This window comes from Mytilus galloprovincialis, chromosome 4 (genome assembly GCF_965363235.1).
Source record: "Mytilus galloprovincialis chromosome 4, xbMytGall1.hap1.1, whole genome shotgun sequence".
In the NCBI taxonomy this organism is placed as follows: Eukaryota; Metazoa; Mollusca; class Bivalvia; order Mytilida; family Mytilidae; genus Mytilus; species Mytilus galloprovincialis.
In genome coordinates, this window is record NC_134841.1 from 39825859 (window position 1) to 39966428 (window position 140570).

Consider the following 140570-nt stretch of genomic DNA (forward strand, 5'->3'; position numbering starts at 1 on the left):
TTTAGGGTCGCTATGTCTCACTTTTGCAACATAAATAGTGCAGTATCAATATAAATTATCAGCATGACAAGATGTAAAAACAATTCAATGGGTAAACTTACAAATTTACTTCCTATTGGTGTTATTGTCCTTCAATGGCGATTTTAAACATTTATTTGCGTGTTTGCGTATTATTTTGAAATGGGATAAACTGTAATAGTTTGATATATAGGTGTATAGAAACTAAAGGGGCAAAAATCAAAGGACTACAACAAAGTCTGCATGGCTAAATCTTCAGACGACTTATAGCCTTATAATAGAGATTTTTTACTTTTTTATTTTTTATTTTTGCCTAGTATCTTGAAAACTTCAATCTAAAGATGTCAACTTTAAAAAACAAATTTATTTTTTTCATAAAAAGAAATATTTAAATACATGAGATGGTTTAATAATAATGAGTTGACTCTAGTAAAAATATGACAGCCCATATTAGTTTAGAAGTCTGTTTTTTAAAATTTTGGATTTCTTTGTATTATCCAATTGATCATATAATAACATTAACGGTACCAATTTTTTTGCACCAGATGCGCATTTCAACAAATAATGTCTCTTCAGTGATGCTCGTGGCCAAAATATGTAAAATCCAAAGCTTATATAAAAGATGTAGAGCTATAATCCAAAAGTTCCAAAAAAGTATAGCCAACTCCGTGAAAGGAATCAGAGCTTTGCATGAGGGAGATACATTCCTTAATTTATAATATGTTTTAACATTTTGTAACAGCAAATTTAATAACACAAAAAAATCCGTATTTTCATGCCAGTACCGGAGTACTGGCTAATGGGATGGTGATACCCTCGGGGACTAACATTCCACCAGCAGAGGCATCGACCCAGTGGTAGTAATAACATTAACGGTATCAATTTTTCTGCACCAGATGCGCATTTCGACAAATAATGTCTCTTCAGTGATGCTCGTGGCCAAAATATGTAAAATCCAAAGCTTATATAAAAGATGTAGAGCTATAATCCAAAAGTTCCAAAAAAAAAGTATAGCCAAATCCGTGAAAGGAATCAGAGCTTTGCATGAGGGAGATACATTCCTTAATTTATAATATTTTTTAACATTTTGTAACAGCAAATTTAATAACACAAAAAAATCCGTATTTTCATGCCAGTACCGGAGTACTGGCTACTGGGATGGTGATACCCTCGGGGTCCACCAGCAGAGGCATCGACCCAGTGGTAGTAATATCAATGTTAATTTGACTGTATTTTTTTTAGGTAGTTACACCTTATAAAATTATTTCTCTTTTCTTTTTAAAATATTCTTTGAAACTATATGGATATACAGATTGTTATTCTATGAATTTTTGTTATCAATTAACAACTGCAAGTTTTTATATTTTTCAACAGAATCGTACAAGAAATCCTGATTGTTTAATGTCTAAACATTCTCTTATTTCATCCGTGTAGGCTTTGTTTTATATTTATCTTTATGAAAAGAAAGGAAGTATTGAAACGCTTTATATTTATCAAGAGCAGAACACTAAATTTGAAGAAAAATATATTTGATTTCTTCAGATTTTTGAAAATGCATTTTTCTCAGAATTACCTTCCTTTGTACCATAGGTAATCAATATTTATGGCATTATTTATTTTGATTGTATTGTCTACATTGTTAGTTTAACTTACATTGTTAGGTATAATAATGGTTTAGAAAAAAGAAAAAAAATACATTCACAAAATTGTCTACGGTTTGATGTCTTAATTTCATTGATTTCAGAGAAAGGCAAATTTGAATATTATTCAAGGAGAATTTTAGAAAGTACTAAAACAAAAGCCCACCCATCGTGTATGCTTAAATGCGCTATTAACTATGTCTCTTAATATAACCAAATATATATATACTTTTATGTTTAATGTACCGAAAATTGGTAAGATTGAAAAAAGTTATTTTAAGTTTTTTTTAAATCATTTTTACTGAATTATCTCCATCAGTACCATATAAATTCAATATACATGGCACCATACATAGTAATCGAACTATGGTCATTGTTACTTTGAATTACTTTGTCAATTATTATGCTGCTTTTGAAAAAGAAACACTTACATTCCCAAATATATCCACAAAATACTAGTTTAAATTCATTGATTTATAGAGAGAAAATGTAAATTTAGGCATTTTTTGAGAAGAATTCTTCAAAATACTTGAAAGAGACCCCAGCAAGTTTATTATCTAAAATGCATAATTAAGTATTCCAACTGATAAAATAAATTGAGTTATCTTAATATTTTTATTGGACCAAAGGCTGGATAGCTTTTAAAATATGTACTTTTTATGATTTCTGAAAATATTTTTTACTGGATTATCTCCCTTATAATAATCCACAAACTGTTCCTTGATAAATGTATGTACTGATGAGTTTCTAAAGCTTTATCACTTGATAGTTCAATAAATCATCATTCTCTATCTCGTTATTTTTCGCATTTATAAGTTTCAGGGTGTTGAAATTGGTCAATTTCATAGAAAAATACTGCCTTAAACATGGGAAAACTAGTTCCCGGTACATAACAGCATCTCCAAGCCGAAAGACATGGGAACCAGACGAAATATTTTTTATATGAACTTCTTTCATAATGTTGTTTAAGCAAACAAAGTTTCAATCAAATCTGACGACACCCCTTGTGGACTGTTTTGCATGGTTTTATGGGAGACTGGGTGTTAACATCTCAAAGCGGAATACTACGATTGCCTTTATTTATTCACCCCTAATTTTATTAATTTTGTATTTACATTGTATCAGAGGTCAAATGTTCTCGTTCAGTGTTTGTTCACTAGTGTTAAAATGTCTTTTGATTGAATTGAGTCGTTTCAATTGATATTTAATAGTGTGTCTTTCTATGTTGTGATGTTACACTTTTGTTTCAGATAAGGGTGAAGGATTGTACCTACAAACACGTTTAAATCCTCTGTATTTGTTTGCACCAGTCCCAAGTCAGGAATCTGATGTTCAGTGGTTGTCGTTTGTTGATGTGGTTATAAGTGTGTCTCGATTTTTGTTTTTTATATAGATTAGACCGTTCCTTTTCTCGTTTGAATGGTTTTACACTAGTCATTTTGGGGACCAATATAGCTTGCTGTTCGGAGTGAGCCAAGTCTTCGCGTTGAATACCGTACTTTGACCTGTAATGGTTTACTATTACACATTGTTACTTGAATGGAGAGTTGTCTCATTGGCACTCATACCACATCTTCTTATCTCTATATCAGAAGAAAAACAAGTTGGCAAATTGAAATACGCATTTTATAACTGTTGAAATATTCAACATCGATGTAGTCAATGTTACCTTCCATATATTTGTTGAAGGAAGCAGTGAAAGATCACAAAGTATGATTTTTATAAAACTAAAACAAGGATTAAAGATTCGTATTTTGTAGAAGAAAGCACAACATTGTAAGGGTTAGTCGGACACACTAAACAATAAACATGTTAAATGTGACACAGAAACATTTAAGTTAAAACCACACTATGAAGATATCAGCTGATTTGATCAACTTAATGACTGTCAACTCCCGAATCCAAATACCCATCCTTGAAATTATTTATTTGTCGTCAATTGTTTTGCAAATGTCATATTCATGAATGTTACATGAGATTGAAAAACTCTTTGAAACTACATGTCTGGCATAATTTACAAATAAAGAAAAGAGACAATATATCTAGGCCATTTTAACAAACTATTATGTTCGTATAGAAATAATATCCAATGGTATAACATTTACATTAATTTTTAATTGTAATATGTTGTTTTGTTTGATTTCTATTTCAATTAAAGGTATATCGAGGAATATTTGCAATTATTATATCAAATTAAATGTTTTTTTAAACGGTACTGTATGGAAGGGTTTATATATATGCGATTAATTATAAATTTGACTTACTAATAAGTGAAAGGCGAACATTTAAGGAGATACCCAGCATGGTTACTAAAATAGATTTGGAGCCGCTCATTAAATTTTCATAAAATTTTGACAGAACATTTATTTCCCTGTTGACAAAAATATGAAAATTTTAATAAAATTTAAACCACACAATTTACCGTATCAATTTGGTTGGATATATAGATGTTTGATTTTTTTCTTTTGTAATAGTGGTTAATAAACATATGTAAGCTTAAGTCTAATATGTCTCATAAGCAACGTTATGTTACTAGCATTTTAGCGCATTATGCACATTAAGTCTCCTCATTAAATCTAATTGCAGCATTTGCAACATTTTAATAAGTACTTGTATCTTTAAATATCTATGCCTTTAGAACCATTGAAGACAATTTGATTTCAAATTAAACATCTAGTGCAGAAAATTGGTACTGTTAATGTTATTACCTTTTCTTTATTTCGGTCAGCCATTCCACATTATAAACATAACTAACAAAATAAAAGCGGAATTTTTGCTGATAAACTAAGATAAATATAAAAACAAATAAACCACTCTGATTTATCAAAATATGACTGAAAGTTTTGCTGGGTGTGTTTTTCAAAAGTCACATGAAATTCTTGTTCGGATAAACTGAACTGAACTGAACTGAACGCATTTTTTTTCATCATCTCACTCAAGTTTTGCAAAAAAAGAAATTTCTGTCACTGAATTAATAGTTTGTTTTGTGTGAAAATGTTGACAGAAATTTTAACTGGCCATCTTCTTTTTTGATTTATTCAAAAGCAGCTGTGTAAGCCTGTTATCTTGATTTTGTGAAATATTGAGTGACTGTTCCTTTTATAGAGTTTTTGCTTTGAATGAACTAATGACAAAGTTTTAGACATTCCTTGGAAACTTTAGCATTCGATATAATGACAGTATTGACCTCATGGAGTTTATGTCTCATTTGCAATATTCCTACATCTCCTTATAATTATATTAATATTACAAATACTATTTTGAGGTTTTGGGAAAGATAAGTTTGTACTCTTAATGATGGTAGTCTGAACTGATATAATAAATATCTGATATCAAACGTTTTGCAAATAAATGCCTAAATAGATATTTTGTATAGTGATGCCAACAAATTTAGAGCTGGTGTCATTAAAAAACAAAGTAAAATCATAAATATATTATATCCGAGGAATATTCAAAACGAAAAGTCTCTAATCAAATGGCAAAATCAAAAGTTAAAACACATCGACTGTCATATTCCTGAATTTGTACAGGCATTTTTATGTAAGAAATGGTGGATTAAACCTGGTTTTAAAGTTAGCTTAACCTCTCACTTGTATGACACTCGCATCAAATTCCATTATACTGACAACGATGTGTAAACAAAACAAACAGACATAATAGATAAAAGTGAAGTGTCTTTCCAGAACGACATCTAAAATGTGGAGTGTGTATAATAACATACCCTTTTCAATATATCTGGTAACATAACAAAAAATTAAATTTATCGTATATCGAGAATAGGAAAAGAAATTATAGAAAGGAACATAACAATGAGTTTTAATCGTTTGAAGCTTAAATCGATTACCGACATGCAAAATAAATCATATCAACAGTTCATGCGATAATCAGAAGTCCTCATTTAAATCGTTTATCAAACGAGATGAGTTTAATTCCTATTTTAGGAGACAGCTCCTAGGAAACATATATTTGGGTAAAAATTAAGAGAACGGAATAAAATGAAGACAAAATTATGAATATTTATTTGTTTTCAATCAAAATGACATCATTGTTGAATATAACATTATATGGTAGGTTCTCAGATAATGCTGCACAGTGGTATCTTTGATTACTCCAAAAGGGACTGGTTCTTACACAAATATACCAAGAGTAAACAAAATAACTGATATACTGTCACTATAACGGTTTATTTTGTTTACACATGTTTTATGCAACTAGTGTTTGTTTATTTGTCGCGTTTTGAACATTTAAATGTTTGTTACGTTTATTGCACTTAAGAGTCTAAATATGCAATCACACTATGACTATGAGTAAACGAAATAAATGTCAAAGCGCTTCATTTTAATGATATATAGCTACTGTAATTGATTAATAGTTAGCGTCTGCAGTTGAGATAATATGAATTCATTATGTCATCAGGCTTGAAAGTAAATAAATGAAGTATTTTATGGAACTTGACAGCAATCACTTATAAAATATCCACTGTAATAATACACTGAGTTTTGTTGATGAAATATGCTTAACAAAATCTGGAAAACATAGAAATGTCAACAACACAATATAAAAATATAAGTGCTGTTTCTTTGATAGCACAATCTTACGATTTTTTTTTTTGGTTTCGAGAAGATTCGTCTCAATTGTTTCATTATACTGTTTAGATGTTTTATAATGTGTTCACGTGCTCTCAAAATATATACATATGATTGTTTTCCGATTATTGAGTTTTTTGTGATAGTTTTTCAAATTATATGACTGGTTTTGTTTTCAATTACTTTTCTATGTCAAGTTTTGCTTAGAATAGTCATTGATAAGTAATTATCTGCGATCGCTATAATTGCGTTTCGGGCACTGTTGATTGCTTTATTAAAGTACGTTAACTGTGCATATACTATAATTCAAATAGATGTAGCGAATATTGTAAAACCTGTAAAAATATAAATTGTTATCGTTAACACTTCCGAACATCTTACTGTAAGGCATAAGAACGACTGATGATTGGCTGTGCAGGATATAATCTTTCTAGAACCCTTTCTCTCTCAGGGGTTCGTACATGGCATGTGACAAGGCAAAATCTCTTTCCCAATCCAAAATTATCTCATCTGCCAGTAGCATATTGCATTTTGTTAATTTTTTTCTCGTCATGAATAAGCACGATATATATGTGATTGTCATTAAAAGTTAAGAAAGCAATAGTCATGCATTTAAACAATGTTTAGCCACAAAACCAGGTTCAACCCATCATTTTTTTCTTAAAATATCCTGTATCAAGTCAGAAAAATGGCCATTGTTATATTATTGTTCGTTGTGTGCTGCAAATTAGTGTTTCTGTTGTGTCGTTGTTTTCCTCTTTTATTTGATGTGTTACCCTCAGTTTTAGTTTGTAATCCGGATGTTTTTTCTCAATCGATATACGAATAACGAACAGCAGTATACTACTGTTGCCTTTAGTAAGAAGCTATAGAAAATAAAGAAACAGGCTGGTCAATAGGTTCTTCAGTCTAAACCCTTTTACTTCCCATTCCATGATTTAGGTATCATTACTCTCTCAATCATGAAGGTTTATTTATCCGAACTTGATGAACCACATAGTAAACGCATATATTTTGTTAATACCTTGATGTATGTCTGTGTTTCAAGTACACCTTTTAATTGATCTATTTGTTTGTAAATGGAATCAAATCATGGTGCATGTACATATCAACCCATAGAGAGTTAAAAGTGATGTGATATTGACAGTTTTTGAATGAAGATTTAGATATTTTTTTATTTTTGTTTTTTCAATGTGTGTTTTTTTTAAAAATCAAATCAATAACAAATCTTAATTAAAAGTGCATGTACTAGTGTTATTTAAAAGAAGAAGTGGTATGATTGTCAATGAGAAAACTCTTCACAAGATACCAAATACATTGTAGCCATAAATTAACAACTATAGGCCACCGTAAGGCCTTCACAAATGAGTAAAGCTCCAACCGCATAGTCAGCAATAAAAGGCCCCGATATGAAAAATGTAAAGCAATTCAAATGAGAAAACAAACGGCGTACTGTTGTTGGACTCTACGTACCGCAGGGTACCTCCAACCCAATATCCAATATTCGGTTCCAGAATGAGATTAGTAATACATTGACATTAATTTATATCACTGAAACTAACAAACTAAGATAGTAGTTCCTACCGGTTTTTTTTTGTCCTCATTTGGTCGGGTTGGACATGATTCGTTGTTTTTCTGTCGATCACTAATCCAAACGACCTGAAATCGGTTGCTTTCGTGATCATTTGATTTTGTGTGAATGATTCAAGTAAATAATTTATATTGACTAAAACGGGAATTAAGTACCCATAGTTTTATCTTATGTGCGGATACAGCTTCTTAAAATTAGGTCGACCATCATAATTGCGAATGCTTTTTGATAAAAAAAATTCTATATTTTTTTATAAATATGTTGCAATTAAACAAAGTTCCTGTAAACTATTGCCTGTTAAAAGCTTATTTAAGGATAAAAGGATACATATCGAGCAAATAGTTTTAAATCGAAAGTAATCAATGAAAGCAGACACAATCTTAAAATATAATGACAAAACTATCAACAAAAAATGTGTCAAGAGTTAATCTATTGTCAACAAAGCTTGCGTTTATGAAGCATTATTGTTTTAGATATTTTTCTCAATGTATTACACTAAACGAGATGATTCATTGAATTGTTAGTATGGACGAATGCATATAAATAATCATTCAGGTGCTTCAAATTGCGTTTCTCAAATAACTGATTTATTACTTACATCCACGCCATTTGAACTCTAGTGAATTGTTATCTCATTGGCAATCAAACAATATCTCCGTAGTTTGATATTAATCGTTGGAAAAACAGAGTTTCATAAGATGTTGTGAATGGTAATTAATTTAATATATAAAAAAAATGTTATTAATGTGATCGTCAACTTCAAAACAAAATATATTTTTCGTTGTAAGCTATTAGAAGAAAAATCATATGACTAATTCCCTTGATGATGTTTTGCTCGCTTAATGTGTTCCAGCTCAATGCGATTGTCATTTTTATGTTTAAGGTTCAATCGAACAAAAAACATCTCTCATCTATATGACACATCCGTAATATTCTATTGAATATAGGATAGCAATATTCATGATTTATAGAAAACAATAGCAACAAAACTCCAACGTGTGAAAAAAATGGTAGGTGTTGCGCACAGAACAATTCTTGTCACATTATCTTAAATAGATGTATTATCAAAGGACTGCACAATCTTCAAAAAATAATTAGCTACACTTTTTATAAAGTATTCTAACATCGGCTAAGGGTATGATGCCTCTTCATGCACATAGAGGGTCCAGGGCGGTGCATCAGTATTCCAACCCTACTCACTAAGCACAAGCGTTATCTAGTAATAGATACTATTTCTGTCATGCAAAGCTCACCAAAAACAACATACGTTGAAAATTAATTTGTTTATTGTTTGTTGTTTATGTTTGATTTGTTCATTGCTTTGGTTTATATTGTTATGGTGATTGATATTAGAGAAAAATATCAAAACCTGTTATACTATAAAACAAAATGTTAAAAAAAACAAATCTATCGACCACAAACCCAAAAATTAAGTAATGGTACAAGCAAAAGTCTTCATTTCAATATTGTTGGTTAATTAATTATTTTGCTTGCATCTCATTTTCTCACCTTTTTATGTCCATATTTTGTTAATACACACATGAAATATTAGATTTTCATTGATGGTGTAATTTAAAAATGCAAAGCACATCTTATTTGAAATTCCATATATGATATAGAAAATTGCAGTCAAAAGAACTACAATTATCATTCAATCAAACCTGAAGATTTTTACATTATTGTGGATATCAGTTAAGTGAATTGTATAGAGAACTGAATATGTAATGTTATGTTAGAACAAGAAAGAATGACACCGACAGTCAATATTTACAATATTTAGACATGAATTATACTTAAGTAAAAAGTCAGTATTAGTACAGATGAGACATTTCCTGGTTTTCCGTGAAGAAATGTTTCTATGATTTCCTTTACATTAATTGATATTTCTTGGTAAGTAAATCCTAACGTGATAGCATCTCCTGCATGGTAAAAAGTTGTGCGTTAGAAAGTGTTTACCCTACGAAACCCACTAATCGATTTTGTTCTGTAGTAGCTGTTGCAAGGGGCTATCCAAGAAGTACGATGAGTATGTTCCAAACTCTGGTATACAAGCCTTTTCTTGTTATATCAAAAGTGTCATACAGAATGGAATTTTTCCTTGCTAATAAACTTCAAAGTCCGATACTCGTCAGATAAATTAATATACTGAAACCTAGCAAAGCAACTTCAGTTTTATATGAAACCCAAACGTCAGTTATTACATTTGGCGTCCACGAAGGGAATAACGAAACAAGTCTACATTTGTGATCTAGGTACCAATTTATAAAAAGAAATCATACATCTGTCTAATGCTCCATATTTCTTTACTACATTTGCATACATCCTTCTTATATTTAATTATTTTACCAGTACCCGGTCATTTATTTTCGCTTCACTGCCCAAATGATATTCAAAGCTTTAAAAGATAACACCCAGTGTATAAACTAATAAATACTTAGATGAATTATTAGGACCACTTGCCAACAAGCCGCTCTATGGATCTAGACAATGGAAATACGCTTATCAAAATAATTTTTAACCAGGTAAGACATTGAAGCACACTTCAATATTAGCTTAGAATATCCTGATAATGTTCTATTTCTGAACGATTTAGATATGCTCAATCTAAATCATCATCTTTGTAAATATTATTTTTAAAATGATTTTGATTGTTATCACCTCCCCTCATCAATTTTTCCCGACTATAGAATGACATTAAGGTAATGCATACCAATAGAGGCTAAAAGTCTATTTAAGATTATAGCTGTTAATTATGTTGATTGCTACTGATAAAGTAACCTTTCTAAATACAAATGTTGAATCATATTAATTGTTCAGTCATTTTTTTTGCATAAAATGCAGTACCTTCGTTTGTCATTCACTATGAATAGAATGCTTTGCCCAAAAGGTGTTCTATTAATGTTACTGACATATACCATATTCAATTCAATCATAGGCTGATGAAACAAAAATGAATAAGATGTACTTTAAAGTTTGATATACAAATATTAAAAGAATGATACACCTTTTCTACAAAAACAACACTAAAATGTTTTAGTAAAACAAGGTCAGGGTAGTTTTATCCGTTTTTGTTGTTGTAACAAGATATTTTTCATGTTTACCTAACAAATACAACATGTCCTTTATGAAAATGAATTTGGATATAACATTTATTTTTTGGTGTTTTCCATCTGCTAGTCTTTCATTTTTGTTAGATGGAAGAACCCAGTCTACAAAGTACAAAGAGTGTAGTCGCCGTTGACCAGTTTAACTTTTTGAAGGATTTAATAATTTCGGAACGTCATGCAAGAGCTCAATTGGGGAACCAGATGAGGAATCTACAAGCTTATACCAAATCTTTGGAACAGTAGTTACAAAGTATGAATAACACACAAAGCAGTTACCACCAATTCATTGTTTCTGAAAATAAGAAGTTAAAACAAGATATTGTAATACTTTTCCAAATGGAGCTGAACTCATCGAAAGAAATAACAAAGACACACACAAAGATTACAAACATGACGACAGTACTTGATAAAAAGATTCAGATCCCTCGATTAGAACTAAAACAGAATTGGAATAGTACAAAGAAATTTCTGAATACCGTGTTTAGTAATGAATTCAAAACTAATGACAGGGTACTAGCACTAGAATCAAATATAAGTAAGACATATGCAAATGTAGTTCAGAAACTTAGAGCATGGTCGGATAGAGGTAAGATTTTTTTAATATATTTGTAACGAGGCCACGATTCTTGACATTTTTTGTAAGGACTATTGATATAGTTAAACAATTACAAAAAATTAATAGAATGCTCTGTTCGTAGAGAAACCGTTCGTGAAATCGTCATATTAATGATTCCATATAAAAGTAAGGAGACGTGGTAAGAAGTAAATGAGACAACTATCCAACAGTGACGAAACGACAAAGATGAAAACAATTCCTCTTTATATGTAACTGTCAACTAAGTCAACACCATATATTAAGCTATAAAATGTATCATTTTGAAAAACAAATTATTGGAACACTTTTAACATTTCATTAAATACTAAACAACTGCTAGATCGTTTAATGAATGCAATCATATAAGCTACAAAATTTAAGGTATGTCAGAAATTCCATATCATTCCCTAAAATCAGTCATAAAGGAAATGGGGAATTTCGCTTTGACACATTCCCCATTTCCATTCTCAATTTTATATCACGAGTTGGTTGACCGTTATGATCGGGTTGTTTTTATTTTACACATTCCCTGTATCATTTCACCATCATTTTTGTCGATGAACGTTATGTAACCATATATGCATTGATTTTTGCCCGATATGCTTTAAGTATGAGATTCATGACAGCATCCATTAAACTTCTAATTTATTCACTGTTTATTATTATCAAATAATCAAGGGTTGAATATCATTGTTTGCTAGTTAAAATTAAGGAAATAAAACTATTCAAACCAACCAAACATATCATAATTATTTGCTAAAAATGAAATACAATTTTTAACATCTCTGAAATTTATTGCAATGCAAATTCTAGGCTCTTAAAACTCACATATGTTTGCAATAAAATGCATTGTATTTTGCTGTGGAAATACATTTTATTTGAAATTGATTTAGTGTTTAATTATTTTCATTGAAATTCATATCACCAAGCATATTTAATTAAGAATGATCAATGACAATCACACAATAGCCCAACATTAAGTGCTGAATGGAGCTCGTACAATTTCTGTACCTGATATGCAAACTCCTATATTTTACAGTAATGGCAGACATGTTTTTATTTTGAAAAAAATGTCTGACGTACGTCTATCGAAATGGTGTAATGTTGTAATCTTTTTTACAGTAAAACATGGATGAATTTTGGTATTATTTTGTTAGTTTTTCGTTCATAAAACTCTTCAACTGTTTCGGTTTTTATATATCAATGGCTTCAAAATATTCGGCTTTAAGCGTTTATGATGTCTGGTCTATGGTCGGGTTTTTGTCGCTGTGACACATTCCCCATTTCCTTTCTCAATTTTATATCACGAGTTGGTTGACTGTTATGGAATAACCGTTTCACAAATGATATCGGATATGTTCCTTACGTTGTAACTACAATCCCCTTCCCTTTCATGAATGTGACCTACCGAATTGGACTATTTACCGGATTTGTTATCACATAAGCAACACGATGGGTGCCACATGTGGAGCAGACAAACAGACAAACAACAACACAAAAGACACAGCACAGAAAACTATAGTCTAAGCAACAAAAACCCCGCAAAAAAGTGGGGGTTATCTCAGATGATCCGGAAAGGGCAAGCAGATACTGCTCCACATGTGGCACACGACGTGTTGCTCATGTTATTACAAACCCGGTAAATAATCTTATTTCGGTAGGTCACATTCAAGAAAAATGAAGGGGATTATAGTTACGACGTAAGGAGCATATCATATATCATCTGTGAAACGGTTATTCCATAACGGTCAACCAACTTAAAATATACGAAGGGATGATTTCAACTTCACTATTTGGAACTCTTGGTTTAATAGCTTCCTTGTTAGCAGCAACTCTCTATCAAAGAAATCATGATAGGAAATACCAGCCCGGGAATATAGTATCAATTAGGAGATAATTACTTTGTATGCAGGCGCCGCTGATATGTTGCTATAAAGAAATGGGAAGTCCACAATTGGGAAGCTGAAAACATCTCTTATGTTGTAATTTTTTGTTTTCAACCGACCCTAATTGTCAATTTTATAAATGTAAGTCAAGATATGAGGCAGGCTTAGCTGTATCTCTTGTATCTTTTATCTCCAGTGTCTTGTATGTCAATAAGTGCTTGCATATATTTTATCTGCATGAAGTATATTTTTATCTTTTCCTTCAACTATATGCCATTTTGTGGATTTTTGGTACATATTGATTTGTTTTTATAGTGATCAAGACAATGTTGACTGCTGTACACATTTTTTAAAACATTTTTATCTATTATGTCTGTTTTATTCACACATCGTTGTCAATACTATGGAATTCCTCTCAAACTAGTACACTGATGCACCTAGTTTGATGGGATGGATGCGTTCACCAATTTCGAATTATGTAGTGAGAGAACATCATCTATATAGCGGAAAGTAAAGTTAAAGGATATTACTAACTTCTTTTCTTTCTTCCTAAGAGTTCCTGTATGAAATAAAGTGGAGTTGATGCAGGTTTGAAAAGATACTTTGCATGTTTCTATTTAACATGGAATTAGAAATTTGTTGACCAGTAACGAATATGACGGGTGTTTGTTACTCGTAACTTTGGTTAATAAAATTATTTACGGACATCCCCATTTTTAATTCTCCTTGGAGTCTGATACTGTTTATACTTTTTTTTGTGTAACACTAGACTACAACAAACATTCAAAATTGTTCTTAAATCATGATCCATACAGTAGATAACATAATTGTGAGTCTGTTAAGCAATTTCTCAGATAGAACAAATGAATGTTTACGACACGTACAGTAAAAAAGAAGTCTGGAGCTAATACAATATATAAGTTTCTTCTTATATATAAGAAATACAGTAATCATTTGCTAGACATGTAAGGATCAGCTTCTTCGATCAACGATATAATTTTGTGCTTCCAAGTCACACTATCCTTTACTGAATACACAGCTTTGTATGGAAAACCAGTTTTTGTACCTGCATTCAGGCATAATTCACCAATGAAATAAAGATTAATTTATATGAATACAGCAAATTTCGGTAAATCAGTATGTTGTTCGTTTAGAAATAACTATCTATGGTTAAATATTTATATTAATTGTTCTATAGTAATATGATGCTCTGTTAGACTTTTATTTATCTTAAGAAATAGATGTAATATTTAAGTCTTTTTAAACATTACTGCATAAGATATCTGATCATTTAACTAAAGTTTAGTTAAGTTGATGCAAATATTTAAATCTTTGTATGATTTGAATAAAATTGATTTCGGAAATGAAAAGCTTTTTTGGGGGGAAAGTTTGATATGACGACAAATACATGAAAGAGTCTCAATTGTTCTGAAATCATGGTCTAAAAGGAGTCTATGTTGCACGATAACGACAACAACAATTATTAAAAGAGGGACGAAAGATACCAAAGGGACAGTCAAACTCATAAATCTAAAACAAACTGACAACGCCATGGCTAAAAATGAAAAAGACAAACAAATAACAGCACACACAACACAACATAGAAAACTAAAGAATAAACAACACGAACCCCACCAAAAAACTAGGGGTGATATCAGGTGCTCCGGAAGGGTAAGATTCTTCTTTTTAATGTTATTTAACATATACATATACAACCTTTGACTTAGTTCGCTAGTCAGGGACCGTATACTGCTTGATGATTAATATATAAATAAAGTTAACGTGATTTAACCTGACATGATGTATATCGTTCGTTTATATGCATATTTTGATAAGGTTTCATAGACTGAGTAAAATAAGTGAACATATAAGTTATAACCATTCGACATTAAAGATTCAAAGGTTTTGTGGTTGAATAACCTAGTGACTTCATTGTTTGAATTGTAATTTCACTGGAGTCGATTAGATCTAGTGTAATTTTCTGGAAATTGAAATCATTAAATTATTAATATTATATCAAAATTATTAATTTCTAAATTACATCCTCTCAAACTAGTAAAAGAAGAACACTATGCAAGTATGAATCTTTCCACTAAGTTTACTATTTGTACCACTTTATCATTGTTTATGCAAATTGAACAGAACGATTCAAATTGATAACTCAAAGGCACAAATTTTTTGCAAACAATTTATATCAACTTGATATGATTAGAACATTTTGTACTACAGAAAATGACCAAAACAAGTTTGAAGACCTATAGACCTTGTCTATTAAAGGTATATATTTTATAACATGGAAATACCAAAATATAAGAACTACCGTACGCACTAAACGTGTAGAGGTGTGCATCACGTGGTCTTAACACATGACAACTGTTATAAAAATTCAAAGAAAGACATACAACACAACAGTATAAATTAGTAGATTAATTTTGCAGAAACAGTATTTTACCAATGTCCAAATATTTGAAATTCATTTAGAAATTTCGAACCAAGGTAATGAAGCAACATTTATGGAATCGCATTAACTTCAAAAACAACGAATCAAGATGCGCCAACAGAGTTAGCAATGTCAATTTTAGTCGTGCCTCGTCATTAATTTTTGGTAAAAGTTTATGCTTTAGGTTCAAATCCTTGAAATTAAAGGTCATAGAGTACGGACAAGCGTTAAGCATTAATTTAGATAAACGCCATACGATTAAAGGAGAAATTGAAATTTTACAATTGAAAAATAGAAATCATCATGTCCAACATACATTTTAGTTTGGCGTCATCTGTATGTGTCAATATGAAGAAAAAAGAAAAATCACAAAAATACTGAACTCCGAGAAAAGTCCCTATTCAAATGGCAAACTCAAAAGCTTAAACACATCAACTGAATGGATAAAACTGTCATAATACTGACTTGGTACAGGTATTTTCGTACGTAGAAAATGGCATATTACCTAAGTTTAAAGATAGACACACCTCTCACTTGTATGTCAAATTCCATAGTATTGACAACGATGTGTGAATAAAACAAACATAATAGATACAAATTTCAAAAAAATGTGTACGGCAGTCGACATTGTCTTAATCACTATAAAAACAAACAAATATGTAACTAAAATGCACAAAATGGCATATAGTTGAAGGAAAAGATAAAACTATACTTCATGCAGATAAGATATATGCAAGCACTTATTGATATAATGAGGGCAGGACATCATCAATATACTTCGCATGATGTTTGTATATGTTACAGTAAATAGGTGAAATTAGGAATTACATGTAATTACTAAAATTTAGGAATTACATGTAATCCCCGATGTACTTAGTAAATACAAGTAATTCCTGAAATGGCCCAGTTATTACCAGTAATTACTAATTTTAAAATGAATTTTTACACCTATTTACGAACTGTTAAAACAATGTTGTAATATGGTAAGCTGATCAAAAGTTATGGTAATTCTAGCTATAGAAGATCAGTGAGTACTCTTAAAAAGTGATCAGCCTAAAATGTACCTTTTTTGTTATAAGAGCATTAGCTACGAGATATAAAATAAATTAAATATGATTTTTTTGTTTGTTAAATCATGAATGAAAATTATATAGTGAAATTATAATTCACTTTTAGCAGTCAATCTGGTTCTATTTTACTAAAATAAGCAGAGATTCATGGTTGATGATTTTTGCACTTGCAAGTGAATAATTGGATCTCATTGAATACGTATTCATGTGAATTTCAATTCCACCCCTAGCTGGAGATAGGTTACAGATGTATTCAGATTTAAAATTGTAAGGGTTTCGCAGAACCCAGTATCTCGCCTACTTTAGCTGTTAGTCACAGGCTCAACAAAAATGGGGGGAAATATCAAATCTTTTGACTAGTGCTGTAAGAAGCTTCTGTCCAAATTTGGTTAAAATCCACGATGGTTTATGAAATCTAATAAATGTTTAAAAAAAAACTTTAACCGCAGAGTGTATGTAATGTTAACTGGGGAAAAAAAACAAGTCCATTTATAAGGAATATACGAAAAGGGATTTTTTTTTACAAACTTTACTTCTGGATATTATCTTATTATCATAAACAAGCTTCTGTCCAAGTTTGGTAGAAATCCAGGATATTCTGAGAAAGTTATCAAAATTTTAAAAACTTTAACCACAATGTGAATGTAATGTTAACTGGCATATAATAGAATTGAGAATGGAAATGGGGAATGTGATAAGTTCATTTATAAGTAAAGTACGTAAAAACTTGATTTTATTTTCACAAAATTTACTTCTTGAAAATTATCTCATAATTATAGTCAAGCTTCTGTTCACGTTTGGTAGACATCCAGGATAATTTAAGAGAGTTATCAAAATTTAAAGACCTTTAACCACATAGTGAATACTTGTGGATGATGCTGACGACAGAATGGTTTGCTGTGTCTCGCTTTTGCGACAAAGGTCAGAGGCTCGACAAAAAGAAACATAATCATAATGACAACATTGAAAGAAAATAAAAAAGAATAGCTTATTCAATCCACAAAAGATCATTCTTAAACAGATAAAAACGATAATAAAATTTTGTCGCAGGTATATAAGCTGGAGTTTGGAGGTCTTGAAAAACTCATAAAAAAGAGAAACACAAAAATATGAAATGTGACTCTTAACACCATCAAAATGTATAAATTTGTTTGTGAGCTTTATCACAACAGTCTGACAAAAGAAGTTGTAAATAAAACTATTTGTAAAAGGAATTTGACTTATGTCATTGGGCAAGTTTATATACAACAACAACAACAAACAACAAATATTTTATTTGCCAATCACGGCGCCCAAAATGAGCAGAACAATTACAATGTTATTTTCAAACATAATGTAAAGTAAATTAAAAATAGGTTAAAAAGTACATAATATGATTGATTTTGATTTAATTGATTAATATAAAATATTAAAGCAAATGAAGTAAGTAGAGTATGCCTTTATCAATATATCTGCTACCATAACAAAAATATAAATTTGTCGTATATCGAGAATAGGAGAAGAAATCATAGACAGGAACAAAACAATAACTTTTAATCAGTGGAAGCTTAAATCGATTACTGACATACAAAACAAATCATATCTACAGTTCATGCGATAACCAGTAGTCATCATTTCAATCGTTTTCAATTGATGAGTTTGTTTCATATTTTTAGGACACAGTTCTTAGAAAAAAAATATTTTGGAAATACTGTTTATGAAGAGAACGAAATAAAATGAAGACAAAATTTAAAAAAATGTATTTGTTTTCATACAAAATTACATTATTATTGAATATAACACTATATGTCATGTTCTCATATAATGCTGTAAAGTGGTATCTTTAATTACACCGCAGAGACTGGTTCTTACACAAATACTCCAAGAGTAATATATAATGTCACTATGAAGGTGTATTTTGTTTACACATGTGTATCATCATATTCCTTATTCTTATAAACCGCAGTATATATAAAGGTACACATAAGAACATAGATATTATACAATATTACAAAGGTACATATGTTGAGGAAATATTAGAGTGTTTGTAAGTGCGTTTAATACACTAAAGAGTCGCTAAAAATATATTGTATTGTCCAAAAACATTGACAATAGGATAAGACACAAGTTTTGCAACTTGGAACGAAAAAAGTCTAAATACGTAATCAAAGAGGGACGAAAGATACCAAAGGGACAGTCAAACTCATAAATCTAAAACAAACTGACAACGCCATGGCTAAAAATAAAAAAGACAAACAGAAAAACAATAGTACACACGACACAACATAGAAAACTAAAGAATAAACAACACGAACCCCACCAAAAACTAGGGGTGATCTCAGGTGCTCCGGAAGGGTAAGCAGATCCTGCTCCACATGTGGCACCCGTCGTGTTGCTTAAGTGATTACAAATCCGGTAAATAGTCTAATTAGGTAGGTCATATTCATGAAAGGGAAGGGGATTGTAGTTACGACGTAAGGAACATATCCGATATCATTTGTGAAACGGTTATTCCATAACGGTCAACCAACTCGTGATGGCGTCCGTAAAATTTACGAAGGGATGATTTCAACTTCACCATTTGGAACTCTTGGTTTAATAGCTTCCTTGTGAGCAGCAAACCTCTATCAAGAACATCATGATAGGAAATGCAAGCACGGGAATAACGTATCAATTGGGAGATATATACCCCGTATGCAGGTGCTGCTGGAATGTTGCTACTTAGAAATGGAAAGTTCACAATTGGAAAGCTGAAATCATCTCTTTTGTCGTAAAGTTTTGTTTTCAACCGACCCTCATTGTCAATTTCTAGATGTAAGTCAAGATATGAAGCCGACTTAACTGTATCTGTAGTATCCTTTATCTCTAGTTCGATTGGATAGATGCGTTCCACATAGTCACCAAATTTGAATTGTTTAGTGAAAGAACATCATCTATATAGCGGAAAGTAGAGTTAAAGGATATTGCTAACTTCTTATCTTTCTTCCTAAGAAGTTCCTGCATGAAGTCAGCCTCATAATAATAAAGAAACAAGTCGGCGAGTAGAGGGGCACAGTTTGTTCCCATTGGAATGCCGACAGTCTGTTGAAAAACACGTCCTCCGAACGTAACAAATATGTTGTCAATCAAGAAATCAAGCATCTTGATAATATCAGTTTCAGAGAATTTTTTGTTTGAATCAGAGTGATTCTTTACAAAGTAGGATTTATCCCTCCCTAAGACAAGATACTTGTATCTACGTTGGCCATTCTTTTTTATGAAGCAAAGTAATATCAACTCTTTCAATTTGTCTTTTAGTTTGGAATGTGGAATACTTGTGTACAGGGTAGAAAAGTCAAATGTTTTAATACTGTTACAAGATGAAAGAGAGTTAGATTGTATGTACTCTAAAAGATCTTTTGAATTTTTAAGTATCCACATCTGATTCACGCCACCTCTAGAATAGGCAGTTTCACAATAACTTTGAAGCCCGTCTTTGATTGCTGATAAAATAGATGTTAATAATTTAGAAAGAGGTTTCGTGGAGCACTTGGAAGACCCAGCAATATACCGTTGTTTGTAAGGACACTTATGTAGTTTAGGTATCCAATACAAACTATGACTATGAGTAAACGAAATAAATGCCAAGCTTCATATTAATGATAAATTTGAGAAAGGAAATGGGAAATGTGTCAAAGCGACAACAACCCGACCATAGAGCAGACAACAGCCGAAGGCCATCAATGGGTCTTCAATGTAGCGTGAAACTCCCGTACCCGCAGGTGTCCTTCAGCTGCCCCTTAAAAATATGTATACTAGTACAGTGATAATGGACATCATACTGAACTCCGAATTATACACAAGAAACTAAAATTAAAAATCATACAAGACTAACAAAGGCCAGAGGCTCCTGACTTGGGACGGGCGCAAAATTGATGTATGGTTGTAATTGATTAAAAGTTAGTCCCTACAGTTGGGTTAATATGAATTAATTTTTTTCAGCAGTCTTAAGAGTAAATGAAAGAAATATTTCAGGGAACTTGACAGAGATTAGTTATGAAATATCTACTGTAATAACACACTGAGTTTGGTTGGTGAAATATGTAAAACAAAATCAAGAAAACAAACATTGCACAGAAATGTCAACAACAAAAAGCAGAAATATCAGTGATGTTTCTTTGATAACACAATGGTATTGGTAATTCCGGATATCTAACGAATTTATAGTTTCGTGAAAACTCTTTTCATTTGTTTTCTTAATGTTTATAGATGTTTTAAAATGTGTTCCAATATATGCATTCTTTCAGATGTATACAGATGATGTTTTTTTTCGTGAACGTTTCTCAAATTATATTACTAGTTTTGTTTCCAATTCCTTCTCTTTATCAAGTTTTTCCTGGAATGGTCATTGAGAAGTTATTAATTGCGATCGCTATAATTTCTTTTCGGGCACCGTTGATTTGCTTTATCGTAGTACGTTAACCATGTATATAATATAATTCAAATATATGTAGTGGATATCGTAAAACCTGTAATTATTTTTATTATAATCGTTAACAATTTCGGATGTCTTACCGTAAGGCATGAAACCGCCTAACGATTGGCTGTGCTGGATAAATAAATACACATCCACGTCCGACAGAATGGGAACGTTAAATCCGATGCCTAGTGTAAGGTGAGTGCTACGCTTTCTTTAGGTTCATTTAAGAACCTTTACTCTCTCATGGGTCCGTAGATGGCATGTGGCAAGGCAAAATCTCTGTCCCAATCCAACATAGTCTCATCTGCCAGTGGCATGCTCGAACCTCATACCGTTTGACTTACCTTGCAAAACCTACATATTATATTGATTTTTAATATGTGCTCTTCCTAATTATGCAAGTTATACATGTAATTGCCATTAAAAGTTACAAAAGCCACAATCATTCATTTCAACCATGTTTAATTGCCATAGAAAATAAAGATTTGATTTTTGGTGTTTAACGCCAAATTTTAGCACCGCATTAAGCCTATTTCGTGTCGGCCAGTTTTTTATTGGTGGAGAAAGCCGGAGTGCCCGGAGAAAACGACGGTCATTCGATAGGAAAACTGACTATCCTAGTCAATTAAGGCAAATAAAGAAAAAGACTGGTCAATGGATGCTTAATCTACACGCTTTTACTACCAATTCCATAATTTAAGTACAGTTACTCTCTCAAGAAGGTAAGACATAAAGTAAAATAACAAAAATACCAAACACCAAGGAAAATTCAAATCGGAAAAATCCCATATCAAAATCAAAAGCTCAAACTCATCTTACAAATTAATAAACTGTCATATATGACTTTGTACATACATTTCTTTCTGTAGAAAGAGGCAAATTAAACCTGGTTGGCGTTTGGTTTTGTTGCACGTCAGTATTCCTGTATTTCCTTTGTGTTCCTCTTATAGTTGATGTGTTTCCCTGGATTTAAGTTGATAACCTTGATTTGTTTTCTCTCAATCAATTTATGAATTTTTAACAGCAATATACTCCTTCAGACTTTATTTGTATGAAAGTCGCATACCATTCTATTGACAACAATGTGTGAACAAAATGAACAGATATGAAGAAAAAATGTCAAATATAGTGGTCAAATAAAGCAGTACCAATTTTGCTATAATCATAAAGGGTTATTTATCTTTAATCGACGAAATACAAAGCAAATAAATATCTTTAATTGACATCTTGTTGTATGCTTGCGTGTCAAGTACACCAATCAATTAATCTTTATTTTCTAAAGGGAATTAAGACGCATGTATATATTGACACACAGACAGTTAAAAGGGATATGGTATTGCAATTTTAAATGAGAATTTAGATTTAAAAAAAAACTTTAAATCAATAAAAAAAACCCGTATCTAAAGTTAATATTACTAATGTTAATCAACTGTTATAGGGCTTTAAGTACTGTAGGGTAGCATTCCCCACTATCTTATACTCGGTTTTAATAAGCTAATTATACATTGACACTATTTTATGTCACTGAAAATTAAAAAAAAAACTAAGACAGAAGTTCCTTACGACAAGATACATTTTTTTATGTTCCGTATTTTTTTTTTTTACTCGGCATGATTCGTGGTTTACTTGTCGTTCCTTTGGCTGCGAATTTACATGTAGGTTAATCAAAACGCACTGAAATCGGTTGCTTTCATGATCCTTGGTTTTTGTTAGTATGATTCAAGTCAATAATTCATATTGACTGAACGGGAATTAAGTACCAATAGTTTTATCTTAAGTTCGGATGAAGCTTCTAAAAATTAAGTCGACCATCACACTCGTTAATGCTTCTTAATAAAGGATTCTATATGTTTGTAAAAATATGGCAATTAAACAAAGTTCCTGTAAACTAGTGCCTGTTAAATGCCTATTCACGCATTAAACGGTTAAAAAGCGAACAAATAGTTTTAAATCGAAAGTAATCAATAAAGGCAGACACAATCTTAAAACATAATGACAATACTATAAACAAAAGCAAAGCTTAACAAACGTGTCAAGAGTTAATCTATTATCAGCAAAGCTTGCGTTTATGAAGCATTATCGTTGTAAATATTATTTGTAAATGTACTACACTAACGAGATGATTCATGGAATTAGTAGTATGGACGAATAAATATAAATAGTCATTCAGGTGCTTCAAATTGTCGTTTTCAAATAACTGACTTATTACTTACATCCATGCCATTTGAACTCTAGTGAACTGTTGTCTCATTTGCAATCAAACAACATCTCCTTAATTGGATATTAATCGTTGGAAAAACAAAATTTCATAAGATGTTGTAAATGGTATTTGATTAAATATATAAAAAAAAATGTTATTAATCTGATCGTCAAATTCATAACAAAATATATTTTTCGTTGCAAGCTATTAGAAGCAAAATCATATAACTAATTCCCTTGATGAGTTATTGCTCTCTGAATGTTTTCCAGCTGAATGCGATTGTCATTTTTATGTTTAAGGTTTATAAAGCATCTCTCATTAATATGAAACATCCGTAATATTCTATTGAATGTAGAATAGCAACATTCACGATTTATAGAAAACAATAGAAACAAAACTCCAACATGTAAAAAGAATGGTAGGCGCACAGAACAGTCCTAATCAAATCATCTTCAATAGATGTATTATCAACAGCCTGCAAAATCTTAAAAAAATAATAAGCTAACATCGGCTAGGGTTATGGTGCCGCTTCAGGCACACAGAGGGTCTAGGACGTTACATCAGTAGAGTATTCCAACCCACCCACTTAGCATAAGCGTTGACATGATAGTCAGTTTCAATTTTGACTGGTATGCAATCATGTGAAACAGAAGTATAATACTATCTTACACAGAGCTACGAACATATTTAGGACAATGACTGTCACAAATAATCATAAGATGTTAAAGAAAGGCTCCCTTAACATTGGTCTAACGGTTAAAAAAGTCATTTTTTCAAATGACAGACAACTAATAATTGAGTTATTCTTAGTTTAACATTTGTTAACTATCAATCATTGACTGTGTAATTTGCAGCATTGTTCTCAGCATGGCCTGATACTACCAATACACACGCCGGGGAGAAATTCCTTTCACCAAAATTCAGGTCTCTAATGGAATCAAAGACTTGTCACCGATAAGGAACCGTGGAAGATTCATTTGTGAAAAAGACGGATTTTACCTTGTTTCGTGCTTTATCAGGACAGATACCAGTAGTGCTAAATTTCGTATCGAACGAAATAATGATATAATAGCGGCTGGTTCTCAACATGGAGATTCTGGATTTGAGTCTAACGCCGCCATTGTAGCAGTACATATAAACGTGTCTAAAAAATATCATTCATGTAACTGCGAGTGATACAATGGTTGTTGACAGTAAATTTGACTCAGTATTTACTGTAGTACAAATCATATGAAAACAAATCCAAAATGTGCGTCAATTTTGTATTCTTTTAATCTTAGAATTTTCTTACACATATGTGAAGTTTAGAATATATTATATTCCAGTGAGAAAAAAGGATATAAGAAATATTGTTTAATATAAATATAATGAAGTGTCGTATGATTGCCAATAAGAAAAAATGAAGAAGCCGTTAGCAACTATGGGTCATACAGTCTTCAACAATGAGCAAGTTATAAAAAATCACTATAACGAGAATTAAAAGAGTGAGTAACATATCAATTCCAATAACAGATTTTGGGAATGAACCCACTGCTTTTGTATGAAAAGCAATTCCTGTTTCGTTAGTGGCATCCGTTATGGTATTCGAGGTTGTTAAAAATGTAGATGAACTGCATTTAGTTATTGCATAAATAATGATGTCGCTAAAATTGCTTTACCACAAGAACTGAATATTTTCTAGTGAGAATGATTTAACTTTCTGGAGATAGAAAGTCCTAAGGTAATAAACAAGATGATTACAAAGTTAGAGATATCGCTGATTTAGTTTCATTAAGCTGAGATTGTACAATGCTTACAATGACTTAAATTATCATGTTGTCTGAAAGAGTGCTTATGTTAAACTTGGATTAAAATTTCAATATTTCGATCTTTGAGGCGAAGTATATTGATGATATCTATATTATCAAGGATCAAAAGCTTTTATTTTTTTTTATCGGCCCTGATTTTTTCTATTCATCCAAGATATCGCACATTTAACTGTTTTGGTGAACATGTCGTTTAATTAGGAAATGATGACGGATTAATTGCTGCATAATTTAAACGATATTGAACTCAAAGTTTTCGTCGTTTTTCTTTTGGTCATGATATTAGCTGATCGTTTTTAAGTAGGGTTTTTAATGTTTAGCTACTACCTTTATTTAGCTGATCGTTTTTAAGTAGGGTTTTTAATGTTTAGCTACTACCTTTTGCCTCTTTCTTACATTTTTTGAAAAGACAACATTTTCTATTACAGAACTTTCTAACGGCCATAAGTCAAATACAAAATATAGTTTAGCTTTGTTCTAGAAAGGTTCAACCCAAAGAATGAGTGATGAAACACTTTGTCACAAACTTGATGATTTAAATCCGTATGTATGAAAACACATTCCCACTCGGACGAACCTGCATATTTGCCTATCGACTGCTGTAACAATTAAAAAATCCAATACCGTATAGTCGGTTATAAAAGGCCCCTGCATGAAAATTATGAAACAATAGCTAACAGCCTATTTTTTTTATCAAAACAATTCGCTAAAAAACAAATATGACAGACGTAAACCACTGAACTACAGGCTCCTAATACCTCCTTATTTCAAAGACCAGTCTGTACCAATAATTTCTTATACTTATACCAAACCTATTGCAACTAAAATTTTCAATTACAAACGCGTTTTGCAGAATCTCGATATTGACGACTTTAAGTCTAAACCTCCTGATTGCACTTGTGCTAGTTCCCAATTCACATATAATCCTGCTAGCCACGTTATTACCGGTGAACTTAACATTGTTAATAACACTTCTCTACGAAATGTGTTATCGAAAGGTCCGAAATATCGTGAGCCTAAATCCATCAATTGGAAATACAACTTTAAAATTTTGATGGACTCAGTCGAGGATTATGCCAGGCAATGGGCTAAACGTGAAAAGGAAGACGTAGACACTCTATCCGAATGGATTAAAGCAGTGAGGTCGTTAATACAAATCAGAATTAAGAAACTGAATGAGTCCATCAATGCCCATGCTACGTCAATCTTTAAAGACCCAAATGTTGCTAAACACTTATCCGACCTCGATGATAAATATGTTGTTGTCCCCGCAGACAAAGCCCCAAATAACATCGTTTTTATCTGTAAAAGTCACTACATTAATTGCTTGATAAACGAATTAGGTATAGATAATTCACTTGGAAACTCAACATATACCCTCACGACACTTACCAAAGAGGAAATCCTAGACAAGCATAGGTCTGTTCTTTGAAGGACTGAAGAACTTGATCTTCCATCACTGTATTGGATACCTAAACTACATAAGTGTCCTTACAAACAACGGTATATTGCTGGGTCTTCCAAGTGCTCCACGAAACCTCTTTCTAAATTATTAACATCTATTTTATCAGCAATTAAAGACGGGCTTCAAAGTTATTGTGAAACTACCTATTCTAGAGGTGGCGTGAATCAGATGTGGATACTTAAAAATTCCAAAGATCTTTTAGAGTACATACAATCTAACTCTCTTTCATCTTGTAACAGTATTAAAACATTTGACTTTTCTACTCTTTACACAAGTATTCCACATTCCAAACTAAAAGACAAATTGAAAGAGTTGGTATTACTTTGCTTCATAAAAAAGAATGGCCAACGTAGATACAAGTATCTTGTCTTAGGGAGGGATAAATCATACTTTGTAAAGAATCACTCTGATTCAAACAAAAAATTCTCTGAAACCGATATTATCAAGATGCTTGATTTCTTGATTGACAACATATTTGTAACGTTCGGAAGACGTGTTTTTCAACAGACTGTCGGCATCCCAATGGGAACAAACTGTGCCCCTCTACTTGCCGACTTGTTTCTTTATTATTATGAGGCTGACTGCATGCAGGAACTTCTTAGGAAGAAAGATAAGAAGTTAGCAATATCCTTTAACTCTACTTTCCGCTATATAGATGACGTTCTTTCACTAAACAATTCAAAATTTGGTGACTATGTGGAACGCATCTATCCCATCGAGTTGGAGATAAAGGATACTACAGATACAGTTAAGTCGGCTTCATATCTTGACTTACATCTAGAAATTGACAATGAGGGTCGGTGGAAAACAAAACTTTACGACAAAAGAGATGATTTTAGCTTTCCAATTGTGAACTTTCCATTTCTAAGTAGAAACATTCCAGCAGCACCTGCATACGGGGTATATATCTCCCAATTGATACGATATTCCCGTGCTTGCATTTCCTATCATGATTTTCTTGATAGAGGGTTACTGCTCACAAGGAAGCTATTAAACCAAGAGTTCCAAATGGTGAAGTTGAAATCATCCCTTCGTAAATTTTACGGACGCCATCACGAGTTAGTTGACCGTTATGAAATAACCGTTTCACAAATGATATCGGATATGTTCCTTACGTCGTAACTGCAATCCCCTTCCCTTTCATGAATGTGACCTACCGAATTAGACTATTTACCGGATTTGTAATCACATAAGCAACACAAAGGGTGCCACATGTGGAGCAGGATCTGCTTACCCTTCCGGAGCACCTGAGATCACCCCTAGTTTTTGGTGGGGTTCGTGTTGTTTATTCTTTAGTTTTCTATGTTGTGTCATGTGTACTATTGTTTTTCTGTTTGTTTTTTTCATTTTTAGCCATGGCGTTGTCAGTTTGTTTTAGATTTATGAGTTTGACTGTCCCTTTGGTATCTTTCGTCCCTCTTTTGGGACATGCATAAACAAAATGTTGCGGGTTTAAACAAATTGGAAACCACCAAACCCTCTAACTTACCTCCTAGTACGATTGAATAACGACACACAACACATTTTTTCAAAACAAGAAAATCAAATCAAATTTTAGATCAGTAATATACAAAACACATTCAATTATGCCTGTATAATTTTTTGTCAGTCGTATTTTGCGTTTTATTTCTGTGGTATATGTTTACACAACATTGCTGCTGGATCCCAATTACGATCACATTAACTCATTATGTCTGTTTGGGTTGAATGCCCAATTTAGTCAATATAAAGGAACTATAAACAACTGTCATACAAGTGGGAGTTTTAGCTAGATATAAAACCAGTTTTAAGCCACCATTTATTTTTTTCTCCAGAAAATCAGTTTAATTGATGTCTAAAGCAAGCTTGTTTGTAAGTGTTTGTGTCGTTTGTTAATTTATATTGATAAATTGTCATTTTGCTAAAGTTTTTCTTTTACCTATTCTAATATAGGATTCTGGTTTCTTTTATAGTGAGTTTTATTTTGTGGTTGCTGTAATTTTGTTTATTCCATACTGACACGTATCACACACCGCATGTTTGCCCCTGTCCAAAGTGAGGAACCTCTGGCCTTTGTTAGTCTTGTAAATGATGGTTCAATGATATGTTTCACAGTTCAGAGTTTAGGGTAACTTTCATTTTCGCTGAACTAATGTTAAGGTGCCAATTGAAGCCCACATCTGGGTGCGGTATTTTCACGCTCGGTTGAAGACCCCTTGTCAGCGTTGGGCTGTTTTCAGCTCTTTGGTCGGATTACTGACTCATTGACACATTCCTTGTTTCCAGTCTAAATTATATGAGATATTTTGTCTTCTCGCCACTTTCAGTTCTGTTTTTTTTTGTGTTTTTCTAAAATTCAGATTATGATTAAAAGCTTAATCTTCCTTCTTTTCTTCAATAAATGAAATAACAATGATTTAAAAAAGATGAATATAATTAAATAAATATATATAGGTCATAAAAATGATTAAAAGGTGTTAAATTGTTCATAACTAAAAGCTGTTGTACCCTCTATAAATAGCTAAAACAGTGATATATTTCATATGCTTCATTTTAGGACGGATAGACTTATAACACATATAAAAATTGTGCGACTCATTTTGAAAATTCAATTATTCATGGGGTTTTGGAAACCTTCAGGAAATTGTATTCTGCTCAACATTCTAGACCCAATATAAACGTATGGTGTATATTTTAATGCATCTTTCAACAGCAGGTATGCGTGAAATCATATTTAAATAGGCAAACAAATAAATAAATACTTAATGAAAATTTAAATGAAAAGGATCGAATGTTAATAAACTTATAAAACACGATTGAAATTGTGCACACCAGACGAGCGTTTCGTCTACAAAAGACTCATCAGTGACGCTTCAATTAAAAATTGAAAAATGCCAAATAAAGTACGAAACAGATAAACAAATATGTTATATCAGCTTAAGTACCTTTGTTAGTCTGTAAATAAAAATAAAAGTGATTATAAATTAATACGGTACTGTTACACTTCCAACTGGGCGTATGATTCGTATGGTGACTGACAGTCGAATAGGAACGACACAACTCCAGTATAGTAATATAAAAGATGGAATACCGATCACAAATAATACTATAATTTCTCAAATTGTGTAGATGTTTCATTCATCTTTCCTTGAAACAAGAAACCATTTCATTTCCATAATTTTAACAATAATGCACTGATTAAGTGTCACATCCCATCATCGTGAAGTTAAATCAACGCAGAATAAGTCCGTATTTTGTTGAACACTAAGATAAGGGTAAACTGGTGTGTAAACAATTTTATCTTCTATATTATCTGATTCTTCCTCGTCTTCAATAGTCACTTTTCCGATAACACTCTCCATAAACGACATGCAGCCTGGGGAAAATAATGATAAGCATGATTACTATATTTGGTTTGTTTAAATTTCAAAAGGATACTAGTAAAATTGAGAATGAAAACGGGGAATGTTATATACATATTCTTCAGTAGTATTTTTCTTGACTTATTCATATAATTTTTAAGGCAGCGTTATGTGGTACAGTATCACATATGATTTCAATATGCATAAAAGTTTAGCTTTAAAACATTGAAGTCTTTTTTTACATATTGTTGTCAATATAATAAGTTATACAAGCGAGAGGTTTAGCTAGCTATAAAACCAGGTTTAATCCACCATTAACTTCATCAGAAAATGTCTGTACCAAGTCAGGAATATGACGGTTGTTATCAATTCGTTTGATGTCTTTGTGCTTTTGATTTTGCCATTTGATTACAAACTTTCCGTTTAGATTTTTCCTCGCATTTGGTTTTTTTTTTTTTTTTTCATTCCTTTAATTTAAATTATACTAGTCATTTATCTTCAATCAGTTTAACCCATACGAACTTATATCCTGATTACTCACTTTTTGGATTTCCAGATACAACTAAACCATTTTGTATTTCTTTTTTCTTCGTGTGTTTCTCTCCATTTGTAGAATTAGGACTAGATGATATAATGGTGGACTGCGTTAATGACCGTATGGTCGATTCCATTGGATATGTTCCTACTATAAGTTCCATTCTGACGGGTATATCAAATGATAATCCTGATGGTTGTATTATAACCTGAAATGATGAGGTAAACAATTATTTAATGATATTAATTCAAAACTGCCACTGAATGCACCTGAAACCCGTATATTGTATGTCATTATATAACATATGCAACTTGATGGATGCATAAAAGAGAGGCAAAAGATACCAAACTGTTAATAATTGTAATCAGACAACTATTTATAGTAAGAAACACAAAAAAGCCACAAAAACAACTGATTAGTTATTATTAAGTTTTTCAACAAATTATAGGATTACTGGAGGGTCTGGATGATGGTTCTGCATTTCTGTATTCCTTATTTTATAAGTCAATCTTATTCTTAGTTATTTTTCCTGTCATACTTTGTTGCATTATTTTGCAAATTATACTCTATTCTGTTAATCTATTCTAAATCTCATACTAAAATAATTTGACTTACTTCTAGAATGTAGGAAATATCAATTATATTACAGCCATTAAGAAAGGAAGGTGGGATGGACGGTATCAGTATCTTATCCTCAAGGACATCAACGTCAATAGACTTTGATACATTTCTTTTCATATGGGCTATTACGTTCTGGTGTGTCTTTGACTTCTTCTGGGAATGATATCGAACATTCTGTAACATGAATTATATATTATTTTGTTGGTTAATTGAACGTAATACACAATATCATGCTTGAACAAGATGGTTATTCTACACTTACGATAATTTCTTAAAATATATTTATCATTGTTTATATCTGGAAAATGTTGAGTTGTTAAGATATTAAAACGTTTAAGATTTGTCTGACCATATCGACACAAACCCAATAATATCTTCTTTGGAAGAAACAAGTTGTATCATCGTTAGCCATGGCGTTGTCAGTTTATTTTTGATCTATGAGTTTGACTGTCCCTCTGGTATCTTTCGCCCCTCTTTTAGTATCATCGATAACTGATTAGAAGGGTTTTTTTTCTCTCTTAGACATTTGGAAGTCTATGATGTATAATACATAAACCCGTGAAGTGTTATTTGAACAAAAAGGACATTTAATGTTAACTTTGTTTGAGGCGAATGTGATGATTTTAGAACTGTTGCCCGACTTTATGACATTTAATGTTTACTTTGCTTGAGGCGAATGTGATGATTTTAGAACTGTTGCCTGACTTTATGACATTTAATGTTTACTTTGCTTGAGGCGAATGTGATGATTTTAGAACTGTTGCCTGCTTTTTCGTCTTTTCGTCGTTTGTCATATTTAGTTTCGAATAATTTATGTGTATCTTCTTCCTCTTGTTGCTTTAGCACTAAAACTATCGACTGCATGACGAACTGTATTTCTGGTATCTTTTACTTGTTTATATTATGATATTTTACACAAATGTAAGTGTTAATATATTACATATGTCGTAAAACCTCTAAATGCCTAAACGTTTTTGTTTTTAAGGAGCTACTTACCATGTGCAAGTACGCCTTAATGACCGAAATCTTTCTCCGACTCAGATTTAATACTTTAGTAGTTATAGGAATAGCTTGACCCGGAACAAATCCTATGTTATCAACAGAGATTTTGACACTTATTGGATCTGACTTACAACATAAGCAACAAAATGTTGCTTCATTGATGGCTTCTGACTTTTCCTGGAAAAAGGGTGATAAAAATAAATGATTAAGACTATCTGTATGTCATCTATCATATAACGTATGATATTAATTAAAATTATTATGTTGTTGTTATTGGCTTTCGCTTGTGTCTATTTATTTTGTATTGCGCCATTTAATTTTTTTCGAATCTCAAGTATGACGTGCGGAATGTAATAAATTGGCTATATACGACGTAAATGCACATTAACTCTGTTTCAAGTATGTTTTTCCTTGATTTCAATTCGCTCTAATTGCATTGCAGTGATCTATTATGTATTGTTGTCCTTTTGATCTTTTCCATAATAACTGTCTGCAAGTCAGTATGAATGAATTTATATTTTTACAAATTTAAATAATAAGATATAATTTTTTTTATTATTTCTCAGTTCATACTTTTTCGAGATTAGATATCTTCATAGATAACATAACAGTCGTCTGATCTTTGAACGTACAAACTTTGATTCATTCTAATCGTGACATTGTGACTGAGTCTTGATTTGCGTGGCTGATAATACATGCATAGAAGGAACAAATACCCTGTCGAGAAGCAGGTCACTTTTGACTTAACAGAAAAATAGTTCCCAAAATACCCAATAGATGACGAAGTTCCTGTTTGTATATATCATATGTTTTTTTTTTCTATTTGCAAAATGACTTCGATGACTTAACAATCGCAGTCGCGTATGCATGCATTAAGAATACATTTAGGCTAAACTGATATCCGTCACTTAAAAACAAATTAAAGATCACAATAGCAAATTGTTTAATGATTATGATGTGCGTTGTTGCAAATTATTGTAGATTTATTTTTACGTCAATTTTTACCTTTCCCGAATGAACGTCTTCATGAAAATTGCATATAACCACAATGTATCAGTACGATTGGTATTCGGTTCTCATTGTTTAAAGCCGTTGAGTGCCCTATAGTTGATGAAATAGTCACCAGTAAGGGTCTGGTAGATAGTTGTCTCATTGATAATCAGACGATATCTCCTCATTTTCATTTTTAGATTGTTTTCACAATTATATATTTTCCTGTTTCTTTTTCAGCGAATACATTTGTTTTCCTGACACGATCAACTGAAGACATTAAACTAAATTAAAAGGTAACTATAAAGAAATTCAACTATATATTTCATTGAAATCATACTTTATATAATTTCCGTTTTCTGTCTTTATAATGACTTGAGCGACCTTTGTAGATTCAGTTTTTCGATATATCACAGTTGTATTGCTAAAGTAACGAAATTCGGTATATATGTTTCGAACCATATGAGTATTTGGACCATACGCGTATGGTCATGACCATATGGGTATATACTCATATGGTCGTGGTAATTAGCACTCTGTTACAGTTTACTTTTAATACTTCTAAACTCTTCATATGGTATGACCGTTCATTTAAAAAGACGCTATAACTTTATTATTATATTATAATAAAACGATTAGCTTAACAAAAATTAGAAGTTTCACATAGTCAATTTTACTTATTTGTTCAAACTATAATAAACATATTTTATACCGATGGTCATTACCGATGGTCATTACCGATTTGTTGTTACGAGTGAATGGCAATATGTCGACTTAAAAAAATAAATTCCAAAAATGTCTTAATGAACTGTTACACAAGAAGGCACTGGAAAGTAACAAAGTTTATTTAAGTTGTATTGTGAATATGGTGTCTTGCAATCATGTTACGATATTTGAGATCTAGAGCTTCATAAAACACGGTAGACATATCGGAATGGTCCAAGACCTCGGTATCACTGTACGCAGCTACTAAAAGGCTAGTTTTTTACTCGCAAACAAATGGTGTAAATGAAAAGGATCGTTCACAACCAAGACTTGCAAATGCAAAAAAGCTATGGTACCATGTGGAAGTAAATGTCACCCAAGCCTACATGCAAGAATGTAATTAGCAATCAAAACTAATTATGGCATCAATATTCAATTCTTACGTAGTATTTGAATTGTCATGTAACCATCATTGTTTTTTTAGATAAAGTTTTTGTATTATTGAAACTTTTATAATGTAATTTAAAAAAAAGATACCGATATAGTCCAAATACTCATATGCTCCAGCCTGTTAATAACCAAACGAGAATTATACTCATATGGTCAGACCATACGCGTATGGTCCAAATACTCATATGGTCCGGAACATATGTAAAAACAAAATAATCCAATGTCAACCTGGTTGTAAAAATTTAAACACTAAAATTTGTCTTGTCCTACTGAACATCACACGCACCCTGGTATCTATGATGAGTTTATATACATACGATACGAAAACTGATGCCACTTTAACGAACAAGCAATAAACACTTATATATTCAAACTCGGGCAATTTGCATAACCACAAAAACAGAAAATTATCTCTATAAATCAGGTTCTCCGGGGTAGTATTCATAAACTGCTTCTGATGCTCCAATCGTAGTGTTAATGGAAATAGTCAATTTCCACAAAGATTTTAATTTGGGGAAAGCCAAAATCGATAAAAAGAACGTAGGCTAAAATTTATTCACAATCATGACAAAATATAAAAAAATTCAGAGGAGAAAATCTATACAGCAAACAGCAGCTTGGATGGTTACAAGTTTTCTAGACCGAGGTTAATTTTACAGTTTCGGTACAGCGTGTTCATTGGACTATTCATAACAAAAACTTTCAAAATAGTGGATTGAATTCACTGAACAATACTTATTATGTAACGATTATTATGTACGACAGTTACGGAAATAAAAAAAAGAAGTTATGAATATGAAATATTAGAAACTCATACAAAATATCAGTTTCAAATATATTCAAATGCTCAAAGAGGGTAAAATCACTCACACACAAAAGTCAGAAAAAGATTGTGTGTATATTCAATGTAAACGAAATGGGTTTTTCCTATTTAGTTTTCAAGATTAGTGATGTTTAAACGGAGGCAATTCACTCTATGTCTTTCATAAAAGTCCTTCAGGCGTCCTTAGTTTGTGGTGAGTTGAACCAGTAAACACATAGATAACTGCGAGAAAATATATTAAATCCTATAGGTCTTCATATATTCATATATACTTAGAATATAACATAATAATGTTTTTGAATATATACATAATAAATTACAGTACCATATATTATTCATTTATAATATAGAATTACTCGTCTTTCAGTAACAGGTGCTGCGTGTTTTCTTATTAATAAATTTCTATTACTAATTATATATATATATCAATGCAATAAACAGACCACTTCTCAAATTCACCAGAACTTCAAAGACTAAGACATTTAATCTATGGTATATTGAATATATCTTAGTTATTCTTAAGATATTTTCAGTTTCAACTAAATTGATTAAATGAAGAAGAAAAAACTATCTTAAACGTAAATTACGTTAAAATTTGAAAGATAAAATAGGTAAATTTGCATGTAAAACAAATGAACATATCTGGATAAAAGTAGCTCGATAATTTCCAGAAACTTTTTGTTGACATTACAACGGCGAAAGTATTATAAGGTCATTTTGAGGCCCATTCAAAATCAGTGTTCATAAGACATTCAACCTGTCTTGTATCTGTAAATTTACATTTTTGAGTCTAACATGTATAAAGAGGGGCGGAATATACCAGAGGGATATTCTAACTCATAGATCGAAAATAAACTGACAACGCCATGGCTAAAAAATAAAAAGACAAACAGACAAATAATAGTACACAGGACACAAAATCGAATGTATGCTTTATGGCTTTTCCTTATCAATACTTGACGACGTACATACTATTTCTGTACTATGATGACAAAACCTAAGTTAAGTTAACTTTCAAAAATTAGGCTTAGTTCAAAATTCCATATATTTGATGAAATTATAATTTTATAAAATGTTTACCTTAGCACGAGGGTCTTTGTTCAAATCCAGGGGATTAATGACAGTAAAAGGTTTCAAGGTCGATATATCAGCTACCCATAGCTTCTCTAGGGTAGCAGAGACGTATGTCCGAACACGCCCAATGGATCCCTCGTATGTAGTTGGACAACCAGTTGGTACAAAGAATTCGAACGGAAATTTGTGTACTCCTTGTGGAAGATAATGGGTCTCTGCTTTATTGGCACCTACAAAAAATAAAATGTCTGTATACGAACAATTTAAGTATCGTGTTCTAGAAATTGTATTCAGAATGCTGATTGGAATTCTTTTAATGACACAATGTCATTCATAAAAAAAAATATCAAATTGGGAAATATATATTTATCTAATTCATATGTGTAACACAACACATGGTTATTTGGAATAGTCGTTTATTAAAGCCGGTCTGGACCAGTGTCCTTAACGGACGGTCTCTTCTATACAGTAAAATACACAAGTATATATACAGAATATAAACAGTGTCAAGGTTTCTATTAATTTGACCATTATAGTCTTTTAAATCAAAAGATACAGGGATGAATATCTACTAAGTTGACTTTAATTGACATGTTTTGACCAACCTGGAGATTAATGGTCAAAGAATACACATATTTCCCGTGTTTTAACTAATTGCTACATGTCACTACTTGGTCTGCATGTAAACATGTTATATATATATAAAACCCAGCGGTCAATTGAACAACCTTTTACAAGGTCATGTTTTTCTTAATAGATATTCCCCCGTATTTATTTTATTCAATTTAATAAACATTTTGAGAATATATAATCATAAATATAAATATATGTAATATATATCTATATATATATTTTAAGCCCATCATATTGTCACATATGCCTAACATATTGATTATGTGTATATAATCAATATGTAGTTCGTTTGAACTCAGCTCTTCATTGGTCGAAATTATGAATTCAAAGGATCTTGCTTTCTGAACAAATCTCCTTGCAGTTCATTTGAAAGGAAGGATTGAGTTTGTCTGTATATTGTTTAAAAATCATTAGAGAAACAGATTCCACCACGAAATCCAGTCCACGCCTCTCGTTGTAAATTTGAAAATAAACAGTCTCAAGTTTATAAATATCGTATTACACTCTATACAGTGGTATAATCTATATATACACATTGTTTGTTTTTTTGAAGTTAGCCTGTTTCAAATTATAATACATAAAAAATCCCTCAGAATGAAAAATATATTGATATTAGTATAACAGTAGGCAAAACAGGTCATTGTCGTGATGCGCTCCACATGAAAGTACTGTGGATACTTTTACTTGATCAAATGGCACCGATATTTATTGTTTTGTATATATATAAAAACAAAGATGTGGTATGATTGTCAATGACACAACTCTCTATAAGAGACCAAACGACACAGAATTAAAAACTATAGCCCCGAAATGACAAATGTAAAACAATTCAAACGAGAAAACTAACAACCAAATGTATGTACAAAAATGACCGAAAAACAAATATGTAACACATCAACAAACGACAACCACTAACTGACTGGTGGTAACATGGAAGAGAAATCAGTACCCAGATCTTTTGGCAAATTTATAAGTTCCTATAGATTGCCTTTTGATTAGGGATAATAAATAAACTCATCCTTTTTTCAATTTGTTTCCTGATCATTGGTAGCGGTGATATAATGATTGATGATATTTTCTGCAATAGTTTTTCCACACATATTTTTTTCTTCTAAGATGGAAACTCATCTTTCAGGATAAAAACATATTATTGATCGTAAACGCTTTCGTCTTTATTACTTTCATCAGCTCATTAGACAAGGTATCAACACATTAGTTGAGTAGATCAGTTTAACCACAAAAATAATACGTCATAATGATAAAACCCATTGTCATTTGTTACTCAAGTGTTATCTTCAGTAAGCTTGCAACACATAATATGGTTTATATAACGAATATTGATCAACGTTCTTAACATCGGAATATAGAATTTCTAAAATATCAAAAATGACAGAATTGATTGACATTTTTATTTCTAATACTATATAAGCATATCAAAATGCATTCTCAATATTGTATAATATGACGTATTTGACAGGCGATGAGACTAGACTGCTTGTTCGAATACAATCTCGGGCAAACATGTATTGATATTACTATTTCTAGGTTAAAATTGTTTAAATAGTAAAATTCATTAACTTTATAGGCGATTAAAACGTTTTATCACTACCCAAAGGATAGCTTAGAAAATTGAAATGTTGGGACCTGGACGTCCAACATAGTCCAACATAGTTATATAGTTCCCCTGATGTAGTATCAGCTGTCTGAGTGGAGTGTGTGGGATATATACGATGTCACATGATGTTTGATTGTTTAGCACACGTAATGAGGGGTAGATAAGTGAAAGCCTAGATGTTACACTCTCTAAGAAATTAACCCTTGTTTCCCAGTACTATTGAAATTCCCTGAACATATTCCCTGTCAATGTTTCAAAATGCTTGCATTTTCAACTCTAAATGGTTGAAAGCTTTGATTGATTCATCCACAAAGTTATCTTGAATTGATTGTGATTTATAGTATATCCACTTTATCTTTAACTTATAGTTTATTGCATAGAATCAATATTCTTAAGAAACGAAATTAACCAAATTATCATAGTTACCTGCAATGAATCTAATAGCAAAGAGATGCAATGGACAATGCAAATCAAGGAGTCAACTGGACTTTTATGAGAGATGTTATTACTTTTTTTCATTTTTTCCACCTATTTCCCAGTTTGCGTTGAAATGAATATCAATAATGTGGTCATTTTTATAAATTTCCTGTTTACAAAACTTTGTATTTTTCGAAAAACTAAGGATTTTCTTAATCCAGGCATAGATTACCTTAGCCGTATTTGGCACAACTTTTTGGAATTTTGGATCCTCATTGCTCTTCAACGTTTTACTTGTTTTGCTTTATAAATATTTTGATATTCATGAGCGTCATTGATGAGTCTTATGTAGACGAAACGTGCATCTGGCGTACTAAATTATAATCCTAGTACCTTTGATAACTATTTGTAGAGATCATGGCTTCTAGTATAATAAACGATATTGTAAAGAACTGTCTCCGCATATTTCAAAGTTATTAGAGATCATGAATTATGATAGAATAAACGATATTGTGAAGATCATATTTTACTACAACAGTGCAAACATCAATTGTGTTGTCAATTATTCTAGATGTGATAATGTATTCCATTCCAAACACATTAATACATAGATATAATCTTGTATCCAATAATTCTTAAATGAAATTTTGAATTATAGTGTTAAATAAAGTACTTTATTTTAATTCAAAATGTTACTATGTTATATTGTGACACGGTGTTGACCTAGTAAATCACAGTTGGAATAATTCGCCTGATAGACTTGCGATTTCAGGCTTGATTCTGTTTGTTTAAGGATTTCATTTAGATTAATATGAATTAATGAAACAATTTTACGCCATACTTTTCCAATACAATGGGGAAAAAAGATCAAAGATGAAGTTATTTGGTCGAATAAATAAATTGAAAAGTGAAATTATTCTACATTAAACACAAAAGATGTTGGTGTAAGTGCATTGATGAAACGGAGAACAGATTCACAATTGATTGGAATTTTGTGTGTGTTTTTATTCTTTTCCCTGACTGATCAAAACTACAATAAATAAACTCTTCAGTTTCAAACAATCTTGTAGACAAACAATTAAATTCAATAAAAATAAAGACAAAGAGTTGCTGTAAGAGGTAGATTTATCTCTGTTTGAGTGGCGTGATCACCTTTTTATATTTATTCGTGTACATTTTCAAAAAACTGTAAAAGAAACAATAAAATAATGTCTAATACAATAAAAGATATTTCCTTGGCAAAATATAGTCCGAACTGGATGTCCTTTTCCAATAAGTAAAAAGACAACGAATAAATGGTATACCATACTATTATAAGTTATAACGGTTGCCGTGATGTATATTATACTATGAATATATGATTATATCGTTTTATACATTTGGTTTGTTTAGGATTTTCCTTCCTTAGAAACGCTTACATCCAAAACTTTACAATCCGGAGCTTAATAATATACTAGCTATATAAACAAAAGCTATATGAATCAAAAGAAACTCACAACAGTTTTAGTTCAACCTCGCTTAACGGATTTGGAACATTATTTTCTTAAAACTGCTTAATGTATAAGAGAAAAGTTTAAACAAGATATATGTTCTTGATCATGTCAATGGCGAAACACTGACTGATTGGTTTATCATAGCCTGATGGACTTATTGCCAACCATCCCGGACATCTGATCGTTGTAAGAGAAACAAAAATAACCGTTTATGAATATAAAGATAATACTCTTTATTCTTTAATGTCCAACTTGATATATTTTTTCATTATGCTGCATACATTGATCAACTTTAAAAATGTTTTAAAATACATACCAGCAAAAATCGAATGGTTTGAAAACAGGTCGCTTGATATTGACAACGTCTATCTTATTTTTATGAATAGTTACCGAATAAGCTTGCAAAGTTATAATTTGCAAATACTCTGACAATTTTAACGAGAAAACAAAACTCTCAAACAAATTAGTTTTGTGACAAATATTTGATTTGTTAGAAATGTCAATATATCTTTGAGCGAAAATGCGGATGGACAATTTTTCTTTTTAATAAGCAAACAGTAAACGCGGTAATTGTTGTATTTTTTTCTGAATAAAATTGAGAATGGAAATGGAGAATGTGTTTAAAGGAAATCAACCCGACTAGAAAGAAGAAAACAGCCGATGGAAACCAATGAGTCTTCAACACAGCGAGAAAATTACACATCCGGAAGCGGGCTTCAGCTGACATACATTTGAAAGGAAACTTTAAAGAATTTAATTAGTAAAATACACTTCATTATGCTTTTGCTTGTTTTTAATTAGTTAAACAATAAACCTCAACATATACTTTTGGTATGTCTGATAAATGGGTGTTCTGTTCAACCATAGTTTCAGATTTGAAGCATATCTAATAAAAGATTCTGGTGTACTTATAGTCTTTGCCAAAAGATGTGTGTCTTAATTAATTATATATAAAACTTTTAACCTTCCTAAGTTAATGATATTTTTACAAACAAAATGAAAGATGATGAAAGTTTTCCATGACTTCAGAAAGGATTTTCATCAACAATAAAAGAGAAAATATCGGTTTTTAATATGCAATTTGATAAAAGACTTTCCGTTTTGAATTTTCCTTTGTGTTCAGTTTTTCTGTTATTCTACTTTAAAAACTTTAATCTTATTCGCAATGTATTTTGGATCTAACAAGTTTCATGATAGTCGTTTTCTTAGACAGTAGATTAAATCCGTTTGATGTGTTGGAGCTTTTTGATTTTGCACTTTGGTTAGGGACTTTCTGTTTTGAATTTTCCTTCGAGTTCAGTATTTTTTGATAGATCTTGTGAGTAAAGTAGCACTGACTACAGAGTTGATGATACTCTCGGGGACTAATAGTACATCAGCAGTAGTATCGACCCATATTGTATACACCAACCGATCAGATTCGAGAAATATAGTTAAAATGTAGAATACACCTAATCGCTATTTATTCCATTTCAGATAAGTTCTAAAATTATCATCCAGTTGAAGCTATCAGCTATTTAAACAATGCACCATGTATGATACTTTTTTATGAGACCTGTTTAAACTACCGTAAATACTTCAAACAAAATATTTTTTTCTTCAATTTTAATTTCGAAAAAATGGATCATACTCTATCAAAGTTTTTAAATGATCGCTTTCTAAAGTTTTGCCTCCCTCGCCTCACTATTGATGACCTCTTTATCGGCGGCATGACCCAAACAGGAAGTTGTGTAAATGACTGTTTTTTCAGGATTGGACTAAATATCGATAAGGTGTATTAAATGATAAAAAGATTGCTTATATTATTGTATGCCTAAACTAGTATGTAATATGCGTTTAATTCAAAATGACTGTAAAGAGTATCATCTGTTAATCTATTCATTAAAAACAAGTTATTGCTGTACATGTAAATACAAGTTTATAGGTGTCATACCACCAAATCATGGTACGTCACATCCGGGTGTATATGAAAATAGGTCGGAAAAATATTCCCATGAATTTGACAGTTATAGGTAATTAATCTTACATATTACTGCAATAAAACATTTTCTGTGTCATGAACATATGTCTTGGGTATTTCAGAGCACCATTATTTTTTTATCTGGGGTTTCTGTAGAATATTTTGGAAACTTGAGCTAACATGGTTACTAAGTCTTGTACACGGGTTAAATAAGGGGGGACATTTGATTGGTGAACTTCCAGTGATGGTTATTTTCTTATATGCAATGAAATGTTATGTGACATTTTTTCTATAGTACTTGACAGGATAAAACTTTACTCATGCCAAATATTTCTTTATTTGAAACAAAGATACATTCTGCACAATTCTTTGAAAAGTGCAAATTTAACAAAGACTAATAGGGGAAAACTATTGGTGGTATTACACCTATACATATTTCAACAACGCACACATGTGTATTATTCACGCAACACACCACTATAGACAATTATAAAGTATTTTTAAAGTACTTGGAGTTAAAACTTAGTGCCAACATTCGAAATTTAATACAATTTTTACTATTAATGTATTTTTTTTTAGAACAATGTTCTTGATGGATTCTCAATAAACTGCATTCCTTGATATTTGTAAATCAAAATAATTTCGTGCAGAACCGAATGTTTAACCTTTTCCAACATGATGTCAAAAGATATAAACATATTAAAAAAATCAACATGTGTTTAGACTGATAATTTGTAGACTAACATTTATTAATTTCATTACATTTACGATTTATAAGAATCCTCACTTTTGATTGGCTGACAAAAATTAGATTATATTTCTGAATCATAATCATAATCATGAGCTTCCCGTGACAAAGTCACAAAAATGGAGATGAACAATAAACAGAATTTAATATTTTCAAATTCTGCGCTACATTAAAAATGTGCTTCGGTGAACGCTTTTACATCCATATGAAATTACGTAAAGAAGCATTAAAATCTGAAATGAAAACCATTATATATGATTGACAACTAAATCAATCATTAAAACAGCTTATGACAAGATTACAATGAGACGTTAATTAAAGCTTACCCGACAGCAACCATACATTCAAACCATGACACACTTTTAGCCCTCTGATCTCTTTTGCTTTACAAAACAAACAGTCAATTTATGCCTATTCCCTTAGATCATAAAGTAATATAGTCAAACTTTATATTGGAATTACATTGTAATAAAATTGAGAATGGAAATGGGGAATGTGCCAAAGAGACAACAACCCGACCATAGAAAAAAACAACAGCAGACGGTCACCAACAGGTCTTCAATGTAGCGAGAAATTCCCGCACCCGGAGGCGTCCTGCAGCTGGCCCCTAAACAAATATATACGAGTTCAGTGATAATGAACGCCATACTAATTTCCAAATTGTACACAAGAAACTAAAATTAAAATAATACACGACTAACAAAGGCCAGAGGCTTCTGACTTGGGACAGGCGCAAAAATGCGGCGGGATTAACCATACTGCTTAAGTTAATATTATAGCGGTTTGTCACGCATCAGATAAGGAATCAAAAATGATACTGTATAAAGCAAAAGACCATAAAAACCTCTAGAGCGCAATATCGGACACATTTTATCTATATATTCATTTAAACGCTTGCTAACATGCAAGCTTAATATCGTCTCTCTTCATTCCACAAGATGTTAGTGCTTTCGTATCAGATTATTAAATCATGTAAGATTCACTCACGTGAAATTGACTCTTTCTATCAGATTATTTTCTGTTTACGACCTTTTTTATTGGTAGATTCATATGTTATCTGCTTTTGATATCCTGCATAACTGATAGTGATTTAGAATAAAGTAAAATCACAAAAATAACAAACTTAGAGGAAAAGCTAATCGGAAAGTCCATACTCACCTGGCAAAATCAAATAACAAAACACATCAAAAACGTATGGACAAGAACTGTCATATTCCTGACTTTGTACAAGCATTTTCAAATGTAGAAAATGATGGATTAAACCTGGTTGTATAGCGCTAAACCTCTCACTTTGATGACAGTCACATCAAAGTCCTTTATATTTACAATAATGCGTGAACTAAACAGACATAATAAATAAAATAGTCAAAATATTGGTACAGCAGTCATCATCGTGTAACAATTTTAAAAGGAACAATTTAACAGAACACAAAAACATCTATCTACTAACGCATTCATTGATTCCCGTGTCTGACGTCAGAAAACTTTATACGTCACATATATTTGTCGTTCCATGTATATACAAACAATTTTAAAATTTCACATAGGCAATGTTAATAGCATAAAGGGTTAACAAATCAAAAGTATGTAAGAATTTATTTCAGAAATAGACTGAGATTTAAAACAGTCCAAAAGTTATATAGAATATATAAGAATCAACAAATAGTTCATTCCACTACGCGATTAAATAATTTTAACGTTTATGGTTCAACGTATTTTGTAATTCATAATAGAAATATATCATAATGTCATAGAATAGAACAATAAACAATATCATACTGACGGGATCTTTTAAAGAACAGAGTCACGTTATAAGAACCAAAGAAATACAAAAACACACCAGCTAAAAATGAAAGACAATACAAACACATTGACGGGATGTTTAAGTACCGAGCCACGTTAAATGGATATCACACAAAACAATCCAACAGTAAAAGTAAAGAACATTTTATAAACAGTTAGTGTTTATATTTTCCTCGCAAACAAATATGGAATTAATCTTCCAGTTTCTAAAACATATTGTTTTCGTATTATTACCTGTAACTATTGTCAGGCGTGTACATTTCCTAATGTTATTTGCTAATGAAGTTTATGTTTTTAAATTTTACCACTTTTCTTCAATTATTATATCCAATTAATTGATTTTGAATACAAGTAGTATTGTCCTTTAAGTCTACAAGGATTTTTATCACTTAGGAAATATGTTCAATGAATATTTAATTAGTTTTGTTAGAATAATGTGTGTTATTTCAATGATGATTTTAATTGTTGCAAAAAAGTCTTCGAAGTGCAATCCTGGTTGATTTTTCTTGCTTGTTGGAGTGAATCTATTTTCTTTTATATGTTTTAGAACAGAATTATAAAATCAAAACTTACTCAACTCAAAATTCGCAGAATGTTGAATTGACAGCTGAAATTTAATTGTACAAGCTTGTTGAACAATACCGTAAATAATTTGCACTTCAGATACTCTAAAAAGTAAAATCACAAAAATATTGAACTCCGAGGAAAATTCAAAACGGAAAGTCCCTAATCAAATGGCAAAATCAAATGATAAAACACTTAAAACGAATGGACAACAATTGTCAAATTCCTGACTTGGTACCGTCATTTTCAAACGTAGAAAACGAATATTTCTTTAAACCTCCTCATGTGTATGTAAAATTTAAATACATAACTAGTATTTAGTTTATAGTTTTACTTTCAAAAACTACAAATGTCAGTTGAAAAAGTAGATAAACTTCTTATAAAATAACTAGTGACAGATAACGAAAACATATGCAAAATGGGTGTCATGCACAAATGCGTTTTTCAGATTTTGGATTCCATGATCAAACATTTGTAAGGTCCGTCCAAAATTAAATGTATCATGCAACTAATGGTATTATTTTCACAACTGCACAAATGATGAACAAAAAATAAATTGTACATGGCTTATATCTCAAATGAAACATGCCTCTTCTGAAATTATGTTGAAAAATGTCTACAAATTTCCAATACAAACCTTTGTCTTTTCTCGGTCGGTTTCGTGGCAACAACTTTGTCCTAGTCAGTTTTGGCTTGATTTATATAACAGTACATGATGTATGGTTGCATATAGATGGAATACATTACAGATTAGGATTCATTTCACACACAAAAAAAACTCACTACTAAGATTGATAGTAAGTCATGAACAAATTGGTATACTTACTATCAATCTTATTCGGAAGTTTCATTTTGAAACTGTCCCCAGATGAGCTTGTCAGTTGTAAGCAACGAAATTGATTTCTTTGTTTTGATATCAAAATGATATCATTTTTCATAGGAGAATCGAGGGTTATATAAGGGATGCACCACAAATTAAATATTGAAATTTGGCTTCATTTTAGACAATTTTAGATCAACTTATTCGCGTTAAGCAATTGGTTTGTTCTCTAAACAAATACCTTGTCACATAATTTTTTTAGATACGTGATACAAAGATTAAAGGCTCAAAACGATATTGCCACGGAACGCAACAGTTTTGTCTAAGTAATATACATAAATATGTCAGTTCCAGTGTTCTATCAAAAACCACCAAGGAAACACATTTCGCTCACATCACTTCAGTGCAATTACCATGAAATGCAAATCCAACTCTACTTGAGAACGATAGAATTTTGAAACAGTATTACTAATGACCATTTGTTTTAAACAAATAAGAAACAGCCCAGTCACGAGTGGTGTAAAGTTGGTGCCAATCAAAGTAGTAATTTATCTGTTGGGAAACCTGTTTATTATAATTCTCATAACGATTTATCAATCAGACAGCTACTGAAAGCACGTGGTGTCAATTTCAACATACTATATTAGTTTCTCGAATACAGTTTATCGGGAACAGTTTAAACCAAACATTACCACTATCAAACAGATAAACATTTGTGAGCACATAAACCAAATACTATTTCTTAATACAGTTACGGTACTGGAAACATATTTGAGAGTAGTCAAAACCTTTCTATTTAAAGTACAGTGACAAAATAACGTATGATTAAAACAAAAAACAGTGAAAATACCAAACTCCAAGAAAAGTCAAAAACGAAAATTCCTTGAAAAACAGCCATTACATATAGACTAAATGACCATAACAGAACTTTGGCAATTAAAGTGGTTTTAGGGCAATGAACAATATTCCTAATAGTAATAACTACTACTGCTGTCTTTATTTACATTCGAGACTGGCATATAACATAACAACCGATACAGATTTTTGTGAGCTTAACATGATTCGACGGATGTCACATGGGGAGCCGGATTTGCTTACCGTTTCAAGGGGCATAAGTTCATCCGTCGTTTTTGGTGGGGTGCTTTCTATGTTGTGCTTTTGTTATAGTGTTGGAAGGTTATAATCGACTTGTGAGTTTGAATGTCCCTTTGGTATTTTTGTAACTTTTTTCCCAACAAAAATAAAAAAGGTTTGTCCAAACTATCGAAAAATACCTATTATTAAATATTTTTGCCGTGTCACTTAATGCAGAGTCTTTTGTAGATGATACTGAGAGAGAACCTTCTTTTTTATATGTTAAGTATGCAACATATTCTGATTTCCCTTTACCACAAGCTAATGAAGACAATGAAATCCGAACTTTTCAACCTTTGCATGAATTTCTTATTATATAAAGATTGTCCGAAAAACAGATAAAAATTCAAAACCGACATATGGTGAGATACAATAATTTTCTTTCTTATAAATATGAAAAACACATTCACAAAGGTCAAACAGATTAACAAAATATATATATATACCAAATGACACGGAGACGAATTTATCTTGAAAACATCAGAAACAGCAATAATGCATCCGTAATAACGACAGTATCTAGTGAAAAGAAAGTAGTGGGTTGATCAATCCAATTTTTGCAGCATAAAAGAAAAAATAAACTGGACAAAACATGTTTTTTTGTTCTTACTAGAGATTTTATCGGCAAAAGAGATATTTGAATTGTTTGTAGTAACGCCATAAATATTCCATCATGCAAAAACATATAATTTGTACATATCTCAAATAAAAACATGTCATTTTCTCTGTTAAAAAATGAAATCTGACATGTATATTGATAGAAGGTATGGTCAGGTTTCCAGAATTCATAAATTCATTTAATAATTTATTTGATTCCTGACGTCTTTAACCCTCTTGCTGCCGGAGGGACACATATGTCTACACCGGCAGTGCCGGAGGGACACATATGTTCATGGTTAATTTATGCAAGCTTATCATCAATGTTGTATCTCTTTCAATTAAAAGACGGAAGATCAAACAGAATTATGTTTTCTCCAATTGGTCCGAAATGTAAGGGTCATTATGTTGTGACGTCATATATCGAATGACGTCGTTGTTTGCCATGTTACGTCACAGACCTCGAGCTGTCGTATTTTCCGGCATATGAAATGCAACCTTGAAAAACAGTCGGCAGCAAGAGGGTTAAGGTTTCATATTTCAAATACCCCATTCTGGCTATTCACGTATAAAAACATATACTTAATGTGAATCAATCATTTAATGTTAATGATAAAATCATAGTTAAGTATTGTCAGTGTAAAACTGCTAATGTTGAGTTTATGGCATCATGCAATATAAAAAGATGTGGTATGATTGCCAATGAGACAACTTTCCACAAGGGACCAAATGACACAGAAATTAACAACTATAGGTCTATTCGATCTCATGGCCATAACTGTTGTCACAGAGTAATCCATGAATCATATTTTTAGTAGCTCAGACGAAAACATCATCTTAAAAAGCTAAAATTGTAGCACAATTAATTAAACCAGTACATAATATTCCTGACAGGAGGACAATTGTTTCTGTATGAATAACATTATATTTGTTTAAAAAAAATAATCATATGTCATGCTATTTTTTATACGCATGGATACTCCTACTCCTACTGAATTCTATGTTTCGTTGTTTTTTACTCACCAAAAAAGCACTTGAATGTCAGTACATCTTTTGATGTGCAATTTCAACTCTTGTTATCGCTTCAAAGTATGCAAAAATGTCAATTAAGTTGAGGTATAATAAATTCCAATCAATTCCACATAACACATTATATATTAAATGCAATGTACTTTAATTACGTTATATAAAAACAAATTCAAACAGAAAAAAATAAAATGTAAATTGTTTAAAACAGAATGATATAGGAAAATTCATCTTTCCTTAAATCTAATCAAAATGTTCAAAGCAACTTTTTTATTTGCAACTATCCGGTTTCAGCAACTTATTTATTATATTCTAAATAATATCATTAGTATTCTCTTCTAAGCATTCAGAACATATAGGTGCAAACTGGATAGAAACGAACCTGGAGATAAGTGTATCTCGCTAGGTGAGATTTTCTAGTGAAGCGTAGCTGACCTAGTAAACAGATATTTGCGATAGCAAAATCTAGAGTAAAAAGACTTTATCAACCCCGGGTTCGTTTTATACAACGACAGTTCTCTCAAATAGGCAATTCTTTACGACGCAAATATCATAATTTCCCAGAATAAATTAATTAATTACTTCTTTTAGAAAATTCATATTAAAAAATACCTCTTGAAATTGAAAATGTTGCACTTGTATGAAATATTTAGTAAAGACAAACTACATTTTTTAAACGAGACCTTCAGTCTCTACCATTCATGGTTTATTGGTTCATTTCCTCCATGTTTATATAGAGATGATATAAATGTTACTTGCGTTCTTTTGAAATATATGTTTCCAAATGTAAGTTCAGGTCTGGGTTCGCGTATCATGCCAACAACTGGTTTCAGAATAAATGTGTTTATTTACGATGCATAGACTCTATGAATGAATTAATTTTAATTCCAAAACATGTCAACTTTTATTACTTACTTGAAATCAGTATCGTAACTTTTTCTTCTGTGAATATCATTCTTGTTTAAAGGTATGGTTAGCTTTTGAGATGCATGACGATTTTTTTGTGCTTTATTAAGAATATGACCATAGAAGATGGCATGTGATCGATATATTGTAATGTATAAAATGTCTGCGTTGATTTATTTAACAGAAGCAATGTATTTGTAGCAATGATATGAATTAGTAAAAGTTTTGAAAAGTTTGAGATATCAAAAACAGTGGAGTATATTATTCTTTTGTTAAAATGAAATTCGTTGTTACATATACGAGTTTATCGGACAAGTTTGGATATATACACAGTATACGATGGTATTAAAGGTACTTTTTCTGTGAAACCGGATAATTCAAAATATGAAATGAAAAATCACCTCTTTAATCATATATTTTAAAATCAAGTTTTCATAGAGAAAAATCTATCACGATACAGGAAAGTGCAGTAATCATTATTATTATATTAATTAGTTATCAAAGGTACCAGGATTATAATTCAAAACGCCAGACGCGCGTGTCGTCTACATAAGACTCATCAGTGACGCTCAGATCAAAATAGTTGTAAAGCCAAACAAGAAAAAAGTTGAAGAGCATTGAGGACCCAAAATTCCTAAACGTTGTGCCAAATACGGCTAAGGTAATCTATTCCTGGGATAAGAAAAATTCAAAGTTTTGTACCTTATTTGAATTAAATTCAACAAGATACAGTACACATACTTTAGACGTCATTATTGATAGACGAAATATCATCAATATATGAAAGTGTTATGCATTTTAGTATCAGATGTCGTTTCGGTTAGGCGTTGTTGATTTTATACAAACATTGTAGTTCGTTACAATACAGAAACAGGTTCATAATGAGTAGTGCATAATTAGCCCCCATTGGACTTCCTATCATTTTTCGATACCTGGTATCTCTATTGCAACCAAATATTTTACCTAATAAATATTCAAGTGTAATAACAATATCAAAGCATGTCCAGTTAAATTATCCCAATAGAAATTGAACATATATATTCACATTCTGACATAATTAATAACATTAGGTATTTGATTTTTTCTTCGTGACATAATGAAGCAAATTGGTATGTGGGGTACAAAATTCAAAACTATCAACTGAAAAGAAAACCCCAATATTAGCCTGCAATTTAAAAAGTACTTCTTACGATTTTTTTACACTCTAATTCCACTGTTTTCGTAGACCTTTTTTAAAAATTTAGTGCACTAGTAATTATGTTAAACAATTAAATACTGGAATTATGGATTGAAAACAAAATAAACATATATTTGAAAGGTGTTTTGTGTACCTTCCGAACCTAGTTCATATTTTGAGCTTTCATAATATTCGGTTCTGTTTGTAAATAGTTGGCAAAAAGTTTATGTTGTTAACAATATCATTTTTAGAAAATTGATTCAAGGCTGAGTTCTTTTTGTCTATTTTTTATACGAACCTTTTTTCATTTTATCCATTTTACGTGGTATGTTTTAATCACTGTATACAGTAAGTACTAAGTGAGTCGTGGATGATGTCACGACACGCATTCATATTAATTATATTTCTACCTTCTATTTGAATCTATTATTGTATAAATAAATTTGGTGTTTTTACTGTCTTCTGATTGGTTAAAATTATTAATTTTATTTTCAATGTTGTCAATTTTGATGGCGACACGCCCACTATGACGTTGTGTATTCATACGCCAACATGTGTGTACGTTGTTATTGTTAATATAAATAATATAAAAAGTTCTTTGAGCCTTATTTTTGATATAAAATTTATTTATAATGAATGGCAATAATTTATTTTGATTTTATTGAACCATAAAACTAATTTTTGACTCTTCACATTTAACATAATCCGCTTCGCGGATTATTCAATGTGAAGAGTCAAAATTTAGTTTTATGGTTCAATAAAATCAAAATAAATAATAGCCATTCATTAAATACTTTGTACTTTAATCTATATTCGTATGTCTCTATACCATTGGTTTCTTATACATATGGTTTTATATGGTTATATATGTATCATTATACATTTTGGTTTTATATGGTTATATATGTATTATTATACATATTGGTTTTATATGGTTATACATGTATATGTATCACATCTCTATACATATGGTGTTATATGATTACATTATGTATCATTATACATATGGTTTTATATGTTTATATGATGTATCATTATACATATGGTTTTATATGGTTATATATGTATCACATCTCTATACAACTGGTGTTATATGGTTATATATGTATCACATCTCTATACATATAGGTAATATTTTATATATGTATCGTTATATACATATGGTTTTCTGCGGTTATATTTGGTTTTACATATGGTTTTTGCTTATAATCCTGGTACCTTTGATAACTATTTGCTCTCATTGTTGATGGTCGTACGGTGGTGTAGAGTTGCTCTAATTTTATACATTTGGACACTGTTGGGTAGTTGTCGTCAGAATTTACAATCATACCACATCTTCTTTTTTTATGAATAATTACACTGATTTATTTTATAGTAATATACATGTTTCCATAAATATACATACAGTTTTATTGTTTATTGTTTAAGTTAATCATGAGGTCTATGACATTAGTTATTTTCAAGTATGGTTATTTTATATTTGTCATTGATACTGTTTATTGGGCCACTATTTTGTTTCTTTTATAGATGTTGTATCAGAAAGCTGGGGTAAGAGGAATTACTGCTATAACAGATGTGACAGCTTGTATGATTCAATGAAAAGGACGAAAACAGAACCAAAATAATAATGGTCTACGAAGATCAACAGCTCATACGATACTTTTGTAAGATGTACCAATGCACCATCCTCATTTATAACACAGCCAACAGCTAAACAAATGGCAGCGACGGTGATTGCTCAGTTGAATGGAAAAGTGTTGGTTTTTATTTTATAACCGATAGCGTGTTGAAATCATTGCAGATTGCAGATTGTACATCATGTGTAGCTTCAACATTAGTTTAACACAGCCTGGATTTTCAAAAAACAGAGACAGAAATGTTGCATTCAACATTAGCGAACGCTGTACACTGTTCCCTTGAACCGTCTGTGACAGCAGACCGATATGTTTCAGCACATTTTATGCTCACAGCAACCCAATGTAAGAAGATCGAACTTTAGGTATTGACAATTCTGCATTAGGCCAGACAGTTACATACTTCTCAACAAAGATTTTGCCCTTGGGCTTGAATTTGAATTAAAAACAAGAAAAGACATTTGTGATGATAACTTTATAGAAATCCTTTCTCCAATTTCAGTGAAGATAGAGATGATTGACATTTATTGGAATCAAAGGCGGTTTAACACACGTAAATTATGTCGATCCATCAGTGTACTGCAACTTGTGATATTTATGTTTTTATATTATGTAAATATCTGGAATATCTTTTTACATTTTAAATATGTATAAATTATTAGCCTATTAATTGGCAAAACAATTTGGTTTCAATATTGCAAAATCATATGATGGAACATTTCTTAAGGTACTCAGAGTGATGAAGTTTGATTGGGCAGTTGTAAAGGATGCATGATCCTGTTTTTATATTATTAATAACAAGTATACCAACAACAACAACTGATCTTTTTAAGTCACACGTAAAAGTAAAAAGTCGCCTGCAATTCAGAATAAAAATAAATCGAACAATTTCAGCCTTCCTGGGCTATAACTGGTGTCAAAATAGAAATAATTCACGGGTTTAAGTTTTAAAATATTTCATAACTAAGTCTTTAGAATTCCATGCATTCCCTCCAACAATAAATGTGCAAGGAAAATCCTGTGCTGGTCACTCATTACAGTTTCATATAAAATTGGTGAAACTATTATTGAGCTGGTCCAAGAAACATGGTTTTAACTGTGGAAGTAGAAAGCAGAATTAATATTTTATTAGTTAGCCCCCTTTTCAGTTCTCATGTGGTACATCATTGGGCGTTTTCCATTAAGTCCTTGTTGAAATCCCTTTGATGTTTAAAGCCGTAAGCCCAGAATGTTACAAGGATCATAGTATAAACCAGGTGCTGCATTATCAAACAGCTACAAGAGTGTTATTATTAAATGAACGCACAATTAAATGATATTAAATTGTACACTTTTATATCATGTATTAGGCAGAGGTCAACAGGGCTTGCTTTGCCAAAAAGTAATTTTCTTAGTAGAGGTCAACAGGGCTTGCTCTACATTCTAGTAGTTAAGTAAGGTTTCAAGAATACCAGCAAATCACTCTTTTTTATGTGGCGATGGATAGAGGTCAACAGAGCTTGCTCTATCACTTTATTAAATTGTTTTGAATAGTTATGTACAAATTATTGTTTTGTTCTTTAAATCTGTTTTGCTTATCTTATATCTGCATGTATAAACAGGTATGTATATGTAATTTGTCTTCAATTAATGTTTTTGTTTTACATTCTGCATTCCGTACACAAATACATGACATCAAGGTATTTGTTTTATTTGTTATAAATATTTTTTTATCTCAATATATTTAATAACCTTTTATAGGTTGAATACAATAAGAAGTTGTAATTTTTATTCATTATGCTATGGAAATGTAGGGAGGGATCAAAAGAGTTTGCCTTACATTGGCATGTGTACTTGTCAAACATAAAAGGTAGAGGTCAACGTGGCTTGCTCTGCTTTTTTATAATCTTATAACCTTTATATTCAGACATGGAGCAATGCTTTATTTTATACACATATCTTTTCTTTCTCTTTTTATTTTAATGTGGTCCTTAATTTGAATGAAATGATTGCAATTGGATGTAAAGAAAGCAAACATTTATATAAATCAATTAAACTCTTATAAAATTTATCTCCAAGGTTTCTCGGGTGGCGGCTCCCGTACTCTGTGATTTGGGGATTGTGGCGGTATTTATTCCCCACCTTTGCAAATTATTGTCATTTATTCAGTTTGGGTTTATTACATAATTGTTCATAACATTCAGTTGTATTATGTTTTTATGGTTTCTGAATAAATGACCTTTATCGCAAACCTTGTGTTAGCTATTTTGCAAATGAACTCGAATCCTTGGAGTATTTTCTTCTCACGTCATCAGTTTAAAAGAAAAATTTGGCTGACAAAAATAAAGATTTTTATATCATATAATACATATCATCATTCAAATTGACTAAGTGTGAAGGAAAATCAATTACACTGATTTCCAATGCATTTCATTTTTCTTATAAAAGTAAAACAAGAACCTTCATAAACAAAGAAGACGAATTCTTCATATTGATAATTAATTACACAAATTGATAAATTACATGAAATTTGTTTGCTGGTAATGACATTTTAATGACTAAAAAACTCATCAAAGACAAACATCTTAACTATTATATCTCATCTTACAATAATATAATGAGCTCAAATTTCTTTATGTAAATTGTTTGTTCTTCCAGAAAGTTTAAACGTACTACAAGATAAAAAAAAAAAGGTTTTCAATATCCAACTTTTCATGTAAACTCGAAGATATTTTAAAGAATCGATTCAACACGATCAGAAATCGCTTTAAACTGTTGCGTTATGGGAGATCTTTCTTTTTGAGAAAACAATAAATGATACATGTCTGATTGTCATACTTCAGGTAAAAAGGGTATATTTTGGTATTATTTTGGTATTATGGATATAAAAGCGCAGTGGTATTATACTTTGTATCATTGTTTAAAAAAAACCTCCATGACACAATTAAAATAAGTTTGAAAAATGTGTATATTTAAGTATTGACAGTATTGTAAAAATGATCATATTCAAGAAATGAACAGTACTATAATTGAAGAGTTTCCACCGTGGATGGCCGTCAGAAAAGCAGTTTTGATAACAAAACAAACTCTAATTAATTAGTGTTTCTATCCAAATTCAGTACTTTATTTTGATGCAGTATTACAAATGTTCCAAAGAAATGAACTATTCAAAATACTGCATTGTGCAAACTTGAGATTTCAACCGTCAGACGTGAAATTGACAGCAGACGCCATTCAATCGTCACATACGTCACATACGACGTTGCATTACAATCCCATTTGACTTTTATAATGAATACTTTGCTTTGTGTGTGTGTGTGTGTGTGTGTGTGTGTATGCATGTGTGTTTGTTTTTTTTGTTTTTTTTTTTTTTTTCTGTCCATGAACTTATTTCGTGTCATGGATCATGGATACTCCATATTCTTTGTTTTTTTATTATTGTAGTATCATCCGGAAATATTTTAATAAATATTTGCAATCTTAATTTTTTTAGTTCGAAATTAAGGCATAGTAAAGTTAGTAATCCATTTACCATTACATTTACTGCCTTTCCAAAAGTTAGTATTCCATTTACAATTATATTTATTACCTTTCCATTCATATTGACATCTTCAAATTAATAGACTTGATGATCACTATGGCTACAAGTATTCGGTAACCCCCCCCCCCCCAATTTTTTTTTTTTTATAACAGAACATGACAAAAGTGTTCATTACATTTGGTTTTAAATTAGCCATAATTAAGAATGATCCCAATTTAAAGTCTTACATACAAAATTCGCAGGTTTGTTTGTAAACAGATGGATCTAAGTGCTTAGTAGTTCAGCAAAGAGTGTTCAAGACAAGTTTGTCTTGAAAGAGTTTTAGTATAATGGTAACTGTAGTTTAGATATGACAAATAAGTGTAAAATATCACTGAAATGATGCAAATGTCAAAGAACTGGCTTTAAGGAAAACATGTCTTGGAGTGGCGGCAACCGGCCTATGTTCAACATCAGCTGTCACCGAGCAAACCTGAGTAAAAAAATGGATTTCTTTGACCTTGATATTTTCTGGCATTTTTTGTTTAACTTTTAAATTAACATAGGATTTAAAGATCATATGTACATGTTCGTCACGAAATCGTGTGCTAGTGTACCGCATCAATAAAAACATGTAACTACATTATATAAAACATCTGTCCATTCACTAGTTCAACAGCATTAATATACAATGTATATAACATATAAGAATGGAATAATCAGTTTAAAATTTCGTTTTTTTCTCTTTCATTTAATATGCAGAACATATTAAAACTGATATGGTTAACAGCTTGTAATATGAGACTTTATTTATTAGAATAAAAGAATAATATTATATTCATGATAACCATTAGAAAATAGCAGGACTGACGTAGTTTCTGTCCATAAATAAGCACTGTCTAATTCCTTTGTTGAAAACCATAAAACTCGGTTCAATCCACCTTTTTTCTTAAAATGTCCTATACCAAGTCAGATTTATGGCATTTGTTATACAAAATTCCGTTACTATTTATGTTGGCTTTTGTTTTATTGCAGTTCAATGTTTCTGATATTCCGTTGTTTTCCCCTTAAAGTTAATGTGTTTCCCGGGTGTGTTTTCGCTTAATCTTTTTATGGCGGTAAACTACTGTTTCCTTAATTTTGAACGATAATCTAGATTCCTTTCAAAGAAGCTTCTGAAAATCAAAGACACTAGGAGTAAGAGTTCATACAGGTCGTTTCATTGAAAGTTTTATTCAATTACCAGTTATATAAAATCTCTGTCCCATATGACCATATGTCTTGATAAGTTTCCACGAAGTTTCTAATTAGCTGTACCTGTTCGTACCGTATTTACACAACTACCGTAAAGAGAAGATTGTTCTTTTTGTGCGTATTACATAATAAGCCTGGTACCTTTGATGACTATTGTTAAAAGACCCGAACATTCATCATGGTTTACCATATAAATTAAAAATAAAATTGTCTCGAGCATAGTATTATTCAAATATACAGAATAATAGGCTGGGCGGATTATCGAAAAACGACTTTAATGCACATTTTCTCCATTTGAAAATTGAAATAATCACTTCCGAGATGAAGCATGTACAGAGCTGTAGTTAATTCTGTTCCGGTAAAAACAAAATAAGCTTTATTGAATATTCCCAAAATAGTCATGCTATACAATGCACTTTTCAATAACTATTGTGAATACATCCAGTATCAGTTGTATACAAATAGAAATGATAAATTGTGAACATTTACAAATCCACATAATTCTATACACTTAACAAACATAGACATTCTCCTAGACAGGAAGCGTGACAATGTCGTGTTGTAACATCTCTCGGTGCAAATACGGTAATATTTTCAGGGATGTTCTCGCGTGCACAAGCACTGGTTTTGCTTTCAATATTTAAAGGACAATTGATACATTGATATTATTTTCATGTATCAAACAATACGAAAGATACAAAACACAGAAGTCGTTAACAAACGAAAATGTCATGACAAAATTCGAAAACTGAAAAATGCAAATAACAGTTTAAGACTTGGCAAAACGAACACCGAAAAAACCCAGATGTGTTAGCAGGTGCTACGGAACGGTAAAAAGATGCTGATTTAAAATAAAGGGTATCTGACGTATTCAGATGTGAGCATTGAGTTTATAATCTTTATCAGGTTATTTTTAATAGTTGAAACAACTGTAAATAATTTGATGATGACAGGCTCACGATTCTGAAAGTTGTCGATATGTGATTTTTTTGTTAAGAATAAAAAATTATATATTATGGTATTTAATCAAATGTATATATTTATATATAGGTATATGTTCAGAGATAAATTATAAGAAGTACCTATAGCTGTGAAATAGACTTGAACATAAGATATAAAAAGTTTACAATCTACAATCTGTAATGAATAACAATATTGAAACAGTTTAGATCGATGAACAAATATCAAGTATAACGATATGACAAGAAATTCTTTAACAATATACAATTATAGCTTTGTATGAGATTGATACAAGGATACATTGACCTACAAGAAGTGTATGGACCGAGGACAAAATACGAGGTCGATATACTTCTTTGAATCGATATATCATGTATTGACACAATTGGACAATGGTGATAATGACACCTTTTTTACCTGAATGATTTTTTAGTTATCTGTATAATTTGATTTTTAAGTTTGATTTGATGTCCGTACTGTTTTGTAACCTATCTTTCTTTTGTTAGTTTTTCTTTAAAAGCAGTACAACTGGTTTCAAAGAACTGTAGCCTACGGGAACTGGTGATGCTTATGATTTCAACGCCTTTTTTTAAGATGGGTTCATTGTTTTTTTAATGAGGATTTTTTCAATCTAAAAACTAAAAGGGGTGAATCACAAACAGAACTACATGCTTTCTTTGCAGCTGATATTCATCACAAGGAAAACGATGCAACTTTAATACAAAATCGGTCAAGTTAGCACTGGAAGAGTTTTAAAAGTTATATATGCTATGATAACAAAACGAAACACCCTTTATTCATTTTCCTCCTTTGTTCCATCAATATATGTTCATTCTAAGACGTTTGTTTACAGAACCTAAACGACCCAAATGTTACTAGTATATTGCATTGTGTGTTTTGATATCAACACAATAAGGGTATAGATCTTATTAAAAATAGTTCAATATTCCTTAGAAAAAGGTACAAGTGGATAACCGAACAATAAATTTATCCTATAGTGAGTGTTGTTAATCAAAAGTTGGTCATAGATAAAATTATCGACTACATTTTTTTTTAAATGAATTTACTTAGGATGAAGTAATTTGTTCATCTATAAGGATCAGTGCAGTATATACATGATTATCAGAAAACACCTTTGATATAAGTATTAAGTATTTTCATTAATCGAAAATAATTGAAACGCAATGCTAATAATTTAGTCCATATCTAAACGAGAAATCCTTTGATATTAATTTCAGATACTAACAAATATATCATAGTGAATGCACTCATTGATAATTTCACTTGCATATAATAGGTCTGATAACAAATAGTCCTGGTGTTCAGTTTTTGCAATTTTCAAAGGTCACACAGAAAACTACCAAAGTAGTACAAAAACGTACCTTTCTTTCAAAACTTACGTTTTCCCTATTTTCCTTTTCAAACTTCTGCAAGCAAAAACAACAAATTGAAACTTTTATATCCTGTATATCGCAATCGAATACAAATACTTTAGATGAACCTCAAGAAAATACAAAATCTAAGCTATGTTCCTAAGCTGTTGATTTTCTATGCATACGTATTACTTGATTTATTTCACTTGACTGGGCGGGGCTTTACTGGTTCTCTTATGTAAGGCCGGTCCATCTATAGACAGGTGTGTCGGGATAAACTCATCAACAAAGTGTCCAGTTATTCGTTCAATATCATTCACTCACTTCATTGTACATCCGTTTGGTGACACTGATAGGTGATAAGAAATCAATTATAATTATAACGGTCATCATCCTTATCAGAAACTTCTTCAAATAGACTGTCCTTATGCAAATTAAAACGTAAGCTCCGCTCGATCAGTTGAAACAACATTAGAATATAATGATTAAGTGTCGTGAATATAATGTTTTTTATTATTAAAAAAAAATTAAAAAGAACAAAGCTTCAACGTGATCATGCTAAAGCTATCATTATTGTTTCCATGAACATGCAAAATAGAAATAGAAAGTTTTACCAAGCAACAGTAGAATTAGAGCATATATTGATAGCAAATATCAATTGGGATACTGGATAACAAATGATAAAAAAACAAGGATATATCCATAAAACATAGATGCCCCACTCGCACTATCATTTTCTATGTTCAGTAGACCGTGAAATTGAGATTTAATTGGTCATTAAATTAGAAAGATCATGTCATATGAAACATGTGTACTAAGTTTGAAGTTGATTGAACTTCATCAAAAACTAACTTAATCAAAACCTTTAAACTGAAAAGAAACAGACGAACGAAGGCACGAACGAACGAAAGGAAACACAGACCGATAAATATAATGCCCATAGGAAAAGCATTAACATTGACCGAGTCTAAAAAGGGTTCATAATAAAAGAGGGACGAAAGATACCAGAGGGACAAAAAATAAAAAGACAAACAGACAAATAATAGTACAGAAAACAAAACATAGAAAACTATAGACTAAGCAACACGAACCCCATCAAAACCTGGGGGTGATCTCAGGTGCTCCGGAAGGGTAAGCAGATCCTGCTCCACATGTGGCACCCGTCGTGTTGCTTATGTTCTTACAAATCCGTTAACAATCTAATTCGGTAAGTCACATTCGTGAAAAGTGAAGGGTATTATCGTTACGACATAAGGAACATATCCGATATCATATGTGAAACGGTTATTCCATAACGGTCAACCAACTCGTGATGGCGTCCGTAAAATTTACGAAGGGATGTTTTCGACTTCGCCATTTGGAACTCTTAGTTTAATAGCTTTGTGAGCAGCAGTTCTCTTTCAAAGGAATCATGATAGGAAATACAAGCCCGGGAATATCGTATCAATTGGGAGATATATACTCCGTATGTAGGCGCTGCTGAAAAGTTGCTACACAGAAATGGAAAGTTCACAATTTGGAATCTGAAATCATCTCTTTTGTCGAACCGTTTTGTTTCCAACCGACCCTCATTGTCAATTTCTAGATGTAATTCAAGATATGAGGCAGACTTAACTGTGTCTGCAGTATCCTTTATCTCTAGTTCAACAAAGTCACCAAATGTTGTATTATTTTGTGAGAGAACATCATCTATACAGCGGAACTTAAAGTTAAAGGATGTTGCTAACTGCTTATCTTTCTTCTTAAGAAGTTCCTGTATGAAGTCAGCCTCATAATAATAAGAAAACAAGTCGGCAAGAAGAGGGGCACAATTGGTTCCCATTGGAATTCCAGCAGTCTATTGTAAAACATGTCTTCCAAACGTAACAAATATGTTGTCAATAAAAAAAATCAAGCATCTTGTAAATGTCAGTTTCAGATCATTGTTTATTTGAATAAGAGTGATTCATAACAAAACAGGATTTATCCCTCCCCAAGACAAGATACTTGTTTCTACATCCGCCATTAATTTTAATGAAACGAAGTAATACCAATTCTTTCAATTTGTCTTTTAATTTGGAATGGAGAATACATTTTACAGACTATTGTAGATATATTAACACCTTCAATTCATTAATAGGCAGACAAAAATCATCATTTAACAAAAAAAGTGTTGCATAATAATAGTTTGGGATTAAATACAAACCGATGATAAACGCTTTTGCAGTAAGGTTGGGATTTTATGCGTGTTGAGAAATTCACCTAGACTATAAGTTGAAGAACAAAGTTTTAGTTTTGTAAAGTTCTGGTAATTTTACATCCGAGTTATTTGAATAGTGTTAAAGACATGAATACACCACATATAAAGATAGCAAGTAAGTATGGTCTTATAACATTGAGCTTTGTTCAATGATTCTCTTATAGCAATATATATTGCAAAACCGAAATTAATGTACTTGATTAGAATTCACTTCACTCAACAATGGAGTTTCGTTTCGTTTCTTAATCACATGAATCCACCTATCGCAAAACACGAATCCAGGATATTTTTAAAAACATAAGAAGATCTAATGTGTAAAAATAATCAGAATGATTAACAGTAAAAGGTTTAGAGTTCTACATGAAGATTTAATTACCAGACTTACTGGACTGTTTACATATTTGTTCTTTAATGAACATTGAATGTTATGAATTTTTATGAATAGTAAACCAAATAACAATAAATGTACCTACTACTTTTAATAACGTATTTTTCTTTCTCGTAACTTTAGTTTTATAAAAAAAAGATATAAAATTAATAGCAGCACATAATCTGGCACATATCAATACAGTCTTTAAAATGAAATATTAAACACACATATAAAAATCGTGCATTGATGTCCTGCATTCGTTAGAAAACTCCATAAGTATGTCAATGAATCGTAAATTATAAGAGTCCCTGTTGGCATCATTAATTAATAAAATAAGAAATAGATATTGCTAAAAAAGTAATAAATATCATGTACTTAGAAAATATAATCAATAAAAGCAAACTTTGATACCTGATAATGTCAATGCGACAGCATCCAAACCAAAAATGTTATCTTGACAATGTGCATGTATTCGTGGATACTTTGATGTAAACCCAGTGAAGAGCTTACATTTAAAACTACCAGAACACATGCAAATGTAATTAATGACTTTATTTAAACTCCTTTTTGGAATTAATTGATTTAAACGTTTGTATTCCCTTCTGGCCTTGAAGTCATAAAACTTTCGAGTCAGTTTTTAGTACTCGTACTCCAAAATCAACCAATCAAAATGCTGGATTTCATATTTCGAGCATGATTTTTATGCTCCGAGCACTGAGCAAAGTTTAATGACTTCAAACCCCAGGTATATGTTGCCCCTCTTTTATAGTGGAACTGATACAACGGCATGGCACGTTAGTCCTATATTAAGTTTAAAAACTTAAAGAGGTGTTCTGATGGGGTAACAAGACGTGAAGTATCCGTTGATAATATTAAGTTTTTGTTCTCACCAATAAATGTTTATTATTTTAAGTCATATATTTACACAATAAACCAACACCCTATTCTTTATAAGGTTTGAATTATAAGGGTCAGTGCTGTATAAAAATAATAGCAATAAACAGGTTTTTAATATAATTTTTAAGTCTTGCCATCGTTCGAACATGATTAACACACAATGCTAATAATTCAGTTCAAAAAGTTGAGTTTGTCAATTTTGAAGTAAGACATCATTTTATGTATGTCTTAAAAAAAACTAACAAATGAATCATAGACCAATAGGATATAATGACTAAACTTGAAGAAGATATCTTCAAAACGTCTGTCAAAAGAACATCAAACTTATATACAAATAGTTTTATTGAACTTAGAACTTCTTTCTGGTAATAATAAGACAGATACTGACAGATAAATTTATGTCAAATTTGCAGGAAAATCTATAGTTCGCCTTGATTAGATAATATGTCTGCTAATGATAAGTTTGACCAAACGTCAATTTTCAAGATTTAACAAACTGCAGAGGAAAAATAAAAATCCACTCTGCTTGAAACTGCAGACGAAGAATAAGGAATGGCAGATTTCACATTGCTTAAAACAGCACAATAATAATGAGGATTCCAAAATTTACTTTACATGAACCTGCATGCAGAACTATAATGAGGGTTGGCAAAACTTGCTGTCAATGTGTTTATTCTAAACAGTGAATCAAACTTTATGAAATAGAATTAAAATATCATTAAAACTGCTTTACTTGTTTCCAATCATTGATAACGATAATATGTAACAACTAAGACCTGGATAACAGTATATCAGCCAAATATTCCGATTTTTATTTCAGCAATCTACAAGGGATGCGCAGAGTACAACTTTACCAGTAAAAACCTCGATATTGATCAGCACACATCTTTTTGTCTGTATAGAATGAAATTCAAAACAGTGTAGCTGTGGCCATTGATTGGCACATCAAAATCATCCATTGACTGGGACAATTTACGTGAACGTTTGTCTGTAACGACCAATGTTCACAACGTACCTACGATAGACATTTAAACTGTGGGGTCACCAAAGGTTTCTTAACACCTTTAATTATAAAATAATTCGAAAAATTAATCAGGAATAACCTTTGTGTTTTGATTTATATAATTGATATAAATCAAAATATCGTGTAATTTCTGATTAATTTTTCGAATTACTTTATTTAGGTGTTGAGAACCTTTGGTGACCCCATAGTTTAAGTGTCTTTAAAAAAGTACATAGTGAGCATTGGTCGTTACATACAAACGTTCACCTAAATTGTCCCAGTCAATGGATGATTTTAATGTGTCAATCAATGGCCACAGCTACACTGTTTTGAATTTCATTCTATCTTTTTTTTCAAGTTTGTTTTTCTATTTTCCTTTTCAAATTTATTTTAATTTTGGAAGCCAATTTAAAAAGAAGATTTATATATTGCATTCGATCGACTCTTTGTTTACAAATACTTTGAGATGAGTAAAACTAATATCTGTTCGTTTGCTTTTGTTTTGATATACATACATATAATGATTTAATGTCATAACTATATATTTTTTTCTATTTTAGAAAATCAACAATAAACAAAATCATATAGTGATCATTTAAAAGCTATAATAAATCGTTTCTATTATGTGTCGTTTTCATGATCATGCAAAATAAATTTTGTTTGATTTTATATCATTTGCACATATTTTTCGAAGCAAGAGTGGAATTAGAGCAGATATGATATTGAACATTTATCACGATAATGGATAAGTAATTGTTCAAAAACAGTTTGATGTGTTATTGATAGACGAACGGTTTTTACTTGAAGGGTATGCGTATCAATAGAATGCACTTTGTTAACGAATGGACCATATTTCAACGACGAATTTATCTATTGTGCATATATATGTATAGTGACATGATTTATATTATATCGCCATTAGAAATAATGGATGAACCGTTGCGTATGCTTTTGCCAATGGTCTTTTATCTTAACAAACACGTTGATACTATTGGCAATCAGAATCAGGTAAATTTCAATGGCTACCTGTCAAGTGAAATGGCTACTTGTCAAGAATGTGTGACTTTAAAGGGTGGACAAACAGTAATATTGATCCGTTTTTACGATAACTTAAATCTTGAATGAAAACATAATTGCTTACAACTGAAAATATCAAAATAACAAGAACAACATTCTGCTTGATTTTTATTATATTCATACACTGTTAGGTTTCGGACAGGAGAAAAACAATTTAACTGGTTCAAAGTTATCAAAGGTACCAGGATTATAATTTAGTACCCCAGACGCGCGTTTTGTCTTCATAAGACTCATCAGTGACATTCATATCAAAATAGAGCCAAACAAAGAATAATTATCTATTATGAAAAAAGAAGTTCACTTTTAAAACAAATTCAACATGACTTTTCAACTACTGCATTCGTTTCGCTGAGACTTTTATTAAAATATTGTGTTTTTTGCACTATTGTTTGTCTTTACTTTTCTTTTCTTTTTGTCGTGGTTTTGTCTTTTTGTTTTCGAATTATGAGTAGGATTGCCACCTTATGACCTTTCTCCTCACTTTTAGTAATATACATAAGTTCATTTAGCAACTCAAGTATTTAATTATTCATACGTTCTTTGACAAACCTTCCTGAAATTTACCGGGATAATTCAGAAAATATATATACATAATACACTACGGTTACAACTCCAGCAGGCAAGTTTAATTTGGTCTCGATTCAACAATTATTGAATGTACTTTTTTAATAATATATATTTACTAAAGTATTCAAGAAGTAATGCATCCTTGTGTTGGTTTTCGAATATACGTGTTTCCCGTCGAACACACCAAATTTCATTTTAGTTTAAACATAAATGTTGATTGCAGTTTTATTCAATGCTCTTGTTTGGTTTTTTTTTTAAAGTATAGTTGTCATACGTTAAGATTATAGGTACTAGTATGAATAGATTTTGACAGCGGAAGAAGTGGGCAGTTGACTGCAGTCGCCTTGCAAACATCAGATGCAATAACTGCAACGATGCTTGACAAAGATGATTAATAATCCATGACTTATTTTCTCTCTCATCTTACCAGACCTCTATCCCACACTCAAAAGTTTAATCTGCCGCTTGAGAATATAATGGAGGACATATACATAGGAACAATTTATGGATATATATATAAAAGTAAACAAAGTACGGATACTAGTACTTCATTTAGGATGAACTTATTAGAATCAAAATTTTATAGGAAGGAAAACGACTTAACAGCATAACAGCATAACTACATCATCGATCTAAATATTTTCAAAAAGCTGAAGCTTAGTCTAACAAGTGTCATCGATCAAAACATTGAAAGCCTCCTCGTCAATAACACAACTTTTTAGGTTAATACTATCATTGTTGATATCTGGAGTTTGATCTCCGATATAGGTTGAATATGTCTTCTCTCGATAACGATTGAAGTCACTAAATATTCCAGAATATATTCAAGGTTTTTGTTATGTTAATTCCATTTTCAGTAGTTTCTGTTCGCAAAAATACCCTTCATCTTTTGAGTAAAAGTATAATTTATGGGAATTAGTATCTTTGATCATATCACAAAGATATAAAAATACAAATCAAATCGGTTGTGAAACAAGACTTGAATTCAAAACGAGGATAAAACAAAATGCAATCAATGTTTATAATGAGTATTAAATAAACTCATCATAAAAGGGAGACATGGTAAGATAAATAATGAGACAACTAGCCTGAAACATCCAATAAATAAGTATGTGAATGTCATAGTATTAGGCAGGTGATACCATATGTGCTACTTTGTCTGTTGGTCTCTTCTGGGAAGTTGTCTCATTAACAATTATACCACATCTTCTTTTTTATATTCCTAAATAAAGGCAACAGTAGTATACCGCTGTTCAAAACTCGTAAATCTATGGACAAAAAACAAAATTGGGGTAACAAACTAAAACTGAAGGAAACACATTAAATATAAAAGGAGAACCACGACACAACATTAAAATGTAACATACACAGAAACGGACTAAGCATTAGACAAAATCCGATGAGAATAACAAATATAACATTATTGGTGCATGTCTTCATACTTTTCATAATAAGATATTCAAATCTGTGGAAGTTATTGCATGTATACTCCTTTTTGATGTTTTACGAAATATATCGAAGAAAACATAAACCCAAACTGTATTATCGCCCGCCATGTTGCTGAAGGCATTTTAATTACGTAGTCAGATGTAAACCAAAATCGACCATTTTATGATGAAAGTTACTAATTAATTAATGTTGTCAATCATGTTAAAACAGTTTTTGTAATATAATGATATTCGTTTTCACTGTGTTCGATATGTGTTTCCAGCGTATCTACATCGGATAGCCCAGGTGTGGATTTCTAATGCAAAACATGTATACTTGTAACTGTATTTCTTTTGAAAACATAGATACAAAACGGGGATACTCAGATAATACAGAGATACACTGCATACAAAGGTTTTTTAGGTTTGATATTAAAAAGCTTGGTCATTTAGAGTGTACAATATGCATCTTTAATATTTACCATCACTTAAACTTATATTCAATAGATATATACAGGTTCCATCAATTTTTATATCTAAAGTCAGATCAAGGAATAAATTTGGTTCTTACTCCCTGCTAATTTTAGTTACCACGTCAACAACTATGATATGCATACATATTGTTAATATTATCTGTTTTTTTTTATGATAGCCATAGATGCAGAAAATTTGAGAAATAAAAATACGAATCAAAATTGATAAAAAGTTATTATAGTTATTAAAAAATAGCCTTTTTATAATCCCATCTTGATTAAATACGACAATGTTTTTTTCCAATACCTTTTTTCCGTTGCAAATATTAGATCCAATAGTAAAATTATTCGTTTCTTTTTTATGATTTTTATTTAAATCATTCAACACATATGATGGTTAATAGAGATGAAAATGTAATGTGAGTATATTAGACATAATTAACAAGCTCTTTTTTTAGTTGAAATTCAAGGGGGAGGATATTTCAGACTACCTATGGTACTTACCAAAAACGTATGCTGAATGGTCAAAATACTGTTCAACCGCATCAAAGTGTTTCGCTACTGTCCGTTTATTTTTTCCTGTTCCTGATGAGTATCGTTCTACCCAGTGAACACTGGCGTAACCATGGAAACGAAGCCGTATTCCTGTAATAAAACGTACAATGATATTGTTTATCAGTTTAACAAAAGCGGGAAGGACGGTTTACAGATTTGAAATACGAGAAAAAAGAATGAAAGGAGAAGTAGGGTAGATACCGATGAAGCAGTAAACCAATGATACAACAAACCAATAAAACAATTTCTAGAGTGCAACTCGAACTCTATTACACGATACATACTGTGAAAAGATCAAATAAAAACAATCAAAAACTCCCATCAACAGATTTTTGTATAAAAGACTTCCCCAATTCAATTTGATGACTGAACTTTCAAGGTTGACCTTGTGTCATTTTGGGAAAACACGTCATAGGACATTATGACATGACGATATTTGCATTTTTACGGAAAAATTAAGATATAACATAGAATGAGATAACCACTGACTTTGTTGCGGATTTTGTTGCACATGTGCATGCTATTGCAATGGAATTTAATTCATTAATGTTAATTTTTCAAACGACCCTTTTCTATAAAAGATAGTGAACAAGAATTCGTACAAAAAGAAAAATTAACAAAAATCAATGCAAAATCGACATTTTACACTAATATAACATTTATAAAATTACAATGTCTATCTTAAAGGGGCAATAGCTGTCAAATTGATGTTCACCGATTCTAATAAAATTCTCATATTTGATTTATAACAAAACTATAAACAGTCTAAATAAAACAATTTACAAGGCACAGGCATGAAAATACGTAGCTTCCTTTCGTGAGTATTTGAGTCTAGACGCCATCTAATTATTTATCGAGTTGACCTCTATAGTCATCCGATGACCATATGAGCGATGTAAACATAAATATAGATATAAATAGATTGTGCAAACACGTGCTGTTGAATTATTCTAGGTCTATTTAATTTCATATTACAGATAAAAAATAAATGTTTATCATCGTTTTTACCTGTATTAGAATGTTTGTTTGTGGATCGAATCAGTCAATCAAATTATTTACCTTTGTTTCACTTTCAATGTTGACATTCTCTTCCTTTAAATAACTTTACACATACAATTCACGTGTTCTCCATCTCAAGCTAAGGGGTTAAATAAAAGTTCACACGAATACGGATTCAATGAGGTCGAGTTATTTACTTGCAAGTGAATAATTCATAATCAATGTTTTTTTGCTTATTTTGACAAAATTGAACCTTATTGGCTACTAAAAAGGAATAATAATTTCACTATTTGTATTTCATTACTGATTGAGTCAAAAAAAATATATTAGGTTTTTCATATATCTCTTAGCTAGTGCCCTTTAACATGTTTTGTGAGGTTTAAATCATAAAACAAATCATTCATAACGTTATATTGTTATTTCACGCAATCGTATATTAAATCTTTGAAACACTATACTAAATGGTTGAAGGATTGGAAACTAAGTCATTTTCAGTTTCTATTGAACTACTGTTGAATATTTCCTTGGTATACCATGTCGTATTTTGTATTATGTATTATATTTTCTTATATGCACACCTCTATATTCATATATATTATATATCTCTTTTAAAATTCTTATATTGGTGTAAAATTATGTATATGTATCCTATAAGCTGTATTGCTTTCGGAATAAAGTATCATTATTTTTTCAAGATACAAGTTAAGATATGATGTACACTTATCAATCATTATAAGTTTGATGGGGTAGATGCTTCAACATAGTCGGATATATTATGTGTTAATGAGGAAGAAAACAGCATTTGAATTAAAGGGTCTTATCATTTTCTATGAGAATAACATGAATTATTCAAAGAAATCTATTCCAAAAGTTAAAAAAAAAGTACATGTCAGTTTTGTTTTTGTTTTGTTTTTTATTTTTATTTTAGATTCCGTTATACATCTTTTGTTTAAGTAAGTATGTATTTTAAAGATAATTCATTTTCAAATTATTCATTGTTATTTGGACCTACGTTCCCAAACCCGTCTCAGAGTAACTTATGCATCTTTTTGACACTGTTGCAATTAAAAAATTATAACAATATAAAGATCGCACTTTTTGTGCACCAGATGCGCATTAGTAGATACGCTTCACCGGAAACGAAAAAACCCGAAAAAGCAAAGCAAATGTGAAAACTTCAGGACCTATGCGACATACAGGGACCTTAAAAATATATCCAGTCCTGTCTAACGGCAACTCTGTCAAAAGGAGTTCAAACCATTAATTCATATGTGTTGTTCTTTAACCTTTTTAATCCAAATAAAATATAAGAAATGTGTGTTATAAATCTCCTCAGTTGCAAAACACTAACTATAGTATTTTGATATTTAGGGGACACAAATAGATGTGATACAATCGCCAATCTGACAAACATCCATCAGAAACCAAATGACGTAGAAATTATACGCCGCAACACGACCTTTTACAAGAAACAAAGTCCATACCTTCATAGCAAGTCTTAAAATCAAGTTGGCTACGTAATTCATATTCTTAATTCGACTTTCTAGTGTTACATAAGTAACAATTGCGTAATTAGTATTCTTTTTTCTCCCACATTCACGAATGAATAGCGAAATGAAAACCATTATTGTTTTGTCATACAAATTGTTTACCCTAACAGTTTAAGATATATGTTAGCAGTTCCGTGTTCGACAAGCATGTGTTTTCTAAGTGGATATTTGTATGAAGAATATGTAATCGTTTCTGGTTTGACGCCAAACATTTCCTTTTCAAACCACGATTCATAAATTCTTTAAGCCATGTCAATATACAACAATATGGCATCAACTACTTTTACAAATATTTCAGCAACAGAATATCCCTGTTATATTAGTTTACTGATTCAACAGGGAAAGTGTAAAGTAAATAACAATTGATTTATAGTTGTACAAAATGTTTGAGGTATATATAAACTTTCAAGGGTTGACAAGGATAAGGAAATATTGTTATATCTGGATTTCTTACGTCCAGCTGATGGACGCCTCCGGAAGCGGGATTATGTCGCTGCATTTAAGACCCATTGGTGGCATTCGGTTGTTATCTGCTCTTTGGTAGTGTTGTTGTCTCTTTGAGACATTCCCCATTTCCATTTTTAATTTTACTAACATTTATCTTTTTGATTTTTCTCTTGCTAGAAACGTTTTTTTATATAAACAAATTGATAAGAGTATAAATATTTTAAGAATTTTAATAAGTTATTGATTTACATGATACATGTATATGATGAATACATTAACTTATAAGATAAATACTTTTCTAATGTTATTTTTATCGATAGTCTTATTATTATTATTAGTATCATTATTACATCGGCACGGATCAAGACTTTTTCAAGGTGTTTCTACCTAAATAGGTTTACGAGTAAAACAGGCAACTGTGCGTCAAATGTATGATAATTCTAAGAACTAAATTACAGACAAAATGTGGAAACCAAGGCGTTATTGTTATAATTATAATCAATTGGTGTTTGCTTTTGAGTGTGGGGGTGGTTTTTCAATGTTCAGTGTTCATGTTGTTTGACTAACAATTGTCTAAATTTCAATACCATTTTTTGTTTCTATATATATATATATATATATTTATTATCAAATTAATTATTTATCACACATTTGTATCAATACACCTACAAACGTAGCCGAAATGTGATTTCGTGATGCATCGTGGGGGAAATTCAGTTGCTACAATTTTCGCGGAAATCATATTTTAAAATTAACCGGATACTTGACAATGTTATAGCATCAGCATCATGTTAAAAGCAGCTAGCAATCGATATTCAATAATTCATATTGATTGTCAATAGGGATGTTTACAAGAGTATTTAGTACCTGAAATGTGAAATTGGTTGAATTGAAAACAAGGAAATATCAAATTGGTTTTCAAAATTCATTATTTACATTTAAAGGACACATTTAATTATATGTAATAAGCTTATAAGTAGCAAATTATTCAAATGATGTTACAATATTATTTCATTTGTACTTTATTATGAATTATTTACTAGTTATGAACACGACCGATAAAAAATAATTATTTATTTCATATAATTTTAACATTTTCATTTTGAACTTGCAGAATCAAATTAGACTGTGTTATCAGTTATATTAATCTTTACAATATATATTATATATTTCTATTTATTTATAACAATCTGATTTTAAAAAAGAAATGTCATCCAATTCACTACAAATAATTGCCTGGCTTCCAATATGAAGCAAAACCTTGAATAGCATAAAAATTATGTTCAAGACTCGTTACCGCCTGTACTGAATTACTGTTGACTAAAATACTGTCGGCGTTATAACTGTACAATGATGAACAAACTCTGGAAAATGCAGATTTTAGTTATGGACAAAATATCTCACTAGTACTAATACATTTGTTAAAACATTTGTTTTTCCATTTTTGAAATAGTACACAACATTTGACTGATGCAAATATCCAATGCGATTTATGCTGAATAGATACAGTTAAAATAGAAACTTGTTCGTGAATATTCTACTTTCCCCTTATGTGTTTTTTGTCGTCACTGCTGCGGTCCTGAAATATGTTATTACAAACTTTTCCAAAATTGTCATAGAAATCCTAAAATTATCGAGAACTTCAATTTAAACTCCTTCATGTACAACTGACATATATGCGATCTCGTGTTATGCATCCTTGACGTTCAAATATTTGAGCTGGAGCGTTCTTGCATAGGGGTAATAAAATGGGCGGTTGGGACGAATAAGATAAAAAAAAAAATAACAAAAATACCGAACTCCGATGACAATTCAAAACAGAAAGTGCTTAATCAAATCCCACAAACAAAGCTCTAACACGTCTTTGTTTTTTTAGACTTCGGCAAATCAGAGTAAACTATCAGGATAAGTTATTGACGGTTAATTGACCAGTGTCACATGTTGAGCGTGATCTGCTAAGCCTTACGGATCACCCGTGACCACAACTGGTTATTTTTGGGGTTTGTGTTTCTCAGTCTTTCGTTTTCTTTGTTGTGGTTTGTGTATTGTTTGTCTTTTAGTCGTTTTCGTTTTCTGTCATGTCATTGTCAGTTTGCTTTAGACTTATATAAATTTGAATATCTTTTGGTATATTTAGCCTCTCCTTTAAAAGCTTACTAGAACATACTCGCGACATCACGGGTCTGTGGCTGAATTTAAGTATCTTTGCATTTTGGCCTGGATTTTTGGTAATCATGTCAAGAAAATAAAAAAGAAAAATAATAGTACAAAAGACATAGCATAGAAAACTAGACTAAGCAAAACGAAACCCACCAAATCTGTAAACAGATCCTACTCCACATGTGGCACCCGTCGTGTTACTCATGTTATAATAAACCCGGTAAATAGCCTAATTTGGTAGGTTAAATTCGTGAAAAGGGAACGAATTGTAGTTACGACATAAGGAATATATCAGATATCATCTAATGAAGTTATGCTGATTTGTAAGGTTCACAGTTTTTCAAAAGCTTTCTGTATTAAGGTGGTAGAAAATATACCATGTTTAACCCCGCCGCAATTTTGCGCCTGTCCCAAGTCAGGATCCGCTGACCTTTGTTAGTCTTGTGTGATTTTTAATTTTATTTTGTTGTGTATAATTCGGAGTTTAGTATGACGTCCATTATCACTGAACAAGTGTACATATATGTTTAGGGGCCAGCTGAAGGACGTCTCCGAGTGCGGGATTTTCTCGTTGCATTGTAGATCCATTGGTAGCCTTCGGCTGTTGTCTGCTCTATTGTAGAGTTGTTGTGTCTTTGACACATTCCCCATATCCATTCTCAATTTTACTGTTCAAGTGTCTTCAATAGTGTAACATAGATATAAAAAAAAAGAATTCCAGAATCTACTGATAGAGGAAGGATTTACAAAAAGTAACACGTTTAAAACTGAAATTACATGTGACATATACAATTGGTATTTGAATTGAACCGGAACTTATCAATTACTAGTTAGTGGAAAACAAATTTTAAAAGGGCCTGGAAAGGTGTGATTTTTAAACAACACCGTAGTACTATATACAATTGAATTCTTTGATTCGTCTTTTTTTTTTGCGTCATTTCTGCAATTTGAACCTCTTTATTTGTATAGTTTAGATGATTTTATTTTGAAACAACAATATTACTGCAGTTACTGGGTTATCCTCTTTTGGCATATTTACCTTTTCTAAAGTTATATTAACCTTGACAACTATATCTTATCTGCAACACAAATAACTTACGGCCACAATAAATCTTATAATATCTTTCTCTCATGTATTAGAGCGTTTAGCTGTAACGTTGAAACAGTTTCAAAACCAAAAAAAAGAGACCACAGTCCCATTACGGATTATTAAGTATGATACAATATACAAGTCAGAGTAACGCTATAAAATTGTACAATAGTACGTTTTAACGTTAAAACAATATCATTCCATATAGTAATGTATTTAAACGTCTCAAGAGGCAAGGTTATCATACATAATTTATACATAATTTGAAAGTAAAGTAGTTTTAATCATCTATATTTATTGTCAGTTAATGTTTGGTTTCATTTGAATCCAAGTTTCTTCTGTATTACTGCTGAACCAGTTGTCCTTATGTATTTCAGGGTTTTTATTATCATTATTATTATTATTATTATTATTATTATTATTATTATTATTATTTTAATTATTATTATGAAATGCATTTTAGCCTTTAATTGACATTTTGATTGTAAAGTTTTTTGAAAGATCTGAACCTAATATCCTAATCATTATTATTATTGTGCTAACAAAGAGTTATCATTTACAAACACTACTCAATCCTTGGTGTGTTTTGTATTTTGTTACCTTTCTATTATGCACATTTGAAAATAGTCACATATCATCCTTACCTTTAATTTTTAAGTTACCGTTCAAATCAATTACTACAGTTCCTTTTAGAGTTTCCCCCGAATAGCACACCATTTTGGAACTGTCAAATTGAATTTCAAGTTTGTTCAACTTTCCCATTTTGTAAAAAAACTCTCTACGATTTCATTTCCATCAATTATTCCAACTCTCACTATTTTTATTAATCCATCACTAATATAACTCAATTATAATCAATATTTCAACATTGACTTCCGTTACTGAAATTTAAATTGCTTTATTGTGTCAACTAGTTGTACACACTGTCTCTTCACTATATACACAGATGAAATTTTCATTTAAAATTAGTAAATTTATAGAAAATCAATTAACTGACATATACTTATACTATCTTGATAATTTATTCATTCTATATGAAGACTGATTACATGGTTTTAATAGATATATTGTAAGTGGTCGTGTCTTTGTAAGAACAACATATCCAATAAAAGACTAATCTCTCTATCAATGTATCTTACAGGTAACAGTGTTATGAGAATGTATTTTACCATTAATGATATTTTATCGTGATTCCAAATAAACACAATGATGCCAAAGAGAGGACATCAAACATTGTTCTAATGAAGAACTGTTGTTAAAAGTTATATATATATATATATCATCTAAAATTTTGTTTTAAGAATATGTTGCGTTATTAATAAATTTAACAGACAAAATAAAAAAAAGTCCTTCTTTATCGACTAAAAAATCAAGTCGATCTAGTAGAACAACTTTGTTCTGAAACTGTCATCTTGATCTGAATAGAACTTGAAAGACGGAAAAATAAACTTATATTATTATCAGTCTTTTAGTCAATTAAGGTCAATTTAGTCTCTTTCTTCGTACTGTTCAGTATTTTATTTTACCTCAGTACTCATCAACATCATATGAATTGTTTGAAAAATTTCGAAACAGTTCTGAATCGACTGCAAGCGAATTGTACGAACAGCTCTGAATTTACCTTTGTGGATAAGTCTGAAAATTGACTTAATAACTGACCCTGACTTATCAATTTAGTGTTCAGGCTTTTCAGATGTTGTTAAGATTAAAATGACGATTAAAGACTAAAAATCATTTACTAGTGCACTTTATTTTTGAAGATATCATAAATTTTGTGATCGGGTATCTGTATGCGTTGTTTCTAAAATCTATATTGCCACCGTTTTCGACTGTCTGCTCAAGAAATACTAAATTTGATAGCATATTTGTCGTATTTTGTTTTTTGTTTGTGTAATTTAGGTGGGGAGGGGGAATTTGTATATTTATTTAGATTACAAATATCTTATATTTACATCGTATATTAAACCAGCAATGAAAAAACTAATTTCAAATAATAATTAATCATCGGAATTCAAAAGCAGATTATAAAAATGATATTAGTCAATATCTTGAAAAAAAACAGTTATTACCAACATACATACGACGGAAGCTAACAATTAATTATCTATATTACTAAAATAACGATATTCAATGTTAACCTTCCACAAAACATAAATAAATAAGATGCAATAAAACATACATCAAACATAATTAAAGAAAAAGTACACCCTGGATGGCGCACGAATACCATGGCAACGACCGAAAAACATATCAAATGTAGTTGTTTCCAGTTATATTAAGAAAACCTGGATACGTTCAAACTGAAAGATTTTGAAAGCAGATGACAGTGCACCTTGTAATCAGCACGAATTTATCAGATGCCAATACTAATACCAATAAATCGATTTAAATAAGGACTAGAAATATTTATGCTTTCACTTAAGAAATGAAGATAGCTAAATCATTTTGAGAATTGTATACTCTAACAGCGGTATACTACTGTTGCCTTTATGTATACTTGACTGACCAATAATTTAAATAAGTGGCACTTTTGTATTATGTGTTTTGGAAAATGTCACTTTCGGCAACATTGGCTATGCAATGACGACAATTTTTTTATTGGTAGTGGAAGTCGGGGCGCTTTATCGACCTTCGTTTGGAAAACTGGTAATTCTTGTCAAGAAAGATAGAAATCGGACTTTCCTCGCCAACTAAGGAGTTCTTACACTATTTAAACATAAAAATCTAAATAAACAGACCAGTATTCTAATTTGATAATAAATATTGGTCTATGTCTCGCGCTGTAAGCAGATTGCGTTGACATTCAATGCTAATATCAGTTAATTCTGCTTATTTAGACACACTTCGATTTAGAGCTAGGCATACTCAATACATATTTCTTTTTGAGAATACCGAATGTCCGACGTAAATGGGTTTTTTTATATTTATTGTTTCGTTTGTTTTAACATATTTTATTCATTTCTAAAAATCAATGTCCATATGAAGGATATACTTTTTTCCAAAATCTTTTTGATGATGTGTTTCTATAGTTTGCATTGTAGTTTATTTACTAAGAATGAAAATGGTGGGTTGAACATAACGTCAAGTTTAAACATCCTTTCAATGTAAACAAATTCCAGATTGAACTGAAATGTACCTTTACACTCTCTAGAAACAATCACTTGCAATATACGGAATTCAGAGAACCCAATAACGTCATGATACAGCTTAGCATAATTATATGCATTCTTCAAAAGGTGTAATGGTGGCTAGCTAAAAAACAGAAATTAAAAAAATGTGAGATACTGAATTTTATAAGCATGACATGTATAACCTGAAAAGAAAGACAAACAATTACAAATTGTAATAGCATTTTTTTTTCTATCCTGTGAACTAGGAATTAAGGGGCAGATCCAGTGTTCTTGGAAATTAGGAAAGGGAGGAAGATGTAATTGTCCGTAATATTAAAACTATCACCGAGCGTATGGAGGCTATTTTTACAATTATCTTATCACTACAAAAACATATTAAGAAGGGCTTACTCCATGAAAGCGTCCGCCTGAACTATTTACCTTGCAGCAGTCCATTGGGGCTGTTCATTTAACAATATTTAAGCTTGTTTGCTCTCAAAAATTTGTGTAACCATCTTTTTGTCTCAATCATTCCAATCTAGAAATACGTGCCTTAATCCGATATTGTACATTTCTGAAATGCAAAACATATATGGGTTCAACTGGAGTTCATGAACCACGTAGTCTTTTTTATCAGTCAGTCTGTTCGATTGAATCTTATCGTTGCAAACGAAAAGCCTAATAAAAAAGAAGGTTTACTTTGACAAACATTTACTGATTAAGGTTATTTGCATTTTTTTATTTTCAAAATTATTCTTATGCATCAAAATTTAAAATAAAAAATATAAATGTGCTTCGCGACTATAATCTCAGCTTCATTCTTACATAAACTATGTTTGTTTTTATGTCTATTAATAATATTATAAGCATCAAATAGTTTCACGTTTTTAACTAAGATATTAACTTTATTTATAGATTTGATTCCTTTTTCGTATTTTACTGACCGCTTCCATCCTCGCTTACTACAATTCAACTGAAATAATCACGAGGAAATAATGCATAAACTTCTCTGATGTAAAAGTATAGCCACTAATGAAAACATTATAGAATTGTCCAAAAATAAATACAACAGCTGAGTTCTATTTCTGATCTGGGAATGTGCTTTTAAAAAAACTGCACAACTATTCTAATAAACTTTAACATCTTAAATGAAATTATTTAAAAATGTATCTCCCTTGATTTTTTCAACTTTGGTTGTCTTCAAATTTCATTACTATTCTTATAAATAACATCTGTAATATAAAATCACAACTGGATTTTTATACTTTTGTTTAATGTGCTATTAAAAGAACGACAATTCATATAAACTACAGAACTAATTCAAACTGTCCAATGAAGCATAAAAGGAGGTATTGGAAAACACATCTTTCAGATACTTGTATTTAAATAAAATTATAAATGTATTGTTTTTAAATTCAGCGCTTCACATGCATGCAGTTTATAATGTGATATCTTAAGTTGGAAGCCAGCTTTATATTGAGAACAATATAGAAGAGCAGTTATTAAATTTCAACATAAATAAACACGACAGATATAGTCAAGATATCATTTAACCTTGACAAGTCAACTAAATGAATTTGGAATTTAGATTTCTAAATTTAGATTTCTGATTCATATAAATAAAAATGTTTCTGGTCGGCAACCACGTCATTCAAAGAGAGAATTGGTTGTAAGCGTCTATTAATGTCATATTTGGTAAGTTAATTACTTATATTTCTATTTCAAAAGTTACTTTCTGTCTGGAAAAAAACGAAAGCAGGAAAAAAAACCGAAAATTATCTGAGGGTAAAAATAGATGATGAAATAAACAATGAACCTGAACATCTGCTAAAAATGGATTTAAAAGATAATTTAAAATTATTACCAGTTATAAGATTATTGTCTAATGTACTTGCAGTACAATTGTGAGGAATTCAACTGGTAGTAATGGTTAACTTGCATTATTGTTTTGTTTTGTTTTTTGTTCAAGGAAAATATTTTAAATCATAATATACATTTAAATTTACTTTCTGATCAATTTAGATTTGTATATCAACTTTAATAGCAGTTAAAAAGCCACTATGAGCTAAGTTATATTATCATAAAAAAAATTATAATATTTAGTTTCGATGTATGTCTGTTGTTAACAAACACGTTTGCATTCAGTTAGCAACGATTGTATTCACCTATATTGAAGTTACTTACTTTATAAAAGATTTTGGCAAAGAAACAAATGCATAGAAACCTATTATGAATACATATCAAAAGATTTATCAATGTTAGTAAGGATTTGAATTTGTATTTGATTGAATTTTTTCTAGAGTTTATCGAAAGAAGTTTAAATAACGTTTTTGAGTGCATCCGCCACTCTAGAGAAAACATATGTTTCATCTTAATACACATCCCGACTATTTGTTTTTACATTTTTAATTTCATCTTTAGTGGAACTACTGGATGGATACTCATCCTACGTATCGTACACATTATATATTATAGAATTAAATGCTCCTTTTATTTGTAAGAAATGAAAGAAAGCGCACAGAGAAAGAATTGAATGTTTTTACGACTGGACACAGGGAAAGGACAGCTAGTTTACCCTGTATTTTGGGCTCTCTGATATGCAGATATAATGTAGACCACAGTTTTATCAGCATGACAAAATGTAACTTCTATTCAAAACAGAAAAATTAAAGCCTAATTTATAATGAACGTAAGTTCAAACAACAGTACACAAAACACAACATATTAAAGGTAAGGTAGTTCAAACTCTGGAGTTTAATCTATGCTAATACATTTCTAATTCAAACATAGTTGATTATTAAAAATAAGGTAGTGTGGTATGATTGCCAATGGTAAACTATCAACCAGCGATGAAATGACATTGATAAAGCAATATATGTCACCATATGGCCTTCAACAATCAGCGAACTCAAACTAAAAGATCAGACAATATGAATAAAAAGATGTGGTAACAGTGCCAACAAGTGAATTGGTTTTAAAGACTTTCGATCTAGATTATATGAAAAGGAAGGCAGGCTCCATTGAGGGCTCAATGAGTATTACATCTTTTAACATCATGATAAACATTAACTTGAATTACTGTGAGTCACATATGCCAATACAAATTTCAAAATATAATTTTAGATTAGATGAATGGATCAATCCCAGCAGAATTATTTACGGATCGTGGCAGTTGTAAACGGGCCAGGACTAAATGCAGTGCGTTGTTTCTTCGACAGATGCTTTCCACCAAATTTACTTAACACTCAACTTTCAACAGTGTTAAGAAAAAAACTCGATTCCTTGAAACAAAAGAAAGTTCTGACCAACGCTCAGTGGGATACTTTATTTCCTCCACATGGTTTGTTATTATCAATTAGTTTTCTCTGAAATAATTAAGATGAATACTTTTTAACAAAAAAAACGAAATTCTGTTTGAATGTTCAAATTAACTTTTATTAACTGAAAGAAGCGTTGTGTCTTTTCTCTTTAATAGTTCTGGCAATTCATTTCCAACTGATTTTTAATTTGTACTTTGTATTGATGTTGCACCACTGCCTAAGGTCAGAGGAGGATTAAGCTTACAGGTTATTCTTTGTGTTCCCTTCAGAAGGCAGAAACCTATCGACTAGTGGATGATGTGTTCAATACTAGATTTGTATTTTTTCTTTTTTCAAACATGTTTTGCATGCCAGTGCCTTAATTTTACAGTTTATTTTACATTTTGTACATGTACATGGTTGAAGTAATTACGGTGACCCTAATTTGTATTCATATTCAACCGGGGTTTGTATGTGTTTTCCATTGACGCACCTCCTCATGTAAACTTACATGCTTGACCTTTGACATGGTGTTATAATATACAGGTATCATATACGATATAGGTTTTCTCAGATTTATATAGGTAGCCATAATTCACATTCTCAAATATCAAACTTGCTCAGTATACATTCTCCCAAATTATTACAATTAAACTCACTTTGCATTTTTAGATTATATGTCAACATGCTTGGGTTAATTGTTCTTGTAATCATTCATCAGCCAAAAAACTGATTAAATGTAATTTAATCTATTTAATTACTTTTCGAAATCCCATATAGAGAAAATAGTACTATTACATTTTCCCAGCATTGGATTGGCCTTTTGTGTACCCACGGCACGTGAAGGAAGTCAAATTAGAAGTACTGTGATTGGATGTAAGGGTTCAATATATTTTCTTCTGCAAGTGGTAGAACTTACGTTGCACTATACAGGACACCAACACTCAAATGATGATAAGGCCGTATTTTCCTCACAGGAGCCATACAAGAATATGGACAAATTTCGAAAAGTATGCACACTGTTTTAAAACACTGAAGCTCAGCCGACCTAGAAGGACAAATTACAAAAGTATCAGTGCGACAATAATGCAATAATTGACTTCCTATAAACACATCATGATTTTCATAATAAACTACAGTAGATTGTAAAGTGTACTTTAGGAAATAAGTACAATGAAATAACAATGATGAGATCTAAAACATGGAGATTAATAGGCTTAATTCTGAAAAAAAATATATTCTTATTTATATTTACAGGCAGTACTTCTTCATCCGTGTTTGATATTGCGCTTATGACACTTTTGCTGCGAAATTTTCATATCAAGAAAGAACCAAGATGGGGTTACGATGTGCTTCCGCCAGATCAAGATGAAACACCGGCTGCTGATTTGGCTAGGATAAAGTACTATAGAAATTTAATAGCACATTCAAAAGACGGCAAAATTGACGATGAAAGTTTTAAGGAAACTTGGACACAATTATACAATGTGAGTGAATTTCTTGTCTTGTCCTTAGCCTCTTTGCATATAAACAGTTATTTGCAAATAGTTCAAGTTATCGATAATAAATAAATCTTGATTTTAACCAAAAAACATTCCAATCTAAAAAGGAATAAAAATAAATTGGTAGCGCATTGGTTACTTTTAGGAATGTATAGTTTAAAGAACGCGTAGATATACTTTAAGTACTCTACAACTCTGCATTTCAATTAACAGGTAGTAGACAGATTAGGCGACGCCATTTTAAAACAACAATGCAAATTATTGGAACGTGCAGAACTTAACATGGCATACAAGGTCCAATGCGAAGAACTTTCTAGAAATATAGCAACACTAAAAGAACATGAAACTGCACTTGAAGCTCGACAAGACCAACTAGCTAGTGATCTGATGAAACATGAAACTATTTCAAGAGCAAACGAGGATATAATCAAACAAATTATAGAAGATATCAAAAGTAAAAATGAAGAGGCGGCATGCATTTTGGAAAGGCGTATGCAACATCTCAAAATACAACTGGATAGCATGTCAGCACATCTCAATTCACAGCAAAGTACTATTCCTCGTAATATGACAGGTAGGTGTAGTTTTTTCGGTCATATTATTGTTTTGTGTTTCATTTTACTTGACTTTACAACAAACTCTGGCAGATGAGATTTGTAACTTTAGTTCATTGTTACAAATAACGAAAAAAACGATTTTGTTCTGCGTTCTGCATTCCTATTGAAGATCGGATTAGCGTATACAAGAATGGTTATCATCAATACAGTACATGGCAATGATAAACAATTGTCCAAGAATCATTCTAGCTAGTTTAGACTTACAGATGATGCGGGGATTATTCTTGTTGAACAGTCTTCTCAAACATTGGCTCCATATAAATATATGTAGTTAATATCTGGCTGTCATGCTATTGAGGAGAAAACTGTCCTGTCGTTGGGGCCTGATTTTTTGACGTCATATGTACATTTGCAGTGTGAAATAGAAATACCAGGTGTTTTCCATGTTTTCAAGAATTGAATAAGATAAAATAAGTTAATGTGTAATATAAAAACAAATAAACAGCCACGATCTAATCAATTACTTACAGCAGAATGTTGTTCCTATTTTTTATGTTATCATATTGGAGTCTTACGACTTGAATAGAATAGACTCAAAGAGTGGAAGGTTAACTGAGACTGCTAGTGAAAATTATGCTCCTGTTGAATATATTGAGTACACAAATGTGTATCTTTACATATATGTTTCGTTGTAATTATTTAAAGGTTGTTCTATTTTTAATGTAAATAAAATTTTGCAAAAAACGAAGTATAAAAAAGCATCTCCTGAAAGGATGAAATACAAAATGAAACGATCTTATTGAAATGATAGCTTAAACCTCGTAAAACAAATATGTTATGAATATCTGTATTTGGACTTATTTCAGCAGTAACAGTGCACCAGATAAAAACGTGGATTGAAGACGAGGAAAAGTATGTTGTTATTGATGCTTCAGTTGATGCGTTAGAACTCCTTACGAAACATCATTCTCTGACAGTTGCTGGAAATGCAGGTTGCGGGAAAACTGCTTTCATAAGACATTTAGCCCTACAATTTATGTCACAAGGTTATGAAATAGTTCCAGTGATAGAGCCAAAAACTATTGTAGAATACCATGGTGACACAAGAAGACAGGTATTTGTATTGGATGATGCATGTGGGGTGCATACAGTAGATCGACAGAAACGCATGGCTTGGTTGGACTATGGTCAGGTTATACAAGAATGTTTATTGCAATCTGGTTCTCTATTGTTAGTGTCAGTACGGCTTTCTATATTGAATAGCGAGCCTTTTCAAGATTTGAAAGTTTTATCTAAAATAGTTGTCAATTTAAAAGACAAGCAATACGCATTATCAGTGAAAAACAGACAAGACATATTTCGATCGTATTTTAAGAAGGGTAATGAAGAACTAGGCATAACTGACAAATCTTTACTCATGCACGATGCATTTCCTTTATTATGTCGAATTTCTTCTAGATCATTGTACATAGTCGAAGATAACGATAATTTGCTTACAAAATCAGAAACCAACCTCAAGAATTTAGATACATTCTTTCAAACTCCTATTCAAGTAATTGAAAATGAAATAACATCCTTGAGAATCGACTCACCAGTAAGCTATTGTGTCTTGGTTCTGTGCTTGCTTTTTAATGGTAGATTACCAAAGCATGATCTGTTTGGCTCTAACCGGTATACTACTCTTTTAAAAGATTGTTATAGTGTATGCGGTCTAAATAGAGGTACTGCAATCAAAACTCTTCTTGACATAGCTAACAGTTTGACAGATGTTTATATAAAAGAAGTTGATGGTACGTTTATGTTTATTCATAATATCATAATGGATAGTGTGTCAGTTTGCTTTGGAGAACATTCACCAGGTATTATTATCAAATATGCCAATATAGAAGTTATAGTTAACAGGGTACAACTGAAAAAGATTGAAACGGAAACCATTGAGTATAAAATTTGTATTCCTGAAGATCGTCATTTTGATTTTTTCCAAAGACTTTATACAGAAATTATAAAGGGAAACGCTTGGCAAGTTTTCAATCATTGCCAATTAGGAATTCAATGGGTTCAAAAAGCATTTACAAAATATTTAGAAACAAAGAGTGACGAGGAATTACGTAATACATTTTTTCTAGTGAAAGATAAACAAGGAGATCGCCATCAGAAACTCCGTTTGAAACTTATGGACATATGGGCACAGTCCCTTGATAAAAAACTGACACAATTGGACTGTCATACATTTCTTGACTTGATTGTTAAGACTGCCTTCCATTGGGTCCTTGGGAAAGGTCTTTTTGAAATTATATATTTATTAGAGAGGCGGGTGTGTAGCAATGTGTACATTGAACTATCAAAAGCTGACAATTTGTGCACATTTATCACAATTTTAGGAGGTAATATAAAAACATATTCTTGGATATTGAACTTTCAAAAACGAAGAACTTTATGGCCACATGTACGCTTTACATTACTTCAAAACAAATATTTAATTTAAGATTTTCAATGGGCGGTGTTGACAGGCCAAACAGATATTGTAGAATTTCTTCTTAGTGAAAAGAATTGTCAAACATACGTAAACGAACAGATAACATATGACGACGTGCTTCACATAACTGGAAAACTTCTTGGATTTTCGGCTTTTACCGACAGAGTAAAGTTATGCGTGACAAAGTTTGTGCAAAAACATATATTTAACTTCAATTGTAAAGACGAACGTTCTGAGTATAATCTTGAAAATCTATTAATGTTGTATATGAAAGTGGTATCCACATTCTACTTCACAGACGATGAAAAGTTTAATAAATTAATATGTAAAAAATTCAATACCGATATAAAGCCGATAGTTTCAAAAATATATCAGCATAGAGTAGAGTTCCAGTGTTCTCAGTTTCCACTACAAAAAACTATTGATAATGAGTTATATGGTTACACGGAGGTCAGACGAACATATATTGCATGGGCAGCAATCCTTGGCCACGAGTCTGTGGTAAACTTGCTATTACTGCAAGGTGCCAATCCAAACAAAATAAGTATTCCATTTAATAGTGTTGCCAAAGAAATCACTGCTTTACCAGTAGTTTATGCAGCTCTTTATGGGAGATTAACAATTGTACAAGATCTGCTCAAGAATGGTGCATACATTGAATCCACTGGCCCAAAGGGTTGCACATTATTGATGTTTGCATCTAGTTATGGTCATTATGATTTAGTCAAATTCGTTCTAGATAAACATGTGGATATAAATGCTACGAATATGTTTAAAAACACTGCGTTATTGTATGCATCAAAAAAGGGACATACAAGCATAGTACGTCTGCTTCTTGAAAAAGGAGCAATCGCGAATACAAAATGCTTCAAATCATCAACGCCTTTGATGGAAGCTGCAAGCAGAGGATATCTCGAAATCGTTGAGATTTTATTGTGCCATTACACCTCTGTGAATGCTTGTGATGATGAAAATATGAACGCATTAACAAATGCCTCCATAAATGGTCATTACACAATCGTCGAAAGACTTTTAGAAAGGAAAGCTGATGTTCATATCCGGAATCATGAAAATGAAACAGCATTGATGATTGCTTGTAGGAAAGGTCATTTAAATGTGGTTTCTGTTTTAATTAAACACATATATGACTGTTTAAACAATTGCTATATCAACAAGGAGGAAGATTTTTCTACACCAGAGAACGAAAACAAGCTTGCTTTTTCGAAATTGCCATATGCATTTTGTTCCCCTCCAATTACTGAAGTGAGCGAGGAAATAAATCAAGCATTCTTAAACACTTATCGATATGGACATCTTGATATAATGAAGTTTTTACTTGACAATGGGGTAAGCGTACAAGTAAAATTACGTTCATCTCTTACCTTGTTAAATCATGCAGTTTATAGAGGCAAATATGAAATTGTCAATTTACTTCTGGAAAATGGAGCACAAGTACAAAAGAGAGCAAATTCTAGTATTCCGCCACTAATGTTAGCTACATGTAGAGGACATATTGACATCGTAAAACTTTTGTTGACACATGGAGCTAATATAAACTCAACATCTGAACATATGCCATTGGCTGTCACATGGCTAGAGGGCATTTGGATACAACAACATAGTAACGAATCCGAAAGAAAAAGTACTGACAAAAATGGTACTGCCTTGATATGTGCGATCCAAACCGGCTCCTCTTTGGAATTGATAGAAACATTATTACAGGTAAAGAACGTGAATATTAACTCGAAGACATACATGGGAAGGAGTGCTTTAATGCTTGCGTGTGGATCAAGTCAGGAGAAAGTTGTAGAATTGCTACTGCACTATAAAGCAGATGTCAACATCAGGTCGAATCAAGGTGCAACTGCACTAGATATTGCAACAGTTAGAGATCTGGAATCAAATAATGAAAAAATAATTAAAGCTTTGCTACGTAACGGAGCTATTCATTCTCAAGATATGATTCCATTCCCTGAAGGATACCAACTACATGGTATGCAATCAAACGATTCAAATTATGGAGTTGGCCGACTATGTGATTTATTACAAATAATCATGATCATTTTAATGCAGTTTCTGATAACCAAATGCGAGTAGACACGATAATGAATAATGCTAGTAGTCATGCATTTTTATATAATATTTTGGTGTATTTTACGAAAAACTTATTACATGTAGCAGCAATTATACCAAATGCAAATAGATATCAAAAGCATGAGCTAGGTTTGGTATGAATTGATGACCAGATAAGATTTCTCCAAAATCAAGCCGGACTTCTTTCATTTCGAACTTATTCGATAACAAATGACTCGAAAACCCTATAACCACGCAACTTTCGATGCTTATAAAAAAACACATAGCAGACAAGTGTGTGTGTGTGGGGGGGGGGGGGGGGGGGGCACGCAATGAAATTAAGCACAATTTTGAAACTGACAATCCTGTTGGTTCACTAAGTTTTGAGTTGAAAAAATGATTTAATGATAATGTTCATAATGCTTGAAGTGAAATGGTGTAGTTCAAATCATTTCAGCGATAACATTGCCTGTACCAATATTACTGTTTTATATAACTGCTACAAATTGATGAACTTGCCAATTTTATTAGACGGAATGCTATCTGATTTGTCATCTGCGCAGTTCTATATATAAATTCAAATATTGTATCTATGATGAGTTTATTGGTTGTTCATTCTGATTTAAATTACCTCTAGCTTAAAACCAGTGCTGCTACTGGTTGACTGGTGATTTAATATGTTGATATTCGAGAGAATCTTTGTGCCCCTGATGTTGTACTAGTCGATTTGCAATAGAGCAACAATTAGTTTCATCCATTTTTTTTCATCGATATGCCATTCGTCTTCAAGATTTTTTATAGCAAAAAGTGTAAAAATTTCGCTTATGAAAATTGTTCAATAAAAGTGTGCTTGTAATGAGAAAATTATCTCTTGGTACTATACAAGTTTGTCATAGGTATATGCTAGTATACTTCGATTATAAAGTAGCATGTATTCATAACCATTAAGGAAAATGGTATAATTGATAGAACACTCATCTAGAACACATTGATTTGCTGCATTGTATCAAATAAGCTAAATTCGGTCCATCGTGTAAATTTTTTGATTTGTCTATAAAGATAATGTGCGTTTAATTTGCAGGCGCATGGACCTGACGTGACGTGTGAAATACATATACCATTATTTTGTGTTAATAAAAAAAAAAGTATCCAGCTTAATTTATCATATAAATCTTTTTTTCCTGAAAATGATGACCTTATATGGCTATCTCGAAGTTCGATTCTTAAAGGTTATCTAAAAATTTGAAATTAGATAGAGAAATATTGTCTTTCACTTGGAAAGGTGTGTTGTCTTTGCGGGGGGTCCTGTACGATTAAACGAAGTCTTACAAAATGGAAGCAAAAGAGACCAAATAGACATTCAAACTCATAAGTCGAAAATAAACTGACATTGCCATGGCTAAAAAAAGAAACAGACAACCAAACACACAAAGAGACAGACAAACAAATTAAACATAAAACAACATAGAAAACGGAAACTGAGTAATATGAACTCCAAACAAAAACTTCGGAGGATCCCGTGTGCTCGGGAAGGATACACATACTCTGCTCCTCACATGTTACAACCTTCATGTTGCTCATTTCAGTACAATTTCAACACTTGTAACGCTTACTTTTATAACTTCCTTGTTAGCAGCAACCCTCTATCCTTATGAAGTGAATATAATAATTGTTTGCTAAAAAAACAAGCACTTTCGATAAAACTTTCGGCAATGAATTATATGTGGCTTAAGCATTCTGGATCTAGTCTTTCTAGCAAATAAGTTGATTTCGTGGTGTACTGTATGTAGACTGTACTTTTTTCGTGTTCGTATTTAACCAACACTAATCATTTAAAGGAGAGGCGAAACCAACCAAAGAGACATTTAATATTAAAGTAAGAAGATGTAGAATGATTGCCAATGAGACAATTCTCCACCAGAGTCCCAATGACATAGTAGTTAACAACTATAGGTCATTGTACTGCGTTAACCAATGAGCAAAATCTATACAAAATAGTCAGCAATAAAAAGACCTGAAATGAAAAATGTAGAACAATTCAAACGAGAAAACCAATAGCCTGATTTATGCAAAAAACACAATGCCGAAATACAAATATGGTATACAGCAACAAACAACAACCACTGAATTACAGGCTCCTAAAAAATAAAAAAGTAGATGTAGTGAGAAAGTTTGGACCATGGATGAATAGGCATATCAACTGATAATATCAATATTTCACTTGGCCTATAGACAGAAAGGGGAGCAAAAAACGTAGATTATATCTAGAAACTGAATAAATCATTGTTATTTTCTAATTTAATGGCATACTTATTTATGTATGATTCATTTAAAAATTTATCTAGTATATCGGTGATATCTAGACGCCTTATGATATCATATGCAGCAGGAGGAACATTGCCATGATTGCCCCCTCAAAAGAAAAAGTTAGTCACTTCTCACGGTTCTTTTGACAAGCCATTTAAAAAGACTACATGGAATCTTAATTTATACCGTCACTTGACTAACCAAAATACTAAACAGCACTAGTTATAAAGAAACCTCCAAGAGTGCATTCACTAACGATCTGCCCATGATACCTACCACACCGGAAATACTTCTTCTTTTTTCTTTTGTTACAGGAAACCATCAACGTACTGATGTTTACTTTCCGGCGCATGCCTGGTAAATGTTTTTCAATAAAATTATGTGAATAATTTTTGTCAAAATATAAATTAACAAAATATATCTTGTTCAAAGTTGTTTTTGGTCATATATTTTCGTATTTTCAATTTTTTACAATTTTTCTTTGTTTTTAATTTATACAATTTTTTATTTAGTTTTTAAATATTACATTTTTTTATTTTTATTTTTTGGTATAAGATAAAAACAAGAGTATCTGTTTATTTCAGATGAGGGTAAGTATCAAGGAGCACGTCGTGTGTGAGTGCATCCTTGAAGTTTTCTGTAGTAGTGTTTTTTGGTAATTTCAGAGGACAGTTTGTTCCAGTCTTTGATGGTTTGACAGAAAAAAAGAAAATTTATAACTGTCTTTGTCTGTAGGATTCTTTATTGGTGGATCTTGTAGTAGACTGACTCTGTTGTAATACATTTTGTGATGGAATGGCTATATTTTTATTTACAATTTTGTGGAACATTATAAGCCTTGTTCGTAGTCGGCGTTCTTGTAAGGTTTGCCATTTCATGGTGTCTAGCATCTCTGACACACTGCTGGTGTTGTGATGTCTATTGCACACGTACCTTGCTGCCCGTCTTTGTACTTTTTCCAGTGATTTTATATTTTCGGTTGAAAATGGGTCCCATACAGTACAACAGTATTCCAACTTTGGTCTTATGAGTGTTTGGTACGCTCTTTCTTTAATTGTTTGCGATTGGACTTTAAGGTTTCTTCTGATGAAACCAAAGGATTTATTTGCGTTTGCAGCGGTTTGTTGGATGTGGGTGTTCCATTTTAGGTCTGCTGAGATGGTGATACCTAAGTATTTTTCATGTTTTACATATTCTAAGATGTGTCCATACATGTTATAATAAAAGTGGATGGGATTTCTTTTTGTTGTTATATTCATGATGTTACACATGTCTGGATGGAAAGACATAAGCCAATCTGTTTCCCATTGTATGGCAGCTTCTAGGTCTTCTTGAAGCTTGAAGCAGTCGTTTTGAGTTTTAATTTGTCGGTAGATTATACTCATCTGCAAAGAGTCTGATTTTGCTATGACGGATGTAATCTGGGAGGTCATTTATGTAAATTAAGAATAGTATTGGTCCTAGCACTGTACCCTGTGGGACTCCTGATGAGACTGGTATTTTTGAAGATGACATGTTTTCTAAAAGTACTGTTTGCGTTCTGTTTGAAAGAAAGGATTCTACCCAGTTAATGATTTGATCTGATATGCCAAAGTATTTCATTTTGTATAGTAATCTTTTGTGTTGTACCTTGTCGAAAGCTTTAGCAAAATCCATGATTATTGTCTGTTTGTATGTTTGTATGTTCTTGTCGTTGTTTTGGTATAATTCATGTATCAGTGAGATGACTTGGGATTCACATGATCGTTTTGCCCTATACACAGGCATATTTTCATTTTTTCACAAGATACTGAAACACAAAACATTTTTTCTGTTTCAGAAATTCGCTATGTATTCAACCACATTAAATTATAAAATGTTATTGTATGTGTTCACATCAAGAGAAAACAAAATGCCTTCAAAATAATTTTTTATATGAATACATGAAAAAAATGCGGGTGAGGGAATACTTTTGGCCAGGTACTGTATACTACACATAAGTACACATGTCTCTCATATAACAATCCAGACTACAATTTTTTTTTTAATTTTTAAATAACTATATTTTGGATTATATAATACATTGAATAGTATCTTCTCATTTAATTAAATTTGACAAGACCGGATGCTCTTTGCTGTTTCCTAACCCGATTTAAGCAGGAGAACTTACTTTTAAAAAGGGGAAGCAACTCAACGCGAGATATCTCGCGGGATTTCTTAAAAAGAAGCACAAGTAAGCAAAAACAACTGGCAAAAAATAGTATTTCTTATCAAAAACTTCACATAGATCTTCTACCAAATATTGAATTTGAGAAGTGAACACGTATCTAATGATTGATTGTATCTGCAATTGACAATTTGATCAGATTTCTGCACGATACCGATTAATCGAAGAGAAAGTAACAAAATCATTACATGATAATGATTATAAACTAATCATCTGATCATAGGTGCTTGAGGACAGGATCCTGTTATGAGCCCCTTATAGTCCCTCCCCCTTATTATCATAAATCTCAAATTTTTAATATATATCTCTTATTTGTACCATATATATACTAATATACATATTTTTACTTTAAATATATGCATGTTTACTATCAACGTGAATCTTGAGTATAGAGCAAGGCGAAAGGTTGCCAACTTCGTTTTATGAAATTGGGGCAACAGTCAGGAAAAATTGTTTTAAAATTTAATAACATTTCACTTACCAGTTAAATTAACCAGTCCATGCTCTTCCCAGATGATTTTCCTTATTGAATTTGGATATCCCAATATAATATAAACCGTTTTAACACTTTTATTTCATTTTTTCCGCAAATGATGTTGCTTTTTTTTTATCCATTCAACTTCGATCAACGGAAGTAACAATAAAAAGACATCTGTTGTTTTCAGCTGAAGAAAGTAACTTCACATGTAACCACAGGAAATTAGATGAGTTCCGGGATAGAAAAAGTAAGAGATTTTCGAAATGTATACATTCGAAATTCTCGTGTGTGTACTTTCCCTGCATATACCCCGAAACTCATATAATTTCACGCGGTTAAATGTGGAGTTATCCTTCTTGAGCTGAAGACCACACAGATGTCGTTGTAGTGTTACTTTCGTTGATCGAAGTTGAATGGAGAAAAAAAAGCAACATCACTTGCGGAAAAAATGAAATAACTACTCCGAAAACATAATATTTTACATTGCAAAATAAATTAAAAGAGTTCACTTGACAATCCGATAAAATAGCTCTTGGGTTAAGATTGGACAAATTACCGTTAAAACAACATTTTGTTTAAGCCAGTTGATTTTTCATATATATATATATTGAACAAGTCATGAACCGAATATTGCTCACTGAGTAGGTCATAAAAGATACTAATTGTGGTAAAATCGTCTTTGTTTAAAAAACACAAATTATGACCTGGCCGGACTATAATAAAAATACAAAATAAGTGTTTTTATTCTTATTTTTATTCAATGGTACGTTTTATTTCAAATGGCAATGACATGGGGCAAAAACATACAAGAATAATTATCTTATTTGGAATGATAATTCCACATTTTTATCTGTTTAAGAAAGGACATTTTAATACAGTGTTTTAAAGCACACAGGTGAAATCAAGATTGATTAAATGTACATAGGTAATAAATCTGGCTAATCTGATTATGTTGTCGCTCGTCATTAATTTCACTACGTCCGATGGGCAATAAACCAATTAACAGCCACACGGTGTTGGGAGAGAATCTTTGGAGGAAATTGGGAGTATTATCCGTGATTCGCGGTGTTACACCGCAACACTCCGAAATCAGTGATTAGAGTTCATGATTACAAACTCTCTGGGCATACTGTATAGCAATTTGACAGGCACTAATTTTAGATAATTGAGGAACTGCATATTTCCGTAACAATAGAATATGATTAAAACTTTCAGCTGATTCAAAAAATTATTCTATATCAAACTTGAACCCTTTTTGAATTACAGGACATAACACTGTGAACATGTGTACAATGTATTCATGCACAATGTAATAACAAATTATATAGCAGGTTAATGTATCTATTTATTTTTTTCAGATATGTTGAAGTCATGTTAGAGTTAGATTGTAATGGAAGATTCAGATTCAAATGGTAAAGGATCTCCTTCAGATCCTGTTAAATTTATTATTATGGACTCACAGTATGAGTCAGAAGATCCAGATATAATGCATCTACCAGCTCTACAGCAATCTAAAGTAAGTTTAAGTTCCAAAGTACTAGTCTGAAGGTACCTTTATTTGTGTTTTTTCAAAAACTATTGTTATGCATCTAGTAAAATTAAATAAGTAAATTTTATTACACATTGTGATGTATGTCATGTATATAGTATGGTTTAGTAGGTCATAGATTGAAAACAAAGTAATTTTAATCAATTGGAAAAATCAATAACAGGAACTTTGAACTTAATCCTGTTAACGGTAGGATTCATATACCAAAAATATGTACAATTGAATAAAAAGACCAGGTAAAGTCACAATTTGTGTGATTCATTAAAATATGCAAGTATCTGGTACATTGTTTACATGTTCAGTTAGATATTTGCACACACTTGCCATGAATAATCACCCTTTACATTTTAAAATTATATTGTATGTAACAGTTAAGAAAACAATTTAGTATTTGTAATGACTTTTAATTAGTTTGTTGTATAATGTTGTAACACTGTTATAGTATATGTGAAATAATATTTATAGGTACAGTCACAAAGAGGGAAAGATAGTCAGTCCAAGATCTTGGAGACCCTAACAAGAACAACTATAGAACAGAGTAAGCTACACACCACAAATCCCATTGATACAGGTTTTACCACCCATATCTGCTGAAGTTAATATAAACTTTTATTATTTAGAAATGTTGAAAACATAGACTTATTTAATGTATGAGTAGTATGTTTGTATAAAAATAACACTTTTAAGTCTCATTAAAAAACAAAAACAGAATGTAAACACCATTATTCTGTATGATGAGGTAGGCAAGGGTGGCAGGGATGCAAAAATTTTGCCCCGCCTGAGCTGTATTGTATATCACCCACATGTTTTTGTTGGTTTAACTTCATCATTGTTTATTTGAGTCAAAAGACAAGTGTAAGCAATTGTCATTAATACTGTTTGTATGCATGTCATCCATAAATATTGTAAATTTCTGTGATAATCACTTTGCAAGTTAGAAATTAATATTTAAAAAATAGCTAACTTCTATACATGTACATTGTACCATCATTGTTACTATGCTTTTAAAGTGTATTTGAGGTTCATTCAACCATATTCTTTTAATTAGTAAGAATTTTTATCCCACTGCATAATCATTATATCTGAAGGTCATGTACCTGAAAGGATTTTGCATTATCATGCCTCTTTTCAAATTGAGATGATTTCATCATTTTTTTTGGGTAAAGCTGTTGTCTTTATATTACAGAAAGTGTCAATGTTTTAGTATCTGATAGTGAATATGACAGCCATGGAAAATCTTCTAAAAGGAGATCAGCAAACTCTTCAAGGTGATTATCTAAGTCAGTGTTACATGTTATTCAATGTTCAAGTACAGTTGGCAGAAAGCTCAAAAATAAACTTTTTTACATATGCAAGAAATAAAAAAAAAGAAGTTAATATTTGATATAACTGTGTAATACATCCTATTATATTGAATAATTAATGTCCCTTTGAACTGTATAGTTGAATAATTGAATGTAACTTGACAGGAACACATGTTTTTTGTTTCATGTGCATACACATAGAACACTTTGAAATAGTTTCACAAGTACCAAATTTTGATGAATAAGAGGGGGGAAAAAATGGATACTTAATCTCTGTTTTAAAAAATATTCTAAGCATTGCTATAGGAAATCTGTGTTTTTAGCTCACCTGGCCCAAAGGGCCAAGTGAGCTTTTCCCATCACTTTGCGTCCGGCGTCGTTGTTAACTTTTACAAAAATCTTCTCCTCTGAAACTACTTGGCCAAATTTAACCAAACTTAGCCACAATCATCATTGGGGTATCTAGTTTAAAAAATGTGTCCGATGTCCCGGCCAACCAACCAAGATGGCCGCCATGGCTAAAAATAGAACATAGGGGTAAAATGCAGTTTTTGGCTTATAACTCAAAAACCAAAGCATTTAGAGCAAATCTGACAGGGGGTAAAATTGTTTATCAGGTCAAGATCTATCTGCCCTCTTATTTTCAGATGAATTGGACAACCCATTGTTGGGTTGCTGCCCCTGAATTAGTAATTTTAAGGAAATTTTGCAGTTTTTGCTTATTATCTTGAATATTGTTATAGATAGAGATAAACTGTAAACAGCAATTATGTTCAGCAAAGTAAGATCTACAAATCAGTCAACATGACCAAAATTGTCAGTTAACCCATTAAGGAGTTATTGCCCTTATAGTCAATTTTTAACCATTTTTCTAAAATTTTAGTATTCTTTTAAAAAATCTTCTCTTATGAAACTACTGGGCCAAATTTAACCAAACTTGGCCACAATCATCATTTGGGTATCTAGTTTTAAAAATGTGTGGCGTGACCCTGCCAACCAACCAAGATGGTTGCCATGGCTAAAAATAGTACATAGGGGCGAAATGTAGAGTTTGGCTTATATCTCTGAAACCAAAGCATTTAGAGCAAATCTGACGGGGTTAAACTGTTCATCAGGTCAAGATCTATCTGCCCTGAAATTTTCAGATGAATTGGACAACCCGTTGTTGGGTTGCTGCCCCTAAATTGGTAATTTTAAGGAAATTTTGCAGTTTTTGGTTATTATCTTGAATATTATAATAGATAGAGATAAACTGTAAACAGCAATAATGTTCAGCAAAGTAAGATCTACAAATAAGTCAACATGACCAAAATTGTCAGTTTACCCCTTAAGGAGTTATTGCCCTTTATAGTCATTTTTTAACAATTTTCATACATTTTTGTAAATTTTTAGAATATATTTTCCACTGTAATTACTGGGCCAAGTTCATTATAGATAGAGATAATTGTAGCAAGAAGAATGTCCAGTAAAGTAAGATCTACAAACACATCATGATCACCAAAACACAATTTTGTCATGAATTTATCTGTGTCCATTGTTTAATATGCACACAGACCAAGGTGAGTGACACAGGCTCTTGAGAGCCTATAGTTTTGTTTGAAACATAAATCTTAGTTCCATTTACTTATGAAATTTCTTGAAATGCACCACACACAAATGAAACTAATACATTTTTTATTGTTATTAGTGACTCTGTTATAATGATTGTTGAATCTGAAGACCAAAGTGTGGCGGAATCAGAAGATCAAATGGAAGTTACAGTGATAGAAAGAAAAGGTATAATTACACTCAAACTCTTAAAGTTGGGGTTATATTGCATTCACCTTTGAAAATAGGTTAAGGTGGCTTGGGCCTATTCGAAGTTTCTATCAGAAGTGCTATATTTCTTGTTATTTTATTCTTTACAGAAAGTTAATCAAATTGGTCGAAAAAAAATGGGGGGTCACGGACCATTTAAGCTCAAAACTTTACTTTTAAACAGGTATGTAATAGGGACCATTTTTCAATGATAGGGAAAAAAGAGGTGTTGACATATTTTTATCTGAATATCAAAAAAACGTTCTATGACACTTGGTCCAAAATTGTAATATACAAAGCTGAAATATAGCTTCAAAGAATGAGCCAATAAAAAACATAGGTCACCGATAAGGGAAAAAAAATATTTTGCCTTCAACCCAAATTTTGGCGGGAAAATGGTGAAAATGGGTGAAATGTCATTTTGACCCTTTAACAAATACGAATAATAACGAAAATATTCTATTAGTCACATAACTATGTGTACAATGATTTAATATTTCTAATCAATCAAAATATTTAAAACAATTATACCGAATTTACGACAAATACTTTTGTAATTCATGCTTGATATTATGTGCAGTCGTATAGTCCCGAGCCACCTTAACTAACTAGATGCGACTACTAAATTTCACTCATTATCAGGGATGGCACGATTACTGACAAATGTAATCGATTAATAATCGATTACTCAGATTTTGTATGTAATCAATTGCAATCGATTACTTTATCATATTTAATAACATTACTTTACGATAACTGTCAACTACATGCTTTAAAATTTTAAAAAAATATATATATAGTAAGCTAAACACAATTATCATTTTATTATGTTGCTCAACGTTTATATACAGTAACTATAGTGGAAATTTAGAACTTTACCAAAAACAGCATTTAAAGATTCGTTTCAAAATTATAAGTAGACAACAAGTACACACCCGTGATATTGCGGGTCCGTGACTGAATTAAAGTATATAACTATGCCTAAGCCTTATTTTAGTAATTGGTATTGTCATCTGATAAAGTCATGTCGATTATAAGATACACAGTTTTCTCTGCTTTCAAATCTTTCTGTTTGAACCCGTCGACCAGGAACTTATCAATTATTGGAAATATTAATTATTTGGAAAACAAAAGGTCCAGGCTATCCAGGAATGAGGTATTTTTTAATCAACAGCATTGTCCTATATTAGTTATCTTAGAAAGTCTTGCTGATTGCTGAATGAAGCTACAACAGGGAAAAATTTGACAATGATTGAATTTAGTAGTGTCAGCCCTTTGATTATGACCCGTGTATATATAGCAAAATCCTAAATACACCGTTTGGTGGTGCGCCTGTCAAATGCGGAACGTACAGATAAGGTAATAGCTAACAGGTGAATATACTATTGGTATTGGTATCGGATTGGACCCGGAACTTGTTAATTATTGGCAATATCAATTATGTGGAAAACAAAAGGGTCTGGAGTGGTGTAATTTTTAATCTACACCATTGTCCTATATTAGTTATATATAGAGTTGATTTCTTTGATTTGTCGTTTTTACCCGATGACGGCTGACAAATTGGACCTCGTAATTTTAGTATTATAGATTGCCTGCCTCCTAGACAGATCGTTTTACTGAGAATCAGGAATATTAAAAAAATCCTAAAATTTTGACTTCAATATGAATGAGAGATGACATTGCAATGCATCAATCACTTATTAAATCAACGGTTTCTTCAAAAATTTTGCTTTCATACTGACTTCAGTAAGCTTTTTTGCTTTTACTCATTAAAACAGGTATATTATAACATATTTAATTACAGTGTTGGAAGTTTTCTCTGAAAAAAATATTAAAAAGTTGTATAATTAATCAGTTCAGCTAATTTTGAAGATCAAAATTTATAATTACATTGTATAATGACATGAATAATATAATCCTTTCGTTTGGATAACCACCCTAATTACAGGTTATAAAACTGCCAATGAAGTTCAATTTAGAACCTGGGGCAAAATAATGTAAATCTCCTTCTTAATTAGACATAATTGAAATGAAAGCAAAGTCTGTATTTTATTGATTATAAAACTTTGATCATTTGATTAGTAAAGACAAGAAGTGTTTTTAGAATTTTTTTATTCTCGTATTAAAAATATATATTTTAGGTATCAAAATAAGATACATGTATCTATTTCAAAAAAGAATGTCAATGCATAACCATTGATTTATTGTCAAATAGATTTTGTGCACTTTCTTAGTTTTTATATAAAATATCATAACATAAGGAATCAACTGTTTATCCATTCTAAGCTTAAATTCCAACTGTTATTGAAAATTATGCTTTAAGGAATTTTATTACAAATAAACTTACTAGTACATAACTCTTATTGTAAATTATGCTAGAAGGAATTATATAGTGAATAAGTTTACTACTTTCATGTAGAACAGAACTTAAACTATTTTATCTGAATGATAAAGTGATGAATTACATACATACTTTACTTTAAAATAAGTTATTTTCTTTAAACAATTCTTTAATTTTTTAAAAATTATAGTAATCGAAATGTAATCGAAAGAAATCGATGATTACATCACAATTTTTGCTGTAATTGATTAAAATAACGATTACATGTAATTAAAAATGTCCTAGATTACAGATTACTGTCGATTACTGGGGGAAAATGTAATCAATTACAATCCATTACGATTACAGATTACGATTACCCCATCCCTGCTCATTATTCACTATACAAAAAAGTATTTGACCACCAATCATAGTTATTTCAGTGCCTTCCCAGGGGCAGGGAGCCATTTATATTTTATTGAACAAAACTTAGTAGATTAAAGAAAAAGGGAATATTAAATATCCAAGTAAAAATTAACCTTGTTAGAGTTATTGAATAGAAGGATTTAGTTCTTAGTTGTTTTATTTTAGATTTTGTAAGTTGTGTCTGAATTTTGTTATTGTCTAAAATTTTCATTTTCTTCAAACTTTCAGCTGAATCTAGTAAAGGAGTTGAAAGAGAAGAAAAGTCAGATAGTGGTTCCAGGTAAAATTAGTTAAAAGCATAAAAAAATATATGCCAGTCCAAATGAAACTATGGCATTTATTCTCTGTTTTGTGCTGTTACAATCATTGACACCATATTATTTCACACCATAATGGTTTTACTGTTCTATGAGCAGATGGAGTACTCAAGCATGTTTACGATAAGTGGCTTTTATCTGTATTCTTTAAAGAAAAATGTTTGCTAAAATATAGAAAAATTCATTTGAAAAATAATTTTTCACTGGTATTCTTATGGCATCAGGGTTAAGTGGTTTAAAAAAAAGGATGTGATAAATTAGAATTGTTTCAATGATAATAGCATGGGTACATATTGATGTATATGTATCCCATTCATGATTGTTGATAGTGCAAATGACATTGCAAATGAAGTACTATTTTGTTGGCTTGAATACAGTATCTTGATTTGTATATAAGATAACTTATGATCTATTGAACTTATTTTTTAGCATTACATCTAGCAGTAAACAAGACTTGGGAAAGTATGCAACTGCTGAGATGTCCCACTCACAAGGAGCAAAGCTTAGAGGTCATGTGTTTCCTAAAAGTATTGATCCTTCAGAGGTGGATTTATTTCCTGATGATGAAGGTATTACTTAGGTTTGCTTGCATAGAGAGTCTATACAAATTTTTTAAGCACTTCAATTACCATTCTAGTGTTATGCCCCTTTACAAATGGAAAAATTGCTGAATTTGTTCGTTTCTATTACCTAACTTAAGTTTGTCTCAACTAAATATAATGAAATGTATGTATAATGCTTATTACCACTTAACTCAGTTTCAGTTCAAATTTTGGCAGCTTCACATTTACAATTTTTGAGTTATGTCCCTTTATAACATTATATGCTAGCTGGACACATTCCTCATTTATTTTTAAATGGATTAGTTTTAAATGTGATTTTATTTTGTTTCAATTGATGCAGATCATTTATATCTGAGTAGTAAGTTATAGAAAATTCTATTTTTAGTTATAACAGCCACACCTGCTGAACACATTGGAAGTCTACACTTGTCACAGCCGATGTTAGTCCCAGAAACTGTAGATGATGAAATGTAAGTATTCAACAAAAAACTTACGTGTTGATATTTTATGTTTAGTGTCAAAAATTCCACTCCATTTTTCTCAATTTTTTGTTTGGTCTCTGCAAAAATTTATTTTAATTATACCAAAATTCATAAGTAGATTTCAACAAATTTGAATTATCTTTTCAGATATTTGTATTTTAAACACGTCAAGACTGACAGATATGACTCTCTAGATCCTTAGTATAAATTGTAATAAGCAACAGCTTCTTAAAAATAAAACTGTAGCATGTGTAGTTTCAAACCACAGTCTCTCCTAGACTCTGTGTTGAAGACTGTACTTTGATCTATAATGAATTTACTTTTACATATTGTGACTTGGATGGAGAGTTGTCTCATTGGCACTCATACAACATCTTTTTATATCTATGTTGATTTGTGTTTTTCAGATTTGCTGTATCACCATCACAAGACAATTTTCCTCATATTATACCTGACTCACCAACTAATGGTATATATCCAATTTAATTTTTATATATCCTGTTCACCTTAATTGGAAGGTTAAAGAGTGTATTATTGAAAGAAATGAAACCTTTCTACAAGAATCTGTACTTGTTCATTGGGGTATTTAAATTTTTGCAACATGAATTGTTCCAATGAATTAATACAATAGCTTAATCCAATAGCTTTTGGCCTTTGATGAGTTCATTTAATAGGAACTTGAGATTTCTCCATGAAAAGTGAACTATTCATTGATTGGTTTGGTCTAACAAAAATAATAAACTGTGAGTGATGAAAATACATGTACCAATACCTAAAAATAATCCAAAATAGTTTATGTGTAAATGTTCCATCATTTTTTATGCAACTGATTGTTTGGTTGTTTCCCACAACAAATAAAATGGAAAATGGAAATGGGGAATGTGCCAGAGACAACAACCCGACCATAGAGCAGACAACAGCAGAAGGTCACCAACAGGTCTTCAATGAATTTATGAATTAACTTTTTTGTGTTTGCTAGTTTTATATTCATTCATTTATTGTTTTGTTTTGTTATATTTTTTACAGTAAAACCATTGACTTTAAAAATGCACTATATATAACCATGATAAATATTGTAGTTTATAATGAAGCTGAAGAAGAATATGACCCTACAGCAGAACAAACATTGTCAGATCAAAATGTGGATTTTAATGTGAGTCAATGGCATTATGTTAAACTGTCTAATAAATTTATTGTTCATTTATTTTATTGGAAAAATTTGCATCAGTTATACTCAAATTGAATTAGTTTTGTTCACTGTCATATCAAAACATTGATTTAAAGTACATGTAAGTCAATGATGTTATGTTCATCTGTCTAGTAAAGTTATTATAAATTTTAAGGGGAAATCCAGATACAATAATACATTTTATATGTAGAAAGTATGAAGAAAAGAAGTTTTCATATCATTGAGACACCAAACCCATGACAAATAACTTAACAACATCAAAAGGTCCTCAACAAAAAAAACAGCGTCTCCTTATTTGTTTGTAATATATATGAAGATCACAAGCCTTTTTGTATAAGGCATTGAATATAGTAGAAATATTTTCATACTACTGTGGATTCATTTATTTTCGTGGGTACCAATTTTCGTGGATTATTGGATATTTAATTTCGTGGTTTTGCTGAAGTCTGCATACAAACCTTTAGAAAAATTATCATTCGTTGAATATTTAATTTCGTGGTTTGACTGTGCCCACGAAATCCAAGAAAATTGGTATCCAACGAATAATAATGAATCCACAGTATCATTAATATTTATGACATAAACATACACATCTTATATTTGTAAGTGCTTTTATAAGAGTACTGTAAATTCAGAAATTACTGTGAGGATTTTATTCATGCGAATAGTGCAACTTGGTTAGTATTGCAATAATTAGAACACACATTCTGATATCTGATAGATGCATCTGTATGCAGAATTCCTTAAATTGCAAAAATTAATCTCACGTTATTGTCCATTTTTGGTAAATTGCAATAATAAATGCACACAATTGTTTCTGAATTCTGAAAATTGAAATTTCAAATTTTGTTTATAATCCTACAATTAAAAGCATTATAAATGGAAATGAAAAGAAAATTTATATATTTTCAACAATTTATTGAATTGCCAAATGAGTTTTATCCAGATGCATGGTTTTTTATGTAACTTTAGGGAACAGTTGTCAGAAATATATCTCAGAAGTCTAATAAAAGTAGGTCTGCAACCCAGGACTCATTCCATCTTCACTTTAGCTGTACTGAGTATTCACCAAAACAGGTACTTGTTATCGTTAAACTTATCATATTTGTATATTTGAAGTTTTCAGCTTTTTTCTCCAACATAAAATATAAATTGGCAATATTTAAACATTGAATTCACTATGTCAGTAGACATTTGTTTGAGTTTTTATTTAGTCCCTAAGATTCAAAACTGTTTTGAATCTTTTGATCAAAAGAAATAAAAGAAAAAACATTCAGTTATAACCTTTGTCCACCGAAAATTGTCTAATCGCTTTATCCTAAGATATGTGTAATAAGAATGCACTGCATTAAAGTTTAATATACTTCTGCATACATATACTTTCTCCAACGAAAAACAAAACTAAAACCCTTCATAAACTTTACAGTTTGATAAATTTTCAGCATTTGGTGTAATAATGATTACTTGTTCCTCCAAACTGTTGCCGGGCTTCTTGAGATGATGGTGGATGATGATTTCATTTTAACTTGTTCATAAAGTTATGAACCTTTTAACTACAATAACTGATAGGTTGTTTAAATCTGATTCATAAAAGCATCTCTCTTGTTATTATTGATTGCATAATAAAGCTTATCTTGGGTCCTCCACCGCGTACATTCATTGAAATGCTCATTCTTTTCAGACAGAAGAAGAAGAAGCTTCAGTCCAGGTGTTAGAAAAGTCTGAAGATGTTATTGTTATAAGTCAAGATGGAGAACAAGACATTCAAGAAGGTACAGTTGAAATATAATTTTCTGTAAAATTTAATTTATAAAGCTTAAAAATTCGTTTGCAAACTGTTTAATTACACACCAGACATAAGCAACGAGGACATAAAGTGTTACCCTTGACTGTCCTTCCATCTGTCTTTCTGGTCATGGGTCCATCTTTCTGTTCTTCCCATTTTAGTTTCCACACTCTATCTTAAGTTTGCCAAATGCAAACTTTATGAAACTCATGCACAATGCAAAGAACTACAAGATGCACACAGAGTTTAAATTTTAGTTGTGAGTCATTTACCACACTGTGGCAAGGCTTCTGACAATGGATCAAGTAGATAAACATAAACTGTTAGTAGAGAATTATATTGTTTAGCATAATACTACAAAAGCATCAAATATTCATTTGGATCACACTATCATGTTGGTAATTTTTATAAGAAACTAAAATAATTTATATATGTTTATTTTTCCTTTGATTGTAAAATATTTAATATCTTTGATGTATTTGGAACAGACCAAGGATTATCACAAGAATTTATGTTGCATTTATCCCAGTCCCAGTCAACTCAAAGGGGAAGTAAATCTACAGATTCTAAATCAGAGTGCAGTGAAGGTACAGTTTATCATATAAGAACAATTATTGTTATAGATCACTTTAGTCCAATATTGAAAAAATACTCAACACTGATCTATTTTATAGTTATTCACTTTCATTCTTTATCCTCTTGACGACATTCACAAATGCAGATTTACTCTTCAAATGTTATTTGATTTTTATATAAAAAGAAATACTATGCTCTAGCTTGAATTTTTTAAATATGTAATGAATTAAAATTTCATAAAACATTCATAAAGATTTTGCTGCATACACTGCATGGCTTATGACATCATACATATGAGAAGTTATAAACTGAAGTTATTACAATTCATTGCACTACTACTCTTAAAATTTGGATAAATCACATCAAAACAAAGTTCTTGAGAAAAGTGTTATTTTATTTTCAAATTTTGTAGTAATCAAATATGTTTTCATTCAAACAATTCAAAATGGTGGGTTACTTCTTAGTTATGACATGTTTTAGTCATTGACAAAAAATTTAACATAAAAATTGCATTCATATTTTGAATATGTATCATGTATTTCAGGTTTTCATATTAAACTACCAAGAGAAGATGACCCCCTGCTGTCATCAGAAAATCAGTTTGACAAAGATGTAGGCCAAGTTGAAAATAAACAAATATCTCAGTCAAAACAAACTTTATCTCAAGGTCAGCAAGATCAGGAAGAAGATATGGTTACTCAAACACCACAAGAGTTTCCAAGGCAACAGACGTCTGCAGAATATGAAGAGAAATTTAAAAGCGAAAGGGAAGAAAAAAAAACTCAGAAGACAGATAAACCATTTAGCCAAAGAACTGAAAATAGTCCACAAAGGTATATAAATAACATGTGAGGAAACTGAAGCGTGAGAGGTTTAGACTTTGTTATCTATGTGCTTTGAGATTCAAATTTGTTTAACTGTAATGTTAAGAAAACAAATTTGTGTTATATGTTTTTTTACAGATTTGCTCTAGATCTTACAATTTCTAAGATACAAAATTGGCCTTTCGAAAAGCATATAATTAGACATTACCCAGTAACAGACAGTATCGAGTCCATCGCATTAATAATCTTGCTGTGTTGAAGACCTATTGGTGCCTTTGGCTTTTTTCTGCTCATTGGTCAGGTGGTTGTCTCTGATGCATTCTCAAAATCACTCTAGATCTTGCTTAAATTCATGTTTGTAAAAAATTTCAAATTCTTGTTATTTCTATTAAACTCTATTCAAAAAGATCTTATTAACGAAAATATCATAATAATATGAATTTCTAAAGCATCAAAAAACAAATTTTATGAACATATAGAAAACATGTCAAAATATTTTTCAATTTTTTTAAAGGACACCTTTGAAGCAACCTCCATCTTTGTCTATAGAAATGATCACCACAGAATCACAAGTTTCTGAACATTCATTCAAACTTAACAGTAAGTATATCTGAGCATAGTATTAATTGAGGATGTCAATTGTTATTCATATGATTGGAAGAAAAATCTGTGTAGATTCCAAAAAATATTTGAGCCAGCCGGACATTTTATATCTGATCCCGATTTTAAACCCTGAATACTAAGTCACAAAAGGGGATTATGGTAAATCAGTTGGCCATCCCAATGATTGACATTAGATTAAAAAATCCCAATAATAAACTTTACTTTGATATAAATTTGATATCTTGACATAAACTGTTAAATTGGCAGTGCATCATTCGAAGTGTACATATCAGCATGCTCATATCTAGCTGCCTTAGACTCTTTATTTGTCCAAGATGCCATTGTCAAAAACTTTACTTTTGTATTTAAAATCACATTTTCCTAAAAATCTGATGTTGACTTGACATTAATGGTAAAACATGGACCAGAAACGGATACGTAAAATCCGTGTATATTTACAAAGCACGAGTTAAGAAGATCTTTCCACATTAATTCTTCAACAAAATACTTGAAACAAACGTTAGATACAGGTATCAATGATAATTTTAACATTTCTGAAGAAATGTAGGATGCATAATTAAATTTCCCACCTGAGCACATGCGCACACATGTTCTAGTTCATACTATGTAGTTCTGACGAGTCATATAAAAACCTTTTTTTATTTTTCATCAAATCATGTTAGAAACGGATTTCTTGTAAATTTAATCTTTTGGACTAATCAATTAGATACAAACTGCTGAAATGTAAGAAAATAATTGTGAATAGTCGATCAATTTATACCATGTCCGTAACTGAAAATAGTTTACCTGTCCAACAACTAATTAGCCTTGATTAAATTTAGAATGTATTGAAGTAGGGATTGTTTTGATAGTAATTAATCATCATGTCACTTTTATGACCGGACATGTGTGGCTGTCAAAGGCAAAAGGTTGGGTCAAAAAGATCGTGATTTGTGTTAAAATGACCGTGTTAGAAAGCCTTAAAAACTAAAAAGTAGATGATCGTTTCATGCTTTGCCCAGCCGGACTTTTACCGGACAATATACAATTGTCCAGAATATATGACCGTTTTGGAAGCCTTGGTGTAGACTGAGACTTTCATTGTCTATCCTTTTGAAAGGACAACTGTCATAAGATAAATAAGTTTTAACAGATACTACAAGTCTAAAGTTAAAAATGTACAAATTTCCATCACTAGACAAAAATGTCCCCATCTCCTTTTCTTAAAAATTATTTTTTACATTCTGTTCTTCAACATCTTTCAAGAAATTCATCATTGATTCCAAATATACCTTTCCTAGATATAAGATATACAGACATATCTATAACAACTCTCAGATGCAATCACATATAGTCAACCAACTTGTTTTTTGTAAAAAAAAAAATCACCACTTAAATATAACAAATGTATGAATCATTACAAATATGTAACAAAAAATAACAAATACATCATCAAGAAAATAAAATCACAGGCAAAAATCAGCATAAGTTATTAACTAGAAAGAGCTGAACACAAAATAGAAATATCCATGAAAAAATACAGCATGTAAACTCCTGTAAAGTACCATTGGTATTGATCCAGCTTATTTATTTGCAGGGCCAGATGTACATGTTGGAAGTGAGCAGTCTCCACAGGAAGATAACAGAACAGATGTATTTAGAAAAATAAAATCTTCAGACAAATCTACTTCTAGATACCAAATTCATGATGACAGGTAAGAAATTTAATTTTTACCTTATTATAAACTTCATATACTTTAAAGTTACAGTTTATCAAGAAATTACATATTTTTCAAATTTGGACATGTTTTCTTTAGGAATAAAATGTTCCTTGTCAATGGGTGATGAAATGGACACTCATGAATAGTACCTCATAAATTCAATAACTAAAGGATTAAGCATGTGCTTCAATGTATCGTGTTAAATAAAAGTGCACATCAACATCCCCTACCTCTCCCCACCCCAAAAAAAACCAAACCCAACAACAAGAAAACAACAAACAAAAAATCAAACAGAAATGACAGTCAAAACATCTATCATGATAGCAGAAAAACTTAAAAATTAAAGCTTGAGATTTAAAATCTTGTTTAAATTTTAAAATTGTTTAAAAAAATCTAGAGTTATGTCAGCAGTTCTGGAATAGTAACTTTATACTGATCAGCTTACAGGATAGGTAATAATATTCATAAAAAATTGTAACCAACATGTTTGATAATTTCTTGCGTCCGAAGCGGTTTTCTGGATTTACCTTCATCAGGAACGCTCAAAGCCAAACATTTGAAATCTGAAGATGTATAAGTACCAAAAATTGTTGAAGAGCTATATGTCAAAAATACCTAAAATAAATAGCCAAATTCATCTAAAGCCAACTTTGCCTGATGGAGTTGAAACCTTAGTTTCATTTTAATTTCATAAAAGTCACAAAAAATACTAAACTGCACAACAGACCACAAATGGGCATCACATCAGGAAAAAAAAGGCAACTGAGAACAACGTACAATCTAGATATATACAAATGAAATCAAAAGGCAATTGATATATGTATGGTAGATGTAGATTCTCAGTATCAAGTATTACTCAATACTTGTATTATTATCTCTATCAGTTGTCTCAGTTTCAGTACTTTCTCTTCTATATCCAACAGATATTACCTATTTCTAAGCACCATATGACTGAGTGTTGTCTCTTTTCCAATAACTTAAAAAATTAACCATTTGTAATAGTTTAGAAAATCTGTATGTCTTTTATATAACAGTACTAGTTAATTTATGATATATTGGGTAGTACTTGGATTTAATGTATTGAATTTCAGTGATGAAGAAGTATCCTTTAAGACAGCTAAAGGGAAAGAAGAAAAAGGTAAAGACAAGAATTTAGATGAAGAGAAAGAAGATACTCCTCCAAAATTGAAAATGATTCGTACAATATCAAGTGAAGTGACTTCCACAGGATATCAAGGCAGCATTGAAAGTTTACAATCATCAGCTCATCCAGGAGACACTACAGTGCAGCCTGGAGACACTACTACTCAGCCTGGAGATACTGATGATCATACAAGAGACACTTCTGTCCAGGTAGGAAACACTATTGTTCAGCATGCGGAAAATATATCAACATATTCAGTCGACACTAATCTTCATCCAGCAGGAGATGCTTCAAGTCATCCAAATGATTCCATACAAGACATAGACAAAACTCAATCATATGATACTGAAAATTATTTAAAAATTGCAGAAAATACTAAGGATAATACTGAAATTTTAATGCCTGAAAAAGATGTATATTCACGCAATGAGTCTTCTGTTGACAAAGATAAGCTTTCTGAAGTTGATAATAAAAATTTGCAAAATGAAGGTGTGTCCAGAGAGAGTGCCCAAGTTTCATCTCAAAAGACATCTTCTCAAAAAAGTGATTTTGAGGCTGATTCTGTAAAAGGTCAAGGAAAACCAAAGACTACTTCTGCAAAGATTTCTGACACTGGAGCTGCAAATACAGTGATGGAAGGCTCTCAACAAAAAGCTGGGAAGCAGAATTCTAGCTCACAAGAAGGACATTCGAAAAACGTGAAAACCAATTCCAAAACTGTTACAGTGAAAACAGCCAAAAGTTTTAAAGAAATAAGTCCCAATGTTAGAAATAGTGGTGGTGCAAGAAAGACTTGCAACAAAGAGCCAGAAATTTCATTGACTGGAGCACAACATGATCCATATGAATTCCATGGAAGTCAGTCACAAATAACAGAAGATATTGAGATGAAAAAGCCTGATGTAAGCAAAGTAAACCCAGTGGTAAATAACTCATTACTTGCAATTAATGAAAATGTATTCATTACACAAAAAAAAAGACTTTGGGGCATGCTCAGTGAAAAAAACTCATGTTGAAATTGTTGTTGATTAACGTGCGATAATGAATAACTATTGACTCAGACACTATGAAAAAAATATTTTTGAAATATGCAATTTTAAGGCAGACTGTAGATTCATTTTATTATGCCCCACTCTTGCCCCACCTACGATATTAGAGGAGCATTATGTTTTCTGGTCTGTGTGTCTGTTCGTTCGTCTGTTTTCGTCTGTTCGTCCCGCTTCAGGTTAAGAGTGGGGCATCTGTGTACTATGGACACATTCTTGTAATAGTGTGTATCAATTTTCGTTGTTTGAGGAAAAGTTACATACTCACAGATATTTGATTTTGTGGTTTTGGCAAAGTCTGCACTCATTCCTATAGAAAATTTGTAATTGGTTGAACATTTGAATTTGTGATAAATTTGTGATTCTCCTGTACCCACAAAATCGACAAAAAAATGGGTATCTAAAGAATATTAATGAATTCACAGTAATATAAAAGTATGTAAGTTTCATGAGAAATGTACCAAACAGTGAACTTTTTTTACACAAGAAAAATTGAGTAATCAATCTATTTATTTTATAGGAATACTATAGAACCAAAAGGATTCCAACACAGCATGTTGAAACTCCACCTTCATCGAGAAAAAGGAAAAGGAAAGTCCATAAAAAGACAGGTCTGAAAACAAAACCTGCAAGAAAGGCTTCAACAGAACATCATGTCTGTTTCAGCAGTCCTGTAACTGAAAGTCTGACCACTCCACCATCACAATCAATAAGTGCCAAAAACCTGTCCTCTTTATCAGAAAAATCAGAATCTTCTAAATATAGAGCAGATTTAGGAAGTATTCCAACCAGGACTGGCCAACAAATTTCGTCAATATATTCACCTTCTCGGGACAGGATTGAAGAAGATTTTCAGAATCCTAATATACCTGTAACTTTGTTAAAAGAACCTATAGTAGCAGAACAACAACAGCAGACACCAACAACATCCACAGAAATGGGACCTCCAACATCAGTTCCCTTGTCTGCTAGGAGTCCCACCTCATTGACAGTAGTATCTTCACTTTCAACTGTTACAACACCATCGACAACAGCTGGTATGCTGACTAGAACAGAAACTCTTGTGTTGCCAGAAAGTGGTTCCCAATTAGAACCTGGTCAGGTAAGATGTCTCCTTTTTTGTTAATGACTAAGGTACTTTACTATTGGCAGAGAGGCTGCAATTTAAAAGATGACCATTTGCCATGTTTACTAAATAACTATACATATAAGTATATGTCATGTGATCGCCAATGAGAAAACTATCCACCTGTCCAGATGAAGTGGATTTAAGCAACTAAATTATACTGGCCTTCAACAATACAAAAAATTCATACTATACTGTATATAATTTATGAAAATCAGATAAAGAAAAACAAAAATGACAACCGGCAACCAACAACTACCATTGAATTTCAGGCTCCTGACTTGTTATTAGCACATGTAAAGTCAGTTAGAGCCAGAACAGTGTTACTACAAAGAATAAATTAAAATTATGGATATTATCCAAACTTTATCATGTTTATAACAAATGCAAGATATAAATTTAATTGCAAGGTAATTGAGTCTAATATCCATGTAGATATAACCTTTTGAATTTCTTTTAACATAAAACATAAATGTAAATAATGTTCTGTTTATTTTTTTCAGGATATACAAGATGACATTAGAATCAAAACCGTAACAACTACACTAGTAACCTACAAGATTGTGGAAACAGTGGAGAAAATCAAATTTAAAAATGGAACTGTCAAAGTTTTATCACAGCACACAGTATGTATTGTCAATGAATATGGACAATATGTTCAATATTTATAGATTATCTATTGTCATCTCAACAAGTCTGATTTTCTAACTAGAGCCAGGACGGCGAAAGTGAGGAAAGCAATAGATTTGACATCACTATTTTACCTATGACAACATTGTTAATTTCTTTGACAACAGCACATGCACCCTTAGTTTCTAGCAATAATGTTTCATATCATTCTACTGTGCTGACAAAGAAAATTATCAGTCAGTAAGATCAAAGGAAAATTTCATAAATAGCGACAAAATAAAGTACAGCAACTTCTAAATAATTAATATAATGCATTGTTTCTTTGGTGTTTAATTGTGAAAAACAATGCTGTCTATTATTGGCATCATACATATATACAAAATTGTGTGAAATTGTAACTCTTTAAAATTTATGAAAAAGCATGTTAAATACCAGTTGACATTGAATGTTATTTGTTAGCATTAATTCAACCAGAACCTGTTTATATTGCATATATTCCAAAGACATTAAACAGAGAAAACAATTTTAGATTTATTTGTATATTGCTTTTTAATTCCGACTGCAGTGAGGGCTTTTTCATCTGTTATGCTAAAAGTGAACAAGTATGAAAATAATGTTTATAGAGGGTGGTAAAGGTTTATTTTCGTGCAACGTGATCACCGTTTTTAGCTCACCTGGCCCGAAGGGCCAAGTGAGCTTTTCCCATCACTTTGCGTCCGTCGTCATTAACTTTTACGAGACAAATTAATCCAAACTGGGCAAAAATCATCATTGGGGTATCTAGTTTAAAAAATGTGTGGCTTGACCCAGCCAACCAACCAAGATGGCCGCCATGGCTAAAAATAGAACATAGGGGTAAAATGGGTTTTTTGGCTTATAACTCAAAAACCAAAGCATTTAGAGCAAATCTGATGTGGGTAAAATTGCTTATCAGGTCAAGATCTATCTGCCCTGAAATTTTCAGATGAATCGAACAACCCGTTGTTGGGTTGCTGCCCCTGAATTGATAATTTTAAGGAAATTTTGCTGTTTTTGGTTATTATCTTGAATATTATTATAGATAGAGATAAACTGTAAAGAGCAATAATGTTCAGCAAAGTAAGATTTACAAATAAGTCGACGTGACCGAAATGGTCAGTTGACCCCTTTAGGAGTTATTGCCCTTTTTAGTCCATTTTTAACCATTTTTCGTAAATCTTAGTTATCTTTTACAAAAATCTTCTCCTCTGAAACTACTGGGACAAATTAATCCAAACTTGGCCACAATCATGTTAGGGGTATCTATTTTTAAAAATGTGTCCGGTGACACGGCTATCAAATCAAGATGGCCGCCACGGCTAAAAATAGAACATAGGGGTAAAATGCAGTTTTTGGCTTATAACTCAAAAACCAAAGCATTTGGAGCAAATCTGACATTGGGTAAAATTGTTTATCAGGTCAAGATCTATCTGCTCTTAATTTTCAGATGAATCACACAACCCGTTATTGGGTTACTGCCCCTGAATCAGTAATTTTAAGGAAATTTTGCTGTTTTTATACGCCCGTCGTCTTTTAGACGGGACGTATTATGGTATACCGTTGTCCGTCCGTCCGTCTGTCCGTCCGTCGTCCACACTTCGGACAATAACTCAAAAACACTTTCACCAATTTCCATGAAACTTAAGTGAATTGTTTATATCTATTGACGTAAGCTCCCTTTCGTTTTTTTTTAAGTTTTGGATTTATGGGGCTTTATTCATAAAAAAGGGGGGATTTTCAACACTTCAGACAATAACTCAAAAAGGCTTTCACCAATGTCCATGAAACTTTGGTGAATTGTTTATATCTATTGATGTAAGCTCCCTTTCAATTTTTATAAATTTCAGATTTTAAGTTTTGGATTTATTGGGCTTTATTCATAAAAAAAAGGGGGATTTTCAACACTTCGGACAATAACTCAAAAAGGCTTTCACCAATGTCCATGAAACTTTGGTGAATTGTTTATATCTATTGATGTAAGCTCCCTTTCAATTTTTATAAATTTCAGATTTTAAGTTTTGGATTGATGGGGCTTTATTCATAAAAAAAAGTGGGATTTTCAACACTTCGGACAATAACTCAAAAAGGCTTTCACCAATGTCCATGAAACTTTGGTGAATTGTTTATATTTATTGATGTAAGCTCCCTTTCAATTTTTATGAATTTCAGATTTTACATTTCCGTGTTATGAATTTTTATGCTTAAAAAAGGGGGGATTTTCCAATTTTGGGACAATAACTAACACTTTCATAAAATTTTATGCAACTTTGATAAATTGTTTATATCTATTGACATAAGATCCCTTTCCATTTTTATAAATTTTAGATTTTACGTTTTCTTAAGTAATGAATTTTAATACTTAAAAAAGGGGGATTTTATGAAACTTATATGAATATTATCTTGAATATTATTATAGATAGAGATAAACTGTAAACAGCAATAATGTTCAGCAAAGTAAGATTTACAAATAAGTCAACATGACCGAAATGGTCAATTGACCCCCTAAGGAGTTATTGTCCTTTTCTAGTCAATTATTAACAATTTTCATAAAATTTGTAAATTTTTATTAACATTTTCCCCTGAAACTACTGGGCCAAGTTCATTATAGATAGAGATAATTGTAAGCATCAAGACTGTTTAGTAAAGTAAGATGTACAAACACATCACCATCACCAAAACACAATTTTGTCATGAATCAATCTGCTTCCTTTGTTTAATTCTCACATAGACCAAGGTGAGCGACACAGGCTCTTTAGAGCCTCTAGTTTATTTTACGTTCAACGTGTTTTTACTTTTTTATTTGACATTCAGTCGTGCAAGACGGGTGCCGCCTCGTTCACGTGTTCTGCTTATTTAATTTTACTTGCATCGTGATTTTCAAAGTCTTATTTTGCATGCTCTGTATTTTTCAAATAAAATTCAAACACTTGGCAGGGATCGTCAAGAAATACTTTTTTAAACAAAGCCGTAAACCAATTATATCATAAATGTGTATACTAAATCGGGAATATCAAGTAAAACAAAGAGTTAATATATAAAAGAAGACAGTGACTCAGTAATAAAAGGTTCACATAAAAGTATTTATTTTCGTGCAACGTCCATTATAGAAATAATTTCACGTTCATAGTGAAATTATGTCTTATTTCACGTTTTTTTCGTGCAAGCAACCCCCCTTTACCACCCTCTTTATATATATTGATTGTTTGTCATTATCATTTGTGTACAGGAAAAAATTCCTATAAAAACACTTCAAAAGAAAACAGAAACAACTGAAGAATACATCATGTCACCTATGTCTCCATCAAAGACTAATAGTACTGTGACCTCTGGTGACCTTGGAGATATCAGTTCATCACTTTCAAGGTCAGGAAGTAGTGGTCCTAATTCATTAGATGTTAACAGACTTGGATCATGTGGATCAGAAGTTGTGGTATCCCAGTCATTGGAATCTGCAGGTATCGTTCAAATATTAAATCGAATTTTGGTGATGAGAAAATGAAATTTGTTTTAAACTCGATTGAATTATATATGAAACAAAAATGACTGAATTTACAGTATTTAAAACTGTTTTGATCAGAATTTCTATTCCTAAGAATGTTTTTAATTTCTTTGTTTCTATTCCTAAGAATGTTTTTAATTTCTTTGTTTCTATTCCTAAGAATGTTTTTATTTTCTTTGTTTCTATTCCTAAGAATGTTTTTAATTTCTTTGTTTCTATTCCTAAGAATGTTTTTAATTTCTTTGTTTCTCTATTGTTTGGTATAATTTTCTTCAAAGCTGGTTTTATGTCTTTTCGTGGTTATTACACCTAATGCATTCTTGATTCTGAATAACTTTTTTCATGCCTTAGCCTTTTCGGGCCTAATTTCATTTTTATTTTTATAAATTAACTGTTAGTGACTTACACTTATTTACAAAAAGTAGGAACAAATAAATGTCAGTCTTATATGACATTCTGAAGTAATTCTTTGTAAGTTGTTCGTTTTATTCAATTTAGACAGAAAGCAATGGATTTTTAAATAAGAGTCTAAAAACATTAAAGTAATATGCTATTTTTCATTCATTTAAATTCAAAATGCAGCTTAAGGTGGTATGGGAGTCTAAAATAAAAAAGAAAGACTAAGATTAGTTTTCATACTTTTTATTGCCTTTTATTTTCAGTATCAAGGAATGTATTATTGTTGAGGGAACCAGTTACAGCAAGCCCTAGAGACATTCACCACGTATCAGGATCAGAGACTTATTCCCCCTTGGAGGTGTCCAGTATACACAGGGATGTTGATCGTAGATTAAGCTCAGAAAATCTGTTTACAAGTCCTGACACTTCAAAAGGAGAAGAGGAAGTCAAGAGAATTGAGACCGGTAGCCTTTCTGATGCTATAACTTGTGCACAGAGGAAAATTGTAACTGAACCAGGTTGATTATACCAGAATATTATGCTCAATACAACGAATCTAGAGTTTGATGAGAAAAATAGAAATTGTACAAAGAATTCCTTTTAAATCCCATGATTTTTCATGAAGGGTTAATCTAAAATATCCAGAGCTACCATAGTTATATGACTAAAATTTAAATTGATGGGAACCATTTTAGTACAAGTTGTATATTTATCACATACTTTTTCTTTATTATTATGTAAACACCTACATTTCTTGTCATTTGCCTTTGGAATTTAAAAAAAAGGAATAACCAATCCTTTATTTTTGTCAGATATCATTTTGAGCAAAGCTTAGTGACAGCCTAAATTTTGGTTGAGAGTTAAAGGAATCAGGAAGTACACATGACAGACTTTGATATTTGTAATTTTAATGGATTTGATATAAATACATGTAGCTTATTCATGGCAAATGGATGTAAATGACTTTCAGAATCCCTCCACACCTAATATATTTCTTTCAGTAATTTAGTATACAAAATAATGTCACAGACATAAGTAATGCATGACCCATATTCAGAAATGGAACTTCTCATTCTACCCTCCAACCTTCATTTAAATGGAATAGCCCTAGCAGAATTTACAGGTTGAATGTTTTATTCCTGGGCACTCTATTGAATTAGTAAGAATCACATTGTTCACTATAAAGCTATTTAATCAAGCAAGCATTAGAATTGCATCCTAAAGGTATATTCAGTTTAGATACAACCTTGTTTATTTTAGTTCCAAGAAGTGGTGAAGAGTCAGAACCTCTGTTTATATTACCAAAGCCAACAACCACTGGGTCAAGTGCCGAAAGCAATGAAATTAGGTAGGTTTTATGACCAAAGTCAACAATTGATTGATCTTGTAGAGAAAGCATGAAAATTTTTAGAAATCACATGCTGTGGATTTAATATTCGTTGGATACCAATTTTCATGGATTTGGAATCGTCCTTACCCTTTTGAATTTGAATTCCAATATACAAAAAATTTAACATTTTCTATAAGAATGTATATGCAGACTTGGCAAAACAACTAAATCAAATATCACTAAAATGCAAGATTTCCTCAATCCTTGAAAATATATGAATCCACAGTACATCAGAATATCTTACTGTTATATGGCATCATTGTATCTTACGTCTCATACTTATGAAATTATTAAGTCTTCAATCATCAATACAAATTCAAATAGTTAAGATGTCATTGTTCTATACTTTCTGTTTTAAGTATACAAACCAGTTTACAATATTGGTACTGTTACCAGAAAAAATACATTTGAACGGGACACTTTAGTGCATTTTCAAGGATTTTAAGAAGATTTGATGAGGGAGAGAATTGAAACATAGAGTAGGTTTCCACTTCAAAAACCAATTAGTGAACCGTAGAAGGTTTTGCCATCCATTCAATTCATTGGCCGTAGAAAGTTCTTAAAGAACTCACACATTAAGGCATACTGAAGTGTTGTGATGTTTCCTCTATATAGAAAACTTTATACTTTATTTAGTAAGGAACTTCTAGGTTACTGGATTTTGCATTTGAGTTGTTGAACATTTTATCAGGGCCTTTTATAGCTGAATAATTACATTAGATGTATGTTTCATTATAATACTTTATTCTGATTGGCTTACTGCACATCACATGTTATTCCATAAGCAGTTGCATTGCTCAATACAACTTTTCATTCATGATAACACGTGGTCCAACAATAAAGTGCACTGGTGAATTAAATAAAAAATATATAAAATTCGTGTTTCCATGATCATAGCTAAAAAATGTAATTATAAGTATTGAATGCTTCTTTTTGTAACTTTATAGGGTTGTAAAAGTGTTGACCATGCGCACATTTTTAGAATGAAGCGCTTCCGCGCTTCATACAAAATGTTCTTCGGTCAACGCTTTTACACCCCAATAAATTTACAAAAAGAAGCATTCAATTCTTAATTGTAAGATATGGGTTTTAATCAGTGTTGAAAGCTGTTGACTGACCCATAGTTGCTTACATCCACATCATTTAGACTGTTAATTTTGTTGCAAAATAGAAAAGTAACATCAAACATTAAATCGGTTACAAATCTTGGGGAAAATATACAGCTTCATATTTTCTTTACACGACAAACTCATCGGAAAATAGTAAAATTTCCCCTCAAACCACACTGATTAAATGTTTGATTTTACTTCTTTACCTTGCTCTTAATTGAATGAGTACCAGGATGTTGTAGGTAACCTGTCGAAAAATAATATAAACCGAAGTCATAAGTCAGTTATATGATAATAGTCTAGTTCATCTGCAATCATACCACACCTCCTTAATTGTATATTGTTATGATTTCAGCCCAGAGATACCATACCAGGACCAAGCTGTGTCCACCACTAAGCCAGACAAAGTTGAAGTGACATCAAAAGAAATAGGTGATGGTTGAATAATAATTAGAACACTTTGCTTATTATGCATGTGTCCAACATGAATTAAGCTATTTGTGTATCTTTTCAAATTCCAAGTAGACAATCACTGCAAACTTTGTTTTATCAACAACAAAAAATTATCTATTGTGTTTTCAACTTATCTTTTATAGATTAAACCAAAATTTGATATTAATTTAACACATATTATATCCTGTGAATTCATTTATTATCTTTGATTCAAATTCATAGACTGATGAAAATCATATTTATGTGGATATTTGATTTCATGGTTTTGCTAAAATCTTCATACGAAAAATGCTTCATAAATTAGAATTAGTTAAAATCAAGAAATTAAATCAGTTATCATCATTTAAACTTAATATGATTTATGAATTACAGATGCAAGAATAATGGCAAAGTGGAAGGACACTCACTTTTATCCTGGCGTTATAAAGGAAGTTTTAGGAAAATCAAGGTTTGTGAATTGAATTGAAGGTATATGACATATATAACTCACTTTTATCCTGGTGTTATAAAGGAAGTTTTAGTAAAATCAAGTTATGTGAATTGGATTGAAGGTTTAGGCCATATATATTGCAACCCTATTATAGTTTTCCACAGATTCACCTGCAAGTTACCTGTCCATTTAAACTTTTGTAAGTTCTATTGTCCCATCTAACAAATACAATAGCTAAATTTCTTGCAAGAGAAATCTATCACTGACTGATTAATTTACCTGAACAAAAAATTGAACTGTCAATGATGGAAATACATGTACAAATAAGTAATTATAAAATTGCATGTGATGTTGTATTTATTCAATCAATAACACATTTTCAATTTGTTTGATATAAACACTGATTTAAAAATTAAAAGTTGATTTCTGATAAAATTTCAACATTCTAACTATTAAAATTTGCTTTATTTAAGTCTGTTCATGAAATGATAATGTTTAAATAAAGGTCTATACATAAATGTATTCTTTATAACTGAACAACCACAAAAAAAATGCAAATTCTTTGAAACATAAATATGCATGCAGTAGTTAAAAAAAAAATCAGAAATAAACTTTTCATAATTAAATCAGTGCTTATATTGAACAGATTGAAAATATTTTATTGAAATTGAAAACATACTGTATCACATGCAGTTTATGTGAGTTTATACATGTATTTCAATCAACAAAGAAGATTTTTTTTTGGTCAGTCAAATTAATCAATGAGTAATAGATTTCTCCTAGAAGAAATTTAAATGTCCAAGTGAATAAACTACACAGAGAACAATAGCTATTGTATTGATTCAATGGGACAGGTAAACTTGCAAAAGTTTAAATACCTTGGTCAAGAGCAGACGACTCTGTGGTAAACCTTCATTTGGTTCGCAATAACACATTTAGAAATATATATATATGTGTACTACAATAGAATTAACATAAATTTGAAAAAGAGTTTCTGAAACTCAGTACTAGATTAACTGACATTCCATGTCATGAAATTAGAAAATCTAATAAATTTTCATAAAACTGTGTTTCACCATCGAAAACATTTTAGCAAATAGAATAATTGTTTCTGATATGGTGTAAGTTTGATACTAGTTATTATTATCTTGATTTTATGGTTACAATGAAGAACTGTGATTTCACATTCGAATAAAAATGTATGATTCTCAGGGGAAATAAGTCCTGTCTATTCATTCCTCTGACGTCAAATACATTAGGTGTTGTCAAGATGCTGTCAAGGATGTTGCATCAAAATGAACCAAGATCATATAGAAAAAAAATAAATTGCATACATTTTCTACTTTATTCACATGTCAATGTACTGTAGATTCATTTAAACCGTAGGCACCAATTTTCTTGGATTGAGGAAATGTTGTCATTGAGTGGATATTTGATTTGATTTAATTTTGAAGCTCTAAGAAAATTTGTACTTCATTTAACATTTCAATTCATGGTTTACCTGTAACCACTAAATCTACAAAAAAAATGATAACTCTCGAATAATAATGAATCCAAAGTAATAATCCCAGAATTTAACTAAATACTATACTTATGACATGAATGTGGTGATTCACACATTTGTAATATGCAGTCATGAAATACATGTTTTGTGTTGACTATTTTTTTTGCAGGTTTAATGTCACAAATTAACAATATTTGTTTTTTTTTCTATTTATGCTGATATGGTCATTTTACAATGTTTTCTTTCAGATATAAAGTAAGATTTGATGATGGTGATGTTCTTGTTATAAAAGGCTGTGATATACTTTTGATAGACAAGTTACCTGTTAGTCAACCAGTGATGGTTCTATCTAAAGATGGCTATTTTTATCCTGGTACCATAACAGAGGAAACAGAGAAAGGGAATGTAATTCAGTATACAGTACTCCAAGGAAATGGTCAGAGTGCAAAGTAAGTATATAACTTGCTGTTCGGTGCAAGCTAAGGCTCCGTGTTGAAAGCTGTACTTTGAACTATTATTGTTTTCTTTTTACACATTGTGTCTTGGATTGAGAGTTGTTTATTTGGCATTCATATCACATCTTCTTATTTCTATATACATAAGAAGTAAATCAAAAGTACAGCTGATTTAAACAAGAACAGCAGAGAGAAGAGCTCAAAATTCTTTCACCTGATTCCATTCCACCACCACTTTGAATATTATAAAGTCAATATTAAAACAAGGATATGTTGTATGATTACCAATGAGACAACTATTTATATTCCAGAAGATAAAGATGTAAGCAATTATATATGTCCCTGTATGGCTTCCAACAATGAGCAAAAACCAATACTGTATAGTAAGCTGTGAAAAAAACATTTAAATCAAATAAAATTTATGCACACAATCGACCCTATTTCAATTCTAGGAAATATTTAAGAAAACATTCAATTCTTATAATGACATTTTATCTTATATGTAATAAATCCAGCTTTCTGTTTGTTTCCTATGCATTATTGTCATCAGAAGTACATTGCACCAGCAGTCATGAATGTTGCATTGTATTGGAAAATAAAATACAAATATGGAATGGAATGGCTCAAAATAACATATTCTGATGAAACTTACATATTGTTACAATCTGTTGAAAGGCAAACATTGCATACTTTAGTATTAATTGTCTCTTACAACAAAGTTCAATAAGTTAGACTTTGGTATTAATTTCCAGCTTCATTGTAGGTGTTTCTTTCATTTTACAAAGTGCAGATTGTCACAAAAATGAACAAAAAACTTATATGTAACAGCAGATAACGACAACCAGTCAGATTTGCTGTGTCATTGACAGAAATCTTTATTTGCTCACATATGAGATATATGGTTATTGGTGTTTACTTTACCAGGTTCAGATCCAGTCAAGTAATACTAAGTGAGGACCAAGCTGCCTGTCTCATAGCAGACTTACAATGTAGGCTTGGTGACCAGTCTGAAGACACTGAAGAACCTACTGCGCATAATGCTAATGTTAGCTTAGGTAAGTAAAGCAATGTACACAGTAAAACAGGAAGGTTAAACTGCAGTGAAAGTAAAACACATGTCAAAATAATTTTACACCAAAAAATGCTTATAAGCGTTTTAATGATTTCCCTAAAGGTTGTAGAAATTTGATAAATCATTGTCTTTTAAACAGCCATTTGCTTTTTGTTTTCAAAATTAATAATTGTGAATTTGTTAACTGTATTGAAAAAAGTCTAGAAACTTGACTCACCACAATTAGACCTCTACATTTCTAGTAAAACCTTCAAAAATATCCTAATTTATAGTAAAAGAGGCGCGAAAGATACCAGAGGGGCATTCAAACTCTTAGATCAAAAACAACGCTATGGCTTAAAAATGAAAAGGACAAACAGAAAAACAATGATACAAAAGACACAACATAGAAAACAGAAGACTAAGCAACACCAACCCCTAAAAAAAGGGGGGAGGGGGTAATCTCAGGTGCTTCAGTACATGTCATATCTTCAATGAAATTGATATCCAAAGCCACAATTAGATTTTGTAGGAAAAAAAATTAGCAAACCTTCAATGAAAAGTTGACTTGCAGGTAGGAAAGTTCTTTATCATGTTTTTATTTATTTCATAGAAAATTTAGTAATGGGAAAGAGAAGGAAAGAGAGTAGATATGAACAATTAAACATGTCAACTGAGGAGCCAAAGCCAGGGCCTAGCAGTATAAAGAAGAGTAAAACTCCATTTTCTCCCACTCCTGGAAAAAGAAAAAAGATTTCCGGACCTTCTACCAGTACGCCAAGAGTTACCAAACGCAGGAAAATAGCAGAAGGTACTATGTTGAAATAATTCAAGGGCTTTTTAATTAAGATGTTTGTTGGATGGTAGGAATGTAAATCCAAAATACTCCCACTACCATCATGCTTTCTTTTAATTTTGCATTTATAGATTTAACGGACCTACAACCATTATTGACCCAAGATCAATGTTCAAAATAAAACAGAATTTGTGCCTCTACTTTTGTTATACATGTATTTACAAAAAGACATGTTCTAATTTATAATTCTAATCGAAAGAAATGAAAAGAAAAGAAAATAACTCAAAGATAATCAATGTTTATTTGCAGTTTAAAAGGGAACAAATGTAATGAAATTCTGTCCTTTCAAATGTAATTTATCCATTTTATATCTTCCAAAATTTATGGATGTAATTCTTCAATGATCTATTGAAGCAAAAAAAATGCCGTATTTGTAGTATTAGATATTTTGATGTGTATTGTTGAATTTTTCAGTGCATAATTTATAGAAATTGTATATCTGATAGCATGATCACTACAGATAAATATTTTGCAAAACTTTTATATATAGATATTGATGGTATTGTCTCACTTATGACTATTTTTTTTATAAGAATCAGTGGTGTCAGTAATTGTTAACAGTTTATATAAAACAATTTGTTCACCATCTTTGAATGGTTTTAATTTTAGATGCTGCTACTGAGTCCACTACTCCTCCTAGTGGAGATACATCCCCAATATCACATAGAAGATCTCCTCGGAAAGGGAAAGGTAATTTTAACTGTATTTTCTTTTTTGAAATTTAGGTAATATTTCGGAGTCCCTCTTTCGTTTAATTATTTTGCTTATTAAAGTTGTTTTATAAGAAATAAATTCTAGTTTATCATTCTTATTTTCAAAACTTCTTCTTTTCGTTTTTAGTACACACCTGTGGTAAAATATGAATATATTGCTTGGGCTGTTCCCATCATACTCCCAACTCATACACTTTTATGAATGAGCTACCCGATGTCATTAAACAATGACGTAAGAATATCAGCATTTTATTGGAAAATGCACAATTGTAAAAGGGAAATCACCACAACAAGGAAACATAAAGGAACAAGCTAGGATAAAATGTGTTATAAGTCATTTTTTTAACATATAAGTAAAATAATCATTTAACCAAAGCTAAATACATTTTGATAGTTGAAGCATGTCACTAGTTCAGTTTGCTTCCTTATCTCATGTCAATGTAATTGTGTGTTTATTGAAGGAAACAGCAAATATTTGACTTCGTCTAGAGTGCTTCCATCCAAAATAATTACCATATTTATTGTATTAGAATAAAAATAATTCATTAGGGCTAGAATTATTTCTTAAGTCGTCCATGCAATTTTCATGCGCCTGCTGAAATGGATGAAGCATTAAGCAACTTCAGTTTGCCTGAACTAAAACTTATACACAAAGCTTATTGCTACAAAAGACAGATTAAGTTCGAATTTGGTGGCCTCACTTTTACTTTTCTTGATTTATGCCCGTTTACAAATGGTAAAATTGCTGACTTATTTGTTTCCGTTCTTTTACAAGTTTGCCTAACCCAAATGTTATAAAACTTGTATGCAATGCTTTTGCCAAAAGATGCAGATCAAGTATGAATTTGAAAAGCGTCATTTTTACCTTTCTTGAGTTATGTCCCTTTATAATGTAATTTGCAAGCAAGAGGCATCATCTGTGTCCCATGGACACATTCCCAATTTATAACTATAATAATGAAAATGTAAGAACATGACAAGTATTATTCACAACACTGTAAGTATATTGAAAGAAGTATCTGTTATTGCAAATATAATTGTAAGATCTTACTTTGAACATTAATTAAAATATTTATATCCATTTATAAAGGTCCAGCTAAATTACCACAGAAATTGTTCCAAGGAATGTACTTCATGTTCACCCAGGTAAAGAAAACAACCGATATTGTAACCAGAGAGAAAGAGATGTTACGAGACTCTGCACAAGAGACGTCTGCTGAGGAAAGTGGTCCTGATGGTATGTTTGTGTCACAACTAAAATACTGTAAATTCAGAAATAATTGCGATGTTTTTATTATTGCAAAAAATGTGACAGAGTTATAATCGCAATAATTCAAACTCTCATTTTGAAGTTTTTCATATGAATTCAACAGGATTTTTCTCAATATCACAAAAATTATGATTGAATTTAAGTCTTAAATGACTAAATCGCAATAATAGATGCAAGCAATAATTTCTGACTTAACAATATCTGTGATTAAGACTTTGTCATTTTTATACTTGTGATACTTCTGGCAGGACTAAAAAATCTCTCTATTTTTAAGTCCTCTTCCATCCTTCCCATTTATGATTCATATCTTCCGTTTTCTTATAAATATCAACCACAAAAGAATTGTCTGTCTTTATTTTTTCATTTATAAGGCCAAACTCCAGCTGAAAATTCTCAAATCTCCAGTTGTAAATTAACAACTTTGTCAAATAAATGATTTATTAGGTGGTTAATTTTACACAAATTTTGTTGGGAATTGGAAGGTTTTTTTCTGATTTCATCTCATTTATGCAATGATAGATTTATACTGTTGTGCAGTCCTTAAAAATACTTGCATATTAATTTTTTATCTGATTTTATTTATCCATAACTTTCCCAAGGAAATTCCATTGGGGAACTGTTTAAATTGGATTTATTAAAATTCAATGGAAGTCAACCAAAGTGTAGTATACTTTATAAAGAGAGATAATTCTGTTTTGACTAGTTTTAGTAAAGTTGAGTGGATTTTACTTTTCATTATTTTTGGGAGCAGTGATATTGATATTAGTTATTAGTTAGTTATTTCTTTATTTTTTTTTTAGATGAAGAGAAGGTTCCATTTGATAAAGACTTCTTGAAAAGCCAAATAACGAGAGAAGGAGGAATCATATTGGATAAAATAAACAGCAGTTTTTTACAGGTACTTTTTATGTAGAATGTGAAATAGTTTCATGAATTTATATACATGTGGTGTATGTTGTTGCAAAATATATATAGATGGTAAGTTTGATTTAAAAAGAATATTCTGAGATATTTGAATCAGAAACTTCTAATTTATACAGTATTGAATATTAATGAATATACAAAAAAAATGACTGATATGTAAAATAAAAAGCATATGTTCTATGTCAGTAAATCACATGTGTTTTCAAAACTGATGAAAAAATTTAAAAAATGCATTACTAGTACATTATGTTTTGATTTATTGACTATGATTATGTAAATAGAATAAATGAAAGTATAAAAAATTATTTTAACAAAAAGACATGTGTTTGATGCTACATTCCTTACATAAGTATCATTTGTTGTGTGTCACTATTATTGGTATACATGTATCCAGAATGACTTGTGTAAACCATCAACTTTTGACAAGTTAATGGAAGAAAAAATAAAATCATTTAAAGACATGATTAATTCTAGTACTTCAGAATTTTTATACAACTGCAAACATTTTTTGGGGTTTGTATAATGCTATAATGTCGTCGTTGTCCGAAAACACATTTGGTTTCAGGACAATATCTTTAGTTTAAATGAATGTACAGTGTATACCTAGATGTTTCAATACCACAAAAGGAAGGTTGGGGTTGATATTGGGAGTTATGGTATCAACAGTTTAGGAATTAGGGGCCAAAAATAAAATTGTATAACAAGGTTCCACACTTCAAAAGGAAGGCTTGGATTGAGTTTAAAGAGTGGGAGGGGCTTCAATTTTTTTAAGGGGTTCATATTTTATTTTTTTTTCAAAAAATTTCAAATTTCAAGAAGAAATTTTCAATTAAACAGTATTGCGCAATATATTTTAAAGATCTTTGACCATACTTTATATTTTGTGTCCAAGTTCGCCCCAACTGTTCAGGGTTCGAACTCTATAGTGATATCGGGCAGCGTTCTCAAAGCATTTTATTTTTTATTGCAAAAGTTGCGAAGTGAAAGTGATGACTCACTTTTTAAATTTTTAAAGAATTATTTATAATCTGCATTTCTTTAGATAGAGTTACTGTGGATTAATTATTCATTGGATACCAAGTTTCATGGGAACAGATTTACCAGGAAATTAAAATTTTTATATCAACAAATTACAAATTTTCTATTGGAAGTATGCATTGAAAATGAAACCACAAAAAATCAAATATGCATGAAAAAAAAAATCTACTTTAATCCAGAAAAAACATAAATGGGATGCAGTAAATTTTTGGATTCAGGAAAAATTGTATTTCATGTATATTTGATTTTGTAGTGTGTATACAAGCCTATAGAAAATGTGTTCTTGTTGAACTTTGGATTTCATGGTTTACCATTACCCAGGAAACCCATGAAAATTGGTATCCCACAAATAATAACAAATTCAATGTTATCTTTCATTTTTGTCCATTGTTCAACCAACTTACAAATAAATGCACTGCGACATTTAGGAGTTAACTGTACACAAAAACTAAAACTACATCTTTCAATCAGTTTCTTAAATGGTCACTTCAATTTGAATTTTATTTAGAGTTATTTAAGTTTTTTAAACCAACTGTTGGATATTAAATTCTCAGATGAAACAACTTGATTCAAATGACCTTATATTTACCAGAGTTCCATCTGAGCTATTTTGGTTTCAACAATCCTTCATTAAAAAGATCTTGATAGAATTCAAATTGACCACTTGCGAGAAAGTTAAAGAATCAAAGCAATGTCTGTTTTTTTTTCTTAAATATTTTACTGTTCTTGTATTATTGATTGCTTTTAAATTGCCATAAAATATTTCAGAACAAATCATCAGTGTTCCTGATATCAAATTCATATGTACGGACTGTCAAGTATTTCCAAGCATTAGCAGCAGGCTATCCCTGTGTGTCACATCGATGGATTTTAGACTCTGTATCACAGCAAACACTTCTAGATTATAAATCCTATATGTTACAAGCAGGAATCAGTATAGAGAAGAAAAAGAAAGTAGAATGGTATGTTAACATTTCCCCCCTTCGCTGATACACATAATTAATATGGCTTCTTCTTACGAAAGCTCTATTTGGAGCTAATGTGTTTTGAGACCTCTTTTGTCGGTACACCTTTCTATATTGCCTAGAATGGTATATTACCTCAAGCATTAAAGTCTGGAAAAATTTTTTTTTTTTTTTGACTGAACTGGAAAAATCAAGAAATTTTTTTTTTAAACTGTGGGTTCATTATTATTCACTGAATACCATCTTTCATGGGTTTGGGTTGACCTCTAAATCAAATATTCAAAGAATAAAATTGAGAATGGAAATAGGGAATGTGTCAAAGAGACAATAACCCGACCAAAGAGCAGAGCACAGCTGAAGGCCACCAATGGGTCATCAACACAGCGAGAAAATCCCCTTCCCTTCAACTTCAGCTTAACAAAAATTTGTACTAGTTCAGTTTTACAGAGATATATTTATGGTAATGTCTGAGTAATATTTTACCCTACAGTTCATTGATGCAGTACTAGACAGTCCAGTAACATTTAGGTCTCCATGACCTACATTTCTGGTAAATGTAACTTTGAGAAACTAAATTGTTAGCTATCAATTTTTTCAAGTTTAATAGCTTGATTCATTTACTTAACAAGAGCTGGGGCTTATTTCTGATTTTCAAAAAAAATTTTGGGAAACTCTTCTACCAAATTGAGTAGTATTAACTAATTGCAAAAAATATATGTGACCATATTCCTGACATATGCAGTTATTATTCAATATGTGTTTTTACTTTGTTTAGGAATGCACATAGAGGAGATTTAAAGGATATGACAATAATGTTAGAGGGTGAGAACTTGGCAGAATGGTCTAATATATTGGAAATAGCTGGGGCAAATATAGTCAAGAAATTACACAGCAGAAGAGCAACTGGTATTTTTTTATAGTATTATAAACATGATATTATAATGCAACATTGTTTTTTTAATGTTCATTCCCATTACAAAATGCAAAAAATTTCAACCATATCAAATGTGTTTGTTTCATAAACTGATTTCCTCAACAAAAACCAAATTTTTAATTGTTGAAAGTTAATTTCCATTCCTTTAAAAAAGATATAAACTACAATGTAATTTGTTCTATATTTAACTGTAAATATACCAGCAACTATATATTTTCTTTGTCCTCAATACATACAGCATCCTGTTATATTTTAATATCTACATTGCAGAAGCAAATCTGGCTTTTCCTTGTTAATTGTTGTCAAATTTTTGTTTCTTTTTAGCTCACCTGGCCCGAAAGGCCAAGTGAGCTTTTCTCACCACTTGGCGTCCGTCGTCCGTCGTCGTCGTCCGTCGTCGTCGTCGTCGTTAACAATTTACATTTTGAACTTCTTCTAGAGAACCACTGAATGGAATGGAACCAAACATGGCATGAATGTTCCTTATGAGGTGCTGACCAAGTGTTGTTACTTTGTAGCCGATCCATCATCCAAGATGGCCGCCAGCGGGGGACTTAGTTTAACATAGGACCCTATGGGAAATGCATACAAATGACTTCTTTTAGAGAACCACTGAATGGAATGAAACCAAACATGGCATGAATGTTCCTTATGAGGTACTGACCAAGTGTTGTTACTTTGTTGCCGATCCATCATCCAAGCTGGCTGCTAGCCGGGGACTTAGTTTAACATAGGACCCTATGGGAAATGCATACAAATGATTTCTTTTAGAGAACCACTGAATGGAATAAAACCAAACATAGCATGAATGTTCCTTATGGGGTGCTGACCAAGTGTTGTTACTTTGTAGCCGATCCATCATCCAAGATTGCCGCCAGCAGGGGACTTAGTTTAACATAGGACCCTATGGGAAATGCATACAAATGACTTCTTTTAGAGAACCACTGAATTGAATAAAACTAAACATTGCATGAATGTTCCTTATGCCGTGCTGACCATGTGTTGTTACTTTGTTGCCGATCCATCATCCAAGATGGCCACCAGCCGGGAACTTAGTTAAACATAGGACCCTATGGGAAATGCATACAAATGACTTCTTTTAGAGAACCACTGAATGGAATAAAACCAAACATAGCATGAATGTTCCTTATGGGGTGCTGACCAAGTGTTGTTACTTTGTAGCCGATCCATCATCCAAGATGGCCGCCAGCGGGGGACTTAGTTTAACATAGGACCCTATGGGAAATGCATACAAATGACTTCTTCTAGAGAACCACTAAATGGAATGAAACCAAACATAGCATGAATGTTCCTTATGGAGTGCTGACCAAGTGTTGTTACTTTGTAGCCGATCCATCATCCAAGATGGCCGCCATCGGGGGACTTAGTTTAACATAGGACCCTATGGGAAATGCATACAAATGACTTCTTTTAGAGAACAATTGAATGGAATGAAACCAAACATTGCATGAATGTTCCTTATGCCGTGCTGACCATGTTTTGTTTATTTGTAGCCCATCCATCATCCAAGATGGCCGCCAGCATGGGACTTAGTTTAACATAGGACCCTATGGGAAATGCATACAAATGACTTCTTTTAGAGAACCACTGAATGGAATGAAATCAAACATGGCATGAATGTTCCTAATGTGGTGCTGACCAAGTGTTGTTACTTTGTAGCCGATCCATTATCCAAGATGGCCGCCAGCAGGGACTTAGTTGAACATAGGACCCTATTGGAAATGCATACAAATGACTTCTTTTAGAGAACCACTGAATGGAATAAAACTAAACATTGCATGAATGTTCCTTATGAGGTGCTGACCAAGTGTTGTTACTTTGTAGCAGATCCATCATCCAAGATGGCCGCCAGCAGGGGACTTAGTTAAACATAGGACCCTATGGGAAATGCATACAAATGACTTCTTTTAGAGAACCACTGAATGGAATAAAACTAAACATTGCATGAATGTTCCTTATGAGGTGCTGACCAAGTGTTGTTACTTTGTAGCCGAACCGCCATCCAAGATGGCCGCCAGTGGGGGACTTTTGAATGAAATTAAACATGTTCCTTTCCTTATCAATGAGGTTGTGTTGTCACTTTTAGCCAAATTTTATATTTTTTCATATGATTTCAAAAACCCAAGTAGAATCAGGTGAGTGATACAGGCTCTTGAGAGCCTCTAGTTTTTTGTGGGGTTGAAATTCTGCACTTAAGGCTGCTAAAAGAATCCTTCCTTTTCATTGACAATTTTACATATTAGCAAGGTCAATTTTGAATATGCATGCATTTGAATTATTGGATAGGTAAATTGCAGAAATGAAATCCCTTATTTTTAGATCACCTGGCCCAAAAGGGCCAAGTGAGCTTTTCTCATCACTTGGCATCCAGCGTCTGGCGTTGTTAACTTTTAAAAAAATCATCTCCTCTGAAACTACTCAGCCAAATTAAACCAAACTTGGCCATAATCATCATTAGGGTATCTAGTTTATAAAATGTGTCAGACGACCGGGCCAACCAACCAAGATGGCCGCCATGGCTAAAAATAGAACTTAGGGGGCAAATGTAGATTTTGGCTTATATCTCTGAAACCAAAGCATTTAAAGCAAATCTGACATGGGGTAAAATTGTTTATAAGGTGAAGATCTATCTGCCCTGACATTTTTAAATGAATCAGAGAACACATTGGTGGGTTGCTGCCCCTAAATTGGTAATTTTAAGGAAATTTTGACACTTTTGGTTGTTATCTTGGATATATTACTGTAGATAGAGATAAACTGTAAACAGCAATAATGTTCAGCAAAATAAGATCTACAAATAAGTCAACATGACCACAATGGTCAGTTGACCCCTTAAGGAGTAATTGCCCTTTATAGTCAATTTTTTACAATTTTTTGTAAATTTTTGTAATCTTTTACAAAAATCTTCTCCTCTGAAACTACTAAGACAAATTTAACCAAAGTTGTCCACAATCATCATTAGGGTTTCTTGTTTTTAAAAATTTGTTCAATGACCCTGTCTGAAAACCAAGATGGCTGACATGGCTAAAAATAGTACAAAAATGCAGTTTTTGGCTCATATCTCTGAAACCAAAGCGTTTAGAGCTAATCTGCTAGAGATAAAATTGTTCATTAGTTCAAGATCTATTTCCCCTGAAATTTAAAGACCAATCGGGCAACTTGTTGTTGGGTTGCTGCCCCTGCATTGGTAATTTTCATAAATTTTGTAAATTTTTACAAAATATTTTCCACTGTCACTTCTGGGCCAAGTTCATTATAGATAAAGATAATTGTAAGCAGCAATTTTGTTCATTAAAGTAAGATCTACAAACACATCACCAACACCAAAACACAATTTTGTCATGAATCCATCTGTGTCCTTTGTTTAATATGCACATAGACCAAGGTGAGCGACACAGGCTCTTTTGAGCCTCTAGTTCTTTTCCTTAGACATATCCGTGTTCACAATTTCATATCAAATTAGATAAAATATTGTTTTCACTGGTGGTGGAAGATTAGATTTAGTTGATTAGATATACTGTAAAAATAGCTTTATATGATATATATTTGCAGATGAAATTGTGCAAGTTGTAGTGACAGACAATTCTTGTAAACCCCAGATTCTACGATCTGCCAGAACATTAAAAATTCCTGTAGTATCAACTGAGTGGTTAATTCAGTGTTTAATCAACGGTCATCTTATGGACTTCACTGGACATCCTATGTATGATTATGACTATATTGATAGTCAAGTGATATGAGACATCAAATTTTTATGGATATTTCCGGTTTTGCTTTGTGTTGTACAATGATATGTTGGACAATTCATGGACAACTGGTGGATTTTAATGAGTAATTCATTATTCTGTAGCAACTGATGGACTTTGCTGGATGTCTCAGATATCACTATGCCATTTCAACGCTTTGTTGGAATGAAATGAGTAAATCATGGCTCACAGTGTGAAAGTAATGAGTAAATCATGGTTTACTCACAGTTATATATATTTCATACTACATTAACAACTGATATACTTTGCTTGATGACTCAGATATCACTATGCCATTGCATTGCTTTTTTACTTTATTCATTGAAAAGTGATAGACCATAATGAATAAACCTGGGCTCACTCTTAGAGTAGTTTATATTTCACTCTTCATTGACAACTGATGGAATTCACTGGATGCTGCAAATATCACTTTGCCATACCAATTCTTTTATAGGTTCATGGTGGAAAACTGACGGACTTTTCTGGGAACCTATAGTGGAATGTTGATAGACTACAATTTAAATACATTGAAATGATTAAGAAGCTGCAAGCATCAGCAAGCAGTATGATAGTAATGAGAAAAAAATACAATTTCAAATCTGACTCTTTTTATCATTTTTTACATAAATGATGTGAATTCTTCTTTAAATTCACATGTTTTTCAAGATAATTTTTTAAACTTAAAGTATTTACAATTTAATTCATCATGAAAATGATATCATAATGTGTCATAAGAATGATTTATCATGTTAAAGGATATAATGGAAAAGAGTCAAGACAGAAAATTTGATTGAATTATATACCTGATTATATGTGTGACTAACTTTCTTACAATATCATGATTTTAAATTTCTCTCCATTGAAGTTTTTAAAAAAAGTGATTGCCATTTTACAAAATTGCTGTTCCTGTATCTTTTAGCTATATAATTTTAACTGTATGAATGGTTGACTTGTATCATTTTGTATGATAATCAAATGATGTGAAAGACGATTTCCCGGTGCACACAAGTTAAGGAACCTAGAAAGCTCATTAGTTAAGGTGGTACCTAACACTACAGGGAGATAACTCTGGAAAGTCAGCTAAACGTTTTAATTACGTTGTGTTGTAATAGGAATATTAAGCTTCTCAATGATCAAAATTGGTGTTTGTCAAATTGCTATATAACCAGTGTAATTTTTCTGACAAAACGGTTGGTTCAACATTTTTTATATTTTAATATTTTTGTTAAAGGGTCAAAGTAAATACTTTGGCAAAATTTTATGAAAATTAAACGAGCCAAATTAATTTTAGTGAAAGTGTTGGGTACCACCTTAAATTTGAATTTGCTCAATCAAACTATTTCCATTATTGTTTGATTTTTTTTGTTTATTTTGGTGCTTTTCAAGAAAATTGGACTGAATAGGTTAAATGACAACCTGGAGATAATTACCGCTTCCAGTGATCTTTGATGGGTGACTGTCTCTTTGATAAAACCAAGATGTGTTATTTTTATAAAATGTTTGTTTTTGTTCACTATGAATGCATGATGGTAATATAGAAAAGAATCAATCATTAGACATGATTATTTTAGTAATGGTTTTTAAGATTGTTATTGTTTGTTTTGTTGTTAGTTATGATACAGTGTTAAATGTCATAATTATTTTATATTTTTCTTACATTTTTAATAATGTTTTTTGTTTTAAATGTTCCTGTATCAGTAATGAATTAATAACAACACTTTTAACTGTCACAAACTGTTCATGCTAATTAGAAATGTTGATCATGTTGATAGATGCTAATGATTTTTGTTTGTGTTTGTATAGTATATTAAAGATGATTGCATTTTGAATTGATCAGATGTTTAGTTCACTTTGTTCTCTTTCAATTGATGAATTATTTATTTTAGTATACTTTCAATCTATTTTTATACTACCGCAAAAAAAAATTGCGTCGTATAATGCTATCATGTCGTCTCCGTCTTCGTCTGAAGACGCATTTCGTTTCCGTACAATAACTTGAGTTTTAGTGAATGGATCTTTAACATTTTTACCTGAAGGTTCAATACCACTAAAGGAAGGTTGGGATTGATTTTAGGGGTCATAGTCCCAAAAGTTTAGGAATTAGGGACCAAAAAGGGGGACCAAAATAAGCATTTTTGTAGTTTTTAAACAATAACTTGTGTTTAAGTGTATAAATCTCTAAATTATTCCACAAGTTTCCATACCATTAAGAAATGGTTAGTATTGCATTTGGAGGGTTTTGGCTCAAAATGTTTTGAATTAGGGGCAGAAAAAGGGGAAAAAATAAGTTTTTCTGGTCAATGGACAATTAAGACAATTTAAAAGCAGTGTAAGGGAAGTAATTCAAAAATATTTAACATATAATGTTTGGTATGTTCGGATTTACTTCCCATACACTACTTGTAAATTATGCATAAAGAAATGTCAGGTTTTAGACTTTTTGCAAAAAAAGGGGGGTGGTGTTAGTTTTCAATTTTTTTTCTCCAAATTTCTTAAATTCTAAACTTTTGAAAATTTTGAAGAAGAAATCTTCAATTGCACAATATTGCACATTAGATTTGTAAGATCTTGACATTTGTTCTGTGTCAGAAACCCATATTATGTCAAAAATTTGATCACTATCCAAATTCTGAGCTGTATCAGGTTCAGTGTTGTGTCCATACTTGCCCCAACTGTTCAGGGTCGACATCTGTGGTCGTTTAAAGCTGCGCCCTGCAGAGCCCCTGGTTATTTGTGAGGAACCACATTTTTTATTGCAGGGTTTTGGGTAACCAAGGATTAAAATGTTCAACAAAGTATAAATTTTCTATAGGCTTGTAAGCAAAATTTTTGACAAACCTGGAAATTGAATATCTACTAGAATAAATTAATCCACAGTAGATTAATGAGGGCCGGGCCTAGTGGCTGGTCACCCTATAGTGATCAGTTTGTCTGTCTGTCCATCCATCCATCCATAACAAATTGTGCCTGCTCTATATCTGAAGAACTGTTATGATTTCAAAGTTTATAATTGACAAGTATATTAAACAGAGAGTGTGTCATAATGTATGTACAACTTCCTAGGTCAAAATTCAAGGTCAAATACTTTAGTTTCAGTTGACGGCCCCATGACCTATGGTTAAGTTACAATTTTTTTACCACATTTTATAAACAGAGGGGCCAACAGAGATGGATCCCATCTCAATGATGTCATCAGTGCTAAAAGGCTATATTACATGATTGACTGAAAGGTTTTGTAATGAGTTAGAATTGGATATCATGCAAACTCTCATAAGTTTATACTGTGACTTGACCGTTAGTGTTGCTTTCCACATATTGTAATTCTAACCAAATTTGCAATTAATTTTTTCAATCCTAACTGTTGAACTTGTCAGAAATTTTAACCAACTCCTTTGGAAAACTGCAGTCAATTCTTAATTGTACGAGGGGATGAAATATTAGCTTAAAATACTTACAATTCTAATAGACTTATCTTCTGGTTCATTGCTATTGTTAAAAATTAGTCAAACACACATATTTTATTGTTATTGTCAGGCACAAGGTACAACTACCTAACGAATAACAATGACATATTGTAAAATTATCTCATGATGCTGGATAAACCAATCAAATCAAAACAGTTTTCCTATCACACTCTGTACAGTGCAATAAGAGAAATATCTCTTTCTGCAAGAAATAGATAACAGGCCACAACTATAAGAAAAATGCCGTCTGTTGTATATGATTATAGAACAACTAATATATTTTGAAAATAACAGACTGCAGTTGACATTAATACACTTGATATTGAATGGTCTTTTGTAACACTATTGTTTAAAGTCGTCAAAATTTGGTACTAAGGCCTAATTTCAGGTGGTAAATGTAAAATCATTTTATTCAATATTTACTTAGTAGAATATTCCAGTAAATTGTATGTGTAATACAATAGATGGTATTAGTTCCTAAAAATTATTAATAATCCTGGATGATATCGATATTAGCTACACAGGGTTTATTTATTCATAGAAAACATCCAAAGAGGAACAACATCTTAACAGCACTGGGTGTTTTTGAAAACAATATTTGATATGGTCTTACTAATTTATAAAACCATATCAACCATCATTCAATATAATCTTACCAGCAGAGCTCTTGAAATTATATTGGTATTATCACTGATAATACAAAAAAAGGAGGATTGTAATTGGTAATTGTAGTTGTTGGTTACAAATCTTGCCACTCTGTGTTGTATTATTTCCACTTTGTTCCTGGCCCATGTGAGCTGTTCCCATCACTTTGTGTCTGTTGTCGTTTTCCAGAGATCTTTTCCACTGAGCCAATTTCAAATAAACTTGGGTGAATGAAAAACAGTATCTACAAAATGACAATACAACCAAAAAGATTTGAAGACGCTTTTTTGAAAAAGATAAAAGATACCTAAAGGAACATTTCAACTTAAAAGTACAAAATAAACGCACAATGTCATGGCTAAATAAGAAACAGACCAACACGAAAACAAAAAAACTATAGTATGCAAAACACAACATAGAAACTAAAGACTGAGCAACACAAACCCTACGAAAAACTTGTGGTAATCACAGGTGAGTTAGCACATCCTTCTCCACATGTGATACCTGACGTGTTGCTCCTCACAACGGCTAGTACAACCCCGTTGTAAGCCTTATTCGGTAGGTCACATTTGGAGAAAGGGGACAGGATTGTAGTTACGACATGAGGAACATATCTACAATCATCTGTTAAACAGACATTCGCAATTTGTAATGAATAATAGCTGTAAAAGAAAATCTTTTAACATTTTCATTATGTCTGCCTTGGTGGAGTCAAGGTGAGACAAGGCTATGCTGTTATCGACAGCAGCGCATTCAACAACATATTAGTTTGTGGTTAGGTCTGGTTTTTGCTTAGTCTTTAGTTTTCTTTGTTGTGTTTTGCGTACTATTATGTGTCTGTTTATCTTTGTCTTTTTTAGCCATGGCATTGTCAGTTTATTTTCGATTTATCAGTTTGCGTGTCCCTCTGGTATCTTTTCCCCCTCTTAAATGGTGAACCACTAGTGGTAGGCCAATGCTATTTGGTATGCAGTTTTATTAGAATTGGCACATCTCATTACCATGAAGATTATTTGGTCCATTGACTTTGAATATTTGCATAACTTACATATTAAAGTATTGCTATTTTAGTTTCAACGTTTGCGTTCTCAAAATAACAAATAGGCGAGAACAAGCTCTGTGTTAACAGTTAAATTACTTTTTCAGAGCTCTCCTCTGAATCGACATATTCAATTTCGACCAAATGAATGATCCATATAGTATCTAGTATAATTTTTTTTTTATTTTTCTATGTCAATCATCAAATATGGCTACAATGGTAAAATACGTTAATTTTCTTATTCATGAAAAAAAATATAATTGACAGAAAATCTGGCAACGTAAAAGTGCTCAGAATATCATGATCTACACTATCAGATAGGTAGAAACTCTAAAAGTTACTTGTAAAAGCAAAAATAATGGCATTTGAAGATTTCAATATGACAAACTATTGGATGACTGTTTAAATAGTTATCAGCCACAAATAATCGGATATATCAGATCTACAAACATGATTATACAAACAAAACTGTTGGGTGAACCGTCAAGGAGTTGTAGCTTGAAATGACAATATTTGTACACTTACTGCCGATGTATACTTTTCAAATATTTATGAAACTAATTAAACAATTTCAACCAAACGTGGGTAGTATGATCCTTCTGGTTTCTGGTATAAAGTTTTTATTTGGTCAGACTACATAAATGCTCAAGAAGTAAAGATCCACCTAGTTCCTTTTCCATCATAGTTGTACGAGTCTTAGGAGTAATTGTACTTTTCCCAAATATTCTGAAAACATGTTGAATCAGTCCTTAATGTGGCATTAGCTACGAAAGATAGAAAAAGAACAAGTATGATATTTTGTTGTTCAAACATTAATGAAAGTGAAACAGTGGAGTTGTGATTCCCTTTTTACAGCAAGTTTGGTTCAGCTTTGTCCAAATAAGCAAATACGTTAATGAATTAATCACTCGACTTTCAAGTGAACAATTCGACGTATTAAATCCGTATTCATGTGAACTTTTATTGCATCATTTAGCTAGAAATTGGTAACGCATGAACTGGACATGTTCAGCTAATAAAAGAAAATGGATGTCAACATTGAAAGTGAAACAAAGGTAAACCATTTGTTTGACTGATTCGATCTATCAAAAAGTAAAATCACAAAAATATTGAACTCCGTAGAAAATTTAAAACGAAAAATCCCTAAGCAAATTGCAAAATCAAAACCTCAAACACATTAAACGACTGGAAAGCAACTGTTATATTCCTGACCTGGTACAGTCATTTTCTTGGTTTTGTAGCTAGTTAAACCTCTCACTTATATGATAGTCGTATACAATTCCATTATATTGACAACGATTTGTGAAAAAAAATCAAGCAGACATAATAGGTACAAAATGTCAAAATAGGGATAGAGCAGTCAACATTGTGTTATTATCTTAATCACTATCAAAAAACACCAGATGTATAAACAAACATTAACCATGGTACAATAACACGATGCCGGGATGTATAAGTACAAAGTCACTTCATATGTCACAAAGAAACACAAACAAGGCACACACAAAAAGCACAATAGCAAAATAGAAAGACAGGAATACAAAAAAAATATCATAGAACAATCACACAATGAGGGGGATATATAAGTACAAAGTCACGTCAAATGGATACCACCAAAAGCACAGACTAAACAGTAAAAGTAATATTCATAAAGACAAATGGAAAAATACTGAAACACGTTATTAAAATGATAAACAACGTTAGTACCCAGAATTTGTACTTCAAGACCATCTTATATTATTTGTGAAGTTGATACGGAATATATTTCAACAATGCATATTTACACAGGTAAAAACGATTATTTACATAATTTCTTACCCTGTATTGTGAAATCAAACAGACCTTTAATAAACCTTATTCCACGAGTTTGCTATCTATTTATATGTTTATATGAAGTATTATAAACGTCCGCGGTCTTTGGGGGTCGCATCTATGGTTTATAAGATGGTGTCTAGACTAAAATACACACAAAATGCTGATACAGTCTATCGAGTATATGAATCTTAAATTGTTTGTAGTATACTTTTTATAATTTTGATATACGTTTTAGCATCTTAGTCGAATATGAGAATTCCAGTCTAATCGGTAAACATGAATTTGACAACTAATTACCCTTTTAGCGGTTAATGTTCATTAAAAAGAATATTTTTAACAATTTTTATTGCCATTTATCTCTTGAACCAGACAATGTAAATAAAAACTGTTAACAGCAAACATGACGGGTAATACACGATAAACAGGGGGAAAAATATAGTTAATACTATTGAGTCTTTATATCAGTTGACCGACCGGGCAAGGGTTGTATAGCCAGTCAAGGTCGTTAAAAACATCCATTTGTTGTATACGAGTTGATATCATTAAAACAGTTTTTTTTACTTATTTTTGCC

General features: G+C 31.4%; 3 protein-coding genes across 6 annotated transcripts; 2 read left to right on the plus strand and 1 right to left on the minus strand.

The window, feature by feature from the left end:
- Positions 1–29770: 29770 nt before the first annotated feature.
- LOC143071026 (arrestin domain-containing protein 3-like) lies at positions 29771–75757 on the minus strand. The gene is made up of 7 exons (XM_076245114.1): positions 75494–75757; positions 68553–68693; positions 36389–36612; positions 32335–32517; positions 31333–31512; positions 30724–30925; positions 29771–29775 (listed from the first exon to the last, which is right to left on the minus strand). The coding sequence occupies exons 1-7, from the start codon at positions 75609–75611 to the stop codon at positions 29771–29773; spliced, it is 1053 nt and encodes a 350-aa protein (XP_076101229.1). The 5' UTR covers positions 75612–75757.
- Positions 75758–84191: 8434 nt separating this feature from the next.
- On the plus strand, positions 84192–88000 carry LOC143070587 (uncharacterized). The gene has a single exon (XM_076244831.1). The coding sequence runs from the start codon at positions 86052–86054 to the stop codon at positions 87888–87890; it is 1839 nt and encodes a 612-aa protein (XP_076100946.1). The 5' UTR covers positions 84192–86051; the 3' UTR covers positions 87891–88000.
- Positions 88001–92326: 4326 nt separating this feature from the next.
- Positions 92327–134868, plus strand: LOC143072129 (uncharacterized). 4 transcript variants are annotated; one of them, XM_076246936.1, is made up of 33 exons: positions 92327–92385; positions 94216–94373; positions 94872–94944; positions 95593–95674; positions 97398–97486; positions 100482–100533; positions 101000–101139; positions 101519–101603; positions 102023–102084; positions 102695–102768; positions 103777–103881; positions 104486–104576; positions 105079–105177; positions 105711–106014; positions 106505–106590; positions 108191–108308; positions 109406–110381; positions 111025–111606; positions 112134–112256; positions 115505–115733; positions 116440–116694; positions 117437–117524; positions 119031–119107; positions 119501–119576; positions 121311–121511; positions 122442–122572; positions 123182–123379; positions 124034–124114; positions 125228–125374; positions 126208–126305; positions 128138–128331; positions 129110–129240; positions 132842–134868. In XM_076246936.1, exons 2-33 carry the CDS (start codon positions 94248–94250, stop codon positions 133027–133029), a joined length of 5361 nt encoding a protein of 1786 aa, XP_076103051.1. In that variant the 5' UTR covers positions 92327–92385; positions 94216–94247; the 3' UTR covers positions 133030–134868. The 4 variants fall into 4 exon arrangements, with proteins under 4 accessions (XP_076103051.1, XP_076103054.1, XP_076103053.1 ...); XM_076246939.1 differs by having other exon boundaries at positions 109406–110360; XM_076246938.1 differs by having other exon boundaries at positions 105711–105999.
- Positions 134869–140570: the final 5702 nt, after the last annotated feature.

Excerpts from the sequence above, each read along its gene's own strand:
- LOC143071026 (XM_076245114.1), bottom strand. The coding sequence starts at position 75,611 with ATGGGAAAGTTGAACAAACTTGAAATTCAATTTGACAGTTCCAAAATG. Across the intron at positions 68,694-75,493 it reads CGGTAACTTAAAAATTAAAG|GAATACGGCTTCGTTTCCAT; the intron begins GTAAGGATGATA and ends GTTTTATTACAG. Across the intron at positions 32,518-36,388 it reads ACAAAGACCCTCGTGCTAAG|GAAAAGTCAGAAGCCATCAA; the intron begins GTAAACATTTTA and ends CCCTTTTTCCAG.
- LOC143070587 (XM_076244831.1), top strand. The coding sequence starts at position 86,052 with ATGTTGTATATGAAAGTGGTATCCACATTCTACTTCACAGACGATGAA.
- LOC143072129 (XM_076246936.1), top strand. The coding sequence starts at position 94,248 with ATGGAAGATTCAGATTCAAATGGTAAAGGATCTCCTTCAGATCCTGTT. Across the intron at positions 108,309-109,405 it reads TACCAAATTCATGATGACAG|TGATGAAGAAGTATCCTTTA; the intron begins GTAAGAAATTTA and ends ATTGAATTTCAG. Across the intron at positions 125,375-126,207 it reads TGAGGAAAGTGGTCCTGATG|ATGAAGAGAAGGTTCCATTT; the intron begins GTATGTTTGTGT and ends TTTTTTTTTTAG.